The sequence below is a fragment of the Thalassophryne amazonica genome, chromosome 2 (genome assembly GCF_902500255.1).
Source record: "Thalassophryne amazonica chromosome 2, fThaAma1.1, whole genome shotgun sequence".
NCBI classification, from domain to species: domain Eukaryota; kingdom Metazoa; phylum Chordata; class Actinopteri; order Batrachoidiformes; family Batrachoididae; genus Thalassophryne; species Thalassophryne amazonica.
In genome coordinates, this window is record NC_047104.1 from 18,041,154 (window position 1) to 18,163,049 (window position 121,896).

At 42.9% G+C, this 121,896-nt stretch overlaps 2 protein-coding genes across 4 annotated transcripts; both read left to right on the forward strand.

Moving 5' to 3' along the window:
- The first annotated feature begins 25,151 nt into the window (after positions 1 to 25,151).
- Positions 25,152 to 42,948, forward strand: plekhf1 (pleckstrin homology domain containing, family F (with FYVE domain) member 1). The gene is made up of 2 exons (XM_034183959.1): positions 25,152 to 25,438; positions 41,175 to 42,948. Exons 1-2 carry the CDS (start codon positions 25,192 to 25,194, stop codon positions 41,768 to 41,770), a joined length of 843 nt encoding a protein of 280 aa, XP_034039850.1. The 5' UTR covers positions 25,152 to 25,191; the 3' UTR covers positions 41,771 to 42,948.
- A 12,192-nt stretch (positions 42,949 to 55,140) lies between these two features.
- On the forward strand, positions 55,141 to 114,945 carry mtfmt (mitochondrial methionyl-tRNA formyltransferase). 3 transcript variants are annotated; one of them, XM_034183972.1, is made up of 9 exons: positions 55,141 to 55,423; positions 65,626 to 65,823; positions 71,194 to 71,316; positions 71,388 to 71,490; positions 71,595 to 71,670; positions 71,767 to 71,858; positions 72,351 to 72,429; positions 102,338 to 102,408; positions 114,705 to 114,945. In XM_034183972.1, the coding sequence occupies exons 1-9, from the start codon at positions 55,212 to 55,214 to the stop codon at positions 114,888 to 114,890; spliced, it is 1,140 nt and encodes a 379-aa protein (XP_034039863.1). In that variant the 5' UTR covers positions 55,141 to 55,211; the 3' UTR covers positions 114,891 to 114,945. The 3 variants fall into 3 exon arrangements, with proteins under 3 accessions (XP_034039863.1, XP_034039870.1, XP_034039877.1); XM_034183979.1 differs by lacking the exon at positions 65,626 to 65,823; XM_034183986.1 differs by lacking the exons at positions 102,338 to 102,408; positions 114,705 to 114,945 and adding an exon at positions 73,403 to 73,574.
- The last annotated feature ends 6,951 nt before the right edge of the window (positions 114,946 to 121,896 follow it).

The following is a 121,896-nucleotide window of genomic DNA, read 5'->3' on the forward strand; positions in this document are numbered from 1 at the left end:
ATGCGCACGAGGGTTCAAGCATGTCTGACGTAAAAACATATGAATGAAATCCATATAGATTTTGAAAAAAATAAAAAGGACCTATACTTTATTGACAGCCCTCGTATAGTTATAAATCGTTAACGGCGCTGCGTTCAGAAACAAAACAAATGCACGAAAAATAAATAACACTGTTATATACAGATCAGTGGCAGAAACGTGTCACAGGACTGCTCATTTATACAGAGCAGTTTTCTGAAGAAAATCCTTGCAAATGTTTCATTTTTTTTTTTTTACCTCAAAATTAATTTCTGATTACTGTAAAAAAAAAGTTTAGAACACTTGCAATTAAAATAAGAAATAAATAAAAATAAAAGATTCTTTAGAAACCTTTCTTCATCTGTAAATTTAAACCATAACTTACCTGTTATTTCAGATTAGATGATTTCTTTTTTAACATAAGGAACCTTGGGCATTTATTTTTATACAAATAAAATGGAAATATGTACATAGTCTGGTAAATTATTCATATCTCATTTCAACCAGAAAAACAGACACTGTAATTAAATACAAATGTTTATTGTAAATGCAACAGGAGAGAATTTAACAATGACTGCAGTGTGATTGTTAATGCGACACAAACCTCATGATGAAATCATTTTTTAATTTAGTCATTTCAAAATTTAATTACGTCCTCGTTGATTATGTGATAGCTTTGAATGTTGCAATCAGGACAGAGCAATTTCTAAAATATGAATTTGACTATTCTAGTGATTGTGAATGTTTTAAAATTATGCACAATCAGGGCAGGGCTTCTTCTACCTGTGCAAATGTCTTTTGACTGAACTTTGGACTTCACAGACGTGATGAAAGTCTCCTCTGCAGCTTCAACCTCTGGTGGAGTTTTTAAAGACACTTTTTCTGCCATTTTGAGGAGCAGAGATGTTTTCTTCTGGCTGGACTTCGGGTTTTGGTGTTCAGCTTATCATGTGATGTTTTTAAAGTGCGTCTGCACAGCAAATATTCCTGATTGTGGGACAAATCAAAAAAGATATCTTAAAATATAAAGAAACACTAAACAGTTAAAAATAATACAAATAAATAAAATCTGAAAAAAGTTATTTAAAGTTGATTTTTTTTATGATCTCAGAATTAACAAAAACGATGCAGCTTTATTTTGTAAAAAAAAAAAAAAAGAAAAAAAAGAATTATTTACAATTTAAAATGCTCACTCTGAGCATTCATTGTGGGTTTGTGTAACAAATAGCTAATTTGTTACTTAGTGATTTTATAGCTGTACAGTTACTTTAGTTAGGAAGCACCTTGATGTATGTAGGATTGAGTATTGAGGTGTGTAGTTGTAATTTGTCTTCCTTACCTCATGTCTTGTGTCCAGGCGGCAAAGAGGTCCCACTGGAAACTGTTGCTATGATAAAGGTTCTGGGATAGACCAAGGCAGGGGAGTCATGGGGGGAGATGTGTTTAAGGGGGTTTATTGGTGTATGAATTTTAGTAAATAGGTGGTTTTGGGGGGTTTAGGTTTAGAGATGGTGGGATTTTAAATGGGTTTTGGGTTGGTTAAAGGTATGGAGGGTTTTGATAGGTGTTAGGAGCTAGTTGGTTAGCTCTTACCTTTTTAGATTTTAATGGTTTAACCCGATTAGTCAAACCAGATAAAAGGCGCCTGAGAGATCATTCTGGAGTGGCAGTTGGGGAGAGACTATTCCTGCCACCTCTCTGGGTATTTGTACTTTATGCACGATTTTCTTTATTCTTTTTGGAAGGGTAGTGATAAAGTAAGAAAATTAAAGTTGTGGACCACATCAAGTTGCCTCGGCCTCTGTCTCTGCTTCTGTCTCATTGGGGGTTTGACCGCTAGGGGCCAACCGACGTCACATTTGGTGTCAGAAGTGATTTGTGCTTTAGTGAGACAGGATGGGAAGGAGAAAAGGGGGAAAGCGAGGCTCAGAAGATGACAGTGAATCGGCCGAAGCCTATAATGATGGGGCAACGTCGAGGGGTCGAGATAGACTGGAGGAACTGATGGACCTGGTTAAGATACTGGCCGAGTCCCAGACAGCAAGAGACCGGGAGAGGGACAAAGACTGGTCTTTGCAGGAGCAGCGTTGGTCGTCCATGCAGCAGCAGGTCCAACAAGTTCAGCAGCAGCTGTTAACAATGCAGTCAGAGCAATCTGCATATCAAGAAGAGGAATTAGTGGGAGTGCCAGCAGAGGCTGTAGGGGTTGATGGGGTAGATAATGGTAGCTATCACAGGCCGCAGCAGGAACCAAAGTTGTTACCGTTAGCCCCTGAAGACAATGTGGAGCATTTTCTCACTACTTTTGAGAGAATGGCTCAGGTGTGCAGGTGGCCAGTGAAGGAGTGGGCTTTTCGATTGGTTCCGCTCCTTACAGGCAAAGCCCATAATGCCTATGTGTTAATGGATTTTGCAGATACGGAAGACTATGATAAGGTGAAGAAAGCTATCTTAGCAAAATATGAGATTACAGCAGAGATGTACCGACGTCGCTTCCGTTCCTTGAAGATGGAGACAGAGGAGACGCCGCGAGAACTGTATGTGAGGCTTAAGGAACTGTTTTACAGATGGATTCAGCCAGAAAACTCTACTATTTATGCCATATCCGAAACCCTCATCATGGAACAGTTCCTTCGTATGGTCAATCCGGAGTTGGAGGTGTGGATTCGGGAGCATGACCCTACCACTGCTGAAGAAGCGGCGCGGCTAGCAGAGGTCTTTACAGCTGCTCGTAAAGGGCCCAGAGCTACCTTCTTTGGCCGGGAACTAGGCCGGACCTTGCCAAGTAAGTCCTTTGGGGGTGATAGGGGTTTTGGTTTAGGTCAGGGTAATAAGCCTTTCCAGGTAAACCCACAGTCTCATTCTGGTAAAAAATCTTCTAGAATGGCACCGCAGGAGGTCAGATGTTATAATTGTGATAAGTTTGGTCATATACAGCGCTATTGCCCAACTTTGAAATCTAAGTATTCTTTGCTTTGTTCTGTGCCGAGGCCGGCATCGGTCCAGACTGAGTGTTGGAAGGGGCATACGACGCCAGTGTTGGTAAATGGCCAGCGTGTGGAGGCATTGTTAGACTCCGGGTGTTTTCAGACTGTGGTTTTGGCTGGTTTGGTTCCGTTTGAAGGTCAGTGTACCGAGGAAGCCCCTTTAGTTTGTATACATGGAGATGAGCATAGGTACCCTATGTCAGAGGTTTATTTAACCGTAGGGGGACAGACTTATTTGGTTTCTGTTGCTTTAGCAAAAAAACTACCTTTTCCTGTCATTCTGGGCAATGATATTCCAACTCTTCCTGATTTGCTAGTTCAGGCTAATCAGGGTAAGCCGGAAGCGGGGGGAGAACTTGTTTTGGAGCTGGGGGGACAGGGTACCTTTGAATCAGCTGAGCGGTGTAATGTTTTTACCAGAGCTCAGTTAGTAAGGGGAGATTTTGAGGAGTTACCGTTTTGTGATGAGGAATTGGAGGTTCAACCAGGAAAGACAAGGAAGTCTAAGTCTCAAAGGAGGAGGGAGAAGTTTGCTGGGTCTCAGAGGGAGGCACTGCTTAAACCCCTTAGTCTAGGGGAATGGGATATCCCTTTAGACATAGGGACTTGGCAGAAACAGGACCTTACCCTTAAGCCCTGGTTTGATAAAGTTAAAGAGCAGGAAGGTGCTGAAGTGAGAAAAAGTATTTTAGATGAGGAACGTTATGTAATTAAAAACGGTCTTCTCTATCAAGTGAGAGGTAAAGTGGATGTCTTAGCTTTGCCACAAGAGTTTAGAGAACGAGTTATGGAGCTCGGGCACTCAATTCCTTGGGCAGGCCATATGGCATTTCAGAAAACACTTCGGCGGATTGGGAGTCGGTTCGCTTGGCCAGGAATGTACTCACAGGTCTCCAAATTTTGTAGTTCCTGTGAGGTGTGCCAGCTAACAGCAGGAAAGAGGGTATCTCAGGCCCCTCTGCACCCTTTACCAATTATAGGTACGCCTTTTGAGAGAATTGGCATGGACATTGTAGGCCCCTTGGAGAGGAGTGCAGCAGGCAACCGGTACATTTTGGTCATGTCGGATTATGCTACACGCTACCCAGAGGCCTTTCCTCTTAGATCTATTAAGGCTAAACAGGTTGCCAATTGTTTGGTGCAGCTGTTTTCTAGGGTGGGGGTGGTTAAGGAGATACTTACTGACTGTGGCACTAATTTTTTGTCGAAACGTCTTCGACATGTATATCAATTGTTAGGGGTTAGGGGTCAGGGGTATTAGGACCACTCCATATCACCCTCAAACGGACGGTTTAGTGGAGCGGTATAACCAGACGCTTAAAAATATGTTGCGCAGGTTTGTCTCCTCTACAGGCAAGGATTGGGACCAGTGGTTGCCATATCTGCTCTTTACTTACCAGGAGGTCCCCCAGGCATCTACTGGTTTCTCACCGTTTGAATTGCTGTATGGACGCCAGGTGAGAGGACCTTTAGATCTGTTGAAGGAGCATTGGGAGCGGAAGGAAGCAGATGGAGAGAACATTGTGGCGTATGTGTTGAAGATGAGGAAGAGGATCGAGACAATGGCAACTTTGGCACAGGAGAATCTTAAGGAGGCACAAAGGGCACAGAAGACCTGGTATGATAAGAAGGCGAGGGATCGGACCTTTACACCAGGCCAAAAGGTACTGTTGCTTTTACCGACTAGTGACAATAAATTATTGGCAAAGTGGCAGGGGCCGTATGAGGTTATACGGCGTGTTGGGGAGGTGAGTTATGAACTTTATATGCCAGAGAGACTTAAAAAGTATCAACTTTTTCATGTTAATCTACTGAAACAGTTCATGGTGCGTCAGGAACCTTCCCAGCAGCTGTTGGTTTGTGGGGTGAAGGATGATGAGGTGACGGAGAAGTTTTTTCCAGTTCCAGCCACTGAGCCGGTTTCCATTGACTTGTCGCATCTTTCTCCCTCTCAGCAGGGTGATATGTGCTCTCTTCTGGATCCAGAGCTCTTTAAGGAGACTCCTGGTTTTACCTCTCTAGTGCAACATCATATCCGGCTCAAGAAGGATGCTCCAGTGAGACAGAGGAGCTATCGAATTCCTGAGCGGTTGGTTATGGAATTAAAAAAGGAAATTCAATTGATGTTGGAGCTTGGAATTATTGAGGTTTCTAACAGTGAATGGTGTAGTCCTGTGGTGCTTGTGCCAAAGAAGGATGGTTCTCTTCGATTTTGTATTGATTTCAGATATTTGAATTCAATTTCGAACTTTGACCCTTACCCAATGCCATGTATTGATGATCTGCTGGAACGAGAGGGGAGTGCCTCCTTTATTACAACTTTGGATTTGTCAAAGGGCTACTGGCAGCTTGCGTTGGCGCCTGAAGCGCGAGCATTAACAGCTTTTAAAACACCTGTTGGCTTGTATCAGTTTCGGGTGATGCCCTTTGGGTTACAAGGGGCGCCAGCCACGTTTCAGAGGCTCATGGATCATGTACTTCGGGATGTGACTGATTTTGCGGCAGCGTACCTGGATGATGTTGTAGTGTATAGTCAGTCTTGGGAGGAACATCTTCAACATCTCCGGGCAGTGTGTCAGAGAATTCGGGCTGCCGGATTGACTATTAACCCTCGTAAGTGTGCGGTGGCACATAAGGAAGTGGAGTACCTGGGGTACACTATTGGCTTTGGGAAAATTAGACCACAGGTCCAGAAGATGGAGGCTATTTACTCCTTTCCAGTGCCTACTACAAAGAAGAAAGTGAGGGGGTTTATCGGACTGGTGGGATGGTACAGAAAGTTTATCCCCCAGTTTGCTGAGCGAACGAAGGTCCTCAATGATTTGACTAAGAACTCTGCCCCAAATAAAGTTTGTTGGACAGAGGACTGTGATCAAGCGTTTAAGGCTTTGAAGGAGGCCATAGGTACTCGACCTGTGCTTTAAACCCCGGATTTTGGCCGGCCCTTTATCCTCCAGACTGATGCGTCAGGGGTGGGATTGGGGGCAGTGCTCCTGCAGGAAAAGGATGGTGAAAGACGACCGGTCGTGTTCCTGAGTCGGCGGTTGTTGGACCGGGAAATGAGGTACTCGGCGGTGGAGACAGAGTGTTTGGCAATGAAGTGGGCCATTGATTCTTTGCGTTATCTGTTGGGGCGTCACTTTGTCTTGGAGACGGATCATCGGGCGCTGCAATGGCTGCATAGGATGAGGGAGGCAAATGCTCGTATTGCCAGGTGGTATCTTGCCTTGCAACCTTATGACTTTACGGTTCAATACAAACCAGGGAAGACTAACATTGTGGCGGATTGCCTTTCAAGACTGGTAGAAGAGTGATAATGGCCTTTGAGAGGAGGGGGGAAGTGTAACAAATAGCTAATTTGTTACTTAGTGATTTTATAGCTGTACAGTTACTTTAGTTAGGAAGCACCTTGATGTATATAGGATTGAGTATTGAGGTGTGTAGTTGTAATTTGTCTTCCTTACCTCATGTCTTGTGTCCAGGCGGCAAAGAGGTCCCACTGGAAACTGTTGCTATGATAAAGGTTCTGGGATAGACCAAGGCAGGGGAGTCATGGGGGGAGATGTGTTTAAGGGGGTTTATTGGTGTATGAATTTTAGTAAATAGGTGGTTTTGGGGGGTTTAGGTTTAGAGATGGTGGGATTTTAAATGGGTTTTGGGTTGGTTAAAGATATGGAGGGTTTTGATAGGTGTTAGGAGCTAGTTGGTTAGCTTTTACCTTTTTAGATTTTAATGGTTTAACCCGATTAGTCAAACCAGATAAAAGGCGCCTGAGAGATCATTCTGGAGTGGCAGTTGGGGAGAGACTATTCCCACCACCTCTCTGGGTATTTGTACTTTATGCACGATTTTCTTTGTTCTTTTTGGAAGGGTAGTGATAAAGTAAGAAAATTAAAGTTGTGGACCACATCAAGTTGCCTCTGTCTCTGCTTCTGTCTCATTAGGGGTTTGACCGCTAGGGGCCAACCGACGTCACAGTCTGATACTCCACCAAGTCGTCAGTCCTTCCTCGGCTCGGCGTCACTCCAAAAAAAAAGCTTCTCCCACCAGCGTGATGGGAGAATCCTTCTACTGCTGTTTTTTTTTTTTTTAGCTTTTTTTGCGGTTCGGCAGACACATTTCCAAGATGACGAATGCTCAGCTTTCTCAGGCTTCGGAAAAAATCAGAATGAAAATCTCCGCCCCCTTGCCACGTCTGACGTGACGTTACTGACGCATTGGGGAGGCGTTGATGCGTCGTGCTGACGCCTCCGGTGTGAAAGGCCCTTAACTCTGTAATCAGTAATAGTGGGCACAGATAACCAAAAAGCTTTGATAACTGCTAATCTGCTAACTGAAAACTGAGTTTTTAATAAAGATAAAAAAAAATTAGCGGAAGCTACAGCAAACTGCTATCAGCTACTGACAAGCCAGTTTTGAGTTTAAGCACCTTCTGAGTCGAATCAACGGCGATCAACAACACAAACAATGAGTCACAGCTTCTGTCTTTGTGCTCCCTGCCCACTGCTGTAAGGAAGAAAAAACAAAACAAAAGTCTTACTCGCTTTAATTTAATTAATTTAATTAAATTTTTTAATTTATTTTTTCCTTTATATAGCGTCAAATCACAACAGAGTTGCCTCAAGGCACTTCACACAGGTAAGGTCTAACCTTACCAACCCCCAGAGCAACAGTGCTAAAAAAAACTCCCTCTGAGGAAGAAACCTCAAGCAGACCAGACTCAAAAGGGGTGACCCTCTGCTTAGGCCATGCTACAAACATAAATTACAGAAATAATTCACAGAACAATTCACGGACGAATACAACCCCTGGCAAAAATTATGGAATCACCGGCCTCGGGGGATGTTCATTCAGTTGTTTAATTTTGTAGAAAAAAAGCAGATCAGACATGACACAAAACTAAAGTAATTTCAAATGGCAACTTTCTGGCTTTAAGAAACACTATAAGAAATCAAGAAAAAAAGATTGTGGCAGTCAGTAACGGTTACTTTTTTTAGACCAAGCAGAGGAAAAAAATATGGAATCACTCAATTCTGAGGAAAAAATTATGGAATCACCCTGTAAATTTTCATCCCCAAAACTAACACCTGCATCATATCAGATCTGCTCGTTAGTCTGCATCTAAAAAGGAGTGAACACACCTTGGAGAGCTGTTGCACCAAGTGGACTGACATGAATCATGGCTCCAACACGAGAGATGTCAATTGAAACAAAGGAGAGGATTATCAAACTCTTAAAAGAGAGTAAATCATCACGCAATGTTGCAAAAGATGTTGGTTGTTCACAGTCAGCTGTGTCTAAACTGTGGACCAAATACAAACAACATGGGAAGGTTGTTAAAGGCAAACATACTGGTAGACAAAGGAAGACATCAAAGCGTCAAGACAGAAAACTTAAAGCAATATGTCTCAAAAATCGAAAAATGTACAACAAAACAAATGAGGAACGAATGGGAGGAAACTGGAGTCAACGTCTGTGACCGAACTGTAAGAAACCGCCTAAAGGAAATGGGATTTACATACAGAAAAGCTAAACGAAAGGCATCATTAACACCTAAACAGAAAAAAACAAGGTTACAATGGGCTAAGGAAAAGCAATTGTGGACTGTGGATGACTGGATGAAAGTCATATTCAGTGATGAATCTCGAATCTGCATTGGGCAAGGTGATGATGCTGGAACTTTTGTTTGGTGCCTTTCCAATGAGATTTATAAAAATGACTGCCTGAAGAGAACATGTAAATTTCCACAGTCATTGATGATATGGGGCTGCATGTCAGGTAAAGGCACTGGGGAGATGGCTGTCATTACATCATCAATAAATGCACAAGTTTATGTTGATATTTTGGACAATTGAAAGGATGTTTGGGGATGATGAAATCATTTTTCAAGATGATAATGCATCTTGCCATAGAGCAAAAACTGCAAAAACATTCCTTGCAAAAAGACACATTGGGTCAATGTCATGGCATAGGGTCAATGTCAATGAGCAGATCTGATTTGATGCAGGTGTTAATTTGGGGGATGAAAATTTACAGGGTGATTCCATAATTTTTTCCTCAGAATTGAGTGATTCCATATTTTTTTCCTCTGCTTGGTCTAAAAAAGTAACCGTTACTGATTGCCACAATCTTTTTTCTTGATTTCTTATAGTGTTTCTTAAAGCCAGAAAGTTGCCATTTGAAATTACTTTAGTTTTGTGTCATGTCTGTGATCTGCTTTTTTTCTACAAAATTAAACAACTGAATGAACATCCTCTGAGGCCGGTGATTCCATAATTTTTGCCAGGGGTTGTATACAAGAATTGCTGTTGGTGCACAGGACAGGAGGGTCGCCAACACAAACACAACTCCTATCTCTGGATGGAGCTGCACCTTAAACAGTGAAAAAACAGAATCAGGCACCAGAAAGACAAAAAATACTGTATAATTTGCCAGCATTAATCAACAAGAAAAACAGAAGAAATACTAAGGTGATCGCCGGCCGCTAGCCCTAAGCTTCACTAAAAGACCCAGAATTTAGGTAAAGTTGGTCTGCTTGAGGTGACCCTCTAGTTGGGCCATGCTACCGAAAGACTACAAATAAGGTATAATTTGTCAGGCTCGGCTCATCAGCGTCAATAGGCAGGTAGAGTTTACTCTGTATAATGTCTATGGCAGGCATCACTCTCTGCGTGGGAGATTTGAGAGCAGTGATGGCCTTGTTGGAACCCTCCAGTGCAGACGTTGATAAAATTGAATGATATGCTAGAATGCAGTGGTGGGCACAGTTCCTCTAATCCACTAATTATCGAAGCTAATGTTTTCATTATCAGATTAGCTTTTCAGATAACTTTGAAAACCATCAGTGGACTAATTATCTTCCAATAAATTTTGGTCTGAATTAACGTCACGTCTGAAGTTTTATGAAGTGAATATATCAGACATATGTTTTAGGTTTAAAGTAATGCACTAATTTTGAAGGTTTGAGTGTGAACATGCTGTGTTCAGGTGCATTATGGGTAATCTAAGTACATTCACGACAGAAGAAATGCATTTGAGATGCTCTGATCAGGCTCCACACGGACAACAGCATTAAACTCTTTGTATATTGTGCCTAAAACTCTCGTGAATATATTCTCTGGGTTTATAGACGTTGTTATTGTTTGTTTTATGTAAAAATGCCAGAAGAAACCCAGGTTGCTTCTCCATTATTTTCAGTTGGAATCATTCCAATCGATTCCTGTTTGCTCTTTAGAGTCCTGCTTATGTCAAACACTGTCTGTTGTCTTTGTTCCAGAGTAATTTATATAAGATGTCTGAAATTCAGTTTGCATTTATTAAATTCTATTAAATTCTTTATTAAAGGTCTATTCCAGAGTACTGGAGAGGAGAATTCGACCGATGGTCGAACCTCAGATTCAGGAGGAGCAGTGTGGTTTTTATCCTGGTCGCGGCACACTGGACCAGCTCTACATGCTCCGTCGGGTGCTCGAGGGTTCATGGGAGTTCGCCCAACCAGTCCACATGTGTTTTGTGGATCTGGAGAAGGCGTTCGACCGTGTCCCTCGGGGCACCCTGTGGGGAGTGCTCCGGTAGTACGGGGTCCGGGGTCCTTTGCTAAGGGCTATCCGGTCCCTGTACGACCGCAGCAGGAGCTTGGTTTGCATTGCCGGTAGTAAGTCAAACCTGTTTCCAGTGCACGTTGGCCTCCGCCAGGGCTGCCTTTTGTCACCATTATTTTTATGGACAGAATTTCTAGGCGCGGCCAGGGTGTAGAGGGGGTCTGTTTTGGGAACCACAGAATCTCTTCTCTGCTGTTTGCGGACAATGTGGTTCTGTTGGCTTCGTCAAATCAGGACCTTCAGCGTGCACTGGGGCGGTTTGCAGCTGAGTGTGAAGCGTCCGGGATGAAGATCCGCACCTCGAAATCCAAGGCCATGGTTCTCGACCTGAAAAAGCTTCGAGGCATCGATCCTTCAAGGATCGATCGATTTGCCGATCGATCTATGTTCCGATCCTCACCTATGGTCATGAGATTTGGCTCATGACTGAAAGAACAAGATTGCGAGTACAAGCGGCCGAGATGAGTTTCCTCCGCAGGGTGGCTGGGTGCTCCCTTAGAGATAGGATGAGGAGTTCAGTCACTCGGGAGGAGCTCGGAGTCGAGCCACTGCTCCTCCACATCGAAAGGAGTCAGTTGAGGTGGCTCGGGCATCTTTTCCGGATGCCCCCTGGACGCCTCGCTGGAGAGGTGTTCCGGGCACGTCCCATTGGGAGGAGACCCCGGGGAAGACCCAGGACATGCTGGAGGGACTACATCTCTCGGCTGGCTTGGGAACGCCTTGGGGTTCCCCTGGAGGAGCCGGGGGAGGTGTGTGTGGATCGGGAGGTCTGGGCGGCTTTGCTTGAGCTGCTGCCCCCGCGACCCGACTCCGGATAAAGCAGAAGAAAATGGATGGATGAATGGATGGATGGATTTATTAAATTCCACGCATCTTAAACGTAGCAGACACAGATTATCTGGAATTTAGTTTTGGCAAGTTTTCACAGTCTCTACTGCCATCTACTGGCCAGTAGTGTTCATGGCAGTATGAGCGTCTGGACGCCAGTAGATGGCAGTGTTCTGTTTATTTTGACCCCGGTTATATCAGATGGTTATAAAATCACAACTTGACTTTTTGGCTTTTTGCAAATGGCTTTTGTTTTTTACAAATTAAAAAACAAAATTTTACAAAAGCACATTTATATGTAAACATCAACACACACACACCTCACATTAACATGTTGCTTTTTACATAGAATGAATGAATGAGTCAACCAATCAGTGTTAGCGGAGGCTCATTTACCCATAATCCCTTTGGCATCTGTCTGTGTTTGTTACAAAACTTCAGAATTAGTGCATTATTTAAAATTAAAAGATATGTGTTATATTTTAACTTTGTACAATTGACAGAATGGACATTAATTGACATTAATTCTATCCGGAATAATTTGATGATTTAAAATCAAAACCATAACTCAAAACTGCTTTATTTCCCAAGACCTCTGCCTCACTGCGGTTCCACTGTATTCGGTTAAGGAATAATGGCTTATTTTGTGTGTGTGTGTGTGTGTGTAGAGTTGAGTGTCACTGCTCCTTTCAACTGCTTCACTGCTGCAAGCTATGTAGTAAACAGGAGCTTCCAGCAATGGGCAGGGTACACAAAGACAGAAGTGCTGACTCATTGTTTCGGTCTGTGGTCACCTTTGATGCTACCAGAAGTGATTGTGGTGTTAAAAATCAAAATCAGCTTTAATAGTTGTAAGTGTATTGGACGCAATACTTAAAGTTATCGGTTAGCTGTAGCTTCCGATAAATTTTTGGGTGGTTTATTGGTTTAGCTTTATAAAAGATAACTTCTCAGTTAACTGGTTAGCTGTGCCCACCACTGCTAGAATGACTCCAGCCCCGGATGTGACACCATTTAATAATTAGTGACACACATTGTGGGAGACACTGCATTGTAAATATCCCATAGTGCGAGATCCAAATGCGCGACTAGGCTTATCCCTGAAGCTGGGTGAGGATGTTCATGATTATCTGGTTCGACCCCAGACGGCTTAGCAAAATGCCTGGGGTCATAAGCATGATTCCGCTGAAGCTGTCGCCACACTTTGGTGTCAGAAAGTGATTGAAGATCTTCCCCAACTAGTACGCACTAAGCTGGCCAACATGGTGGGGCTTAATCTCATGGACGACTCCCAGTGGAAGAGGAATGTGATACACCATATAGAAAATCACAAGACAAAAAGGAAGATGAAGTAGTCCAGCTTCAGAAAAAATTGGTGCAGCTACAGATTGCCAATGCTGAGGCTGAGTGGACAGGCATCAAATCCACAAAGCCTGATTAGACTTACAATACTTCTCAAATGGCTGTGTCGGTTCCTCCTACACAGTCTCATACGCCTCTTCTCCAGCCATTGTCTGGACTATGGGAGGGCCCAATGGGGCCACCGGTTCTGATCCCATCTCCAGACTGGACCCTGTATTTTAATCCACAACCACCATGCATGCCGCCCGCTCGTGGGTTTTCAACTAGGGGCCGGGGAAGAGGAGGAAACATGAGACATCCGTACAATCCTAATTCAAATGTTTGTCACTATTGCAGTCAGCCAGGACACTGGAAACTTGACTGTCCACATGTTGGGCCCCCAATTCAGACACCTTCACCACACCCTCAGTATGTGCCTCCTTGCTCTGGGCTGCCGCTCCTAACGTCATAACATCCACCACAACATCAGCTGCCTCAGCACCCTTGGCCTGGAGATGGCCAAAGGGGGGGTCTAGAATGTCCTGATCAGGGTTCAGTACCACAAGATACCCCCCAATGGTGTAGTGTCGGATGGGATATGATATGTTGGTGGATACAGGGGCCACAGTGTCTTACATTAACTCTGTTTTTCCTCTAAGACAATGCCCATGTCAGATAAGACCCTGAAACCTAAGGATTCTGGAAATATTTAACACCAAGGATATACTGCATCCATGCCTAATGCTGTAAGCCATCAGACATTGACTCATTCATTTTTATACGCACAGTCCAGCCCTGTCAACCTTTTGGGCCATGAACTAAATTGAACACGTCCATTTATTGCACCCCTGAAGGGCTGTATGTACAGATTCCAGGCTACTCTTGTTCTGACCCTGTTACGGATGGGATACTGTGTATGATACCAGTGATGACATCCCGTGTTGCCCCCTGACATGTCTCAGATATACTTGTCCAGATTGTTGCAAAATGGATACTGTTCTGGTTACCACACATCCAATTGGTCCCTTACATTGTACATATCTTTGACAGCCTGATGAGTCTTACAGAGAGGGCTGGCTCACTGACCGTGAAGGACACACTGAGACTCTTATGACCTCTGATATCTACGTAGGAGATCCAGGGGAGGCTACCAACGTGACTTTGAATCCGGAACAACAGTTGTGGCATGCGCTCACAGACGAGGCTGTAACCCATAAGAGCAGATATGATGCACGGTCCTTAGGCCCAAAGGTAAAAAAAAAGGCACTCACACTGCAATGGCTGCCTACTGACATTCTGGGGATATTTTGTTCCACATGTCGAACTATGTGGAAGATTCCACAATCCACATAGGATAAAGGGTATTTGGAGGAACAGGAACTGCAGTCAGTATTAAGTGGATGTATGAACACTTTCAGTGCCTTTTTGTCGAGCACCATGCAAACCTGTTCAAGTAGCAGAAGACATTACTTAAAAATGAGATGTAGCTTCTTTGTTGTGCAACAAAGAGCTGCAGAAAATGGAATAGAATATGGTTCTGAATTTTACATTTTTACTTTTACATTTTACTGCTCTTCATTCATCTATCAATCTGGACAAACAGAGTACAATAACTTTCCACAGGTTGAGGACAGGGATGCTGTTGTGTGGGCCGCCAGAAGAGGAGGTACTGCTGGCCCACCACCAGTGGGCGCCCTGCCTGAAGTGCGGGCTTCAGGCACGAGAGGGCGCTGCCGCCACGGACACAGCCGGGGGTGACAGCTGTCACTCATTATCTCTTGACAGCTGTCACCCATCTACTCTACATCATCTCACTCCATAAAGACCAGACGTCATCTCCACCTCGTTGCCGAGATATCGTACTTCAATGGAGGTAACTTTCTCTGCCTGTAGTAATTGATTCTAAGAGCTATTGTTTTGCAGCTGTCAACCAGAGGACCGGCGTGGGTCGCGACTGTTTCGTCCTACGTCCGTCAGATAAGTGGTTAAACAGACGCTGCACGAGTGTGTGTTAGAGGTGGAGGTGGCATTCCCACCGTTGTTGTTACGGGGTGTACACACACCCACACTTGACTGTCTTTGTTCTTCGCCAGCAGTACCTGATCCGACAGTCGGGGACGGTGATCACCTGGGAATTCCGGACTTGGCGGCTCCAGTATTCACCAGGTTCGGTGGCGGCGGAAATCGTGTGGTTCCGGCTCTTCTCAGGACAGACGTCTTCTATCCTCGAGCCTGCCCACACGTCACCTTTGTGGATTGACTGTTATCATATTCTGAGATTGTCTGTGTATTCGTTGTGCACCTTCACAACATTAAATTGTTATTTTTTGGCTCATCTATTGACTGTTCATTTGCGCCCCCTGTTGTGGGTCCGTGTCACTACACTTTCACAACAGATGCCAAACTTTCACCATACGATATGCATCTATTGAGGAACTATGTCAGGTTTGATGATGAATGACCTTGATTTAATTTTCAAGGTCACAGAGGAAAAGACAAAGCAATGGTTAAAGAGCCTAAGGTGAGGAATACCACTTGGATTGTGAGCTTCAACATTTTGTCTATGTGGCTGTTCAGTAAATGTGTGTCAGTGCTGTGGACCCCACCTACTGGAGCAGGATGAGAGGATGTTCACCTGTCACCTGGCTGTGGAAGGAGAATGGCTGCTTTTCATAGGTGGGGAGGGACCAGCTGTGTGCTTGGGTGTTTGCCATCCTGGACCCAAAGCAGTTGTTGTGGATGCAGTTGTGCTCGGTACCAGTGTGTGCTCCTGATCTGAGGTGTTTGGTTCTTTGAGGTAACTGACTGTATTTTAGAATTTGGTGTTGTATAAATGAATATTAAGGATTAAGGTCTGGTAAAAACTTTAATACCTCAAGTACTCAAGTACTGGATATTTTTGCACAAGAAATTGCATTTTAAAATATTCCCCTGAACATCTGAAAAGCTCATTAATCAGAAAGTTTGTTTATTTGTGCCTTTGGTAATGAGGGGGCGTGTCAGAGATGAAGGCTGTACCGGTAATCTCCACAGCCTCAAGTTATTCAACAGTGTTTAAAAGTTGTCAGACCAGTTGACAATGCAGAGAACTGACAGGTTTGTACTTTTGGTTCCAAACCTCAACCACTTCCCATCAACTGTCTTGTGTACTTTTTCTAAATGTCTTGTCATGGAAGAACCCCGACAGCAGAATTCAGACCTGGTGGTTTGTGTCAGATGTATTCAAACGGAAATACTCAGAGTGAACTCACAAGTCTTATAAAACATGTGAATGAAATGAGCTAAACCTCTATATGCACACTTCAGATATTTAGGTAGCTACTTATTTATTTATCTCCAACACTCAGCAGACATGATGTAATCCATGAAAATTAAACCACAAAGAACATAATGTATTACTGGCCACAAAAAACAAAAACAAATAGTAAATAAATGGTAAATGGACTGCATTTATATAGCGGTTTTCCATCTGCATCAGACGCTCAAAGCCAAGGGCGTAGGTTTGGTCTCAGCTTTGGTAGGGACAATACCACACACCCCACCCGGCCCCCCTGCCCACCACCATCACCCCCTAACCCACTCATACCATTAGACGCACAAGTACAGCATAATACATAACATATGACGACATAATGCTGAATAATTTAACACATTATTTACATTATTAAGTGTGTAGGCAGACAAACAAATAGCTTAAATAACAAAATTGCACCCAAAATCACGAATCTATTCTATAGGCCTACACCTGAGAGAACAAGACAACAAAAAAATACTTGTGAAGCTAACAAAAAAAAAAGTTTTTGCAACCAAGATGTATAATCTATTCTCTTCATCAATAATGCAGTTGTAGGTATCTGGCAACCTAATCTGCCAACAAAAAAAAAGGGCTTTACAATGATATATATGGTGTATTACGGTAAACGTAAGCCTGTGATTTCATAACGCAGAGGAAAAACATGGAAGTTTCACAGTAGTGCGCCGCTGATTCTCATTACCGTAAGTTCTCATGTAAGCCCTCACTCTGAAAAATTTCAACACTGACAGCAAGCCAAGATCCCGTGCTTTCCAACAGTGTGCTATATGTTGCATATATTATGGTAAAGTGCGTTCGGTGACTTTTGAAACGAGGGAAAAGTATGAAAAAGAGCGCAAAAGTGACAGAAAAGTACAGAGACAGACAGCAAACATAAATGTAGTAATTTTTTAGGAAAAGGCAGGATGTTAGTGTCATTTGTGAAGGTGTGTGTGCGTGTTTGTGTGGGTGTGCAGTTTAAGTGTGGCGCACAGCATTGTTCGCAACTCCTCCCCCCCGCCCTTCTTGTTTTTCTGCACCGGAGCAGTGTTGCCAGATATGAAATATGAAACTATCGTACCAAAACCTCAAAATTATCGTATTTTGGGAGAAATTATCGTACACAAACAAAACGCATACAACGTAGCTATTTTAGCGGTTTTTTTTTTTAATTTACAAAGAATTTTATGTCACATTTTTAAACAGTAATTATAGTAATGGGGAAACTATGGCACAAAAAGAACGCAAATGCACAAGCAAATGCACTACCAGACTAGAAAGAGTTGAATTCAACCTCGAGGTCGCTGTCGTCATCCGATGCCATGGACACTTGTGCAGATTTTGTTGAACACAGAAAAAAATGTTGACACCTCCATAAGGAACTTGAACTTTTTTTTTATTCTTCTTGTATATCTCTTTGCTCTTGTGTTTTGTTCGTTTGTTATTGCATTTGTTGAAATAAAGTTTCGAAAAAAAAAGATGTTGGTTGGGGAATCTTCCTGTCACGGTACAGATTGGATGGAACTCATTACTTTGTATGGAGAGGGGGCGGGCTTTCAAATGACTGTCCCGGTCGCCCAAAGCCAGCATTTGATGCCGCCTGAGTGCAACACCTGCAAAATGATTCTTGGGTGTCAGAGAGAGATGCGTGTTTGGGCAACCAACTGAAATTATCGTACATATTGGATTTTTTCCCATTATTGATCGTACATTTATTGATCGTACATCGTACAGAGGGCAAAACTATCGTACAAATACGATAATTATCGTACATCTGGCAACACTGCACCGGAGCCACCCATCCTCTGCGCTCCGGGACCTCCCACTTTACAAATGAAGCACTGCCTGCCACAAGATGCGCTTTGTTTACGTCCATGTGAGAAGAACGTGAGCTAATGAAATTGTAACATGGGTAACCCTGTCACTCTGGCACGTTGAAAACACAAAACGTGACGACTAAAATTATAGTATCGAGTTCGAAAAAAAATAGTGAATGATTTTGTTATATAAAAAAAATTCTAAATATTGGTAGGGACTATTTTGCCATCCCAAAATATTGGTTGTGACTTGTCCCTATGGTCCATATGCAAACCTACGCCCCTGCTCAAAGCACTTTACAATTATGCCTCACATTCACCCCGATGTCAGGGTGCTGCCATGTAAGGCGCTCACTACACACAGGGAGCAATAGGGGATTAAAGACCTTGCCCAAGGGCCCTTAGTGATTTTCCAGTCAGGCGGGGATTTGAACCCATACAAAACAAAAGAAACATGTTTGAGAAGGAGCAGGAAGTCAAGTTTGACCCCTTTTACTGTTTAAAATGTTCAGATGTTTGCAGTGGCAAATTTGGTGGAACTGCGCCACTAGATGGCATATTTTCTTTTGAATTTCAAATGTACAAATTGCTCAAAATTTCATGTAGATTGTCCCTGAGTACCACAAGGTGCTGTTTTACTATTAGACCATAAATTACATTAATTCAGCCGAAACAACTCAAAATGTGTTGTTGTTAATGCATGGACCAAATGCTGCCAAATTTGCCAGCAGGCAGCCAGGATATTGTTTATGGTGTGCAGAGCACAGTACAAACTGTCTGCATATAAAACAAGAGCAACAAGAGATTTCTGACGTCTGCCAATCCTGATCCAGATCACCTCCAAAATTCAGTGGAGTCTTCCATGGCCTAAATTGTATCTGTGTAAAAAATTTAGTCAAAATACATTCAGTAGTTAATTTCGGGTTTTTTTTTTTAATCCTCTTTTTTATTGATTTTTTGGTTTCTAAGCACAAACAATAACAACAGTCAATATGAAAGACAAAACAGACAATAAAACATACAAAAAAAAGAAAAAAAAGAAAAAAATCCCAACCCAAACTAACACTGAGCGCTACGGTACAAGTATATATATATATATATATATATATATATATATATATATATATATATATATATATAAATAAATGAATAAAATAAAAAGTTGACTGGAGACAGGTGAACTAAAAGCATACACCTGGAATTGATGAAAGAGCAAACAGTCCTCATCTTCCCTGGACAGATGATGAATTATTGCTTCTGTAAGAAAGATTGCAATGGTTCCCAGATCCTCCAAAATCTGTCTGATCTGTGAGGAAGATCATGAGTCGGTTTCTCGAGAGGTATAAGAGCAGAAATCGGTGATATCCACATGCTGACTGTAGGAACCTGGAGAGATGACCACCACAGCAAAATGCATATTTTAGCCAGAAACAAAAGAATAATCAATAGGAATTTGGTATCTGTATCCAAGAAATTATCTGGAGCATGGTTAAGTAGACAGAAAGAGGGAGTCAACAAAAACTGTTTACCAGTGACCTCTTGAGTTACAGAGTGAACTCCCTTCCAGAAAATCTGGATGTGGTCACATGACCAAAACAAGTGGATATATGTACCCTTGTATATATTACATTTATAACAAAGGTTGGAGGTATCAGGGCACATTCTATGGAGGTGAACAGGTGTGAAATAGGTTCGGTGAAAAAATTTTAAAGTCTGTTCATGTAAAGAGATGAAGGTGCATTTAGGAAAAATCCTGATGCAGATCTTGTCACAGTGTAATGGACTAAATGTCACCTCCAGATCATGCTCCCACAACCACTTCAGAGAATCATATCCTGAAGAATCATAATAAAAAATAGGGAAGTGTAAATTTTGAAAATCAGTCCTTTGGCAGATTTGGCTAAAACTATAGTGTTTTCCAGCTCTGACAGTCTCGAGCGGATCCTGCCTGTCCTCAAGAGAGAAAAAATACATCAATATTTAAGTAGATCCTCCTTTTGCAGAAATAACAGCCTCTAAACGCTTCCTATAGCTTCCAATGAGAGTCTGGATTCTGCTTGAATGTATTTTGGACCATTCTTCTTTTCAAAACATCTCAGGTTTGTTGGTTTCCAAGCATGGACAGCCCGCTTATAATCACACCACAGATTTTCAATAATATTCAGGTCTGGCGACTGAGATGGCCATTCCAGAACATTGTACTTGTTCCTCTGCATGAATGCCTTAGCAGATTTTGAGCAGTGTTTAGGGTCGTTGTCTTGTTGAAAGATCCAGCCCTGGTGCAATTTCAACTTTGTCACTGATTCATGAACATTGTTCTCAAGAATCTACTGATATTGACTGGAATCCATGTGACCCTCAATTTTAACAAGATTCCCAGTACCTGCACTGGCCCCACAGCCCCACAGCATGATGGAACCACCACCAAATTTTACTGTAGGTAGCAAGTGTTTTTCTTGGAATGCTGTGTTCTTTTTCTGCCATGCATACCGCCCCTTGTTATGTCCAAATTACTCAATTTTAGTTTCAGCAGTCTACAACACCTTATTCCAAAATGAAGCTGGCTTGTCTAAATGTGCTTTAGCACACCTCAAGCGACTCTGTTTGTGACATGTATACAGAAAAGGCTTCCTCTGCATTACAGCATTGTACAGCATCTCTTTGTGCAAAGTGCGCTGTATAGTTGAACGATGCACAGAGACACTATCTGCAGCAAGATCATGTTGTAGGTCTTTGGAGCAGGTCTGTGGGTTGACTATGACTGTTCTCACTATCCTTCGCTTCAGCTTCTCTGAGATTTTTCTTGGCCTGCCACTTTGGGCCTTAACTAGTACTGTGCTTGCAGTCTTCCATTTCCTCACTGTGTTCCTCACAGTGGAAACTGACAGCTGAAATCTCATAGCTTTTTGTATCCTTCCCCTAAACCATGATGTTGAACAATCTTTGTTTTCAGGTCATTTGAGAGTTGTTTAGAGGCTCCCATGTTGTCACTCAGAAGAGATGCAAAAAGGGGAAACATTGCAAATGGCCACCTTAAATACCCTTTCTCATGATTGGATTCACCTGTGTAAGGAGGTCAAGGGTCAGTGAGCTTACCAAACCAATTTTGTGTTCCAATAATTAGTGCTAAATGTGCTCAAATTCAGGCGCATGCCTAATTTTGTTTAAATAATTATTGCACACTTTCTGTAAATACTAGAAACTTTATTTCACTTCTCAAATATTAGTGTGTTCGTCTCCTATATGATATATTTAACTGAAATTTCTGATCCAGACAACCAATGATTTATAAAGGAAAATCATGAAAATTATCAGGGGTGCCCAAACTTTTGCATAAAACTGTATGTACTTCAGCTAAACTATGGAACTTAAGTTCATATAACCAAAGTGTTTGACCATTTTAATGGCGACATACATTGCAGTGACAGAGTCTCACCGCATTTACCCTATTGAGATATCCCATAATCCCTTGCGAGCCTGAGAGTCACTGCAGTCAAAATAACATAGAAAAACCACATGACGACAATTGCAAATGAATGTTATACAACCAACATGTAAATTTTTATTTTCATCACCTTAATAAAAGATTCATGTATGAGTGAAAACTTGACTCATGCATTAGTGAAAACCCTGAAAACTTTTTAAAACAAATATTCCAAATAATCCGTGTCTGCTATGTTGAACCTGCGTGGAATTTAATAAACGCTAACCGAATTTCAGAAATTTTATACATATTGCTCTGGAACAAACTGGACAAACAGTGCTGTAAAGGACAATAAGCAGGATGTTAAAGAGCAAACTGTTATGTGTCGGACGCGGTCAGAGCACCGACCCAGCATTTGACAGGACCCAGCATAAAATAAGCAGAGCACGGTTCAAAGGATAACACATTTTAATGAAAGTGAGTGAAGTGATAACTAAAACGTCCGCAGTCTGGTGAGGTGAAAACACGGCGCGCTCTCAGCAGCGCAAACGGTCCGGAGCCACAGCAGTTCGGACCCAGGGACCCCGCCGACACCCCCCCAGGTGGCCGCGACAAACCGAGTCTGTGAAGCAAGAAAATATGAGGTGAGTCCAACACTCTCCAAGCAGAGAGACACAGCTCAAAGGTGCACACAATCAGCAAACACTTCCTGGCTTAAATATATATATCAGCTTCTCACCCTGCAGGCACGGAACAACTCAGTTCAAATCGCCACTGCAGCAGAAGCTGATTAGACAATTAGCATAATGTGACAGCTCAATACAACAAGGTGTGAGGGACACCAAATCCACTGTCATTACTTCATAAAAGTCACCAAAACCAAATTACCTCAGGAAGTGTGCTGAAGAGCGTGAGACCTCACCCAAGCCTCCTTCACAGACTGTGGCGTCAAACCTGGAGCGGTCTCTGCGTCCGTAATGGTGAGATTGTTCTCCCGACGCCGATCTCATACGTCTGCTCACAAGGTCGAGTCTCTGGCAATCACACACTGTGCATTCAAGGTTTAAGTGCAGCAATCTCTGATCAAGACAGAATACACCACAGCTGTGAGCCCTGATGACCTGCACGTGAAAACAAGCCTCAGGTGTTCAGGGTGAGGTCCTAATACTCAGCCACTCAGTCCTGAATGCATACCACCTGGTGGGAGAAACAGAAAACAAAAACCAAGCCAGCCAAACACCCCAGCACATAACACAAACTTCACTTACCCCAGAACAACATGAATAGGAAGTGATTGCAGATCACAGCAATTCCCATTGAAAATAACAGAGAAACAACCTGAGCTTCTCACGTTTACATAGAACAAACACAATAACGACGTCTAAAAACCCAGGTAATATATTCACCAGAGCTTTAGGCAAAATAAACGTTTTATGTTGCGACGTTAATGCTGTTGTCCATGTGCAGCAGTTAAAGTGCAGCCTGATCAGAGTGTCTCAATGCATTTCAGTGCAGTGTTACTGATATCTCGCAGAGTGGCGACCTCTCCGAAGTTTTGCAAGATTTTGCGGGATTTGCAACTTCAATAGGGTGAATAGCATTCCAGCAGTTAGCCCAGTGATTGTGCAATCCAAAGTGAGGCTCAGCTGGCTGCTGCCTCACCACCCGTCTCTTCTCAGTATTTGAACAGCAAATGTGAAAATTCAGCGATTTTGAATAAAAAAAAAAGTATCTAAAAACTGGTGAAGGTAAAAGGAAAATAACTTTATAGTACAAATCACTGGATAAATATAACCGTTTAATTTATTTTTTTCATTTTACATTTTTTCTTTCCATGATGACAGGTGAGGCACACACCTGCCTCCCCTGACCGCACATCACTGATATACACACACACACACACACACACACACACACACACACACACACACACACACACACTGAACAAAAATATAAACGCAACACATTTGTTTTTGCTCCTGTTTTTTGTGAGCTGAACTCAAAGGTCTAAAACATTTTCTATATACACAAAAGACCTATTTCTCTCAAATATTGTTCATAAATCTGTGTTAGTGAGCACTTCTCATTTGCCGAGATTATCCATCCCACACTGAAAAACGAGAATGTTTGAACCAATTTAAAAAAGTGTTACAATTTGTAAAAAACCTGAATGAATTAAGTTGTTTGTAAGTTAGAGTTGATGTAACTTTCAAATTTAAGTTCAAACAACTTAATTCATTAAGGTTTTTTACAAATTGTTACACTTTTTTAAGTTGGTTCAAACATACTCTTTTTTCAGTGCACCATGAAATAATCCAGTACACATTAAGAAGGATGTAAATGACTTCATAAGTTTTGTTGGAGTTGGATGTGGACTGAATGCTGCAGCTGCTAACTTTCCAGGAGGTTTTCTCTTTGTATTGGACATACATGGGTGATTCTTTAACTACGGGCACTATTGGCCTTGTAAATGTAATTTCCACCACACCATTGCCTTACAATATAAAGCACCTTGGGGCAACTGTTTGTTGTGATTTGGCGCTATATACATGTGCTCTGATGTCACTGTTTATCTCCATAAAAACTACCCAAACAATCTTTCATACAAACTGTTTAAAGGGACATTACATGTTGTGGTGGAAATTACGGCAATAGTGTGGGACAACTACATTTTGTTTAAAAAAAATCACAACAGTTGTATGACATTGAATACCCCAATTATGTTTTGATTATTTTACTGATATTTTAATTTGAGATATTTTAAAACATTAGAAAAAAGTTTACCATTCATTTTTATCATTGAAGATCAAAAGTCTGGGTGTGGGACAAGCACAAAACTGCAATATTTGCATATAATGATGCTGAAAAAAGGTGAAAAAGTCATCATAGACTACTAGAACAAATTTCTTAACACTTTCATTGTAAAGATCACTATAAAAGTGTGAAATTTCCCCTTTTTTCTGTTTTTCATACAATATGATCAAAGGACATAATAAGTGCCTGTAGTCTAAGAATCACCCACATACTGTACCTTTGGATGAGCCAGAAAACTCCAGCTCCTGATTCTCGACAGCAGAGGAACCTGTCTGACCGGTATTATCAGACTGAAGAAAGAGTCTGTTTGTACTGTTTGTGCAGATGAAAACTGCACCCTCAGAGAACATTCTCATGCTCACCCAGTTGCCTCTCAACTCTGGTATCAAGTATCGACCTGTCAAACTTTAATGTACTTAATTGGAGGGAAAAAATTATTCTGCTATCTGGAGAAAAAATGTAATTATGTGTGTGTGTGTGTGTGTGTGTGTGTGTGTGTACCAATGTTTTGCTGATTAGAAGAAGACAGTTTGGAAAAAGAAGGGTCTTTATTGTTATTGTATGTGTATGAATATACAACCCCAATTCAACCCCATACAATTGGGGTTGTATATTGTATTTAAGATCCTAATCTCTCTCTCTCTCTCTCTCTCTCTCTCTCTCTCTCTCTCACACACACACACACACACACACACACACACACACACACACACACACACACACACACACACACACACACACACACACACACACACACACACACACACACACACACTCCAGCTGAACAGTTTCAGTCCATTTGTGCAGGAACATTTCATTTTGTGTTTATTTTGTCACTCCAGATACTCATCTTCTTTCTCAGCCTTTTATTTCCTACAAAACCTGTTTGTGTTTGAAGTGAACTGACTGCTGAAAGCTCTGTGACATCATCAAGCAAACAAGCTGTGTGATACGTGGAGAGTGAGACAGGACACGCCTACAGGGTTGATGAGGTCAGCATCACGCCAGCGGGCAGCCTCAGGTGTTGGCTCTGTTGTCATCTCAGTCCTGCTGTGTTAATCAGAGCACCATGGTCGATCAGGTAATGTTTGCTCGCGAGAATCTCCAGCGGATCCATGCAGTGGAGCATTCATTTGGACCCTCAGGAAAGTCCTTGTCCAAGCCGGGACGCGTTCTGATAGGAGAAGGCCTGTTGATGAAGCAAAGCCGCCGTGAGCCGCAACAGAAAGTGTTCTTCCTCTTCAACGATGTGCTGGTGTACGGCACCATCATTCTGAATGGCCGCTGGCACACCAATCAGCAGGTCATCCCTCTAGGTGAGCGCTCGTGTGATTCCAGACACTTTGATCCAGGCCTTCATGGCAAGATGAGAGTGAAAAAGTTTAAGTTGAAAGGAAGAGACAACAACAACACTAAATATGACCACTTTAATTCAAATATAAAGGTCAAAAAGATAAGAAACCAAACCAAGCGGCAAGCCTGAATTTTGGCCCTGAAAAGGAAAACATTTTCTTGTAGTTCCTTGATTGGTCGCTTGAGGCTCCAAAACAGACCACTTTCCCAAGTGAAAATGTCCAACTTTAGAGCAGAAATAAACATGTTTACAGCCTGGTACAACAAATCCTTTTGGTCTCTAGCAATAGTTTCCTCCTCAACCACAATTGCACAGTGGGGATTTTTTTTTTTCCTAACTTTCACTTTAAGATGTTTTAAGGCTTAAAACTCAGTCTCTGCTTCATAGTTGAGCCATAAAGTTCTGTAGAATTGTGGGTGTGGTTGTTTTGAGTGGCAGTTGCTGAATTCAGTGACTCCTCCTCTCCTCGCCAGTGTTGCCAACTTAGAGACTTTGTTGCTAAATTTTGCGACTATATTCAGACCCCTCTATCGATCAGCTTTTAAAAAAAAAAAAAAAAAAAAAAAAAAAAGCAACGAGCGAGAAATGTAATGACTTCCTGGTGTTATTTAAGACTTTTGGAGTCTGTGGTGTGAAAACACATATTTCTCCTCAATGACCAGCAGGTGGTGCTGTGGGACTGGACCCCTCCCCCGTCCCAAAGTACTCACAGGACACCACCCGCCTCCTCCGCCCTGCACGGAAAAGGAGGCAGACAACCAGCGGCAAGTCACTCATATATATACATATATATCAATCAATCAATCAATCAATTTTTTTTTTTATATAGCGCCAAATCACAACAAACAGTTGCCCCAAGGCGCTTTATATTGTAAGGCAAGGCCATACAATAATTATGTAAAACCCCAACGGTCAAAACGACCCTCTGTGAGCAAGCACTTGGCTACAGTGGGAAGGAAAAACTCCCTTTTAACAGGAAGAAACCTCCAGCAGAACCAGGCTCAGGGAGGGGCAGTCTTCTGCTGGGACTGGTTGGGGCAGAGGGAGAGAACCAGGAAAAAGACATGCTGTGGAGGGGAGCAGAGATCGATCACTAATGATTAAATGCAGAGTGGTGCATACAGAGCAAAAAGAGAAAGAAACAGTGCATCATGGGAACCCCCCAGCAGTCTACGTCTATAGCAGCATAACTAAGGGATGGTTCAGGGTCACCTGATCCAGCCCTAACTATAAGCTTTAGCAAAAAGGAAAGTTTTAAGCCTAATCTTAAAAGTAGAGAGGGTGTCTGTCTCCCTGATCTGGAGCTGGTTCCACAGGAGAGGAGCCTGAAAGCTGAAGGCTCTGCCTCCCATTCTACTCTTACAAACCCTAGGAACTACAAGTAAGCCTGCAGTCTGAGAGCGAAGCGCTCTATTGGGGTGATATGGTACTACGAGGTCCCTAAGATAAGATGGGACCTGATTATTCAAAACCTTATAAGTAAGAAGAAGAATTTTAAATTCTATTCTAGAATTAACAGGAAGCCAATGAAGAGAGGCCAATATGGGTGAAATATGCTCTCTCCTTCTAGTCCCCGTTAGTACTCTAGCTGCAGCATTTTGAATTAACTGAAGGCTTTTTAGGGAACTTTTAGGACAACCTGATAATAATGAATTACAATAGTCCAGCCTAGAGGAAATAAATGCATGAATTAGTTTTTCAGCATCACTCTGAGACAAGACCTTTCTAATTTTAGAGATATTGCGTAAATGCAAAAAAGCAGTCCTACATATTTGTTTAATATGCGCTTTGAATGACATATCCTGATCAAAAATGACTCCAAGATTTCTCACAGTATTACTAGAGGTCAGGGTAATGCCATCCAGAGTAAGGATCTGGTTAGACACCATGTTTCTAAGATTTGTGAGGCCAAGTAAAATAACTTCAGTTTTATCTGAGTTTAAAAGCAGGAAATTAGAGGTCATCCATGTCTTTATGTCTGTAAGACAATCCTGCAGTTTAGCTAATTGGTGTGTGTCCTCTGGCTTCATGGATAGATAAAGCTTGGTATCATCTGCGTAACAATGAAAATTTAAGCAATACCGTCTAATAATACTGCCTAAGGGAAGCATGTATAAAGTGAATAAAATTGGTCCTAGCACAGAACCTTGTGGAACTCCATAATTAACTTTAGTCTGTGAAGAAGATTCCCCATTTACATGAACAAATTGTAATCTATTAGACAAATATGATTCAAACCACCGCAGCGCAGTGCCTTTAATACCTATGGCATGCTCTAATCTCTGTAATAAAATTTTATGGTCAACAGTATCAAAAGCAGCACTGAGGTCTAACAGAACAAGCACAGAGATGAGTCCACTGTCCGAGGCCATAAGAAGATCATTTGTAACCTTCACTAATGCTGTTTCTGTACTGTGATGAATTCTAAAACCTGACTGAAACTCTTCAAATAGACTATTCCTCTGCAGATGATCAGTTAGCTGTTTTACAACTACCCTTTCAAGAATTTTTGAGAGAAAAGGAAGGTTGGAGATTGGCCTATAATTAGCTAAGATAGCTGGGTCAAGTGATGGCTTTTTAAGTAATGGTTTAAATACTGCCACCTTAAAAGCCTGTGGTACATAGCCAACTAACAAAGATAGATTGATCATATTTAAGATCGAAGCATTAAATAATGGTAGGGCTTCCTTGAGCAGCCTGGTAGGAATGGGGTCTAATAAACATGTTGATGGTTTGGATGAAGTAACTAATGAAAATAACTCAGACAGAACAATCGGAGAGAAAGAGTCTAACCAAATACCGGCATCACTGAAAGCAGCCAAAGATAACGATACGTCTTTGGGATGGTTATGAGTAATTTTTTCTCTAATAGTTAAAATTTTGTTAGCAAAGAAAGTCATGAAGTCATTACTAGTTAAAGTTAATGGAATACTCAGCTCAATAGAGCTCTGACTCTTTGTCAGCCTGGCTACAGTGCTGAAAAGAAACCTGGGGTTGTTCTTATTTTCTTCAATTAGTGATGAGTAGAAAGATGTCCTAGCTTTAGGGAGGGCTTTTTTTATAGAGCAACAGACTCTTTTTCCAGGCTAAGTGAAGATCTTCTAAATTAGTGAGACGCCATTTCCTCTCCAACTTACGGGTTATCTGCTTTAAGCTACGAGTTTGTGAGTTATACCACGGAGTCAGGCACTTCTGATTTAAAGCTCTCTTTTTCAGAGGAGCTACAGCATCCAAAGTTGTCTTCAATGAGGAGGTAAAACTATTGACAAGATACTCTATCTCACTTACAGAGTTTAGGTAGCTACTCTGGACTGTGTTGGTATATGGCATTAGAGAACATAAAGAAGGAATCATATCCTTAAACCTAGTTACAGCGCTTTCTGAAAGACTTCTAGTGTAATGAAACTTATTCCCCACTGCTGGGTAGTCCATCAGAGTAAATGTAAATGTTATTAAGAAATGATCAGACAGAAGGGAGTTTTCAGGGAATACTGTTAAGTCCTCTATTTCCATACCATAAGTCAGAACAAGATCTAAGATATGATTAAAGTGGTGGGTGGACTCATTTACATTTTGAGCAAAGCCAATAGAGTCTAATAATAGATTAAATGTAGTGTTGAGGCTGTCATTCTCATGATCTGTGTGGATGTTAAAATCGCCCACTATAATTATCTTATCTGAGCTAAGCACTAAGTCAGACAAAAGGTCTGAAAATTCACAGAGAAACTCACAGTAACGACCAGGTGGACGATAGATAATAACAAATAAAACTGGTTTTTGGGACTTCCAATTTGGATGGACAAGACTAAGAGCAAAGCTTTCAAATGAATTAAAGCTCTGTCTGGGTTTTTGATTAATTAATAAGCTGGAATAGAAGATTGCTGCTAATCCTCCGCCTCGGCCCGTGCTACGAGCATTCTGACAGTTAGTGTGGCTCGGGGGTGTTGACTCATTTAAACTAACATATTCATCCTGCTGTAACCAGGTTTCTGTAAGGCAGAATAAATCAATATGTTGATCAATTATTATATCATTTACTAACAGGGACTTAGAAGAGAGAGACCTAATGTTTAATAGACCACATTTAACTGTTTTAGTCTGTGGTGCAGTTGAAGGTGCTATATTATTTTTTCTTTTTGAATTTTTATGCTTAAATAGATTTTTGCTGGTTATTGGTGGTCTGGGAGCAGACACCGTCTCTACGGGGATGGGGTAATGAGGGGATGGCAGGGGGAGAGAAGCTGCAGAGAGGTGTGTAAGACTACAACTCTGCTTCCTGGTCCCAACCCTGGATAGTCACGGTTTGGAGGGTTTAATAAAATTGGCCAGATTTCTAGAAATGAGAGCTGCTCCATCCAAAGTGGGATGGATGCCGTCTCTCCTAACAAGACTAGGTTTTCCCCAGAAGCTTTGCCAATTATCTATGAAGCCTACCTCATTTTTATATATTATTATTTATATATATATATATATATATATATATATATATATATATATATATATATTTATATATATATATATATATATATATATATACACGAGATCTGTTAGAAAAGTATCCCACCTTTTTATTTTGTTCAAAAACCATATGGATTTGAATCACGTGTGATTGCATCAGCCAAGCTTGAACCTTCGTGCGCATGCGTGAGTTTTTTCACGCCTGTCGGTTGCGTTATTTGCCTGTGAGCAGGCTTTGTGTGAGCACTGGTCCACCCCTCTCGTCATTTTTTTATTGCGAATAAATGTCTGAATGATTTGGAGCTTTGCTGCATCAATTTTTTTCCAGAAACTGTGAGAGACCTCCAGGTGGACACCGTTCGGAAAATTAATATGGCTTTCAGGGATGATTTTATGGGGATTACACAGATTAAGGAGTGATCCAGACAGTTTAAAGACCGCCCACAACTGCTGAGAGCGCGCCGCGCTCCGAGTGCCGATCGACAGGCTCAAACCCCACTGAAACAATCAGATCATTTCCAACGTGAAGGCTTTGTTGATCTGGGACGTCGTCTGACTTTCACAAAAAGGCAGAAGGCGTGGACATCAGCACTTTTTCGGCACATTCCACTGTTACAGTAGTTTTTTCATGGAAAGAAAAGCAGAGGGACGCGCCACGGAGCCGTTCATTACGCAGCACAAAACCACCTCCGTGTTGGTCTCACAGGACGGCTTTCAGGTGGATTTCAGATGGCTGTCGGTTGCTTTTCAGTCGTGTGTGTTGTGTGGGCCGCTGAAGAGGAGGTACTGCTGGCCCACCACCACCAGATGGCACCCTGCTTTAAGTGCGGGCTTCAAGCACGAGAGGGCGTCATAGCAACCGGGAGTGACAGCTGTCACACGTCATCAGCACCAGCTGTCACTCATCCACATCACCACCACCATAAAGGCCGGACTGCAACTCCACCTCCCCGCCGAGAAATCAGCTACCTTGGAGGTAATTTCTCTGCTGAATTTAAACTGAATAATAGTCTGATCTCATTTGCAGCCGTTTCCCTGTGATGTGTTCCTTATCTGCTGTATTGGCGTTTGGTGTGGACTGTGACGGCTTCGCCTCCCACCCCAACCAGATAAGTGGTTTTCACAGGAGCTGTCCGAGTGTGTTATTGGAGGTGGAGGTTCTCCCTCCTTACAGAACACAGACTGTGGGATTACTGAGTGTGCGTACTCACACTCACCTGTGCTGTTTCTGTTCTCTGCCAGCAATACCAGGTCTGACAGCTGGAGACGGTGACCACCTGGGGACCCAGGACTTGGCGGCTCCGGTATTCTTCAGATCCGTTGGCGGTGAGGGCCGTGTGGGATCCGGCTCGGTTCTGGACGGGCGTCTCCTATCCTCAAGCCTGCCCACACGTCACCCAACGTGTAATTGACTATAATCCCAAACTGATTGTTGTCTGTATTCCGTTGTGCACAATTTACAACATTAAATTGTTACTGTTTGGCTTATCCATTGCCCATTCTTTTACGCCCCCTGTTGTGGGTCCGTATTCCTACACTTTCACAACAGGATTTCTCGGCCAGCGTCATGGATCCCGAGGGGCGTCAACCATCGCTTGAACAGCCAATGGAAGAGCGAGGTGCACAGGCGCCAGCAGGAGGCGTGTTAGGTGAGCTGCAGCACATCTTAACCGCTTTTACTGCTCAGTTGGACTTAGTTACTGAGCAGAGCATTGTTCTCAATCGAAGGATGGAGGCTCTCACCGCCCAGGTGGAAGCGCATGCTCAGGGCGCTGCTGCAGCACCTCCTCCTGCTGACCGAATGCCAGAGACAGACATTCCACTGGTCGTTCAACGAACCCCCCCACCTTCCCCTGAAGCATACATAAGCCCTCCAGAGCCGTACGGAGGCTGTGTGGAGACGTGCGCAGACTTCTTGATGCAGTGCTCGCTCGTCTTTTCACAGCGTCCCGTCATGTACGCGTCAGACGCTAGCCGGGTGGCTTACGTTATAAATTTGCTTCGAGGAGAGGCACGCGCCTGGGCTACGGCGCTCTGGGAGCAGAATTCACGGCTCCTAACGATTTACACTGAGTTTGTGAGGGAGTTCCGACAGGTGTTCGACCACCCTCATAGAGGCGAGACCGCTTCAAGCATGCTGCTGTCGATAAGACAGGGGTGTCAGAGTGCAGCGAAGTATGCAGTTGACTTCCGCATCACGGCAGCGTGAGCCGGCTGGAATGCTGTTGCGCGCCGTGCCGCCTTTGTAAACGGACTGTCTCTGGTCCTTAAGGAACACCTGGTGGCGAAGGACGAGCCGCGGGATTTAGACGGGCTTATCGACCTGGTTATACGGTTAGACAACCAATTAACAGAACACCGACGGGAGTGAGACGAAGGGCGTGGTCAGGCACAAGCCGTCCCTCTTCCTCCCGGGTCCGAAAGGGAGCCGACTTCCCCACGCTCCACAGCCAGGGCTCTCCATGTGACGACAGCTCCCCCTGCTGACGTTGCTATGGAAATGAGCAGGGCCAAAAAGCGATCAGATCAGAGACAAAGGAGGCTGATCCGTGGAGAGTGTTTTCTCTGCAGCTCAACCGAGCACACACAGAGAGAATGCCCCAAACGGTCAAAACAGCAGCATTCGTCCTTAGAGACTGGTCTAAGGGTGGGTCACAATACCCACACGGGGAGACCCCGAAAATCTGCACGTATCCCAGTCATGATCCTGAGTGGGGATCTAACCCTTCACGCCCCAGCACTGGTGGACACGGGGTCGGAGGGGAATCTGCTGGACAGCAGATGGGCAAACGAGGTTGGGCTCCCTCTAGTGGCCTTACCGTCACCATTGTCGGTGCGGGCACTAGATGGCACCCTTCTTCCACTAATCACACACCAGACACAGCCCGTGACTTTGGTTGTATCTGGGAATCACAGGGAGGAGATTGTGTTTTATGTAACACCTTCTACCTCCCGACTGATTTTGGGTTTTCCATGGGTGTTAAAACACAATCCCCGGATTGATTGGCCGTCTGGGGTTGTGGTTCAGTGGAGCGAAACCTGCCACCGGGAGTGTTTAGGATCCTCGGTTCCACCCAGTGTGACAGCTAAGGAGGAAGTTTTAGTCCCCCCCAATCTAGCGGCGGTGCCAGCCGAGTACCATGACCTTGCTGACGTCTTCAGCAAGGATCTGGCACTCACGCTGCCCCCACACCGTCCGTACGATTGTGCCATTGATTTGATGCCGGGCACTGAGTACCCGTCCAGCAGGCTGTACAACCTCTCACGTCCGGAATGCGAATCAATGGAGACCTACATCCGGGACTCGTTAGCTGCCGGGTTGATCCGGAACTCCACCTCCCCGATGGGTGCTAGTTTCTTCTTTGTGGGCAAAAAGGACGGCGGACTCCGTCCATGCATTGATTACAGAGGGCTGAACGAGATCACGGTTCACAACCGATACCCGTTGCCTCTGTTGGATTCAGTGTTTATGCCCTTGCATGGAGCCCAAATTTTCACAAAATTGGATCTTAGGAATGCTTATCACCTGGTTCGGATCTGGGAGGGAGACGAGTGGAAGACGGCATTTAACACCCCGTTAGGTCACTTTGAGTACCTGGTCATGCCGTTCAGCCTCACCAATGCGCCCGCGACGTTCCAAGCATTGGTTAATGACGTCTTGCGGGACTTCTTGCATCGGTTTGTCTTCGTATATCTAGACGATATACTCATCTTTTCTCCGGATCCTGAGACCCATGTCAAGCATGTACGTCAGGTCCTACAGCGGTTGTTGGAGAACCGGCTGTTTGTGAAGGGCGAGAAGTGCAAGTTTCACCGCACTTCTTTGTCCTTCCTGGGGTTCATAATCTCCTCCAACTCCATCGCCCCTGATCCGGCCAAGGTTGCGGCGGTGAGAGATTGGCCCCAACCAACAAACCGTAGGAAACTGCAACAGTTCCTCGGTTTTGCAAATTTCTACCGGAGGTTCATCCAGGGCTACAGTCAGGTAGTTAGCCCCCTGACAGCCCTGACAAAAAAGTGACTGCCTGACAGCCCTGACAAAAAGTGCGGGCTTCAAGCACGAGAGGGCGTCATAGCAACCAGGAGTGACAGCTGTCACACGTCATCAGCACCAGCTGTCACTCATCCACATCACCACCACCATAAAGGCCGGATTGCAACTCCACCTCCCCGCCGAGAAATCAGCTACCTTGGAGGTAATTTCTCTGCTGAATTTAAACTGAATAATAGTCTGATCTCATTTGCAGCCGTTTCCCTGTGACGTGTTCCTCATCTGCTGTATTGGCGTTTGGTGTGGACTGCGACGGCTTCGCCTCCCACCCCAACCAGATAAGTGGTTTTCACAGGAGCTGTCCGAGTGTGTTATTGGAGGTGGAGGTTCTCCCTCCTTACAGAACACAGACTGTGGGATTACGGTAATTGACTATAATCCCAAACTGATTGTTGTCTGTATTCCGTTGTGCACAATTTACAACATTAAATTGTTACTGTTTGGCTTATCCATTGCCCGTTCTTTTACGCCCCCTGTTGTGGGTCCGTGTTCCTACACTTTCACAACAGTGTGATTATCCGAGAAATTGAGCATGAGCTGGACATGCCCCAACATGTCCTGTGAGGCTTCATCACGGCGTTGCTTTGCGCCAGCGACACGCGGACATGCGGAACTCCACTCCTCTTTCCATGACAAAAACTCCTGTAACAGTGGAATGTGCCATTCATTTCTAAACTGGACGCTGTCTTGATCCAGTATGTCGTCTGACTAGCACAGGAATTGTGAAAAGACGTGAACATCAGCACTTTTTCGGCACATTGAGACAGACGTGCGGAGGAGTTCTGCGCGTTAAGGATCACTCCTTACTCTGTGTAATCGCCATAAAATCGTCCCTGAAAGCCACATTCATTTTCCGAACGGTGTCCACCTGGAGGTCTCTCACAGTTTCTGGAAAAAAATTGATGCAGCAAAGCTCCAAATCGTTCATTTATTCGCAATAAAAAAACGACGAGAGGCGACCACTGCTCACACAAAGCCTGCTCACAGGCGAATGACGCAACCGACGCGTGAAAAAACTCACAAAGGTTCAAGCTTGGCTGATGCACACACGTGATTCAAATCCATATGGTTTTTGAAAAAACTAAAAAGGTCCGTTACTTTTCTAACAGACCTCGTAAGCAGGGACGTCCCTGAAAAAGACGTTGCTTGGATGGCAGCATGTGTTACTCCAAAACCTGGATGTACCTTTCAGCATTGATGGTGCCATCACAGATGTGTAATTTGCCCATGTCATGGGCACTAACGCTCCCCCATACCATCACAGATGTGTAATTTGCCCGCGTCATGGGCACTAACACTCCCCCATACCATCACAGATGCTGGCTTTTGAACTTTGTGCCGGTAACAATTAAATATCTTGTCTTTGTGGTGTATTCAGTTGAATATAGGTTGAAGAAGATTTGCAAATCATTGTTTTCTGTTTTTATTTACATTTCACACAAAGTCCCAACTTCATTGGAATTGGGGTTGTAGATGTGTGTGTGTGTGTGTGTGTGTGTGTGTGTGTGTGTGTGTGTGTGTGTGTGTGTGTGTGTGTGTGTGTGTGAAGGTATTGTAATGATCATAGTTCTAATGTTCACGTTGTCACGCAAGGGTTAACTGTTCTCGAGTTGGGAGGGGGAGTGAGGGTGTGGTGAGCAGGAAGAGAAAAAAAGAGAAAAAAAGAAGGTGTCGTCAGCGTGAGTTGTGGCTGCAACAGCAACTCTGTTGTCTTTGGTGTGTTAAAAATAAAAGCTCTGGAAGAGAACCATGGTCCTTGGCTGACTCACTGCAGCGAGGATATTACATTGGTGTCAGAAGCTCGGAATTTGCCCACTGCATGAGCCACTGCTTTAAGCGGGGGGAGAAGATGTCCTCTAGCTCGAGTGCCCGGCTGCAGGTAAAGAAGGAGGCCGATGAATGCGCAATAGACATTCCAGAAAACACCGTGATTGCCTCGGAGTGCTGGAGTTCACAGCGGCTGGACAGCACTGTTACCCGCCGTCGGGACGCCATGCAGCCCACTCTTGAATGCAGCGCGGGACCTGAGACTAACAAAGATGGTGGTGCCCAGCAGCTCTTTGTCACCCGCTCCACGACACCGCTGTTCTCCGGCAGAGGGAGCTGGGAAGCTTACCGGGCACAGTTCGAACTGTTAGCAGCCACTGCGGGCTGGTCTGAGAAGATTAAAGCCGTGCAGCTGGCACTTTCATTGACAGAGGAAGCTGCAGACTGCCTCCTGCTCCTGACCCCAGAGGAGAGAGGGGACTACTCTATGTTGGTCGGAGCTCTGCAGAGACGCTTTGGACTTTTTAATTTGAAAGACTCCCTGCGGTGTGAGTTTAAACACCGTGTCAGGCGGCCGGATGAGCCCCTGCGATCCCTGGCACATGAGATTGAGAGCTTGGGCAGACGCGCATATGAAGGAATGCCAAGCACAATCCTGAATGAGCTAGTCTGTGACCAGTTCATCCATGCCCTGACACCTGTGGAGCTGCGCTTACACGTACAGCTCGCCCACCCCGTGACACTAGCTGAGGCGCTTGAACTGGCCCTAGAGAGGGAGGTCGCCACCTGTGCCATAAAGCCGTCAACACCTACACCAGTGATGGCTACCACTGTGAAAGAGCTGCCAGAACAGAGACCGGTGTGGGTAGAGGAGCTGGTACGTGCTGTGAAAAATCTGTCAGTGGGACCTAGTGTGAGCGGAGTGCAACACAACCTGCCTGCTGTCTGTTGGGGGTGTGGCAAGCCAGGACACATGCTCCGTCGCTGTCCAGAAGCTAAAGGTCAGCAGGGAAACGGGAAAGGGTCCGTGTAGCCCGGATGACACGGACCCCGTCAACCATTCACCGGGATCCGCATGCTGATGCGGTAGAGACTGTGGGCTGGACAGAGGTGGGTGACCGCTGCCATGTTCCTGTGCTGATTGGAAATGTTTCCTGCCCAGCCCTCATGGATACGGGATCTACTGCCACATTGGTGAGACCTGATGTCGTCCCAGAAGGGACCGTTCTAGAGCCGACGTCAGTAAGGCTGCGGACAGTGACTGGTCAGACGGCTGAAATGAAGGGCAGAGGAACGTTTGTTTTCACAGTAGGGAGTTTGGCAGTGACTTTTTCGGCATGGGTGGCTGAGGTGAAAGACCCATGTGTCTTGGGCCTGGACTTTCTCAGAAGCACAGGGTGTGTTGTGGACCTCGGGGCAGGTATGCTCATCTTGCCGGGAGGGCAGACTACCCCACTAATCCCGCACTACAATCAGGTTCTCCCGGCGGCACCCACCTCATGCACTGCTGCACATTCAGAGCTAGCCACTCCTCATCTGGATGAGATCCAGCCCAGCCCGCCCACACCACTCACCCCAGCTGTGCTGTCTGCAGATGTTTTAGCTCCGCTGGATGCCCCAGTGGATCGCGGGGAGGCCATCCGGGGTATCTGGCAAGGAAGCTGCGTTGGTCTGGATGAACGGCAGCAGGTAGAACTGTGGCAGGTTCTGTGGGAATTTAAGGACATTTTTGCACTCAGTGACAATGAAGTGGGCCTCACACACCTGGCGGAGCACAACATTGACACTGGGGATGCACGGCCCATCAAAGTGCGACCCCGTCGCTTGCCTATGATTCGACAGGAGGCTGCTGATCGTGAGGTTCAAGCCATGCTGGAGGCGGGCATAATCGAGCCCTCAGACAGCCCATGGTCTTCGGCTGTGGTCATGGTCCCTAAAAAGAATAGCTCAAGGTGGAGGTTTTGCGTGGATTATAGGCCCCTAAACAAGGTGACAAAAAAAGACTGTTACCCCCTTCCCCGAGTTGATGAGACCCTGGATTTGGTGTCCGGCTCCTCATGGTTCTCTTCACTGGACCTGCGCAGTGGGTATTGGCAGGTGCCCATCACCCAGGAATCCAGGCCAAAGACAGCATTCAGCACCACCAGGGGACATTGGCAGTTCAAGGTTCTCAGCTTTGGACTGTGTAACGCGCCTGGGACATTCGAGAGGCTTATGGACAATGTTCTGGCCAAGGTTCCTCGACAGGAGTGCTTAGTGTACCTGGACGATGTCCTCGTCCATGGGAGGTCCTTCGAGGCTGCGCTGGACTCCCTGAGGCTGGTGCTGGGAAGGATTGCTGCTGCCGGGTTGAAGTTGCACCCGGAGAAGTGTCACTTTATGCAGCGGGAGGTGGAGTTCCTTGGCCACAAAGTGAGCAGCGAAGGCATCAGCACGCTCCAGGTGAAAATTCAGGCTATCTGGGACTGGCCAGTCCCAGATAACCAGAAGCAGCTCAAGAGTTTTCTCGGGCTGGCCTCTTACTATCGGAGGTTCGTGAAGGGTTTTTCCTGCATTGGAGCCCCTCTTTTCTGTCTCCTCCAGAACAACCAGCCTTTCATGTGGACACCAAACTGCCAAGAGGCATTTTCTACCCTTAAGCAAGCTCTCACAAATGCCCCTGTTCTCATCACACCGGATCCCACTTTGCCATTCTTGCTGGATACGGATGCCAGTGATGTGGGAATGGGAGCAGTATTGGCTCAGGTGGGTCCTGAAGGGGAGCGGGTGGTGGCATATTTCAGCCGCGTTTTCAATAAGAGTGAGAGACGCTATTGTGTGACCAGACGTGAGCTTCTTGCTGTTGTTTTGGCTGCCCGGCACTTCAAGTATTATTTATGTGGCGTGCCCTTCACAATCAGGACTGATCATGCAGCCCTTCAGTGGCTGGTATCTTTCAGGGAGCCGGAAGGCCAGGTTGCAAGGTGGCTGGAGGAGTTGCAGTCTTTTCACTTCAGTGTCGTGCATCGACCAGGGGCCCAGCACGCCAATGCTGATGCCCTGTCCCGGCGTCCATGTGCAGTGGACGGTTGCAGCTACTGCGACCGCAGGGATGCCAGGGAAATGGAACTCAGGGGGGTGGGGTTGGCTGCTGAACAAACATGCTGCTCTCTAGAGGTTGTTGGGGCTGCGGATTGGGCCTCTCAGCAGGAAAATGACAAAGAGTTGAAATGTGTGCGGCAGTGGGTCCAAAGCGGGGTCAGACCATCCTGGGAGGGGGTGATGGGCCTGTCGGGGACTGTTAAGGGCCTGTGGAGTAAGTTTAGCATGTTACGCATGCTAGATGGGGTACTCCAGCGAGCATGGAAGGAGCCTGCCACAGGGGAAGAGAGATGGCAGGTAGTGGTCCCCAGAACCCTTAGACAGATAGTGCTGAAGGCGTGCCATGGGGGCACAGGCTCAGGACACTTCGGGAGTACTAAGACCCTCCGTCGGCTGCGCCAGGGGTTCTACTGGGGTCAGCATCGCCGTGATGTCGAGGATTTCTGTCGGCGCTGCGATGATTGTGCAGCCTATAAAGGACCCCTTGATCAGTCCCGGGCCCCTCTACAGCAGCAAGCAATTGGGGAGCCCATGGAGAGGGTAGCGGTGGACATCATGGGCCCCTTTCCAGTGTCTGACAGAGGAAATAAGTATGTGCTCTGTGCGATGGACTACTTTACAAAATGGCCAGAAGCTTATGCTCTGCCGGATCAAGAAGCAGAAACAGTGGCAGACGCCCTGTTGGAGGGCATGTTCAGCCGGTTTGGAACACCTGACATAATCCACAGTGACCAGGGCCGGAACTTCGAGTCCAAGGTTTTCACAGCTTTGTGTGACCGGTTGAATGTGCAGAAAACACGCACCACACCATTACATCCACAGAGTGACGGGTTAGTGGAGCATTTTAACCGCACAATGCAGCAGCAGCTAGCAATCCTTACTGCCACCCACCAGCGCGACTGGGACAGACACATTCCCCTGGTTTTGATGGCCTACCGCTCTGCTGTCCAGAGCTCTACAAACTGTACCCCTGCCATGCTGATGCTGGCTAGGGAAATCCGGACACCAGCTGAGCTGGTTTTTGGGTGGCCACCAGACACAACACGGGACCCACCAGGGCCGGAGTATGCAAGAAAGCTGCAAGATCGTCTCGAGATAGCCCACACGTTTGCCAGGGACCAGCTGGAGAAGGCTGGCATGAGACAAAAGAGGAATTACGATTTGAGGAGCAAGGGCAGAAGTTTTACGGCCAGTGAACTGGTTTGGGTCTATTCGCCCAAACGTAAGAAGGGGCGTTGTCCAAAACTGGACAGTCACTGAGTTGGCCCATGCAGGGTGCCAGAGCGTGTCGGGGAGGTGGTTTATAGGGTTCAGGTGCCCCCAAAGGGCAGGAAAGTAGCCCTCCACCGGGATAGATTGGCACCCTATAGGGGAGGGGCTCTCCCTTCATTTGAACAAAGTTCTGCCCCACTCTGTAGCTCAGAACGATCAGCAGGACCAGATTCCCCAGTCCCATTTCCAGTGACATCCACTATGTCTCTGCTGCCACCTGGGAATGAGCGTGGGCCAGCCCCACGCAGGCCACAAAGACAGAGACGGAGACCTCCACGGTTTGGGGATTATTTGTTGACCCCTCGAGGGCGAGGGGCTTCATAAAGGGGGGGGCAGTGTAATGATCATAGTTCTAATGTTCACGTTGTCACGCAAGGGTTAACTGTTCTCGAGTTGGGAGGGGGAGTGAGGGTGTGGTGAGCAGGAAGAGAAAAAAAGAGAAAAAAAGAAGGTGTCGTCAGCGTGAGTTGTGGCTGCAACAGCAACTCTGTTGTCTTTGGTGTGTTAAAAATAAAAGCTCTGGAAGAGAACCATGGTCCTTGGCTGACTCACTGCAGCGAGGATATTACAGTATGTATGACCTCTGTTCTTGAAATATGATATATGTTATTACGTCCACCATGGATGTCATAAAATCATCAGCTTTTATTTATTTGTCTGTCTGTTAGCAGGATTGATTAAAAACTACTTCACAGATTCTCACCAGATTTGCACCACAGATAGATACTAGGGCGTGGAAGAGCCACTGAATTTTGGAGGTGATCTGGATTCGGATTGGTGGACATCAGAAATCCCTGATTTCTCTTGGTTTTTTTCTGCTGTATTCTTTCACACACACACACAAAAAAATGCTTTAGAACTGGTGTGTTTTGAGTTATTTCTCATATATTTGTGTTTGCTCAATGAAACTGGTGTTTTTTGTTTTAAATACGTGACAGAAAATCACCTCAATAAAAGAACTCCTAAAACTGGTCTGTCTATTGTGACCGTTCTGAGCTGACATGTATTGTGCTCATTGTCTCGACATTGTGCTGCAGCCTACTGTCATGTCCTGTTCCTGTCATTTCAGAGGACATCCAGCTGGAGGACTTGGAGGACAGTGTGACCATGAGGAACCAGTGGTTAATCCGTACACCACGGAAGTCCTTCTTTGTGGCAGCTGCCTCCTATGAGGAGAAGCGGGCATGGATGGACCACATTATGGACTGCAGATCCAGACTGCTGCAGAATGGTGGGTACAAACCCGGCTCCACCTTTGCTGTGACCTGGATCCCAGACAAGGACTCTGCCACCTGCATGCGCTGCTCAGACAGGTTCACCACGACCCAGCGTCGGCATCACTGTCGATATTGCGGCTTTGTGGTGTGTGGTTCCTGCTCGAAGAAACGAGCCGTGATCAAACACATTCATCCAAAAAAGCGGCTGAGGGTCTGCAGGATGTGTCACTCAAGCCTTGTGAGGAAGGAGGTAGAAGCTAAGGAAAGGTCTCTCCTGAGAGGGGACAGCACCAGGAAGATGGGGTCATATGAAGACGACATGGACATGTCAGAAGAGGAGCCAGAGGTGGCCATGGAGGACCACAATTCAAGCAGGTTGACGGAATCTAAGAATGTGTCCTGGTCTCCGTATGTTTACCTGAACTCAGACCATGTGATGCCACAGTAGAGCATCATCACACCCCTGTGCTACAGTCACTCCAGTGCTTGATTTTTCACTTGGACTTAAAGAGTTTTATTTGGCGTGGCTTTCCTGAAACAGCAGATCTTGATACTTTAAAAATGTTATCATGTATTTTGACCAAGACCAGAAAACAAAACAAAACCATAAAACCCTTCAATATGTGAATAAAAACAATTTAGCGTTTTTTTATTGTTGTAAAATTAATGAAGGGCATCAGATGGCTGATGCACCCTGATATAAAGTAAATATACATTTAAAAGTCTAAATATATCAGCCCGTGTCACCAGGAAGGCCGAGCAGAGGATAAACCTCCTGTGTCAACTGAGGAAATCCAATTGCTGGTACAGTTGGACAGCAATGTCATCCAGTCCCGTTTCTTCTCAAGCAACATCATCTGGTTTGAGTCAAACACCAAACGAGACAGGAACAGACTGCAAAGGACAGTGTGGACCATAGAAGAACACCTGCCGCCAGCCTGCCCCCGGCTACACCTCCAGACTGAGAAAACCAGCGGGAAGCATCACTGCAGACCCCAGACAGTCTGTTTCAGCGTCTGCCCTCAGGGTGGCGCTACAGATCACTGAGTACGAAAACAACCACACACAAGAATAGTTTCTGTTCACAGTCCATCACCCTGATGAAGGACTCGTGACTGTAAATAACACATGTAGACAACACTCATTAGGTATTAATACCTCTGTAACAATGATTACTCACACAGGCAGAGCGGCACACACACACACACACACACAGCATTGTTGTATATTATTGTATATACTATATATTGCCTTTTGCACAACGTCCTACTTTATATTTTACACACTTGAAGAGCTGTACTAAATCAGTGAAGCCAACCGAACACCCCCCTCTAAAAATAGGTCTGCCCTGCCTTCACTGTGCATGCGTCTGAGACCGACTCTCTCAGTCTGAGTCTCTACACCCAAAGTGATCAAAGGGAATAACGTGATTATTAACCATCAGAGGACAAACTAAAACTTCTTCTAAAGTCAGTTTTAACCAGAAACGAGGCCATGATTGGTGAATTACTAGTGACGCTTTGAAGTGACGTAGGCACAGTGAAGGCAGGGCGGACCAATTTTTTGGGCAGACCGTTTGGTCAGTGATACTGGACTCATATTCATATTCAATAAAGCTGATTCTGAGCCTGTTGTGTTTTTTTGACTCATTCAATCAATCCCAAATATTTTGCTGATCAATACGTGCTTTCAGTTCATTTTAGACTTCTTGGTTTGATATATATGTGTAGCCCCTGGATCCCAAAAGGCTCTAAACTCTGAGCATGGGGTCACTGCTCTGAAACATTTCCAGCTGTTCTTTAGTATAATTGTGCAGGGTGTGAGTATTTCCTTGCCCACTGCCCATCTCACCAGACCCTGACTGCCTCACTCTGCCACACTCCAGACTTCTCTAGCCACCAGACCAGGAGCTGCAGCGGTTCCTCGCCTCATCAGGTTAACAGCAATGCAGTCATCCAAGTCTGAATCTGGATCTGTTTCAGGCTCCCCTGTAAACTCCTGCCTAGACAGGACAACTGCTGCAGCATTACTAGACCCAGGATAGTACTTTACTACAAAATCAAAGATGGACAGCTGTGCCACCCACCTCTGCTCTTATGGTGCCTAACTTTGCCGTTTTAAGGTGGAAAAGCGGACTTTTGTCTGTTAGAAGAACAAACGTATGTCAGAGTGTTCCATGATATATATGACAAAATGGCCGACACACATCCAAAATGTCCTTGTAACTATCTAACTGCTTTTCAAAATGGCACAACCATCTGGTCCTTTTATAGCTGTCTAATTGATAAAACCAAAGTGTTTGCATATGTTTGGACAGCATGAGGGAACACTGATTTATTGTTTAGCATCGACATACACAAACACTATAAGATTTTTACATAACCTTGAACGCAACGTGAGCAGACATCCGATTATAACCGCCTACGACAGGCTAAGGACCGCCCACATGGGGCCGGCTAGAGGAATAAAAGTTAGCGTAGAGAGAAGCTCTGGGCTCTTTGTTCTAGATGTTTGCATGTGATCTGTTCAGAGACCCCAGCACTGCAGATGATGTTGTGAAAGTGACGTGACACGGACCCACAACAGGGGGCATTAATGAACGGACAATGGATAAGCCAAAAAGTAACAATTTAATGTTGTGAATCGCACAACGTACAGACAATAACAATATGGTGGACTGTCAATCATACACCAGGTGACGTGTGGGCAGGCTCGACGATAGAAGACGCCTGGAGAGAGAAGAGCTGGATCCCCACACAGCTTCCACCACCAACGGAGCTGAAGAACACCGGAGCCGCCAAGCCCTGCGCCCCAGGTGGCCGCTGTCTTCAGCAGTCAGACCCGGTACTGCTGGCAGAAAACAGAGACAGTCTAGATGAGTGTGAGTTCGCACACTCAGTAATCCCACAGTCTGTCTTAAGTAAAGGAGGGAAAACCTCCACCTCTAATCACACACTCGTGCAGCTCCTGGTCAACCACTTATCTGAGTTGGGGTGTGAGGCGAAGCCGTCGCTGTCACACCAAACGCCAATCCTCCAGATAAGGAAACACTCCAGGAAAACGGCTGCAAATAGAAGTTCAGGTTAAACACACACAGTGTCAGGCAGCAGAGAAATTACCTGAATGGTAGTTGATTTCTCGGCGAGGAGGTGGAGTTGCAGTCCGGTCTTTGTAGTGGTGGTGATGGGTGACAGCTTGTGTTGATTGATGACAGCTGTCACCTCCAGCAAAGCCGACACCCTCTCGTGCTTGGAGCCCGCACTCCAAGCAGGGCGCCATCTTGTGGTGGTGGGCCAGCAGTACCTCCTCTTCAGCGGCCCACACAACAGGACCCCCCTCAACGGGCGCCTCCTGGCGCCCGACCAGGCTTGTCCGGGTGCCGCCGGTAGAAGTCGGCCAGGAGGGCCGGGTCCAGGATGAAGCTCCTCTTCACCCAGGAGCGTTCTTCGGGTCCATACCCCTCCCAGTCCACCAAATACTGGAACCCCCGGCCCTTCCGACGGACGGCCAGGAGCCGGCGCACGGTCCAAGCCGGCTCCCCATCGATGATCCGGGCAGGAGGCGGCGCCGGTCCGGGGGTACAGAGGGGTGACACGTGGTGAGGTTTGATGTGGGACACATGGAAAACCGGGTGGATCCGCAGTGAAGCTGGCAGCTTCAGCTTCACTGCGGCTGGACTGAGGACCTTGAGGATGGGGAAAGGTCCGATGTATCTGTCCTTCAACTTTTGGGATTTCCACTTGCAGGGGAATGTCCTTTGTGGAAAGCCAAACCTCCTGCCCAGGCTGGTATGCAGGGGCCGGGGCACGCTGGCGGTCTGCATGGTTCTTGGCCCTCGTCCGGGCTTTGAGCAGGGCAGAGCGGGCGGTACGCCACACCCGACAGCACCTTCTCAGATGGGCCTGGACCGAGGGCACCCCGACCTCTCCCTCCACCAGCGGGAACAATGGGGGCTGGTACCCCAAACACACTTCAAATGGGGAGAGGCTGGTGGCAGACGAGACTTGGCTGTTATGAGCGTACTCGATCCAGGCCAGATGGTCACTCCAGGCTGTAGGGTGCGCGGAGGTCACGCAACGGAGGGCCTGCTCCAGTTCCTGGTTTGTCCGCTCTGCCTGCCCGTTCGTCTGGGGCTGGTACCCAGACGAGAGACTGACGGTGGCCCCCAGTTCCCTACAGAAACTCCGCCAGACCTGGGAGGAGAACTGAGGACCACGATCCGAGACAATGTCTGATGGAATCCCATGCAGACGCACGACGTGGTGGACCAGGAGGTCTGCAGTCTCCTGGGCCGTCGGGAGCTTCAGGAGGGCCACGAAGTGGGCCGCCTTGGAGAACCGGTCCACTATCGTTAGGATGGTGGTGTTTCCCTGGGACGGCGGGAGGCCCGTGACAAAGTCCAGGCCGATATGAGACCAGGGGCGACGAGGCACTGGCAGAGGCTGGAGGAGGCCTTGGGCCTTGTGGTGGTCAGCTTTGCCCCTGGTGCAGGTGGTGCAGGCCTGGACATACTCCCGGACGTCGGCTTCCATAGACGCCCACCAGAAGCACTGCCGGACCACTGCCACGGTTCTTCGCACCCCTGGGTGACAGGAGAGCTTGGAACCGTGACAGAAGTCTAGGACCACAGCCCTGGCCTCTGGTGGGACGTACAGTTTGTTCTTCGGACCGGTCCCCGGATCCGGGCTCCGTGTCAGGGCCTCCCGGACGGTCTTCTCCACGTCCCAGGTAAGGGCGGCCACGACAGTGGACTTGGAGATGATGGTTTCAGGGGGGTCTGACAGCTCGGTCTTGACCTCCTCTTCGTGCACCCGGGACAGGGCGTCAGATCGTTGGTTCTTTGTCCCGGGGCGGTAGGTGATCCGGAAGTCAAAACGCCCGAAGAACAGCGACCAGCGGGCTTGCCTGGGGTTCAGACGCTTCGCGGTCCGGATGTACTCCAGGCTCCGATGGTCCGTGAAAACTGTAAATGGTACCGATGCCCCCTCCAACAGGTGTCTCCACTCTTCAAGAGCCTCCTTCACCGCAAGAAGTTCCCGATTGCCGACGTCATAGTTCCGTTCAGCTGGGGTCAACCTGCGGGAAAAATAGGCACAGGGATGGAGAACCTTGTTGGACTCCCCGGTCTGGGATAGCACGGCTCCTATCCCTGAGTCAGAGGCATCCACTTCAACAACAAACTGGCGCTTGGGATTGGGCTGCACCAGAACCGGTGCAGTCGAGAACCGGCGTTTCAACTCCCTAAACGCGGCTTTGCACCGATCCGACCAGGTGAAGGGGACTTTTGTGGAGGTCAGGGCTGTCAGGGGGCTAACTACCTGACTGTAGCCCTTGATGAACCTCCGGTAGAAATTTGCAAAACCGAGGAACTGTTGTAGTTTCCTACGGTTCGTTGGTTGGGGCCAATCTCTCACCGCCGCAACCTTGGCCGGATCAGGGGCGACGGAGTTGGAGGAGATGATGAACCCCAAGAAGGACAAAGAAGTGCAGTGGAACTCACACTTCTCGCCCTTCACAAACAGCCGGTTCTCCAACAACCGCTGTAGGACCTGACGTACATGCTTAACATGGGTCTCAGGATCCGGAGAAAAGATGAGTATATTGTCTAGATATACGAAGACAAACCGATGCAGGAAGTCCCGCAAGACGTCATTAACCAATGCTTGGAACGTCGCGGGCGCACTGGTGAGGCCGAACGGCATGACCAGGTACTCAAAGTGACCTAACGGGGTGTTAAATGCCGTCTTCCACTCGTCTCCCTCCCGGATCCGAACCAGGTGATAAGCATTCCTAAGATCCAATTTCGTGAAAATTTGGGCTCCATGCAGGGGCGTGAACACTGAATCCAACAGAGGTAACGGGTATCGGTTGCGAACCGTGATCTCGTTCAGCCCTCTGTAATCAATGCATGGACGGAGTCCGCCGTCCTTCTTGCCCACAAAAAAGAAACCAGCACCCATCGGGGAGGTGGAGTCCCGGATGTAGGTCTCCATTGATTCGCGTTCCGGACGTGAGAGGTTGTACAGCCTGCTGCACGGGTACTCAGCGCCCGGTATCAAATCAATGGCACAATCGTACGGACGGTGCGGGGGCAGCGTGAGTGCCAGATCCTTGCTGAAGACGTCAGCAAGGTCGTGGTACTCGGCTGGCACTGCCGCCAGATTGGGGGGGGACTAAAACCTCCTCCTTAGCTGTCACACTGGGTGGAACCGAGTGTGACAGCTAATCACACTGCGGTATTGTATCACTTCCTGTTCCGGAGCACAGCGGTGTTTTGCTGTATCTGTTAGCTGTTTAATCTGCACAGTTAGATTGATCTAGTTATCTAGATTACGATTTGTTTCCCAGTGTAATCTTTACGTGCCTTAACTAAAGCACTCCTTCTGCTGAATCACCTCTAAATTATTTACACATTATTCACTTTGCGTGTTTTTAGGAATCCGCTAGCTTAGCGTAGCTACTAGCTCTTAGCCGATTTAGCATGGCGGCTTCTCCTGTCTCTCCTGCACTTTTCTGCTCTGGGTGTGAAATGTTTAGTTATTCCTCGGCCTCCTTTAGTAGTAACGGTACTTGTAATAAGTGTAGCTTATTCGTAGCTTTGGAGGCCAGGCTGGGCGAATTGGAGACTCGGCTCCGCACCGTGGAAAATTCTACAGCTAGCCAGGCCCCTGTAGTCGGTGCGGGCCAAGGTAGCTTAGCCGCCGTTAGTTACCCCCTGGCAGATCCCGAGCAGCCGGGAAAGCAGGCCGACTGGGTGACTGTGAGGAGGAAGCGTAGTCCTAAACAGAAGCCCCGTGTACACCGCCAACCCGTTCACATTTCTAACCGTTTTTCCCCACTCGACGACACACCCGCCGAGGATCAAACTCTGGTTATTGGCGACTCTGTTTTGCGAAATGTGAAGTTAGCGACACCAGCAACCATAGTCAGTTGTCTTCCGGGGGCCAGAGCAGGCGACATTGAAGGAAATTTGAAACTGCTGGCTAAGGCTAAGCGTAAATTTGGTAAGATTGTAATTCACGTCGGCAGTAATGACACCCGGTTACGCCAATCGGAGGTCACTAAAATTAACATTGAATCGGTGTGTAACTTTGCAAAAACAATGTCGGACTCTGTAGTTTTCTCTGGGCCCCTCCCCAATCAGACCGGGAGTGACATGTTTAGCCGCATGTTCTCCTTGAATTGCTGGCTGTCTGAGTGGTGTCCAAAAAATGAGGTGGGCTTCATAGATAATTGGCAAAGCTTCTGGAGAAAACCTGGTCTTGTTAGGAGAGACGGCATCCATCCCACTTTGGATGGAGCAGCTCTCATTTCTAGAAATCTGGCCAATTTTCTTAAATCCTCCAAACCGTGACTATCCAGGGTTGGGACCAGGAAGCAGAGTTGTAGTCTTACACACCTCTCTGCAGCTTCTCTCCCCCTGCCATCCCCTCATTACCCCATCCCCGTAGAGACGGTGCCTGCTCCCAGACTACCAATAACCAGCAAAAATCTATTTAAGCATAAAAATTCAAAAAGAAAAAAATAATATAGCACCTTCAACTGCACCACAGACTAAAACAGTTAAATGTGGTCTATTAAACATTAGGTCTCTCTCTTCTAAGTCCCTGTTGGTAAATGATATAATAATTGATCAACATATTGATTTATTCTGCCTTACAGAAACCTGGTTACAGCAGGATGAATATGTTAGTTTAAGTGAGTCAACACCCCCGAGTCACACTAACTGTCAGAATGCTCGTAGCACGGGCCGAGGTGGAGGATTAGCAGCAATCTTCCATTCCAGCTTATTAATTAATCAAAAACCCAGACAGAGCTTTAATTCATTTGAAAGCTTGACTTAGTCTTGTCCATCCAAATTGGAAGTCCCAAAAACCAGTTTTATTTGTTATTATCTATCGTCCACCTGGTCGTTACTGTGAGTTTCTCTGTGAATTTTCAGACCTTTTTTCTGACTTAGTGCTTAGCTCAGATAAGATAATTATAGTGGGCGATTTTAACATCCACACAGATGCTGAGAATGACAGCCTCAACACTGCATTTAATCTATTATTAGACTCTATTGGCTTTGCTCAAAAAGTAAATGAGTCCACCCACCACTTTAATCATATCTTAGATCTTGTTCTGACTTATGGTATGGAAATAGAAGACTTAACAGTATTCCCTGAAAACTCCCTTCTGTCTGATCATTTCTTAATAACATTTACATTTACTCTGATGGACTACCCAGCAGTGGGGAATAAGTTTCATTACACTAGAAGTCTTTCAGAAAGCGCTGTAACTAGGTTTAAGGATATGATTCCTTCTTTACGTTCTCTAATGCCATATACCAACACAGTGCAGAGTAGCTACCTAAACTCTTGTAATTCATTATTATCAGGTTGTCCTAAAAGTTCCCTAAAAAGCCTTCAGTTAATTCAAAATGCTGCAGCTAGAGTACTGACGGGGACTAGAAGGAGAGAGCATATCTCACCCATATTGGCCTCTCTTCATTGCCTTCCTGTTAATTCTAGAATAGAATTTAAAATTCTTCTTACTTATAAGGTTTTGAATAATCAGGTCCCATCTTATCTTAGGGACCTCGTAGTACCATATCACCCCAATAGAGCGCTTCGCTCTCAGACTGCAGGCTTACTTGTAGTTCCTAGGGTTTGTAAGAGTAGAATGGGAGGCAGAGCCTTCAGCTTTCAGGCTCCTCTCCTGTGGAACCAGCTCCCAATTCAGATCAGGGAGACAGACACCCTCTCTACTTTTAAGATTAGGCTTAAAACTTTCCTTTTTGCTAAAGCTTATAGTTATGGCTGGATCAGGTGACCCTGAACCATCCCTTAGTTATGCTGCTATAGACGTAGACTGCTGGGGGGTTCCCATGATGCACTGTTTCTTTCTCTTTTTGCTCTGTATGCACCACTCTGCATTTAATCATTAGTGATCGATCTCTGCTCCCCTCCACAGCATGTCTTTTTCGTGGTTCTCTCCCTCAGCCCCAACCAGTCCCAGCAGAAGACTGCCCCTCCCTGAGCCTGGTTCTGCTGGAGGTTTCTTCCTGTTAAAAGGGAGTTTTTCCTTCCCACTGTAGCCAAGTGCTTGCTCACAGGGGGTCGTTTTGACCGTTGGGGTTTTACATAATTATTGTATGGCCTTGCCTTACAATATAAAGCACCTTGGGGCAACTGTTTGTTGTGATTTGGCGCTATATAAAAAAATTGATTGATTGATTCTAAACACTCCTGGTGGCAGGTTTCGCTCCACTGAACCACAACCCCCGACAGCCAATCAATCCGGGGATTGTGTTTTAACACCCATGGAAAACCCAAAATCACTCGGGAGGTAGAAGGTGTTACATAAAACACAATCTCCTCCCTGTGATTCCCAGACACCACCAATGTCACTGGCTGAGTCTGGTGTGTGATTAGTGGAAGAAGGGTGCCATCTAGTGCCCGCACCGACAATGGTGACGGTAAGGCCACTAGAGGGAGCCCAACCTCCTTTGCCCATCTGCTATCCAGCAGATTCCCCTCCGACCCCGTGTCCACCAGTGCTGGGGCGTGAAGGGTTAAATCCCCACTCAGGATCGTGACTGGGATTCGTGCAGATTTACGGGGTTTCCCCGCGTGGGTATTGTGACCCACCCTTAGCCCAGTCTCTAAGGACGAGTGCTGCTGTTTTGATCGTTTGGGGCATTCTCTCTGTGTGTGCTCAGTAGAGCTGCAGAGAAAACACTCTCCACGGATCAGCCTCCTTTGTCTCTGATCTGATCGTTTTTTGGCCCTGCTTGTTTCCATAGCAACGTCAGCAGGGGGAGCTGTTGTCACGTGGAGAGCCCTGGCAGTGGAGCGTGGGGAAGTCGGTTCCCTTTCAGACCCGGGAGGAAGAGGGACGGCTTGTGCCTGACCACGCCCTTCGTCTCGCTCCCGTCGGTGTTCTGTTAATCGGTTGTCTAACCGTATAACCAGGTCGATAAGCCCATCTAAATCCCGCGGCTCGTCCTTTGCCACCAGGTGCTCCTTAAGAACCAGAGACAGTCCGTTTATAAAGGCGGCGCGGAGCGCAACAGCATTCCAGCCGGCTCGCGCTGCCGCGATGCGGAAGTCGACTGCATACTTCGCTGCGCTTCGACACCCCTGTCTTATCGACAGCAGCACACTTGAAGCGGTCTTGCCTCTATGAGGGTGGTCGAACACCTGTCGGAACTCCCTCACAAACTCAGTATAAACCGTTAGGAGCCGTGAATTCTGCTCCCAAAGCGCGTAGCCCAGGCGCGTGCCTCTCCTCGAAGCAAATTTATAACGTAAGCCACCCGGCTGGCGTCTGACGCGTACATGACGGGACGCTGTGAAAAGACGAGCGAGCACTGCATCAAGAAGTCCGCGCACGTCTCCACACAGCCTCCGTACGGCTCCGGAGGGCTTATGTATGCTTCAGGGGAAGGTGGGGGGGGGGGGTCGTTGAACGACCAGCGGAATGTCTGTTTCTGGCACACGGTCAGCAGGATGAGGTGCTGCAGCAGCGCCCTGAGCACGCGCTTCCACCTGGGCGGTGAGAGCCTCTATCCTGCGATTGAGAACACTGCTCTGCTCGGTAACTAAGTCCAACCGAGCGGCAAAGGCGGTTAAGATGTGCTGCAGCTCACCCAACACGCCTCCTGCCTGTGCACCTCGCTCTCCCATTGGCTGTTCAAGCGATGGTTGACGCCCCTCGGGATCCATGACACTGGCCGAGAAATCCTGTTGTGAAAGTGACGTGACACGGACCCACAACAGGGGGCGTTAATGAACGGACAATGGATAAGCCAAAAAGTAACAATTTAATGTTGAGAATCGCACAACAACGTACAGACAATAACAATATGGTGGACTGTCAATCATACACCAGGTGACGTGTGTGCAGGCTTGACGATAGAAGACACCTTTTAGAGAGAAGAGCTGGATCCCCACACAGCTTCCACCACCAACGGAGCTGAAGAACACCGGAGCCGCCAAGCCCTGCGCCCCAGGTGGCCGCTGTCTTCAGCAGTCAGACCCGGTACTGCTGGCAGAGAACAGAGACAGTCCAGATGAGTGTGAGTTCGCACACTCAGTAATCCCACAGTCTGTCTTAAGTAAAGGAGGGAAAACCTCCACCTCCAATCACACACACTCGTGCAGCTCCTGGTCAACCACTTATCTGAGTTGGGGTGTGAGGCGAAGCCGTCGCTGTCACACCAAACGCCAATCCTCCAGATAAGGAAACACTCCAGGAAAACGGCTGCAAATAGAAGTTCAGGTTAAACACACACAGTGTCAGGCAGCAGAGAAATTACCTGAATGGTAGTTGATTTCTCGGCGAGGAGGTGGAGTTGCAGTCCGGTCTTTGTAGTGGTGGTGATGGGTGACAGCTTGTGTTGATTGATGACAGCTGTCACCTCCAGCAAAGCCGACGCCCTCTCGTGCTTGGAGCCCGCACTCCAAGCAGGGCGCCATCTTGTGGTGGTGGGCCAGCAGTACCTCCTCTTCAGCGGCCCACACAACAGATGACTCTCTTATCAGTGTTTGACCTTTTCAATACAACATCTAAACTTTGAAGTCCGTATTCTGTCCAATTCTTTTTTAGATGACTCACCACATAAAAGAACCTAACATTTAGACCCCAGCAATTAACCCCAAAACCTTTCAGTAACTGCCCATTTTAACGTGAGGAACTCCAGCTTCATACTACTGTAATTTCAGTAATTTTTCTCAGCCTGGCACAACCTGCAGCTCGCATAGGCTATTACCCACTTGGTGTCAACCTGCAACTGATACAGCACAGCACCTAAACCACATGCTTTGAAATGACGGAGGTGCAGGGAACACATCAGGAGCAGCTGATAATGGCTCCTGCTCTCTGATCACTTCCTTCGTCTTTTATTATGAAATAATGCTGAATTCATGTGGAAATGATTGTTGTACAAGAGCTTCAGATATCTGTCACTGAGATAAATGATGACTGGAGAGCAGTTTTAAGCAGAAACGAGATAATTGGTGAAATAATGCTGACACTCCAAAATGATGCATGCGCAGTGAAGACAGCGCGGACCAATTTTTAGGGGGGACTGTTCGGTCTGCGACACCAGCGTTTTTATTATACAATGCTATACAAAGCATTCAAATTATGTTCAGCAAATTATTTTCTGAGCCGTTAACAATGAAAAATACTTGCACATGATGTCATCACCAACAGTCTGCAGAGGACAAGAATTCTGCTAAAACGACGGCATGGCGGGTTTTTCTACCACCAACATGTGAACGCAGCAAGATGAAAGATGCTTTTGAGAAAGTTGTTAAAGATGTCTCAGTTGGCAGTCAGTGATCAGAGCCATTTTATGTGGTATTAGTATCACTTTTACTTTTTTCTGTGTAAGTGTTCATTCAGTATGATTCTTTCATAGTTTTGCTTTGTAGTTTTTTTTTTTTTTAAATTCTAGTCAGTCTTTTGTCTGCCTTTTTGCCCCCCCCCGAGGGCCAAAATGGAATTAATGATATTTTATTTATTTATTTGTTTATTTTTGTTCCCCTTGGTAATTTATTCTTGGTAATTTTAGTTTCATCATGGGCAGCAGTGGATTAGTGGTTAGCACTGTTGCCTCACAGTAAGAATGTTGTGGGATCACTTCTCGCCCTTTCTGTGTGTAGTTTGCATGTTCTCTCCGTGTCTGAGTGGGTTTCCTCCGGGCACTCTGGTTTCCTCCCACTAGAGCAGACCTGGGCAAACTGTGGCCCGGGGGCCACATGCGGCCCTTTGCATGTCTCTGTCTGGCCCTCATGAGGTCTGTGATTATTATTACATATAGTAAAAATGTCAAGCTTGTGTGTTGCAAATCATTAGAGAGGTTTATTTAGGTATATTTACATATTATTACAATAATAAAAATGACCTTTAAAAGCTATTAAATAGGTAATTGTTTGTAAAATTTGTAATGGGAGACAGCTGAGTTATCAATGGTGTGGCCCTTGGACATAATTCAGGTTCCCTATGTGGCCCCTTGTAAAAATTAATTGCCCACCCCTGCACTAGAGGATCCGCCAACCTCCTAATATCGATGATATCGATACCAATGCTGGTATTGATATTGAATGATCCTTCGTGTAAAAAGATCGATACTCAAGCTTTTTTTCTCTCCCGCATGCACTGACTGCTGCGCGTGCAGATTCATCAAAGTCTGCTCTCTGTGTGTAAGAGCAGCGCTGCGATGTGTCACACAACACAGAGCAGCGCACCCTTGTATTGTGGTTTGTCAGCCTTCCACCTCAGGAGATTTTGTTTTAAGTTGTGTTGAGTGATTTTTTTCTTAAACAAAAATTATTGTGATAATAAAGTATTTTGTTGTCACGTACAATGTTTGCCAAAATTCTATCCTAGATCTTTTGGATCCTTTGGATCTATGAAGCTTAAATATGAAAGAGTATCGGTATCGGTATCGATATTGGCTATACTGGGCCTGTATTTACTTGGTATCAGATCAATACCAAAATTCCCGGTATCGTCCACCTCTATCAAAAACATACTTATTTAGGGTCTGCTCCTTTCTCTGCCGCTGAACAAGGCAGCGTCTGGAGTTGGTCACCGGACTGTGGCTGCCCACTGCTCTTTGATGGTTGGATTGTATCTGGCTGTAATTAGAATGGGCTAAATGCAGAGGACAAATTTCGTCGTGTGTATGTACAATGACAATAACGGCTCTATTCTGTTTTTCTTTTCTTTTTTTAATCGTTGTTTGTTTGTAGGTGTAATTTCCTGCACATTCTGTAGGTGGCAGCACTACACTGGATGTGGCGAATCTGCGAATAAAACAGAAGAAGAAAAACATAAACTAAGGGTTCACGGTTGTGCTAAGCTAACCAGTGGCGTTTAAAGTTAATGATTTAAATATGTGGAGGAACAGCTCGACTCCAGGAGCTGCACTCAGAACCTTTAAAATCTTTATTGACTGGAGGAAACAAGCTTTGATGAGGAGTAAAGTCAAAGTGCGCCGAATCTGTGATTTTGTTCGCGACTCAGCAGCTCGACCTTCGTGGAAAATCCTGTTTTTTGGCTCAGATCATTTTGCTGTGGAATCTCTAAAAACCTTGATGTCCAGCAGGTAAGCGACTCACCCGGGAGATATCACACTTACTCCAAAAGTGTAGATGTGTGTAAATATTTTATTAAAAACACTCGCCCCAGGTGAAGTCACGCCACTTTAGTTAACACAGTATTTCAAGTCTATGTTCATGTATTAAATTATTCCTACACACCACTGTTCTTACTCAAGTTTTGTGAGTGAGATGATTAGCCGCTGGTTTAGTATTTCGAAGTGGCTAAGGATACGTACATCCGTATCTTCTGCGGGACTGCTAAAGGTTTTTTTTTTCCATCGGGGGAGGTCCCGGCGGGCACCGTAGCAGGGGAGATCCGCGAGAAGGGCCCAGCGCGTGTCCAGAGTAGCCGCCGCCGGCCGGCGTACCCATTGCCCCCCCTCCCCCCGGGCACCGCCCCGCGGAGAGCCTGCTCCTGCGCGGAGGTGGGAGAAGCCACACCGCGAGGCGGGCCGGCGTGGGCCCGCGCCCTCGGGTTCGGGGGCTTGGGAGGTTGAGGGGAGGGGGAGGGAGAGGGCGATGGGGCGACTGCTCCCCCAGCCGCAGCGCGAGCCCAGCTCCGCTTCGCACCCCAGCCCGACCGACCCAGCCCTTAGAGCCAATCCTTGTCCCGAAGTTACGGATCTGACTTGCCGACTTCCCTGACCCGCCTTGTTCCAACATGCCAGAGGCTGTTCACCTTGGAGACCTGCTGCACGGACTGAGGAGAATAAGCGAAGTGCGCAACGCATCTGCGCATGCGTGGGTCAAACGGGGGCAAAAATCCCAACTAACAAACTCGCACTGCTCCCATTGAATTTCGTATACAGTAGCATTAGCGGACTGTGAAAGTCAAGGCTTACAGGGATTGTTTCAAAGGCTTTAAGCCTTAAGCGACACATACAATAATGACAGGTGCGCACGGGTACGGACATATTTGCGCATTCTGATTGTTCGGTAAGACAGATGTCACCGGGGAATACCCTCCGTATCTTTAGAACGGTCTCTGTAGATATGGGTCCGTAGCCACGGCCTTAGTATTTACCTGCGAGCAACAGATTGGTCACGTTGCAGATGCATCTCAAACAACTAAAATGTCATGAAAAGTTCAACAACTTTGTCATTTATTTCAGAAAGTGAAAATTTTCTGTATTCTGTAGTCATTACATATAAACTCAAATGTTTCCAGCTTTATTTTAATTTTGATCATCATATTTCATAAAATCGCTAAAAAAAAATGGCTGTATGAGATAGACATGTCTAATTTTTGAATTCCTGCATCAGTGCGTATCTTTGTCTTAACAATTACCCGTAGAGTACAGTCACTTGCCCCGTTCCGGATCATTGCCAGTTCCGGATCACTGCTGTAGTATTTGCGCCGCCGTTTCTCATAATCAGCACAAATAAGCTAATACTTGGTATCAATGGAAAGACTGATATTTTGCCTACAAACGACCACAAGCTCGACCGGATCCAGCCATCTTTGTGATCAGCAGAGGAATCAAAACATCCCTGTGTCTGCAGTGTGCACGCTTTTTCTCACTCACTTATTCCTGCAAGGTTGAAAGTAATGATCTCTAAGACGTAGCAAAAGTGAGTTAACCATTCAGTGTCATTGGTTATAGAGTGAGAAAATACTTACTTACTTGGGTAGAAAATGTCAGTGTGTTATGTCTTGCTGTTTAATTGCTGCACGCATTTATCTCCGACGCGAAGATTTGCCAGTTGCGGATCACTGAAGCAGCAGCCTCGTGTCAGTAATTGTGAGCCATGTGTACTTTGGGGGTCATCTCAACATGATGAATGGGCATGAATGTGGGGGCTTTTACTTTTTAATTCGGGAGAAATCTCACCTCCACACTTCATTTTTTTTTTTTTGCTCGTAAAAACGTATGACGGTGCCTTTCGAAACTAAGTACATTCTCATTTAATAAATATAATTTTTATATCATTTTGTGTTCAAAACACATTCTCGGGCAAGTGTTTGTCATTCTGCATTAGAAGGGCTCCTGCCAGATGCCAGGAATGCCCCCAAAGTGACACAGAGTGTCATGATCCAGAACCGGGCAAAGTGATCCATTTCCGGCAAATATTTGCACCACACATAATGTGGCTTCACACTTTAAGTAGAAGGGCTACACCATCCAGACTTTTTCAGCTAGATAACATCCAAATGCCCAATACAACAATACCCAATAAAGGATATTCAGTTGCATTATGGCTCCGTATAGCGGGACTTCCAAAAAAGGTGATCCGGAACTGGGCAACTGCCTGTATCTATATTGTCTAGGAGGCAAATCAAGTACAGTAATACCATGGTCAGCAAACCAGGGACTTGTACTTTTGGCACTGTGTGCAGGTGCTAAGTCCTGATGGAAAAGAAAAGGAAGTGACAATTTATATATAGCTTTATTCAATCAATTCAATCAATCAATTTTATTTATATAGCGCCAAATCACAACAAACAGTTGCCCCAAGGCGCTTTATATTGTAAGGCAAGGCCATACAATAATTACGTAAAAACCCCAACGGTCAAAACGACCCCCTGTGAGCAAGCACTTGGCGACAGTGGGAAGGAAAAACTCTCTTTTAACAGGAAGAAACCTCCAGCAGAACCAGGCTCAGGGAGGGGCAGTCTTCTGCTGGGACTGGTTGGGGCTGAGGGAGAGAACCAGGAAAAAGACATGCTGTGGAGGGGAGCAGAGATCAATCACTAATGATTAAATGCAGAGTGGTGCATACAGATCATAAAGAGAAAGAAACACTCAGTGCATCATGGGAACCCCCAGCAGTCTAAGTCTATAGCAGCATAACTAAGGGATGGTTCAGGGTCACCTGATCCAGCCCTAACTATAAGCTTTAGCAAAAAGGAAAGTTTTAAGTCTAATCTTAAAAGTAGAGAGGGTGCCTGTCTCCCTGATCTGAATTGGGAGCTGGTTCCACAGGAGAGGAGCCTGAAAGCTGAAGGCTCTGCCTCCCATTCAAAAAAGCAGTCCTACATATTTGTTTAATATGCGCTTTGAATGACATATCCTGATCAAAAATGACTCCAAGATTTCTCACAGTATTACTAGAGGTCAGGGTAATGCCATCCAGAGTAAGGATCTGGTTAGACACCATGTTTCTAAGATTTGTGGGGCCAAGTACAATAACTTCAGTTTTATCTGAGTTTAAAAGCAGGAAATTAGAGGTCATCCATGTCTTTATGTCTGTAAGACAATCCTGCAGTTTAGCTAATTGGTGTGTGTCCTCTGGCTTCATGGATAGATAAAGCTGGGTATCATCTGCGTAACAATGAAAATTTAAGCAATGCCGTCTAATAATACTGCCTAAGGGAAGCAGTCTGTGAAGAAGATTCCCCATTTACATGAACAAATTGTAATCTATTAGATAAATATGATTCAAACCACCGCAGCGCAGTGCCTTTAATACCTATGGCATGCTCTAATCTCTGTAATAAAATTTTATGGTCAACAGTATCAAAAGCAGCACTGAGGTCTAACAGAACAAGCACAGAGATGAGTCCACTGTCTGAGGCCATAAGAAGATCATTTGTAACCTTCACTAATGCTGTTTCTGTACTATGATGAATTCTAAAACCTGACTGAAACTCTTCAAATAGACCATTCCTCTGCAGATGATCAGTTAGCTGTTTTACAACTACCCTTTCAAGAATTTTTGAGAGAAAAGGAAGGTTGGAGATTGGCCTATAATTAGCTAAGATAGCTGGGTCAAGTGATGGCTTTTTAAGTAATGGTTTAATTACTGCCACCTTAAAAGCCTGTGGTACATAGCCAACTAATAAAGATAGATTGATCATATTTAAGATCGAAGCATTAAATAATGGTAGGGCTTCCTTGAGCAGCCTGGTAGGAATGGGGTCTAATAGACATGTTGATGGTTTGGATGAAGTAACTAATGAAAATAACTCAGACAGAACAATCTGAGAGAACGAGTCTAACCAAATACCGGCATCACTGAAAGCAGCCAAAGATAACGATACGTCTTTGGGATGGTTATGAGTAATTTTTTCTCTAATAGTTAAAATTTTATTAGCAAAGAAAGTCATGAAGTCATTACTAGTTAAAGTTAAAGGAATACTTGGCTCAATAGAGCTCTTTTTCAGAGGAGCTACAGCATCCAAAGTTGTCTTCAGTGAGGATGTAAAACTATTGACGAGGTACTCTATCTCACTTACAGAGTTTAGGTAGCTTCTCTGCACTGTGTTGGTATATGGCATTAGAGAACATAAAGAAGGAATCATATCCTTAAACCTAGTTACAGCGCTTTTTGAAAGACTTCTAGTGTAATGAAACTTATTCCCCACTGCTGGGTAGTCCATCAGAGTAAATGTAAATGTTATTAAGAAATGATTAGACAGAAGGGAGTTTTCAGGGAATATTGTTAAGTCTTCAATTTCCATACCATAAGTCAGAACAAGATCTAAGATATGATTAAAGTGGTGGGTGGACTCATTTACATTTTGAGCAAAGCCAATTGAGTCTAATAATAGATTAAACGCAGTGTTGAGGCTGTCATTCTCAGCATCTGTGTGGACGTTAAAATCGCCCACTATAATTATCTTATCTGAGCTAAGCACTAAGTCAGACAAAAGGTCTGAAAATTCACAGAGAAACTCACAGTAACGACCAGGTGGACGATAGATAATAACAAATAAAACTGTTTTTTGGGACTTCCAATTTGGATGGACAAGACTAAGAGTCAAGCTTTCAAATGAATTAAAGCTCTGTCTGGGTTTTTGATTAATTAATAAACTGGAATGGAAGATTGCTGCTAATCCTCCGCCTCGGCCCGTGCTACGAGCATTCTGGCAGTTAGTGTGACTCAGGGGTGTTGACTCATTTAAACTAACATATTCATCCTGCTGTAACCAGTTTCTGTAAGGCAGAATAAATCAATATGTTGATCAATTATTATATAATTTACTAACAGGGACTTAGAAGAGAGAGACCTAATGTTTAATAGACCACATTTAACTGTTTTAGTCTGTGGTGCAGTTGAAGGTGCTATATTATTTTTTCTTTTTGAATTTTTATGCTTAAATAGATTTTTGCTGGTTATTGGTGGTCTGGGAGCAGGCACCATCTCTACGGGGATGGGGTAATGAGGGGATGGCAGGGGGAGAGAAGCTGCAGAGAGGTGTGTAAGACTACAACTCTGCTTCCTGGTCCCAACCCTGGATAGTCACGGTTTGGAGGATTTAAGAAAATTGGCCAGATTTCTAGAAATGAGAGCTGCTCCATCCAAAGTGGGATGGATGCCGTCTCTCCTAACAAGACCAGGTTTTCCCCAGAAGGTTTGCCAATTATCTATGAAGTCCACCTCATTTTTTGGACACCACTCAGACAGCCAACAATTCAAGGAGAACATGCGGCTAAACATGTCACTCCCGGTCCGATTGGGGAGGGGCCCAGACAAAACTAGAGAGTCCGACATTGTTTTTGCAAAGTTACACACCGATTCAATGTTAATTTTAGTGACTTCTGATTGGCGTAACCGGGTGTCATTACTGCCGACGTGAATTACAATCTTACCAAATTTACGCTTAGCCTTAGCCAGCAGTTTCAAATTTCCTTCAGTGTCGCCTGCTTTGGCCCCCGGAAGACAATTGACTATGGTTGCTGGTGTCGCTAACTTCACATTTCGCAAAACAGAGTCGCCAATAACCAGAGTTTGATCCTCAGCGGGTGTGTCGTCGAGTGGGGAAAAACGGTTAGAAATGTGAACGGGTTGGCGGTGTACACAGGGTTTCCGTTTAGAACTACACTTCCTCCTCACAGTCACCCAGTCGGCCTGCTTTCCCGGCTGCTCGGGATCTGTCAGAGGGAAACTAACAGCGGCTAAGCTACCTTGGTCCGCACCGACTACAGGGGCCTGGCTAGCTGTAGAATTTTCCACGGTGCGGAGCCGAGTCTCCAATTCGCCCAGCCTGGCCTCCAAAGCTACGAATAAGCTACACTTATTACAAGTACCATTACTGCTAAAGGAGGCCGAGGAATAACTAAACATTTCACACCCAGAGCAGAAAAGTGCAGGAGAGACAGGAGAAGCCGCCATGCTAAACCGGCTAAGAGCTAGTAGCTACGCTAAGCTAGCGGATTCCTAAAGACACACAAAGTGAATAATGTGTAAATAATTTAAAGGTGATTCAGCAGAGGGAGTGCTTTAGTTAAGGCACGTGAAGATTACACTGTGAAACAAATCGTTATCTAGGTAACTAGATCAATCTAACTGCGCAGATTAAACAGCTAACAGATACAGCAAAACACCGCTGTGCTCCGGAACAGGAAGTGATACAATACCGCAGTGAGAGCCAACCACCAGTAGAGGCAAGCAAGATAAATTACTGCTAATTGTTTTCAGTTACTCTTATTCTCTTATTAAGAATTCCAAGTTCCATTCACATGTTGCACATCCTTGTCATGGTTGGGGTTAGGATTAGTGATTTTAGTTAATATAGTTTAGGAATATACGTATATGACCTATATTGACCAATGAAAGAGATGCTATGTATGAATAGAATTTCACTGTATGAATATGGCTATGTACGGATAGCGGCTGCCAAAAGAAAATCAGCATCTTCATAAAGCTTGTCAGCACCAACTTGGCTCCCCAAATCATCACTGACTTTGGAAATGTCACACTGGACTTTACGTAAGTTGGATTCTGGGCTTCTCTTCTCCAGACCCTGTGTTAGAGCCCGACTGATTTGTTGTGATTTGGCGCTATATAAAAAAATTGATTGATTGATTGATTGACTGATATGGATTTTTTTAGGCCAATGCCGATAACGATATATGGATGAAAAAAATGCCGATAATCGATTAATCCGCTGATTTGCTGATAGCCAATAAATTAGCTGATATTATTATTATATATTTTTTGAATGAATATAATGTTCTTTTTTGTACCCTTAACAAAAAAGGTGTGAGCTAAAAGCGGAAATTTTATCCTCATATTGATTAACTTTATAACAGAGAAGAATTTTCAAGTTCAAAAAACGCAATTGGAGCAGTTAGGGGGCTATTCAAGTGGGCCAACTAATAAGATATCACTCCTGAAAATGATCTCTGCCATATCACGTGAGGTAAATCTGCCCTACGATTGGATTTTGGAAAACCATGTGACAAAGAACAATTCCAGTTGGACACTCACATTGTGCAAGTCATCACACATCTTCTATGAGGAGTACCAAGATGGCCGACGGTGGAACGGAAGTCCATGGAGTTAACTTTTCAGCAAAAAAAAAAGTAAGTTTCTATCTCATATCACTAAAAAGGTATTTACAATTTAGTAATGCTTGGTCCCGGCGTATATAACGTATATGACGTATATGACGGCGTCGGCCCCAGAGGGTTAATGGCAAACACCAGTAATTCCCAGAACCCTTCCGGATGACCAGTGAATCTGAATGTTTCAACCTCTTAGCAGTAAACGAAAGTTTTTCATGCTAGAAATAAGGTCTACACAATGTGGGCTTAATAAAAAGTGTGACCAAAGCAATGAAGCACATTTGACACATTACTACACAAACTGAGTTAATCAAACTGAGTTGAGCTGAAACGGGAGAAATGTGGGGTGAATGTAATCGCAAAGTTATTACAAACAACATCCTTATAAACTTATTTGTATGCTTTTGTCAGCCGATCAGTGCAGTGTGACGGCGAATATACGGGGGCCGGTGATGAACACATTTAAACAGGGGTGTAAGCAGCTCTCAGTTGAATGGAGTCAGAGCTCCATCTACTGGACAAACGGTGCAAGGACATTTTACATTGCCGACACAAACATTTTTCAGTAACTGTTCTGTTTATGAGAAATTACCGGCGTTCTATCTGCAAAATTTTGGCCGATAGTAAGTACTTTGAAAAGGGCTTATATCAACCGATATATTGGTCGGGCTCTACCCTGTGTCATTGATTTCCAAATGTAATGCAAAATTTTCTTTGTTTTGAAAAGAGGACTTTGGACCACAGAGAAACATTCCAGTTCTTTTTCTCCTTAAGCCCCTTTCACACCAGGGCCAACGTAGAGTTGCGTATTGCGGCGTACTAACTATGCTGAGTTATGCAGCTTTATGCTGAGTTGTTGCTCACCTACACGGCAGTATGCCTGGGGGTACGCGAGGTGGAGGCAAGAAATTAAGCAATTTTGCGGAGGAATTCGCGCTTCGGGACGGAGGTGCAGGGCACAGAACAAAAATGAAGCCTCACAGGACATGTCCACAATTTCTTGGATAGCCACACGACTGAAAAGCCACCAAAAGCCGTCTGAATCTTTCGAATGGTGCAAGAGCTGGGCATGTTAGGGCTTGTCCTGTGAGACCAACACAGAGGTACTTTCGTCCCGTGCCATGAGCAGCTCCGTGGCGAATTTCTCCGCTCCTCTTTCCATTACAAAAATTCCTGTAACAGTGGAATGTGCCGAAAAAGTGCTATGTCCAGCTGTCTTGCCATTTCTCTGGTAGTCAGACGACATCCCGGATCAACAAAGCGTTCACTTTGGAAATGATCTGGTCGTTTGAGCCTGTCGTTCACCGTTCGGTGCGCGGCGCGCCATCCGCCGCTGTGGGCCGTCTTTAATCCAGTTGTAATTGTCCTTAATCTGTGTGATCCCCATAAGATCTTTACCGAAAGCCATCTGAATTTTCCAAATGGTTTCCAACTGGCTGTCTGTCACACTTTCTGAAAAAATTTTGATGAAGCAAAGTGGCAGTTGATCAGCCAATTTCCTGACAATGAAAATCCGACGAGGGGGCTGGACCACTCCTCCCACAAGGTGTGCTCACAGGCGAATGACGCAACCGACAGGCGTGATAAAACTCACGCATGCGCACGAAAGGTTCAAGCTTGGCTGATGCAATCACACATGATTCAAATCCATATAGTTTTTGCAAAAAATAAAAAGGTCCGTTTCTTTTCTAACAGACCTTGTATATTCACGAGAGTTTTAGGCACAATATAAAAATAGTTTTATGTTGCGACGTTAATGGTGTTGTCTGTGTGAAGCGGTTAAAGTGCAGCTAGATCAGAGAGTCTCAATGCAGTTCTCAATGTTACTGAGATCTCGCAGCGCGGCGACCTCTTCGAAGTTTTGCGGGATTTGAAACGTCAATAGGGCGAATGTTCAGGACCTGAGACATTGTTTTCTCTCTCTCTCTCTCTCTCTCTCTCTCGCATGCTGAAACAAGAAGCATGATGTTTAAGTATGTTTGTGAGTTTAAACGGAAATATTTTCTACTTTTTTGGGGACACACAATGGACTCTGAACTTTGTGATTTGATGTTACTTACAAGCCCTGATGAGGCAGCAGTATGTCCCGCTGTCTGTCTGGAAACGTGAGTGCCGTTTGCTTTTCATGAACCGTTTTGAAATTGGAGCGCAGTTCCACAATGTAAAAAACAAAACAAAACATGAAAAGTAGGCAGTAGTGAACTGTGAGAGGCAGAAAAATAGTGTCGAGGACTACATACGCGGCAGTAAGCATACAGTTAGCAACATTTGCATCTGTAACCAAGACTAGGAACACAATCGTGCCATCACAAACCAGTCTACACAGGAACTATGCCAAATGTGTGCAATTTTCCAGCGTTCTCCATACACATCACAACGCAACTGTGTGCAAGCCCAGTGTGAAAGGGGCTTTAGACCAGGTAAGACTCTTCTTACCTGGTCCAAAGACATTGTCTTTGGTTCAGGAACGGTTGGACACTGTGAATATGACACTTGTAGTCCATTTCATGAGCACGTGTGTGCTCCCCGAAGGTCCCCCAAGTTCTTGGATCAGCTTTGTTTGACAATCTTCTCAAAGCTGGTGTTCATCCCTGTTGCTTGCACGTCTTGTCCTACCTCTTTCCCATGATTATGGTTGTGTGGACTTAACTGGACTGACAGATTCATGGTATTTATACTGCAGAAATACTGAGTTATTCAAACTTGAAATTAAATATTCTAATATTTTCTTACTTTTTCTATTTTTTGGGAAGCTGTAGGATACAATAATCAAAATTTTAAACAAATGCTTGACACATTTTAGTTTATATGGAATGAATGTACAACATTTTTCACCTTCTGAAATAACTGTCAAAAAATTTGAACTTTTTAAAAAACATATTTTAATGAGTGAGTGAGTAAATTTTTTTTGCGATGCACCTTTATGAGTATTTAAGGGCCTTTCATAACAAACATATGTTGTGTGTTGTCTGTAGGAGGTCTGCTGAAGGATTAGTGGAGGCACTTGAAGTTGTTAGTTTGCCTGGTGATGTGCCTGTGAAGAGGTTTGCGCAAGAGAACCACCTTCCAGTCCACACATGGCCCCCTGAGGTTACAGAAGGACAGTTTGATGCTGGAGTGGTTGTGTCTTTTGGATGTTTAATCCCAAAGAGACTCATCCAGCAGTTTCCATAGTGGGTTTTTCGCATGAAGTACACACACACACACACACACACACACACACACACACACACACACACACACACACACACACACACACACACACAAAATTGATTATTGACAAAACATTATTTCCTGAATTTCTTTTGTTCATGAAGTGATGGTTTTCCTGTTGATTCTAGGTTTTTGCTGAAATATGATTATTTCTTTTCTGTGTGTTGACTGCTTAAAAAGCGGGCTGCATACTTGCCTCATATGACCTGATTTTACTTTGAGCAACCTGGCCGAACGACTTAAAATGACAATGAAACATTTAAATTCAGACTGTCAATAAATAATCAATAAAGTCAATAAAGGTCTATCTAATCTAAGTAGTTCAGGTGTTTTATTGTCTCAATAATATCTTAGTTCTGAAGCCGTTTCATTTTCACTGATAAAGCAGCACTGATATGCAGTTTTAAAGTGGATTGTTTTACGTCATATCATCTAGAACCCCACTATTTTGAATCTACACAGTTATGAATTACATTTTTATTCTACTATCAAATACCAGTTCAGATAAGTTTAATTCAATATTGTTCAGTCAGTTTACCGTGCATTACTGTGCATTTTCAAATTTTGCGAAATGCGTCCTCGCTGTGGCTTGACGTCTACGTCATGAATGGAAAGTTGTAATGGAAATGAGTACAATTATTTCCTGCTACCACATCCCTCAATCTGTGTAAATATGTAAAATACAAAAACTTTTGTGAGCAAATATGTACTTTTTGTTCTATTCATCCTTAAAATTGTCCTCAAAATAAACCCTTTAGTACCCAATAAAAAAAAATAATAAAAAAAAAAAATACAAATTTTTGACTTCACCCTACTTATATGCCTGGAATTAAGGATGCGACTGATCCAATCCAGTATTGGGATCGGCTTCTGATACAGACGTAATTCAAGTTTTGGAAAATACTGATTCAGCTCGCAGTGTTTTCCGATACCGGAGAGGAGCCACCTCTCAACTGCTGCTGCATGCTGTCTGCTTTGTCTGCTCCCGAGCATGAGGAGGGGAGGGGGAAGTTTCTGAAGCTGAGCTGTTTGAGAGATCTCTCTTCCGCAGTGATCGAACTTGAGGGTAGCGGCAAATTTCCGCCTGGCTCTCGGGTTCAAATTGTCTGTTCATTGAGTATGGATCGTCTGAAAAATGAACTGAATTGTTGCTTAAAATGTGTGCTCTAAAGTTAGCTGCTTCAGCGTCCTGAAGCTGTAAAATGCTATGAAATGCCAGCTCAGAACGCAGCTGAGGAGGACAGTCGAACAGAGATTCTGCCTGCTGAAAGGGGGGAAAAAAAATCTCCATTAAAGTCCCTTAATATTAATCCAGAGTTTGTTACGTGAACATCGCCGGTGATACATTTAGAAATTTACGGTTTATTTCACAGTTGAAAGGCTTCGTGTTTCCAAAAAGTTCCACGTTTGCTACGCAGGAAAAGAGAGAGAGAGAGAGTGGACTTTTAATTTTTACTCTTAACACTTGCTTTGGCAATGTAAACATATGTTTCCTATGTCAATAAAGCGCCATTGAAATTGAAAATTGAGAAGGAGAGACAGACAGAGAGAGAGAGAGCTGTCTTTTCTCTTTAAGTCTATAAAAATAAAGCTATAAAAGTCCATAAAAAATAAAAGTACTTAATTCTTTCACCAAAACATCAAATCTAGGCTTGCATCTTAGATACACCTGCAAATTGTAGCTGAACTTTCAGGTCTTCTTTTTAAGAAAATCCTCATATAAAATCAACAATAATGATAATATTAAAGCAGACAGAGATCTGGTATCCGAATAGTATCGGTATCAACAGATATCCAGATTCAGGTATCAAGCTCGAATCAGAAGTGAAAACTTGTGGATCGGTACATCCCTACCTGGAATAAGAGAAAATAGGTCACTCTTATTTTTTCTGTTTGCCAGTGATTTTATTTTTCATTAGCCTATTTTAAATATGAAGAGAAAATCAAACTATTTTTAAAATTTTTGCTCATACCTTTTTGACCAGGAAAAAGAAATGCAGTTTGTATTTATTATTTTGTATTTTAAAAGATTTCTGTTGCTTCTGATTGTTTTCTTAGCTGTCTCCGCCTTGTTTTTCCTTAAATCTTAGGTCGGGACTACAAAAGGGTTTCTATCAAAAGGTAGTTGGTCAAGCTTACAGTTTGGCCATTAAAAAATTCAGTCAGAAGATTTTTTTTTTTTTTTTTGCTTGCTTGCTTTAATCCCTGCAGACAGGTAGCATGAGCAGACAGGTAGCATGAGCAGGATACAAACCCATATTAGCAGGCAGGCTCCTTATCCACTCGGCCACCTGATTTTCCACGGAGGCCCGGATGGAAAGCTTGAACAACTGTGCCATGTCCCTCACGGAAGTCACTGAGGTAGTCAGAAATCTCCTAAGTGGCAAGTTGCTGGTAGCTGATGAGATTTGGCCTGTGATGCTGACATGTCAGGGTGTTTTTTGGGCTGTCACAGATGTTCCACCTCTGCAGTGTTGCATGAAAATCTGTGACAGTACCTCTGGATTCTCAAGGTGGAATGGTGGTCCCCATCTTTAAAAAATGGGACCAGAGAGTGTGTTCCAGTTACAGAGGAGTCATATTTCTCAGCCTCCACACAAAAACCTATGTCATGGTGCTAGAGAGGAGACTTCGACTGATAGTCAAAGTTCAGATTCTGGTGGAGCAATGCAGGTTCCATCCTGGTTGTGGGATGGAGAACCAGCTCTTTACGGTTAGGTATGCCCAACCAGTTTACATGTAAATGGTAAATGGACTGAATTTATATAGCGCTTTTCCATCTACATCAGATACTCAACGTGCTTTACAATTATGACTCACATTCACCCATTCACACAGACACATGCACACACCGATGTAAGGGTGCTGCCAGGCAAGACTCTCACTACACACCAGGAGCAACGTGGGGATTAAGGACCTTGCCCAAGTGATTTTCTGGTAACATGTATTTTATGGACTTTAAAGGCTTCAGACTGGATTCTCTTAGGGGTCGTGTGTGTGTGTGTGTGTGTGTGTGTGTGGTAGGGTAGGGTAGGGTAGGGTGCTGTGGGAGTATGGTGTAGCAAGTTTGCTGCATTTTGGTCTTTATGCAACCAAAGTAGTAGCTGTGTTCACATTCTCCACATTGCATCCAGTGAGTGTTGGACTCTGCCAGGGCTGTCCCTTGTCACCAATCCAGTTGGTGATTTTCAGGACTTCAAGGTACAGTGGGGGGTTTGAGGGTGTCCAGTTTGGATACCTCAGATCTGCACTGTCCCAAGTTGTCACAAGTGGTGAAGTTCAGGTATCTCAGGGTCTTGTCCATGAGTGGGGTTAAGATAGCGTAAGCTGTTTATGAGGTCTTCTGCCGATATTGTCCTGGACTGTAATGGTGAAGAAAAGAGCTGAACACGAAGGCAAGGCTCTCCTGGAGCCTTGCTGTAAAGGCCATAAAATAAGTATTTGACCCCCTAGAAAAACAGAGCTTAACAATTGGTACAGAAACATTTGTCTGCCATTACAGAGGTCAGACGTTTCCTGTAGTTCTTGTCCAAGTTTTCACACACTGCAACAGGGATTTTGGTCCACTCCTCCATACAGATCTTCTCCAAATCTTTCAGGTTTGGAGTTTCAGCTCCCTCCAAAGATTTTCTATTGAGTTCAGGTCTGGAGACTGGCCAGGCCACTCCAGGACCTTGAAATGCTTCTTATGGAGCGCCTCCATAGTTGCCCTGGCTGTGTGTTTGGGGTCATTGTCATGCTGGAAGACCCAGCCATGACCCATCTTCAGTGCGCTTACTGAGGGAAGGAGGTTGTTTGCCAAAATCTCACAATACATGACCCCATCCATCCTCCTTTCAATACGGTGCAGTTGTCCTGTCCCCTTTGCAGAAGAGCACCCCCAGAGTATGATGTTTCCACCCCCATGCTTCACGGTTGGGATGGTTTTCTTGGGGTTGTTCTCATCCTCTAAACATGGTAAGTGGAGTTCATTCCAAAAAGCTCTATTTTGGTCTCATCTGACCACATGACCTTCTCCCATGCCTCCCCTGGATCATCCAGATGGTCACTGGTGAACTTCAAATGGGCATGGACATGTGCTGGCTTTAGCAGGGGGACCTTGCTGCCCTGCAGGATTTTAAACCATGACAGCATCATGTGCTACTAATGTAATCTTTGTGACTGTGGTCCCAGCTCTCTTCAGGTCATTGAGCGGGTCCTCCTGTATAGTTCTGAGCTTTCTCAGAATCATTCTTACCCCACAAAGTGAGATCTTACATGGAATCCCAGACCAAGGGAGACTGACAGTCATCTTGTGTTTCTTCTGCTTTCTAATAAATAATCATAACAGTTGTTGTCTTCTACCAAGCTGCTGGCCTGTTGTCCTGTAGTCCATCCTAGCCTTGTGTGGGTCTACAGTTTTGTCCCTGGTGTCCTTAGACAGCTCTTTGGTCTTGGCTGTGGTGGACAGGTTGGAGTGTGATTGATTGAGTTTGTGAACAGGTGTCTTTTATACAGGTAACAAGTTCAAACAGGTGCAATTAATACAGGTAAAGAGTGCAGAATAAGAGGGCTTCTTAAAGAAAAATTAACAGGTCTGTGAGAGCCAGAATTCTTGCTGGTTGGTAGGGGATCAGATACTTATGTAATAAAATGCAAATTAATTATTTAAAAATTATACAGTGTGATTTTCTGAATTTTTATTTTTATTTTTTTAGATTCTGTCTTTCACAGTTGAAGCGTACCTATGATAAAAATTACAGACCTCTCCATTCATTGTAGGTGGGAAAACCTGCAAAACTGACAGGGGTCAAATACTTATTTTCCCCATTGTAGCTTGTCAGAAGATACAAAAGAGTCGATCTTGGGTTTGATCTGTGAAAATGTTTCTCCCTGCCACTCTGCTCTGTGTACAGTTCGTCATAATTGCTTTCATTTATTTATTCATCTTTGATACCCGTTTATTCCAGTTAAGGGTTCGTGGGGGGGTTGCAGTGGTCAAAAGGTGGGGTTCACCGTGGACAGGCCGTGATTTAATTGCAGGGCCAACATATAGACACATTCACACGCTCACTCACACAGCTAAGGTCAATTTGGACTCACCAGTTCACCTAACCTGCATGTATTTGAAGGTGTAGGGAGCACCCACAGGGAGAACATCCAAATGCCACACAAAAAGGACCAGGCTGGACTAATGGTGAAATGTTTCATAGGAAGTTAGCTTCAGTTTATGTTGGGAGAAAAAGCGGTTTAGTTGGTGCATTTGTGTTGTGACTTGTGAGGACATTATGGCTAGTTTAACCTGACTCATGTGATTTGTGTTTCTTTGTGTGCATGCTGTTTTACTTTAGTGGGATTCTGAATGTTCACCCCAGCCTGCTGCCAAGGTGGCGAGGTCCGGCGCCAGTCGTCCACACCATCATGCATGGTGACATTATTACAGGAGTCACAATCATGCAGATAGTCCCCCGCAGGTGAATGTTAAGAAATCCATCGTTCACCCGTCTCACCACAAACATGGTTTTTACTAAGCTCGATGTTGCAGGTTTGACGTTGGCCCCATTCTCAACCAGGAGGTCCATGAGGTTCCTCGGGACTGTACAGCTGATGAACTTGGACGTGATCTAGCCATTAAAGGTGCTCATCTGGTGAGCTGTTTGTGAATGCAGAGTGTTGAGTAGACATTATTCTATTGTTTCTTTGTTAAATGATATGAATTCACTAGATTGATATTTATTGATCATGATTCCAGCTCATTGAGACACTGAAGACATTACCTGAGAGAATTGAAAAGAAGACAGAGCAAAGCCAAACCGGTGCTACATTTGGTAAGTTTATGTGAACCACATTTAGTCCAGCATGTTCATGGTGCCACATGAATCAACAGACATTCTTACAACCATCACTTTAATATTCTGTCATAGCCCCAAAAGTCAACAGCTCCATGGGCTGGCTGGTGTGGGAGGAACAGACCTGTGACCAGATCGACTGTCTATACCGTGCCATTGGATCACGGGTAAAAATGACTTGCGCTGATTGTAGTAATTTGGTTTAGTACCAAATTATTTAATTCAAAGTGCTTTAACACGAACAATTACACATAATTAAAAGCAGTACGAATTACACAGAGTACAAAACTGTCAAACACATTATAACACAGTACAACCTAATGTGTGTAAACTTAGTATACAGTCCTGGATACTGATATCTTATTCATGAATTATAGGTCAATGAGAACAGGGGTGTCTTTAGTCTGGAATTAAGACCCTGTTGTGATGGTCTCATCCCAATGGGCAAATGTGCTGTGTTGACAGGAATCAAATGAACCCAGAAAATAGTGTCAGTTTTTGCGCTGTGACAGGATAATGAGAAATAATTGATGGACAATTATTTTCATTCCAGTCCATCAGATCAAGCTGTTGCCTTGATCATATTATACAGTCTGGTCCCTCATTTAGGCTCGAACTTATTCACAAACTAAAACATGTTTTTTTTTTCCTCTGGTCAGATACCTTTGAGGACCACATGGAAGGGCACGACAGTAAAACTGATGGATTTTGTTGGGAAATGCAACATTTCATCTTCAGGTAATCCTTCCACTGAAATCTGCAGTGAATCTCACAAACAATGTCTGTGAACCAGAAATAGTTTTAATCTTACAAAGCTGCAATTCAGATAACTTATCAGAACATGTTCACTTGCAAATTTGACACATGCAGATGATAATAATATATTGTTGAAGTTGAAATCTGGTTCTGCGGTCCAACATGACCCTAACAAAGCCACAGTATGAAGCAGCTCTGATTCCCTTCAAACCTAAAAATGTCCGATTTGTAATTCTTCTCTCTCAAATGCTGTTACCGTAAAAGTCAATACACAGTATTTTACAGAGTGCAAATCATGTGTGCGAGATGTCCTGCAACTTATATTCCAGTGCCACTTACATATACAGAAAGATTCCACATTCATAATGAGCGTTTATATTGGATTTTTCCAGGAATAAATGCATTAAACAAAACAAACTCTTACAATAAAAGAATAAATGCCAAGAATAAAACGTATAATTCAACAATGCAAAAAAATCTCAAAGAGCTGATAATACAGAAAAAAGGAGCGACTTATACGCTGGAAAATATGGTTAATGTTTTAGGGTCCCTTCACACATAACAAGATTGAAGCCGACTAGCGCGCGAAGGAGGAATTGCACGCCAGTCGTGAAAAATCGGAGCTGCCTCCAACGCCTCTTACACTTGTCGCTACAACTATTTGCGCACACGAGCGGCCGAAAGACCGAGACTGCCCTGTGAGCACCCATTTGATCCCTCTTACGGCAGGTGTTGGCCAAATTCCATGTATCACACACGAACAACCAACACCGTTTACTGGCCACTTAGAAAATGTGGTGCAGTTTGTGCTGTTAGCACGAAAACAGTGAGCAGATGACAGCTTTTGAGCTGGCAGTGAAATTTGTCTAAGTGCCCCCATGAGTGTGGCGTTGCAAAGCAACACATATGTGGTGTGCCGATGGGGATAGCATGACATGCTGATATGTATTTACAGACATGATCACATGGGGGCCGGACAGCCATGTCTGAGCACACACAGCTGGGCTGCAGCGGCCGCACACAGTGCACGTCGGCAGGCTACTCCATGTGAAACGGACCGTGAGATCACGCACCAGGTGATGTGATGTCACACCTGGCCGGCAGAACATGCACGCTGCAGGACTATGACAAGCCAAAGGTACCACAAATACGCCACTTTCAGTCATGTATCACCAAAAATATGCCGTAACAAATGCTGTTTTGTCAGTTATTACAGTGCTTTTTTCTATTTTTTTTTCTTTTTTTTTATGTTTGTCGTCTTGTTGATTTTAGCCATTTTATGCTCCTGTTATAAGCCAGTGATTGTAGTGCAGTGGTAAAGTTTTTGTCTGGTAATATGAGCTTTTGTAAATTGTAGGTTCGAATCCCGTGAGAGGCATTTATTTTTTATTTAACCAGGGTTATTTAACTGCAGGGTTCTGTACTGTGTCCCCTTTTATTTATTATTTATATCAACCCAGTGATATTCACTAATTATACAGCTGTTTTTTATTTTATTTTTCTCCACATCAGCGGTGCAGTGTGGTGCAGCTGCTCAACACTGTGTTTGTGCATGTGCACTATGCATGGATGCTTATTCGCCATCTTTGGATGGATTTCCGTCTTTTTGCAAAATCTCGCCGTCTAAAAGAACTAGCAAAACATTAATTTTTATTTCTCAAATCCATACATGTCAACCTATACGGATTGTCCGTAAATTATACAGATTTTTTCGAGTTTCAGAGTCATCCGGACGTATGAATAAAGTCTTACGGATATTCAGGGTTTGGTCTGCAGCGGCTCTGTAATCAGCCGTTTCTGCAGCGCGACTTGATGCGTGAACCATTGAAGTAATGCTTCGAACTACTGGCTCATGGTTCTTTGATTCGCTGCTCTTCAGAAGTGGTAAGTCCGCTTCTTAACTCCTCTCAAAGCCATTAAAATATTGTGAGTCGCTTTTGTATGGATTAAAGTCACTAACTGGGACTCTTGTCATGTTGTAGTCAAGAAACGAGAATCGTCCTCCTTTCCGTTGACACAAAATTGCCGCTTTAAATAAAATCACATCTCTTTCCAAACGCTGTAATACAGAAAATAAACTACAGTCGACTTAAACATTTTATTTTTTTCCCAAAATGAGACGTCCTGTGTTCTTTATGAATTATACTGATGCTGACATACAGCACAGCCAGCTGTAAGAGCTCAGCTCAGATATATAGAAAGACATTCATGCCAAAATGTCTGAAAGGACATGCTTTTGACAAAAACTACAGATTTTGTTTATTTCTATTTATATCCAGAGATCAAGGATCCACCATGTAGCATTTATTATATCCAAAGTTTAAGGATCCAGTGACAAATTTCATATTTATTTACTTTTAAGACTCAATAAAATGTTGTTCAATTCAATTTCAATTTAATCGGCTTAAAAAGCGCCAAATCACAACAAAAGCCATCTCAAGGCACCTCACATAGAACAGTTCAACATAAAAAATTAAAATAAATAAATAAAAATTTAAAAAATTCAAATACATAATTAAAAACAGAAGTAAAAGAATAAAACAGATAAAAAATAAAAACTATTCATAAGAAAGAGAATAAAAATAGGCTTTAAGGCTTGACGCAAATAGTTGCTGTCTTTTAATTTTTTTTTTCTTTTCATCCTAAGCATCCATGACTGTGGTTCGTGGTTCCCCATTTCATGTTTGGTTCACGGATTTTCTTCCAGTTTCTGTGTCTTTCATGTTATGTGTGAAGGGGCCCTAAAAGAACTACGCTCGTTTGGTCAGTTTTTTGCCATTTTGTCTGTTGTTTGGTCACATTCTTCTCTACAGACCCCCCCTCCACCAGCTCTGGAGTACATATGTCACAAAAGTATTGTAAGAACTCAGTGGTTTTCTGCTACGAGACCCCTGGTGGGGGAGAAATAGCCCATTCTCTCAAAAACAAGTCATTTAACCCTTAGAATTTCTTCCAAACTGTAAAATTAAGGTAAAAAAGTTGCTTAGCTCCCCTTTAAGATTTACTGTCAATGGTGCAAGTTTCATACCTTTGGAATTTTAAACAAAAGGCTTCTTTATTTTTACCTTTAAAGTAGACCTGCATTGAAATAAATGTGGTCAGATCTCAGAAAGAAATAGTTGATATGTATTTAGAAGACCCTTATGAATGCAGTAAAGTAAATCTGCAAGCCCAAATTTGTAATTCAGCGGAGAAATCGTCATTTAAAAATGACACATTTGCAGCTAAAATTTGGCCCTCAGCGAAAACTGTTTGTACATCCGGGTACAACTGTGACTATCCAGGGTTGGGACCAGGAAGCAGAGTTGTAGTCTTACACACCTTTCTGCAGCTTCTCTCCCCCTGCCATCCCCTCATTACCCCATCCCCGTAGAGACGGTGCCTGCTCCCAGACCACCAATAACCAGCAAAAATCTATTTAAGCATAAAAGTTCAAAAAGAAAAAATAATGTAGCACCTTCAACTGCACCACAGACTAAAACAGTTAAATGTGGTCTATTAAACATTAGGTCTCTCTCTTCTAAGTCCCTGTTAGTAAATTATATAATAATTGATCAACATATTGATTTATTCTGCCTTACAGAAACCTGGTTACAGCAGGATGAATATGTTAGTTTAAATGAGTCAACACCCCCGAGTCACACTAACTGCCAGAATGCTCGTAGCACGGGCAGAGGCGGAGGATTAGCAGCAATCTTCCATTCCAGCTTATTAATTAATCAAAAACCCAGACAGAGCTTTAATTCATTTGAAAGCTTGACTCTTAGTCTTGTCCATCCAAATTGGAAGTCCCAAAAACCAGTTTTATTTGTTATTATCTATCGTCCTCCTGGTCGTTACTGTGAGTTTCTCTGTGAATTTTCAGAACTTTTGTCTGACAGTGCTTAGCTCAGATAAGATAATTATAGTGGGCGATTTTAACATCCACACAGATGCTGAGAATGACAGCCTCAACACTGCATTTAATCTATTATTAGACTCAATTGGCTTTGCTCAAAATGTAAATGAGTCCACCCACCACTTTAATCATATCTTAGATCTTGTTCTGACTTATGGTATGGAAATTGAAGACTTAACAGTATTCCCTGAAAACTCCCTTCTGTCTGATCATTTCTTAACAACATTTACATTTACTCTGATGGACTACCCAGCAGTGGGGAATAAGTTTCATTACACTAGAAGTCTTTCAGAAAGCACTGTAACTAGGTTTAAGGATATGTTTCCTTCTTTATGTTCCCTAATGCCATATACCAACACAGTGCAGAGTAGCTACCTAAACTCTGTAAGTGAGATAGAGTATCTCGTCAATAGTTTTACATCCTCATTGAAGACAACTTTGGATGCTGTAGCTCCTCTGAAAAAGAGAGCTTTAAATCAGAAGTGCCTGACTCCGTGGTATAACTCACAAACTCGCAGCTTAAAGCAGATAACCCGTAAGTTGGAGAGGAAATGGCGTCTCACTAATTTAGAAGATCTTCACTTAGCCTGGAAAAAGAGTCTGTTGCTCTAGAAAAAAGCCCTCCGTAAAGCTAGGACATCGTACTACTCATCACTAATTGAAGAAAATAAGAACAACCCCAGGTTTCTTTTCAGCACTGTAGCCAGGCTGACAAAGAGTCAGAGCTCTATTGAGCCGAGTATTCCTTTAACTTTAACTAGTAATGACTTCATGACTTTCTTTGCTAACAAAATTTTAACTATTAGAGAAAAAATTACTCATAACCATCCCAAAGACATATCGTTATCTTTGGCTGCTTTCAGTGATGCCGGTATTTGGTTAGACTCTTTCTCTCAGATTGTTCTGTCTGAGTTATTTTCATTAGTTACTTCATCCAAACCATCAACATGTCTATTGGACCCCATTCCTACCATTACTTAAAAAGCCATCACTTGACCCAGCTATCTTAGCTAATTATAGGCCAATCTCCAACCTTCCTTTTCTCTCAAAAATTCTTGAAAGGGTAGTTGTAAAACAGCTAACTGATCATCTGCAGAGGAATGGTCTATTTGAAGAGTTTCAGTCAGGTTTTAGAATTCATCATAGTACAGAAACAGCATTAGTGAAGGTTACAAATGATCTTCTTGTGGCCTCAGACAGTGGACTCATCTCTGTGCTTGTTCTGTTAGACCTCAGTGCTGCTTTTGATACTGTTGACCATAAAATTTTATTACAGAGATTAGAGCATGCCATAGGTATTAAAGGCACTGCACTGCGGTGGTTTGAATCATATTTATCTAATAGATTACAATTTGTTCATGTAAATGTGGAATCTTCTTCACAGACTAAGGTTAATTATGGAGTTCCACAAGGTTCTGTGCTAGGACCAATTTTATTCACTTTATACATGCTTCCCTTAGGCAGTATTATTAGATGGCATTGCTTAAATTTTCATTGTTACGCAGATGATACCCAGCTTTATCTATCCATGAAGCCAGAGGACACACACCAATTAGCTAAACTGCAGGATTGTCTTACAGACATAAGGACATGGATGACCTCTAATTTCCTGCTTTTAAACTCAGATAAAACTGAAGTTATTGTACTTGGCCCCACAAATCTTAGAAGCATGGTGTCTAACCAGATCCTTACTCTGGATGGCATTACCCTGACCTCTAGTAATACTGTGAGAAATCTTGGAGTCATTTTTGATCAGGATATGTCATTCAAAGCGCATATTAAACAAATATGTAAGACTGCTTTTTTGCATTTACGCAATATCTCTAAAATTAGAAAGGTCTTGTCTCAGAGTGATGCTGAAAAACTAATTCATGCATTTATTTCCTCTAGGCTGGACTATTGTAATTCATTATTATCAGGTTGTCCTAAAAGTTCCCTGAAAAGCCTTCAGTTAATTCAAAATGCTGCAGCTAGAGTACTGACGGGGACTAGAAGGAGAGAGCATATCTCACCCATATTGGCCTCTCTTCATTGGCTTCCTGTTAATTCTAGAATAGAATTTAAAATTCTTCTTCTTACTTATAAGGTTTTGAATAATCAGGTCCCTTCTTATCTTAGGGACCTCATAGTACCATATCACCCCAATAGAGCGCTTCGCTCTCAGACTGCAGGCTTACTTGTAGTTCCTAGGGTTTGTAAGAGTAGAATGGGAGGCAGAGCCTTCAGCTTTCACGCTCCTCTCCTGTGGAACTAGCTCCCAATTCAGATCAGGGAGACAGACACCCTCTCTACTTTTAAGATTAGGCTTAAAACTTTCCTTTTTGCTAAAGCTTATAGTTAGGGCTGGATCAGGTGACCCTGAACCATCCCTTAGTTATGCTGTTATAGACTTAGACTGCTGGGGGGTTCCCATAATGCACTGAGTGTTTCTTTCTCTTTTTGCTCTGTATGCACCACTCTGCATTTAATCATTAGTGATTGATCTCTGCTCCCCTCCACAGCATGTCTTTTTCCTGGTTCTCTCCCTCAGCCCCAACCAGTCCCAGCAGAAGACTGCCCCTCCCTGAGCCTGGTTCTGCTGGAGGTTTCTTCCTGTTAAAAGGGAGTTTTCCTTCCCACTGTCGCCAAGTGCTTGCTCACAGGGGGTCGTTTTGACCTTTGGGGTTTTTATGTAATTATTGTATGGCCTTGCCTTACAATATAAAGCGCCTTGGGGCAACTGTTTGTTGTGATTTGGCGCTATATAAATAAAATTGAATTGAATTGATTTAAAACTGAAAACGCTGTTATTTATAATCTAATAATACACCTGAAGTGATTTAAAACACATTTAGCAGATGTTAGCGTTTAGTTTTTGAGTGGCAGAGGTCACAGCCAATCAGAGTAGAGCTGCATGCGATGTCACAGTCTGATTGGTAGCTGCAAACTCGTGTTACGAATGTCATTTTTCTGTCATTCGTGACACATTCCTGACATTCTTAATGTGACTTAACGCATCTGAATAGGTTTCTTAATAGTGCGTGTTCGTGCGTGATATTCGTGGAGCATGTTTTTGCCTGTCAAAAAATCTTCCACGAATGTCACACACCACCCTCATTTCGTGTCACGTCGTGGAGGTCGCAACTGAGCGTATTGATCCGTCTTGATGAGTATTGATCCTTAATAGAACGTGACAACGTTCGTAGTGGTTCCTGTGATGGTTCTTGGAGCCCAAACTGTCACACGTTATTACGAAGTGACACGGAAACTGTCAAGTTTTGACACGACTTGTAACGCGGCGTCACATTTCACTGAGCGCCACGACGGATCAGTTTTCTGTCATGTGCGCACAATTAAACTTGGCTTCAAATGTCGGCCCACAGTTCCTGCTGAAGCTCTTCAGGACTCTCCTGCAGGTGTTCCACCTGCTGTAACCGATGAGCGGGAGAACGAGTCTAAGCAACCAGAGGAGCGAGAGTAGACTCACTTGCAGCCAGACATCTCTGCACCTCCTCCAGTTCGGCGGAGGAAGAAGCGCGCGCACAATTAAACCCTGCACTGCACAACATTGTTTGATTGCTGACACCAAGTCGGCTAAAAGTCAAATTTCAGTGCTCTTCAGCGCGCTCCTGCAGGTGTTCCACCTGCTGCATGTGCCTGATGTTTAGGGAAATGCGCCAGACGAGACCCGCATGAAGCCACACATCTGGCGCTGTCCTTTTCCTCCTCTCTGCACCACTCCATGGCACAGAGCCCAACTACGCATGCAGTCACAAAGTTCTTCTGAAAAACTGGAGCGATCTCAATTCGGTTGGATGAATATGGGTGTGTGTGTGGAGGCAATTCACCTCGTTCACAACGTGACAGAACTTAACGATGCGCTGTTACGCGCAATAGCACGTAACAACGCGGAACACTATTCTTGACCGTGCTTAATGGTTCCTGATAATTCTCCGGCAACATGTGCCATTAATCGTAATGTGTGGTAACAGGTTGCAGCAGTTCCTGAGGACACCTGATGCTTCTGCCCCGAATAATCACATTCGTGATCAGCGGCCAAGAATGTGTACTTTGTGGCATTCGTGACTTGTCGTCGTTATGTGTAAACATAGCATTAAACAACAGCAAATTATACAGAACACAATGCTCATATGTCTGAGGGTATTTTAGCATTGCGTTATTTTTTAAATTTCCACAATTGAGCCCTTTAAACATACCAAACACAAACCTCTATAATAATACAATCACATGCTTTTGGAGGGCGGTATGCATTTTCAAGAGGCCCGACGTCCATGCCCAGTCTCCCAAAATGACAGCTATTCACCCGAGTTAGATGAGGGCAAATGGCTGTCACTGCAGTTCAGTATGAACACGTCTGTCCTGTCAGACAGACATGACATTCAGATCGCCTTCTGCGTGTCCACATGAACTGATGGTCTGTTTTAGCTGGAACAGCCCGTCAGTGTAGGCGCTCTCCAGCCCATCGCTAAAGCGATATATGTTTTCCTGAATTTCCATGTGAGGACAGCAGGCAGAGACACGTGCCTCACGGAGGAATGTTGTAAGTTCATATCCTTCTAAATAAACACAGCAGGTGTTCTCCAGCTGGGATGTCCAGGGGCACAGATCACAACAGCAGCCACTGTGAGGAGATGCCCCCCCCCCCCCCCCCCCCTGTCCGTTCAGTGCCCTGACCGTGTTATGTGGTCAGGCACCTTCCTTTGCTGTGCACGCTCAGACCTCGCTGTCCGGGCCCCATGTGATCAGATTTGTACATACATATCAGCATTTTGTTCAAGTGTGCCTAACACATGCACCACATGTGTGTTATTTTCATGCCACACTCATGGGGGCACTTAGACAAATTTCACATCCAGCTCGAAAGTGATCGTCTGCTGACTGTTTTCGTGCTAATAGTGCGAATGGCCATACATTTTCTAAGTGCCGAACGAGCAGTGTTAGATATGCATGCGTGTCACCTGGAATTTGGAATTGCATACGATTCCTGCTTCATGTGCACTTCATGCGCAAGTCGATCACATTCGTACTATGTGTGAAGGGGCCCTAAATGTGGGTGACATAAACATATTATTTGCTGTTGTTTTAAATTTACATTGATCTTCAATAAATCCATCGATCTCTAGAATACAGACGTTTCTGTTCTTGATATTCTACTTAGCAATGATATTTTCATGAATACCTTTAATAAACCCATATGTACGTATGTACCATTAAAGCTGGCAATAGTTTATCATGAAGAAATTGTGACAGTCTATTTAAAGTAGACCTTCATACACCCAAGCAATGTTGAACTATGCTGTATCACATACAATCAGCACAATATATTTACCTCAACCTACGTTGATGTTCATTCCAAGGCTTTTCCTTATTAGTATTGAAACATGGATTGCACAGATTACATGGGAACTATTAGATGAAGCAAACAAAACAAACTGGTCTAACCACATACAGTGTTGTAAAGTCTTCGTGTTAAATTTTCCAAAACATTATGAAAGTGTTGGTGTCAGTCTTTATCAGTGATGGGCACAGTTCCGCTAATCTGCGAACCGCTAATTATCGAAGATAATGTTTTCATTATTGGATTAGCTTTTCAGATAAGTTTTTGGCCGATAATTTTTAGACCGCTAACATTTTTGCAGCTGTAGCTTTTTGTAGTAGATGCGCGTTTCTATCCTCTGCAAACAGAGAAGAGCTGGTTTTTGAAGAAACCACTCTATCCTCTGCAGGCAAAGGAGAACTGGTTACAGAAAAGAAAAAAACTCATTTCTTTTGACCCCATACTAACACACTGGCAATATCATCCAAGTCATCCAGAGACATACAGTTTTAACTTATGGTTAAAATTTGAACCAAACTAATTTTGGGCATTATTTACATTAACGTCATGTCTGAAGTTTTATAAAGTGAAAATATCAGATATATGTTTTAGTTTTAAAGTAATGCACTAATTTTGAAAGTTTTAGTGTGGACATGCTGTGTCCAGGTGCATCCCTGCATATCTCCACTTCATTTACTTCACTTCATCTGTAGCTCACACTCTGTAAAATTAATTTTCTTGCTGTGATCATTCCAGAGAGGGGAATCCCCAGGTAGGTCCTAGGGCCTGTTTAAATACATTTGCGTATTTAAATAGGGGCATGGACAGGGAGGAGTTTATGTCTGCATGAGCGCTCAATTCCACGTTGATTGGTAACTGCGATGCAGTTGAACAATTGAAAGGAACATGCTTGGATCCATGTGTACGCACACTTTGATTCATTTGATTTATTTATTTTATTTTATTTTAATTTTTTGGTGCATGACAGTTTCTGGTTTTTACCATACACCATGTTTCAATAGGGAATCCACACAAGTCTTTGAGGCCCCTGGACCTTAATTTTCATGTAAAGGGTTCGGGATTGCAAACTCTTGAAGGCATTTCTCAACCTTAAAGAGCAATAATAAGTCTCATAAAGTCTTTCGTTTGGTTGACTGAGTGGCTCTATGGGACATTCTTACAACTTCTGGGACCCTTAATAAGTTGCTTGACATCATACCTGACCATGACAAAGGTATTGTGTGGAGTGGAAGCAGAATCTCTTAACAGAATCTTCCAAACAAATTCTGACCTTTGTCCAGGGTGTGTTCTGCCTCCTTGTCAAACATATGGAGCCATTAATATGTCTAGACCAGTGCTGTCTTTCTGCACACGCAAATTACGCACTGCGCACAGGGCACCACAAAAACCAAGCTTGTGAAAAATCATCCTAATAGGCTACTAGTCACAATATATTGAAAAATTTGTGTAAACCGTGTAATAGGTATGAGCAAAAGTAATTGGAGGAGAAGGCACGCAGGCAGGAAGTGGCGTGAGCAGCCTCTGTGTGTGCGTGTGTGTCTGTCTGTCTGTCATCGCCTGCGTCATAGCAGACAGTTTTCCACTGACGGAAAAAGGCTGCCGTGCCCCGCACATCTCGATGCTGCACTACAGACAAGACTATTGTCTTCTCCCAGCCTGGGAGAACCACGCGCACAGTACAGATAACGATCTGGACTATGTACCGGAATTATTGTTGCCACATTGGAATGTTGCCAATTTTTTTTAAAAAGAACAAAACCACACTGTTCTCATCTTTAACATTTCAGGAGAGCGAAAGTACAATGACTTGGAAGATTAGTGAGAGTTTTTTCTTCTTTTTTTCATGTAAGAACATGAATCTTCCAGATCCAGATTTTATGTTTTTTTTTTTTTTGTTTGTTTTTTTGTTTTTTTAAAGCCATTGCATTATTTTAATAGTCTCTAGTGTGACCTCACCTGGATCATTTTTGGAATCATGCTCTGGAATTAGGCTACAGAGAGCTGAATGATCCTTTGTTTACAGCCAGGACTCTGTAACAGTTGATGCTTTAAATTCCATGTGCAATTAAATTCCCAATTATGCTCACTGACATGAAATACGCCTTAACTGCGATGCAATTGAACATTTTATTTCAAAATCATGATTTAGATCCTGCTAAATGTTTTTGTTCTGTACAACACATTTAATAGTGCAGCTGCTGATTCTTTTCATAATTACTCTGATTTTTTTTTTTCAAAATTAATTTAGTGCATAAAATGTCAAATATTTGTGACAATTTACATTGATTTTATGATGTTTCATCCATGAAATGGTCCAAAAATATAAAGAGAATTGAATTGACAATGATCCAAATGGGCAAAAGCACAAAATCCTGTGTTAAAAGCTGAAACATGAAAAAAGTTTAACTTGTTTCCTGAGAGTTGATCAATTAATTAACTACAGACTGTAGTTATTAATTAAATTTTTAAATGATGTCGGTGTTATTTATTTAAAATTTTAGATTTATTTCTTGTCATGTTCAGTGCCATTGTTAATGCGAAATTCTTTATTTGAAGCCATTTGCAAAACATTAATTATTATTAAAATAATACAGCCCCAATTCCAATGAAGTTGGGACATTGTGTGAAATGTAAATAAAAACAGAATACAATGATTTGCAAATCCTCTTCAACCTATATTCAATTGAATACACCACAAAGACAAGCTATTTAATGTTCAAAGTGATAAACTTTATTGTTTTTGTGCAAATATTTGCTCATTTTCAAATGGATGCCTGCAACACATTTGAAAAAAGCTGGGACAGTGGTATATTTACCACTGTGTTACATCACCTTTCCTTCTAACAGCACTCAATAAGCATTTGGGAACTGAGGACACTATTTGTGAGTGTCATGATTGGGTATAAAAGGACCATCCCCAAAAAGCTCAGCCGATCACAAGCAAAGATGGGGTGAGGATCACCACTTTGTGAACAACTGCATGAAAAAATAGTTTAACAGTTTAAGAACAATGTTTCTCAGCGTTCAGTTGCAAGGAATTTAGGGATTCCATCATCTACAGTCCATAATATAATCAGAAGATTCAGAGAATGCCAGTGACCTTTGATCCCTCAGGCGGCACTGCATTAAAAACTGACATCCATTGTGTAAAGGATGTTACCGCGTGGGCTCAGGAACACTTCAGAAAACCATTGTCAGTTAACACAGTTCGTCGCTACAGTAGTGCTCAGAATAATAGTAGTGCTATGTGACTAAAAAGATTAATCCAGGTTTTGAGTACATTTCTTATTATTACATGGGAAACAAGGTACCAGTAGATTCTCACAAATCCAACAAGACCAAGCATTCATGATATGCACACTCTTAAGGCTATGAAATTGGGCTATTAGTAAAAAAAAGTAGAAAAGGGGGTGTTCACAATAACAGTAGTGTGGCATTCAGTCAGTGAGTTCGTCAATTTTGTGGAACAAACAGGTGTGAATCAGGTGTCCCCTATTTAAGGATGAAGCCAGCACCTGTTGAACATGCTTTTCTCTTTGAAAGCCTGAGGAAGATGGGACGTTCAAGACATTGTTCAGAAGAACAGCGTAGTTTGATTAAAAAGTTGATTGGAGAGGGGAAAACTTATATGCAGGTGCAAAAAATTATAGGCTGTTCATCTACAATGATCTCCAATGCTTTAAAATGGACAAAAAAACAGAGACACATGGAAGAAAACGGAAAACAACCATCAAAATGGATAGAAGAATAACCAGAATGGCAAAGGCTCACCCATTGATCAGCTCCACGATGATCAAAGACAGTCTGGAGTTACCTGTAAGTGCGGTGACAGTTAGAAGACGCCTGTGTGAAGCTAATTTATTTGCAAGAATCCCTCGCAAAGTCCCTCTGTTAAATAAAAGACGTGCAGAAGAGGTTACAATTTGCCAAAGAACACATCAACTGGCCTAAAGAGAAATGAAGGAATATTTTGTGGACTGATGAGAGTAAAATTGTTCTTTTTGGGTCCAAGGGCCGCAGACAGTGAGACAACCCCCAAACTCTGAATTCAAGCCACAGTTCACAGTGAAGCATGGTGGTGCAAGCATCATGATATGGGCATGTTTCTCCTACTATGGTGTTGGGCCTATATAAGCGTAAGCTGGAGAGGAAATGGCATCTCACTAATTTAGAAGATCTTCATTTAGCCTGGAAAAAGAGTCTGTTGCTCTATAAAAAAGCCCTCCGTAAAGCTAGGACATCTTACTATTCATCACTAATTGAAGAAAATAAGAACAACCCCAGGTTTCTTTTCAGCACTGTAGCCAGGCTGACAGAGTCAGAGCTCTATTGAGCTGAGTATTCCTTTAACTTTAACTAGTAATGACTTCATGACTTTCTTTGCAAATAAAATTTTAACTATTAGAGAAAAAATTATTCATAACCATCCCAAAGACATATGAGGGCTGTCCATAAAGTATAGGTCCTTTTTATTTTTTTCAAAAACTATATGGATTTCATTCATATGTTTTTACGTCAGACATGCTTGAACCCTCGTGCGCATGCGTGAGTTTTTCCACGCCTGTTGGTGACGTCATTCGCCTGTGAGCACTCCTTGTGGGAGGAGTCGTCCAGCCCCTCGTCGGAATTCCTTTGTCTGAGAAGTTGCTGAGAGACTGGCGCTTTGTTTGATCAAAATTTTTTCTAAACCTGTGAGACACATCGAAATTAAGCTGGTTTTCGGTGAAAATTTTAACGGCTGATGAGAGATTTTGAGGTGATACTGTCGCTTTAAGGACTTCCCACGGAGCGAGATGTCGTGCAGCACTCCCAGGCGCTGTCATCAGCCTGTTTCAAGCTGAAAACCTCCACATTTCAGGCTCTATTGATCCAGGACGTCGTGAGAGAACAGAGAAGTTTCAGAAGAAGTTGGTTTCAGCATTTTATCCAGATATTCCACTGTTAAAGGAGATTTTTTTAATGAAAGACGTGCGGACGGATTGCAGCGTCGGCTCGCAGCCGCCGCGACGCTCCGCCACAGGAAAAACACCTCCGTTGGAAGCCTTAAGGACAAGTTGGAACAGCTGTTAAACAATTTCTCATATACTCACTCCACTGAAAGCCATCAAAAGCCGCCTGGATTTTACAAATGGTTATCAACACGGAGGTGTTTTTCCTGTGCCGCCTCACCGCGCCGGCTGCATCCCGACGCGTGGACCTGTCCGTTCACGGACTAAGGTTAATTTTGGAGTTCCACAAGGTTCTGTGCTAGGACCGATTTTATTCACTTTATACATGCTTCCCTTAGGCAGTATTATTAGAAAGCATTGCTTAAATTTTCATTGTTACGCAGATGATACCCAGCTTTATCTATCCATGAAGCCAGAGGACACACACCAATTAGTTAAACTGCAGGAATGTCTTTCAGACATAAAGACATGGATGACCTTCTAATTTTTATTGAGGGGAAAATTTATCATACATTAACATATCAATAATACAACAAAAATAACTATTAGCCCTTTTTTTTCCAAATAGATCAATTCACTGTACGTACTTAACAGTTTTACGTTTTAAATATACAAAACAAAAAAATAAAAATAGAAATTAAAATTACAAAAATGGGAACAATAACAGAAACAATGCAATGGTTTCAGCAGTTACCTTCAGTTAAAGTCATATCTAAATGGAGTAATAAATTCTATAAAGGCTTTCCAGTATTTGGAAAATGTATCAAATTCAAGCTTAAAAGAGAAGGACACTTTTTCCATAACATAAATATCATGGACAGCATTCATCCATTCCTCCAGGGTGGGGGCAGTATCACTTAACCACTTCCTTGTAATACTTTTCTTTTCCCGCAGCCAATAGTATACTGTACATGTATTTCTTCCATTGTTCTACCAGTTCAACTGGTCTTTTCCCAAGATACAGCGTTTCAAAATTGTGTGGTAATTTGAAAGAGGGTATTTTTCCTACACTACCCCCAACCTGTTGCCAGAAGGACAAACTCTTGGGACATCCCCAGACTATATGGTAATGGTCGGCCCGACCCATCCCACATTTTCTCCAGCAGGAGGTATCCCTACCCAATGAAGAGCCCTGGGAGGGCACCCTGAAAAAACGTATCATATTTTTCCATACAAATTCCCTCCAAGTAATGGATAATGTACACTTCACATTGTTTGCCAGGATGTCCTCCCATTCCTCCATCTGCAACACAAATCCTCCCTCTTTCTCCCATTTTTCCTTTATATATTGTGTCCCATGCCCGCCACTATTCTGAACAGCATTATATAATTTAGAGATGACTTTTGTTCTTGGTTCATCTCTATATGCCTTTATAAACATTTTAATTATTTCAGAGGGCATTTTAGTTTGTGTTCCCTTTGTGTTTCCCAAATAATGTCTAACTTGGAGAAATCCATAAAAGTCCTTATTATCTAAGTTGTACATAGTTCTAATGTTTTGGAAGGTTTTTAGATTTCCTTTTTTGTCTCTCAGGTCATCATAAATTGTAAGACCTTTACTTGCCCAGCGTTTGAAAGTATCATTTGTGACATTAGGTGTAAAATTAGGATCATGACCTATCCATGTAAATGGCAGGCATGGGTCCTTATACGCTTTAACAAGATTAAACCAAACATTCAATGATGCATCAGTCCAAGGGTTGTTCAATTTAATATCTTTTTTACCAGAGGCATTACCTATCAGAGCAGGTAGAGGAATATTCCCAGGTATACCACATTCAATCTTTTTCCACCTTGCCTTATATTGAGAATCACACAGGTCGATTAGAGGGCTTATCTGAGCTGCTCGGAAATAGTTTTGAAAATTTGGAAGTGAGAGTCCTCCATTTCTTCTTGCCAACTGCAGTGTCTTAAACCGCACCCTTGGTTTTTTCCCTTGCCAGATGAAGCGTGATATAATTTTGTCAATTTCTTGAACTGTACTAATTGGGAGTTCTGATGGTATAGATTGGAACAGGTATAAAAACCTCGGCAACGCATTCATTTTAACAGTTTCAATTCTTTGTGTTAAGCCTAAGAAGGGTATCAGATTCCATCTATATATATCTGTTTTCAGATCTCTCATTTCACCTTACTATGCCAAGAAAGTTGTATTATTAGAAAAGGAGAGCGGAGACACGAGTTTATGCTGCCTCCATCTTGGCCAGCTCGACCGGAAGTCCAATTTCCTGCTTTTAAATTCAGATAAAACTGAAGTTATTGTACTTGGCCCCACAAATCTTACAAACATGGTGTCTAACCAGATCCTTACTCTGGATGGCATTACCCTGACCGCCAGTAATACTGTGAGAAATCTTGGAGTCATTTTTGATCAGGATATGTCCTTCAGTGTGCATATTAAGCAAATATGTAGCACTGCTTTTTTGCATTTGCGCAATATCTCTAAAATTAGAAAGGTCTTGTCTCAGAGTGATGCTGAAAAGCTAATTCATGCATTTATTTCTTCTAGGCTGGACTATTGTAATTCATTATTATCAGGTTGTCCTAAAAGTTCCCTTAAAAGCCTTCAGTTAATTCAAAATGCTGCAGCTAGAGTACTGACAGGGATTAGAAGGAGAGAGCATATTTCACCCATATTGGCTTCTCTTCATTGGCTCCCTGTTAATTCCAGAATAGAATTTAAAATCCTTCTTCTTACTTATAAGGTTCTGAATAATCAGGTCCCATCTTATCTTAGGGACCTCATAGTACCATATCACCCCAATAGAGAGCTTTGCTCTCAGACATCAGGCTTACTTGTAGTTCCTAGGGTTTGTAAGAGTAGAATGGGAGGCAGAGCCTTCAGCTTTCAGGCTCCTCTCCTGTTGAACCAGCTCCCAATTCGGATTAAGGAGACAGACACCCTCTCTACTTTTAAGATTAAGCTTAAAACTTTCCTTTTTGAAAACGCTTATAATTAGGGCTGGATCAGGTGACCCTGAACCATCCCTTAGTTATGCTGCTATAGACTTAGACTGCTGGGGGGTTTCCCATGATGCACCCAGTGTTTCTTTTTATTCACTTCTTTAAGCTCTGTATGCACCACTCTGCTTTTAATCATTGATGATTGATCTCTGCTCTCTTCCACAGCATGTCTTTTTCCTGATTCTCTCCCCTCAGCCCCAACCAGTCCCAGCAGAAGACTGCCCCTCCCTGAGCCTGGTTCTGCTAGAGGTTTCTTCCTGTTAAAAGGGAGTTTTCCTTCCCACTGTCGCCAAGTGCTTGCTCATAGGGGGTCGTTTTGACCGTTGGGGTTTTTCTGTAATTATTGTATGGCTTTTGCCTTACAATATAAAGCGCCTTGGGGCGACTGTTTGTTGTGATTTGGCGCTATATAAATAAAATTGATTTGATTTTGATTTGATATATCGCATACCAGGTATCATGGATCAGTTTGGATATGTCAGAAATACTTGAAGAGGTCATGTTGCCTTATGCTGAAGAGGACATGCCTTTGAAATTGGTGTTTCAACAAGACAGTGACCCCAAGCACACTGGTATCCATCCATCCATCCATCCATTTTCTTCCGCTTTATCCGGAGTCAGGTCGCGGGGACAGCAGCTCAAGCAAAGCCGCCCAGACCTTCTGATCCACACACACCTCCCCCAGCTCCTCCGGGGGAACCCCAAGGCGTTCCCAAGCCAGCCGAGAGATGTAGTCCCTCCAGCGTGTCCTGGGTCTTCCCCAGGGCCTCCTCCCAATGGGACGTGCCCGGAACACCTCTCCAGCGAGGCGTCCAGGGGGCATCCGGAAAAGATGCCCGAGCCACCTCAACTGACTCCTTTTGACGTGGAGGAGCAGCGGTTGGACTCCGAGCTCCTCCCGAGTGACCGAGCTCCTCACCCTATCTCCAAGGGAGCGCCCAGCCACCCTGCGGAGGAAACTCATCTCGGCCGCTTGTACTCGCGATCTCGTTCTTTCGGTCATGAGTCAAATCTCATGACCATAGGTGAGGATCGGAACGTAGATCAATCGGTAAATCGAGAGCTTTGCCCCCAAACTCAGCTCTCTCTTCACCACGACGGTCCGATACAGCGACTGCATCACTGCAGATGCTGCACCGATCCGTCTATCGATCTCACGTTCCATCCGTCCCTCACTCGTGAACAAGACCCCGAGATACTTAAACTCCTCCACTTGAAGCAAGGACACTCCACTGACCTGAAGAGGGCAAAGCACCTTTTTCTGGTCGAGAACCATGGCCTCGGAGGTGCTGATTTTCATCCCGGACGCTTCACACTCGGCTGCAAACCTCCCCAGTGCACGCTGAAGGTCCTGATTTGACGAAGCCAACAGAACCACATCGTCCACAAACAGCAGAGACAAGATTCTGTGGTTCCCAAACCAGACCCCCTCCACACCCTGGCTGCACCTAGAAATTCTGTCCATAAAAATAATGAACAGAACCGGTGACAAAGGGCAGCCCTGGCCGAGGCCAACGTGCACTGGAAACAGGTTTGACTTACTACCGGCAATGTGAACTAAGCTCCTGCTGCAGTCGTACAGGGACCGGATAGCCCTTAGCAAAGGACCCCGGACCCCGTACTCCCGGAGCACCCCCCACAGGGTGCCCCGAGGGACACGGTCAAACGCCTTCTTCAGATCCACAAAACACATGTGGACTGGTTGGGCGAACTCCCATGAACCCTCGAGCACCCGATGGAGAGTGTAGAGCTGGTCCAGTGTGCCGCGACCAGGACGAAAACCACACTGCTCCTCCTGAATCTGAGGTTCGACCATCGGTCGAATTCTCCTCTCCAGTACTCTGGAATAGACCTTACCGGGGAGGCTGAGGAGTGTGATCCCCCTATAGTTGGAACACACAATGTTTACACACACTAGTAAACGAGCAAAATCTTGGTTCCAAACCAACAAAATTAATGCCTCGCAGATGTGAAGAAATCATGAAAAACTGTGGTTATACATCTAAATACTAGTTTAGTGATTCACAGGATTGCTAAAAAAGCAGATGAAAATAATAGTTTTGAGTTTGTAGCGTCATCAGCAGATGCTACTGTTATTGTGAACACCCCCTTTTCTACTTTTTTTTTTTTTACTAATAGCCCAATTTCATAGCCTTAAGAGTGTGCATATCATGAATGCTTGGTCTTGTTGGATTTGTGAGAATCTACTGAATCTACTGGTACCTTGTTTCCCATGTAACAGTAAGAAATATACTCAAAACCTGGTTTAATCTTTTTAGTCACATAGCACTACTACAACCCCTGGTAAAAATTATGGAATCACCGGCCTCGGAGGATGTTCATTCAGTTGTTTAATTTTGTAGAAAAAAAGCAGATCACAAACATGACACAAAACTGAAGTCATTTCAAATGGCAGCTTTCTGGCTTTAAGAAACACTATAAGAAATAAAAAAAAAATAAAATTGTGGCAGTCAGTAACGGTTACTTTTTAGACCAAGCAGAGGGAAAAAAAATATGGACTCACTCAATTCTGAGGAAAAAATTATGGAATCATGAAAAACAAAAGAACGATCCAACACATCACTAGTATTTTGTTTCACCACCTCTGGCTTTTATAACAGCTTGCAGTCTCTGAGGCATGGACTTAATGAGTGACAAACAGTACTCTTCATCAATCTGGCTCCAACTTTCTCTGATTGCTGTTGCCAGATCAGCTTTGCAGGTTGGAGCCTTGTCATGGACCATTTTCTTCAACTTCCACCAAAGATTTTCAATTGGATTAAGATCCAGACTGTTTGCAGGCCATGACATTGACCCTATGTGTCTTTTTGCAAGGAATGTTTTCACAGTTTTTGCTCTATGGCAAGATGCATTATCATCTTGAAAAATGATTTCATCATCCCTAAACATCCGTTCAATTAATGGGATAAGAAAAGTGTCCAAAATATCAATGTAAACTTGTGCATTTATTGATGATGTAATGACAGCCATCTCCCCAGTGCATTTACCTGACATGCAGCCCCATATCATCAATCAATCAATCAATCAACTTTTTTTTTTATATAGCGCCAAATCACAACAAACAGTTGCCCCAAGGCGCTCTATATTGTAAGGCAAGGCCATACAATAATTATGAAAAACCCCAACGGTCAAAACGACCCCCTATGAGCAAGCACTTGGCTACAGTGGGAAGGAAAAACTCCCTTTTAACAGGAAGAAACCTCCAGCAGAACCAGGCTCAGGGAGGGGCAGTCTTCTGCTGAGACTGGTTGGGGCTGAGGGAAAGAACCAGGAAAAAGACAGGCTGTGGAGGAGGGCAGAGATCGATCACTAATGATTAAATGCAGAGTGATGCATACGGAGCAAAAAGAGAAAGAAACAGTGCATCATGGGAACCCCCCCCACAGTCTACGTCTAAAGCAGCATAACCAAGGGATGGTCCAGGGTCACCTGATCCAGCCCTAACTATAAGCCTTAGCGAAAAGGAAAGTTTTAAGCCTAATCTTAAAAGTAGAGAGGGTATCTGTCTCCCTGATCTGAATTGGGAGCTGGTTCCACAGGAGAGGAGCCTGAAAGCTGAAGGCTCTGCCTCCCATTCTACTCTTACAAACCCTAGGAACTACAAGTAAGCCTGCAGTCTGAGAGCGAAGCGCTCTAATGGGGTAATATGGTACTACGAGGTCCCTAAGATAAGATGGGACCTGATTATTCAAAACCTTATAAGTAAGAAGAAGAATTTTAAATTCTATTCTAGAATTAACAGGAAGCCAATGAAGAGAGGCCAACACGGGTGAGATATGCTCTGTCCTGCTAGTCCCCGTCAGTACTCTAGCTGCAGCATTTTGAATTAACTGAAGGCTTTTTAGGGAACTTTTAGGACAACCTGATAATAATGAATTACAATAGTCCAGCCTAGAGGAAATAAATGCATGAATTAGTTTTTCAGCATCACTCTGAGACAAGACCTTTCTGATTTTAGAGATATTGCGTAAATGCAAAAAGGCAGTCCTACATATTTGTTTAATATGCGCTTTGAATGACATATCCTGATCAAAAATGACTCCAAGATTTCTCACAGTATTACTAGAGGTCAGGGAAATGCCATCCAGAGTAAAGATCTGGTTAGACACCATGCTTCTAAGATTTGTGGGGCCAAGTACAATAACTTCAGTTTTATCTGAGTTTAAAAGCAGGAAATTAGAGGTCATCCATGTCTTTATGTCTGTAAGACAATCCTGCAGTTTAGCTAATTGGTGTGTATCCTCTGGCTTCATGGATAGATAAAGCTGGGTATCATCTGCGTAACAATGAAAATTTAAGCAATACCGTCTAATAATACTGCCTAAGGGAAGCATGTATAAAGTGAATAAAATTGGTCCTAGCACAGAACCTTGTGGAACTCCATAATTAACTTTAGTCTGTGAAGAAGATTCCCCATTTACATGAACAAACTGTAATCTATTAGACAAATATGATTCAAACCACCGCAGCGCAGTGCCTTTAATACCTATGACATGCCCTAATCTCTGTAATAAAATTTTATGGTCAACAGTATCAAAAGCAGCACTGAGGTCCAACAGAACAAGCACAGAGATAAGTCCACTGTCCGAAGCCATAAGAAGATCATTTGTAACCTTCACTAATGCTGTTTCTGTACTATGATGAATTCTAAAACCTGACTGAAACTCTTCAAATAGACCATTCCTCTGCAGGTGATCAGTTAGCTGTTTTACAACTACCCTCTCAAGAATCTTTGAGAGAAAAGGAAGGTTGGAGATTGGCCTATAATTAGCTAAGATAGCTGGGTCAAGTGATGGCTTTTTAAGTAATGGTTTAATTACTGCCACCTTAAAAGCCTGTGGTACATAGCCAACTAACAAAGATAGATTGATCATATTTAAGATTGAAGCATTAAATAATGGTAGGACTTCCTTGAGCAGCCTGGCAGGAATTGGGTCTAATAAACATGTTGATGGTTTGGATGAAGTAACTAATGAAAATAACTCAGACAGAACAATCGGAGAGAAAGAGTCTAACCAAATACCGGCATCACTGAAAGCAGCCAAAGATAACGATACATCTTTGGGATGGTTATGAGTAATTTTTTCTCTAATAGTCAAAATTTTGTTAGCAAAGAAAGTCATGAAGTCATTACTAGTTAAAGTTAATGGAATACTCAGCTCAATAGAGCTCTGACTCTTTGTCAGCCTGGCTACAGTGCTGAAAAGAAACCTGGGGTTGTTCTTATTTTCTTCAATTAGTGATCAATCAATCAATCAATTTTTTTTTTTATATAGCGCCAAATCACAACAAACAGTTGCCCCAAGGCGCTTTATATTGTAAGGCAAGGCCATACAATAATGATGTAAAACCCCAACGGTCAAAACGACCCCCTGTGAGCAAGCACTTGGCTACAGTGGGAAGGAAAAACTCCCTTTTAACAGGAAGAAACCTCCAGCAGAACCAGGCTCAGGGAGGGGCAGTCTTCTGCTGGGACTGGTTGGGGCTGAGGGAGAGAACCAGGAAAAAGACATGCTGTGGAGGGGAGCAGAGATCGATCACTAATGATTAAATGCAGAGTGGTGCATACAGAGCAAAAAGAGAAAGAAACAGTGCATCATGGGAACCCCCCAGCAGTCTACGTCTATAGCAGCATAACTAAGGGATGGTTCAGGGTCACCTGATCCAGCCCTAACTATAAGCTTTAGCAAAAAGGAAAGTTTTAAGCCTAATCTTAAAAGTAGAGAGGGTGTCTGTCTCCCTGATCTGAATTGGGAGCTGGTTCCACAGGAGAGGAGCCTGAAAGCTGAAGGCTCTGCCTCCCATTCTACTCTTACAAACCCTAGGAACTACAAGTAAGCCTGCAGTCTGAGAGCGAAGCGCTCTATTGGGGTGATATGGTACTATGAGGTCCCTAAGATAAGATGGGACCTGATTATTCAAAACCTTATAAGTAAGAAGAAGAATTTTAAATTCTATTCTAGAATTAACAGGAAGCCAATGAAGAGAGGCCAATATGGGTGAGATATGCTCTCTCCTTCTAGTCCCCGTCAGCACTCTAGCTGCAGCATTTTGAATTAACTGAAGGCTTTTTAGAGAACTTTTAGGACAACCTGATAATAATGAATTACAATAGTCCAGCCTAGAGGAAATAAATGCATGAATTAGTTTTTCAGCATCACTCTGAGACAAGACCTTTCTGATTTTAGAGATATTGCGTAAATGCAAAAAAGCAGTCCTACATATTTGTTTAATATGCGCTTTGAATGACATATCCTGATCAAAAATGACTCCAAGATTTCTCACAGTATTACTAGAGGTCAGGGTAATGCCATCCAGAGTAAGGATCTGGTTAGACACCATGTTTCTAAGATTTGTGGGGCCAAGAACAATAACTTCAGTTTTATCTGAGTTTAAAAGCAGGAAATGAGAGGTCATCCATGTCTTTATGTCTGTAAGACAATCCTGCAGTTTAGCTAATTGGTGTGTGTCCTCTGGCTTCATGGATAGATAAAGCTGGGTATCATCTGCGTAACAATGAAAATTTAAGCAATACCGTCTAATAATACTGCCTAAGGGAAGCATATATAAAGTGAATAAAATTGGTCCTAGCACAGAACCTTGTGGAACTCCATAATTAACTTTAGTCTGTGAAGAAGATTCCCCATTTACATGAACAAATTGTAATCTATTAGACAAATATGATTCAAACCACCGCAGCGCAGTGCCTTTAATACCTATGGCATGCTCTAATCTCTGTAATAAAATTTTATGGTCAACAGTATCAAAAGCAGCACTGAGGTCTAACAGAACAAGCACAGAGATGAGTCCACTGTCCGAGGCCATAAGAAGATCATTTGTAACCTTCACTAATGCTGTTTCTGTACTATGATGAATTCTAAAACCTGACTGAAACTCTTCAAATAGACCATTCCTCTGCAGATGATCAGTTAGCTGTTTTACAACTACCCTTTCAAGAATTTTTGAGAGAAAAGGAAGGTTGGAGATTGGCCTATAATTAGCTAAGATAGCTGGGTCAAGTGATGGCTTTTTAAGTAATGGTTTAATTACTGCCACCTTAAAAGCCTGTGGTACATAGCCAACTAACAAAGATAGATTGATCATATTTAAGATCGAAGCATTAAATAATGGTAGGGCTTCCTTGAGCAGCCTGGTAGGAATGGGGTCTAATAAACATGTTGATGGTTTGGATGAAGTAACTAATGAAAATAACTCAGACAGAACAATCGGAGAGAAAGAGTCTAACCAAATACCGGCATCACTGAAAGCAGCCAAAGATAACGATACGTCTTTGGGATGGTTATGAGTAATTTTTTCTCTAATAGTTAAAATTTTGTTAGCAAAGAAAGTCATGAACTCATTACTAGTTAAAGATAATGGAATACTCAGCTCAATAGAGCTCTGACTCTTTGTCAGCCTGGCTACAGTGCTGAAAAGAAACCTGGGGTTGTTCTTATTTTCTTCAATTAGTGATGAGTAGAAAGATGTCCTAGCTTTACGGAGGGCTTTTTTATAGAGCAACAGACTCTTTTTCCAGGCTAAGTGAAGATCTTCTAAATTAGTGAGACGCCATTTCCTCTCCAACTTACGGGTTATCTGCTTTAAGCTACGAGTTTGAGAGTTATACCATGGAGTCAGACACTTCTGATTTAAAGCTCTCTTTTTCAGAGGAGCTACAGCATCCAAAGTTGTCTTCAATGAGGATGTAAAACTATTGACGAGATACTCTATCTCCCTTACAGAGTTTAGGTAGCTACTCTGCACTGTGTTGTTATATGGCATTAGAGAACATAAAGAAGGAATCATATCCTTAAACCTAGTTACAGCGCTTTCTGAAAGACTTCTAGTGTAATGAAACTTATTCCCTACTGCTGGGTAGTCCATCAGAGTAAATGTAAATGTTATTAAAAAATGATCAGACAGAAGGGAGTTTTCAGGGAATACTGTTAAGTCTTCTATTTCCATACCATAAGTCAGAACAAGATCTAAGATATGATTAAAGTGGTGGGTGGACTCATTTACTTTTTGAGCAAAGCCAATAGAGTCTAATAATAGATTAAATGCAGTGTTGAGGCTGTCATTCTCAGCATCTGTGTGGATGTTAAAATCGCCCACTATAATTATCTTATCTGAGCTAAGCACTAAGTCAGACAAAAGGTCTGAAAATTCACAGAGAAACTCACAGTAACGACCAGGTGGACGATAGATAATAACAAATAAAACTGGTTTTATGCGGCTAAACATGTCACTCCCGGTCTGATTGGGGAGGGGCCCAGAGAAAACTACAGAGTCCGACATTGTTTTTGCAAAGTTACACACCGATTTAATGTTAATTTTAGTGACCTCCGATTGGCGTAACCGGGTGTCATTACTGCCGACGTGAATTACAATCTTACCAAATTTACGCTTAGCCTTAACCAGCAGTTTCAAATTTCCTTCAATGTCGCCTGCTCTGGCCCCCGGAAGACAATTGACTATGGTTGCTGGTGTCGCTAACTTCACATTTCTCAAAACAGAGTCGCCAATAACCAGAGTTTGATCCTCGGCGGGTGTGTCGTCGAGTGGGGAAAAACGGTTAGAAATGTGAACGGGTTGGCGGTGTACACGGGGCTTCTGTTTAGGGCTACTCTTCCTCCTCACAGTCACCCAGTCAGCCTGCTTTCCCGGCTGCTCGGGATCTGCCAGAGGGGAACTAACGGCGGCTAAGCTACCTTGGTCCGCACCGACTACAGGGGCCTGGCTAGCTGTAGAATTTTCCATGGTGCGGAGCCGAGTCTCCAATTCGCCCAGCCTGGCCTCCAAAGCTACGAATAAGCTACACTTATTACAAGTACCATTACTGCTAAAGGAGGCCGAGGAATAACTAAACATTTCACACCCAGAGCAGAAAAGTGCGGGAGAGACAGGAGAAGCCGCCATGCTAAATCGGCTAAGAGCTAGTAGCTACGCTAAGCTAGCGGATTCCTAAAAACACGCAAAGTGAATAATGTGTAAATAATTTAGAGGTGATTCAGCAGAATGAGTGCTTTAGTTAAGGCACGTAAAGATTACAATGGGAAACAAATCGTAATCTAGATAACTAGATCAATCTAACTGCGCAGATTAAACAGCTAACAGATACAGAAAAACACCGCTGTGCTCCGGAACAGGAAGTGATACAATACCGCAGTGAGAGCCAACCACCAGTAGAGGCAAGCCTAGTGATGAGTAGAAAGATGTCCTAGCTTTACGGAGGGCTTTTTTATAGAGCAACAAACTCTTTTTCCAGGCTAAGTGAAGATCTTCTAAATTAGTGAGACGCCATTTCCTCTCCAACTTACGGGTTATCTGCTTTAAGCTACGAGTTTGTGAGTTATACCACGGAGTCAGACACTTCTGATTTAAAGCTCTCTTTTTCAGAGGAGCTACAGCATCCAAAGTTGTCTTCAATGAGGATGTAAAACTATTGACGAGATACTCTAACTCCCTTACAGAGTTTAGGTAGCTACTCTGCTCTGTGTTGGTATATGACATTAGAGAACATAAAGAAGGAATCATATCCTTAAACCTAGTTACAGCGCTTTCTGAAAGACTTCTAGTGTAATGAAACTTATTCCCCACTGCAGGGTAGTCCATCAGGGTAAATGTAAATGTTATTAAAAAATGATCAGACAGAAGGGAGTTTTCAGGGAATACTGTTAAGTCTTCTATTTCCATACCATAAGTCAGAACAAGATCTAAGATATGATTAAAGTGGTGGGTGGACTCATTTACTTTTTGAGCAAAGCCAATAGAGTCTAATAATAGATTAAATGCAGTGTTGAGGCTGTCATTCTCAGCATCTGTGTGGATGTTAAAATCGCCCACTATAATTATCTTATCTGAGCTAAGCACTAAGTCAGACAAAAGGTCTGAAAATTCACAGAGAAACTCACAGTAACGACCAGGTGGACGATAGATAATAACAAATAAAACTGGTTTTTGGGACTTCCAATTTGGATGGACAAGACTAAGAGACAAGCTTTCAAATGAATTAAAGCTCTGTCTAGGTTTTTGATTAATTAATAAGCTGGAATGGAAGATTGCTGCTAATCCTCCGCCCCGGCCCGTGCTACGAGCATTCTGACAGTTAGTGTGACTCGGGGGTGTTGACTCATTTAAACTAACATATTCATCCTGCTGTAACCAGGTTTCTGTTAGGCAGAATAAATCAATACGTTGATCAATTATTATATCATTTACCAACAGGGACTTAGAAGAGAGAGACCTAATGTTTAATAGACCACATTTAACTGTTTTAGTCTGTGGTGCAGTTGAAGGTGCTATATTATTTTTTCTTTTTGAATTTTTATGCTTAAATAGATTTTTGCTGGATATTGGTGGTCTGGGAGCAGGCACCGTCTCTACGGGGATGGGGTAATGAGGGGATGGCAGGGGGAGAGAAGCTGCAGAGAGGTGTATAAGACCACAGCTCTGCCTCCTGGTCCCAACGCTGGACAGTCACAGTTTGGAGGATCCAAGAAAATTGGCCAGATTTCTAGAAATGAGAGCTGCTCCATCCAAAGTGGGATGGATGCCATCTCTCCTAACAAGACCAGGTTTTCCCCAGAAGCTTTGCCAATTATCTATGAAGCCCACCTCATTTTTTGGACACCACTCAGACAGACAGCAATTCAAGGAGAACATGCGGCTGACTGTGGAAATTTACATGTTCTCTTCAGGCAGTCATCTTTATAAATCTCATTGGAACGGCACCAAACAAAAGTTCCAGCATCACCTTGCCCAATACAGATTCGAGATTCATCACTGAATATGACTTTCATCCAGTCATCCACAGTCCACGATTGCTTTTCCTTAGCCCATTGTAACCTTGTTTTTTTCTGTTTAGGTGTTAATGATGGCTTTCGTTTAGCTTTTCTGTATGTAAATCCCATTTCCTTTAGGCGGTTTCTTACAGTTCGGTCACAGACGTTGACTCCAGTTTCCTCCCATTCGTTCCTCATTTGTTTTGTTGTGCATTTTCGATTTTTGAGACATATTGCTTTAAGTTTTCTGTCTTGACGCTTTGATGTCTTCCTTGGTCTACCAGTATGTTTGCCTTTAACAACCTTCCCATGTTGTTTGTATTTGGTCCAGAGTTTAGACACAGCTGACTGTGAACAACCAACATCTTTTGCAACATTGCGTGATGATTTACCCTCTTTTAAGAGTTTGGTATTCTCTCCTTTGTTTCAATTGACATCTCTCGTGTTGGAGCCATGATTTATGTCAGTCCACTTGGTGCAACAGCTCTCCTTTTTAGATGCAGACTAACAAGCAGATCTGATTTGATGCAGGTGTTAGTTTTGGGGATGAAAATTTACAGGGTGATTCCATAATTTATTCTTCAGAATTGAGTGAGTCCATATTTTTTTCCCTCTGTTTGGTCTAAAAAAGTAACCGTTACTGACCGCCACAATTTTTTTTCTTGATTTCTTATAGTGTTTCTTAAAGCCAGAAAGTTGCCATTTGAAATGACTTTAGTTTTGTTCATGTTTGTGATTTGCTTTTTTTCTACAAAATTGAACAACTGAATGAACATCCTCCGAGGCCGGTGATTCCATAATTTTTGCCAGGGGTTGTATTATTCTGAACACTACTGTACAAGTGCAAGTTAAAACTCTGCCATGCAAAGTGAAAGCCAAACATCAACAACATTCAGAAACACTGCTCCCTTCTCTGGGCCCAATTTTATTTGAAATGGACAGACGCAAAGTGGAAAAGTGTGCTGTGGTCTGATGAGTCCACAATTCAAACTGTTTTTGGAAATCATGGACGTTGTGTCCTCCAGACAAGAGTTTTTCCTCTTTTGTCCATCCAGATTGTTACCAGTGCAAAGTTCAAAAGCCAGCATCTGTGATGGAATGAGGGTGTGTTCGTGCCCATGGCATGGGGAGCTTACACATCTGTGAATAGGCATTGCCCATCAATGCTGAAAGTTACATCCAGGTTTTGGAGCAACACATGCTGCCATCCAAACAATGTATTTTTCAGGGACGTCCATGCTTATTTCAGCAAGACAATGCCAAGCCACATTCTGCACGTGTTACAACAGCGTGACTTCATAGTAAAACAGTGTGGGTACTGGACTGGACTGCCTGCAGTCCAGACCTGTCCCCCATTGAAAATGTGTGGTGCATTATGAAGTGCAAAATACAACAACGGAGACCCAAGACTGTTGAACAACTGTCGTTGTACATCAAGCAAGAATAGGAAAGAATTTCACCTACAAAGCTTCAACAATTAGTGTCCTTTGTTCCCAAACGCTTATTGAGTGTTGTTAGAAGGAAAGGTGATGTAACACAGTGGTAAACATACCACTGTCCCAGGTTTTTTTCAATTTGAACATTAAATATCTTGTCTTTGTGGTGTATTCAATTGAATATTGGTTAAAGAGGATTTGCAAATCACTGTATTCTGTTTTCAGTTACATTTTACACAACGCCGAACTTCATTGGAATTGAGGTTGTAAGTCAATATTAATTTAATATTGAGTATTGAGAAATTGTTTTTGGAAAAATAGAGAACCGCACTGACAAATTCTGAATTATTGTGCATTTTGGGAGGGCGGGGGGCACAAAGCATTTGTGCTTAGGGCACCCAAATGGCTAGCACCGGCCCTGGTCTAGACTGTGGACACAGTTTCTCTGAAAGTGGTGGAGAGAGTCACAGATCTTTAACCTTTCATGAACATGTTTGCAGATGGGAGGACAGTGACCCCTGGAGCTGTGAGTTATCAGAGCAACTTGAATGTCTTGGCTGTCCGCTGTAAGGTCTGTCCAACTCTTCTGTCGTACATAAATACAATTGTGTTCATAATATCATTGTGTTTAGAAAAGTGAGTAAAGCTCAAAATCCTTAAAATACATTTTATTTTCTTAAACACAAACACTGCACATTTTATTCCAAAGCAAAATGTGAAAAATTGATCAAATTTATTACTTTACAAAAGGTAATGAAAAGGAATATTAGACTGTAAAAAAAAAAAGTCAGTCTGTGTATTTTTCTTTCTGTGACCCTTTTCTTACCCTGACAGGTGGAACTTATTTAAGGATGAAGGCAGTAAATTTTCTCCATGTTGGTTGTTGTGTATTTGTTTCTGCAAATCTGAGTAAAATGGCTCATTACAGACATTATTCAGAAGCACAGTGTACTTTGACTAACAGTTTGATTGGAGAGGGAAAAACATATAAAGAATTGCTGAAAATAATGGACTACTCAGCTAAAATGGTCTCAAATGGTTTAAAATAACAAACCACGTTACCATTTGATGTGGAAGAAAACAAAACCACCATTCAAATGGATCCAAGAATAGACAAAATGACAAAGACTCAGACAGTGATCAGCTCCAGGGTGATCAAAGAAGGTCTGAAGTTAACTGTGAGTACTGGAACAATTAGATGAGGCCTATGTGAAGACAAGCTATGGACAAGAAGATGTGACAAAGTCCCATTGTTGAAAAAAAAACACGTGCTGAAGCGGCTACAGTTTGACAAGGAACACATTGACTGGACTAAAGAGAAATGGAACAACATCATGATATGGAGATGTTTCTCATACTGTGGACATCTTCCATATTTAAAATCTTCCTGCACAACCCTTGCTGGTGACTTATGCAATGGTAATTCAGGAAGTCTGGAAAAGATTCACACTGTTTGCACAATCCGATGAACCCAGCAGTACATCCAACCGTTGCTGGAGCCCCATCGGTGGTAATGGAAATGAGTTTGAAGAGGGGCAGCTGGCTCTTATTAACAAATTCCATAAAAAACCGTGTGCCCTTTCAAAAACCATTCTAACAAAAACACATAACTGAGCCACGTCCACAACATCAGTGGATTCATTGAATTGCAGAGAAAAACACTCACATGCGTCAATATCATTCCTCAGTTGCCGTTCAATATCCTCCGTCATCGTTGTGTAACAGAATTTCTTGAGAGCTGCACATCCTGAATAGCAGACACAATCTCCTTTCGATTTTTAAAATCGGCAAAGAGCACATCTGCTGCTTCCATGAGCGCTTCTTTTACAATCTTACCATCCTTGAAAGATTTCTTTCCTTTTGCCAGAACACAGCTGACACGATAAGAAGCTGTGGTTGCAGTCTTACTTGCAATTGGCCAGGTGAAAACGGCCTGTTGTGCTGCAAGCTGGCTTTTCAATTCCTGCACTTTTCGTGCGCGAAGATGTGATTTAGTTGGGAAGCTAGCATCGTAGCTCTTGTGGCTTGTCTTAAAATACCGCTCCCTTTCTTTTCCCTTTCTTCAGTAATGCCACGTTTGCATTGCAGATAAGGCAGATTGATTTTCCATTTGAATAAATGAAAAAATAATCTTCTTCCCACTCTGAATGAAAATGATAAGTTTTGGAATTTTTCGCCTCCTCCACACTCGCCTCACTCTCCACTGTAGCTCCTCGCGACCTCTTGACCCTGTGCATATGCAGATAGAAAGAACTGCATGAGAGTTTTTTTTCGCACCCCTGTGCGATCGACTGGAAGTCAGCCCGATCGAGATCGACCGGTTGGGCACACCAGCCCTAATACATCACAGATAGTAATCATCTTTGCTGAAGTATTTGTAGTTTGAGATAATAACACTGGTCAACAAGATTTTTCTGGCATGGAGTTTTTCAATGGATTTTGAGTAATTTGGGTGGCTGACTCTGAATCTGGTGTTAGTTTTTTGCCAATCGCATCACGTTTTAGAGATATGAAAACATATATCTCGTATCAAGCGTTGAAGCAAAAGCTGCAGTCTCACACACCTCTTCAGTACCATAAACAATATTATGGCTCTTGTTCACATATTGTGAACCTGGTTTAAAAACTATGCTTTGAAATTGCTTTTGTGCATAAGTGGCATCAAACTCGTGAGTGAATGAGCAATGTTTGTGTAATCCATCAATACAGAACATGCAGATTGCAAAAAATGTGGTGTGATAGAGGAAATCTGAGCACAGATTTGGATTCAGCACCCCAAAATGACCCTAAATCAGTTCTCAAAGTCCATGCAAGAATTATTGTTTGGTTTTTTTTTTGTTTGTTTGTTTGTTTACCAGTGTAATAATAATGATAATGACGATAATAATAATATATTTAACATTTAAGATATGTGATTTAAGATAATAATAATAAAAATAATAGTAATAATGTTTTCTGGAGAGATGTGTGACTTAATAATAATATTCTGAAGATATATGTGATTTAAGATAATAATAATAAAGCTTTTCTGAAGATATGTGTGATTTAAGATCATGATGATCATAATAATCTTTTCTGAAGATATGTGCGAAATAATGATTGAGATTAATAATAACTAGAGCTCGTAGAGCACAAACCTCTGCCAATACTAGTTGACAATTACACAAAATTTTACCTTGGAAAAAATTTAAGGTCAAAGTCCTGTTGGAAGTGGCTTTTTATAAACTAAATTAGATGTGATCAGTTATTGCTTCTTGGCACTTGGTTTCAAACCCACAGTCCGGATCAGATCCGGATCAAACTTTGTCTGGCGATAGTGAGTGCCAGTGTGCACTTCAGTTTCAAATATGAGAGTGATTGGAGCATGTTTGGTTGAGATATAATGTAAAATATACATTAAATGGGGTTTTCATTGTTAAATTTAAATGACCACAAAATCTGTAATCTGGATCAAAGGATACCATCCTACATAACGCTCTCAAATATGAAAGAACTTCTATATTTTTTGAACAGCGTTATGAATTTTTGAAAATTTGTTCAATGTTAAAGAATAGGGATTTTTCTCAATTTTCCAAGATTTTTCCTGACTTTCACCTAAGACCTTGAATATTGAGTCAGTTCTTGGCTATCAGGATATGAATCCTCTGTAAAAATAAATAAATAGAATTCATAACGATATATGAACAATGGTGGGTTACAGGTTGTTCACAATCAGGCAGACAAACAAACGGGTGAAGAAAAAAAAAGACCTCCGCCCAACTTCGTTAGCAAAGGTAATAATATATTCTGAAGATATGTCACTTAAAATAATAATAAATCTTTTCTGAAGATATGTGTGATATTAAAATAATTGTAATGGTAAATGTTTTCTGAAGGTATGTGATTTTAAATGATGATGATAATGTTTTCTGAAGATATGTGTGATTTGAGATAACAATAATAATAGTATTTTTTTCTGAAGATTTGTGTACTTTTATACCCCTATTCCACAGAGTGCCGTTCCTTCCCATTTCATCCCGAATAGCAAATTGGGGTGTGTTTTGAAGCATCACAGTAACTTCTTGATCCATCTTTTGTCAATTTTGAACAAACTTCAAAAACAGCCATCATCTGCACCAGTTTTGAAATGGGGGTGAAATTTTTTTTTTTTTTTGTAATTTATTTTTTATTAGCATTTTGTGTCAAATATATACATAACATACTGTAACCACTGTGTGTTCATCATCCTCATTCTATCAACATCAATGTACATTCATTTTAAAAGCACACATACCTCGACACAAAATGCTGTAATGCAATATTAGAGAAAAAACAACAACAAACAACCCAAACAGAACCGAAACAGTTAGGGAGTAGATTGCTGTTATAACTTTACTAATTATCTGAGAAAACAAAATCAGGCCTATGAGATGTTACATAGTGGATCCATTTTCTCCAGTATGAGGTAAACTGTTCCAATTTGTAGTTGATACACGCTGTTATCTTTTCCATTTTGTAAATGTCCATTGTAATGTTCATCCATTCAGTTAAAGTCGGCCTTTCCTGTAATAACCATTTCCTGGTTAATGCCTTTTTAGCTGCGACCAACAAAATATTTAATAAATATTTGTCTTTTTTTTAACAATTTCTGAGGTAAATTTCCAAAATATATAATCTTCATCTCGAGAGGCATTACATCTTTAAAAATGTCTTGTAGAGCCATGTGTATTTCTCTCCAGAAGTCCTTGATAACCTGGCAGTCCCAAAAGATGTGGTGGTGGTTTGCATGTTGATTACCGCAGTTTCTCCAACATATAGGGGGAGTTCCATCATAGTGAGATTTCTGAACGGGTGTAATAAAATATCTTATCAGATTTTTCCAGCTGAATTCCCTCCAAATCTGTGAACTAGTACATTTCCAATTATATCTCCACATTGTTGTCCATTCCTCCTCAGATATACTTATTCCTCCTTCTTGCTCCCATTTTTCTTTAATGTATGTAGTTGACTATGTTTTAAGATTGGATAAGCCTTTGTATGCACATGATATAATTCTACCATTGATATCAGAGTTATATGCTTTCCTAAACATTTCTATAAAACTCACTTTTGTTTCTGAGACATTTTTCATTTTCATATTAATATAGTGTCGTATCTGCAGATAGCGGTAGAAATCCTGTTTTTCTAAAAGGTATCTTTCTTTAATTGTATCAAAACTAAGCACTGTTCCCCCTTTCAGTAATTTACATAAAGCAGTCAAACCCTTAAATGTCCAGTCCTTAAACCTGGTATCCAATCTATTTGGCATGAAGTCTGAGTCATATGCACACCATTTAAGAACCATTATATCCCCTTCAAACATATGTTCTTTTATGATAGCTTTCCACATTTTAAGAGTACATTTCACCCATGGATTGTCAATACTTTTTATGTAATTTTGCAGATTGTCAGCTATAATTGCCTGTATGGGAATGGAACATATTTTCTCTTCTATACTTTTCCATTGAGGATTATATATAGGATTGCACCAGCATATAATTGTTCTTATCTGTGTTGCAAGAAAATAATCTCTGAAAGAAGGTAGTGCCCATCCTCCCCTCTCCTTGGTCAGCTGTAGAGCTTTGAGACGTACCCTAGGTCTCTTGCTTCGTCATATATATCTTGATAACATTTTATCCCATTCATTAAAATGGCATTGATTAATTTCTATTGGTAGGGTGTGGAATATATATATAAAAATTGAGGTAAAATATTCATTTTAATATATTCAGTTCTTGAAGAAAGATTGAGAAAAGGAGTTAGACTCCACCTGGTTATATTTTCCTTAATTTTTTTTGTATGAAGGAACATAATTGCATTCAAATAATTTTGATAAATCTTGTGGGATGTTTATGCCTAAATATCTGATGGATTTGGTTTGCCATATCAATGGGTATTCATTCTTGATTACATCTGGTGGGTTATGATTATATGCAAGCAATTGAGTCTTACCCATATTAACTTTGTATCCTGATTATTTGTCATATTGCTCAAATGATTTCATCAATTCAGGTAAAGCATATGTTGGTTGTCCTAAATACACTAAAATATCATCCGCATAGCAGGCTAATTTATACTCTGTACCTTTTACAAAGATTCCCTTAATTTTATTGTTTTGTCTAATGTGCTGAGCCAACGGTTCTAAATATAATGCACAAAGTAGAGGTGACCATGCACAGCCCTGTCTGGAGCCTCTTTCCAGAGTAAAGCTCTTTGATAAGGATCCATTTATTTTGATTCTAGCAGTAGGATTGTTGTATAATGCCTGTATAGTTTTAACAATTGTATCATGGAAGCCAAATCTATACAACACCCTATATAAAAAATCCCAATTAACCGAGTCAAATGCTTTTTCCGCATTGACACTTATCACTATTGTCTTAGTCTTATTTTTTTGTATATGATCTATGATGTGTAATGTCTTTCGTATATTATCTTGTGTTTGGCGTTGTTGTATAAAACCTGTCTGGTCATTATGTATTAATGTAGGTAGGAACTTCTCTATTCATCTGGCCATAATCGAGGTGAATAATCGGTAGTCTATATTAAGAACAGATATTGGTCGATAGGATCCACACTCCATTTTATCTTTGCCTTCTTTTGGTATAGCCGATATCGCCTCGCCTCCGTCCAACTGGGCGGTGTTTGTGCCTTTTTTAAAACCCAATTCAATGTGGGAAGTATAATAGGTGTTAATTCATCTCTAAATTTCTTATACCACTCGCTGTATAGCCATCTGATCCTGGTGATTTATTTAATTTGAGTCTAGTAATTCATTCATTCATTAATTTATTAATTCCCCTTCTGTTATATCAGCAATCATTATTTCATTTTGTTCCTCATTTAATGTGGGCAGCTCTAAAGAATTTAGATAAGCGTCAATTTGATCTAAATTATCTCCTGGTACCTTAGAATATAAAGTTTTATAAAATACTTCAAATGATTTCTGAATATCACTTAATTTATTTTTTTTATTTTGCTTGTTCTTGGATCCCTAATTCTATAAATTGTATTTTCTGCCATTTTTTTCTTCATTTTCCAGGCTATTATCTTCATAGATTTAGATCCACTTTCATAATGTCTGTTTTAAAAACATTAGTTTCTTTTTAATTTTTTGTGTGGCTAGATTATTAATTTCATTCCTAATTTTTTTAAGATCCTCTCATAAATTTTGCTCCAAATTTAATTTGTTTTTTTTCTCCAGTTCCATTAATTTATTTTGCAATTCTTCATTTTTTTTTTTGATTCATTATTTTCTTCTTATATGATGAGAATGCAATAATTTTCCCTCTTAATACAGCCTTTAGGGCGTCCCACAGGATGGGGGGTGAGACCTCACCATTATCATTGTATTCTAAATATAGGCTGATTTCCTTTTTGATTTTTTCCTTAAATTGAGAACCGTTTAATAAACTTGAATTTAGTTTCCATGTAGTATTCTTTACCTGCAGGCTAAAATCAACATTTAAGTAAATAGGTGCATGGTCACTTAGATCTATTGTCCAAATTCCACAATCTTTTATCTTTATCTTTTCCAAATGTTAGAAAATAATCGATTCTTGTATATGAGGCGTGTGGGGCAGAATAGTGTGTATAGTCTCTTCTAATGGGGAAGAAGTTTCTCCATATATCTATTAGTCCAACGTCCTCGAATAGTGCCTTTATTTTTTTATGAAGGGACTTTCCTACAAGGTGTTTTTTTTATTGGAACTATCTAACTGGGGTTGTAAGTGTATATTTAAATCTCCCCCACAGATCCTTCTTCATGTTTGACAGAATTTTACTACATTTGATTGGATTCAACAGCCCATTGACATTATATGAGATGAATTTCACTGTGCCAGTAGTCATATAAATCAATCTGCCAATGTAACATTGATATTATCAAAACAAAAACCAGTAAGTCTACTCCCTGAACATTCTTGAACAAAAAAAACACACATGAAAATAAAATAAAATAAGTGTGGCTCCAAGGTTGGGGTCTCTTGGAAATGACCCTGAACTAAGCTAAAGAGAACCTTTAGCTGTGGGGGAAATCCTCTGCTACCTGTAGGGTGAGGGCCCCCAAAGCAGTCTCTGTCCATCATCTGGAAATGGAACATTATATTCCTCCCTTGTGTATATATTCTCATTTGGATGAGGGAGAAGGATAGATGTACCAATAATACAGTTCACACTGATCCATGCATTTTAGCAAGTTTAACTTAATACAGTCTAAATCTGATTCTGTCCAGCTCTCCCACTTATTCAGAACTTGTAATTTTCCACCCTTTTAAATCAGAGTTTGATTTTTCTCCTATGAGGGTGGGACTTATCTCCTGAAGGCACGCAGTTTCTCTCTGATATTTTTCTCTCGCTCCTCCCCCGTCTCCCTCTGTCCGTGACCTCCCATCGTGTCCCACGCAGTGCGGGACAGCTGCTCGGCCAGGCTCTCTCTCGGTGTGACCACAGAGATGGGCAGTCCTCTGTCCTTCATGTCTTTGGTCGCTTCCACCACTGTCTGGTACAGTCTCGTCTCGTCCTCGTAGAATACTCGTAGTTTAGCAGGAAACGGGGTATGGAAGTGGATATTTTTCTGCTTTAATACTCGCTTTGCCTCGGAGTAATCTTTACGCTTCTGCAGAACTGCTGGGGCGTAATCCTGATCAAAATATATCTGTCTCCCGTTCAAAAACACCTTCTTTTTGCCCCATGCCCTCCGCAGAATGTCCTCTTTAGTTGTGTAGCGGAGAAACTTGATTATTATTGACCGCGGTTTGTCCGTATCTCCAGAGGGTCTCGGGGCAAGCGCCCGGTGGGCTCTCTCAATGCCAAGCTCCGTGGTGGCGGGGACCTCCAGGGTCTCTCATAATATTTTCTCAACATACTCCACTATCGACGGCCCCTCTGCTCCCTCGGGTACATTATACAGCCGTATATTCTCCTGTCGGGATCTTCCTTCGTGTTCGAGGAATTTATCTTCTTGCTGATTCATCACCTTTATCACCTTGTTTAGAATTTGCCCAATATTTTGAACACGGTCTTCCACATTTTCAGTTTGCATCTCCACCTCCGCTATTTTAGCACTGACGTTGGTGAGTTCAGATTTGATTTCGTCCAGTTGCTGTCTCACATCTTTACGAAAGTTCTGTATCTCTTCCAAAACTTTTGCTAAGCTAGCCACGTGAGTCGGCGTGAGCTTCTTCATTGCGTACCTGTGCAGGGGAGCTGCGCGCTGTATTTTGTCCATTGTCAGACTCTGCAGCTGAGTTTTTCTTTTGTCCATCCTTTTTCCCCCATCTTCGCCTCGTCAACACTTTCTAGTATTTGTCGAAAATGTCATATTTGGCTATGATATGAGGCGAGATTAGTAATTTGTTGTGGAGAGGTTACTTTAGGCTGCCATTCGGTGTGGTGACGTCACCGAAACCAGGGTGAAATTTTTGAGCTGTCCAAAAATTTCATCCTGATTTGCCAAATCTGGATCGTTACGCGGTCACTTACAGGTGTTCATAGTCTTAACAGCTTCAGTCTTGTTCAAACATATTTAAACAGAGTAGCCCTAATGAGTACAGATTTATACTTGTTTGTGTTCCATCGGGATAAAAATTTGAAGCAAAAGCAGCATTTGTTGCGGTTCTGGATGACAATGCAGTCAGGAGTAGCTTTACTTTCGTTTTCTATTTGGTTGCTAGATATGCGTTAAACCATGAACCAACCAGTTGCCAGGTCTGCATTTTATGAGACCGCCTGATAGGAGGCATGTCACACTTTTTCTGGATTGTTGTTGATCATAATAGAAATGTGCCCTGTGAAATAGGGGTATATTATTATAATAGTTATAATAATAACAAATGTTTTCTTAAGATGTGTGAATTATGATGATGATGATAACAGCAATGTTTTCTGAAAATATGTGTGATTTAAGATAATCTATCTATAAAGCAAGAAGCGTCTGGGTATGTGGCTCGCATGTCTCTCTTATTTGTCAGATTGGCCTCAGCTTTTGGATATGGCTTGCACATTGGCACGATGATGTGCATCCTTTATTATGAAAATTTTGGGAATTAATTTTCAAAACCTTTATTTTGAAACCTTGATTTTGATTAACACTGTAACATTTGTACTTCCAAGATGGTGTGGCTCTCTGATAAATACTGATAGCAAAGTTAAACATCAGATAGTTTATGTTGCTCCCACCATTTTACGATAAAAGGTGCAAATACTTTTACTGTGAAACACATTCTGTCAGTATTCCTTGCGTCTGAGTTTAACTTGACAACACTGAGGAGACGTTAGCTAAAATCTGTTTTTTGCTAACGCAAATTTCCCACTATTTGTATGTTGCAGTAAGTACATAAGCTGAATGTGGAGAGCTGACATTTGCTGTTTGGTATGCTTATGCGTATGCTTATGCATTTTGGCTCAAGGATGAATGCCGCCAAGATGGAGCGTTGATAAGACTAAAATTTTTGGAGAAACTACTGATATTGCTAACAACACTGAACAATGGACTTGCTAATTAAATACTGGTCTTACACGCCATTCCATCAGGGGGCAGTAAATCATCTTCATATTAAAAGCGTGTGTGTGATTTTATTTAGTAAGTTCAGTGTTAATACATAATATAATTGTAAATACATTAAAAATATATGGATGACAAGAAAGTGAAAACACTTATTTTTGTTGTGATCCATTTAAAAATCAAATGACAAAATAGAATAATAAAATAATACTGATGATGATAATAATAGTGATAATGATGATGATGATAATAGCGTGTATATGATAAGAACCTACACAATTTATAAATATATTAAGACAGTAAATTAACATTTAAAAATATGTAATTAACAGGAAATAAAAGTGTTGAGTTCTTCGAAAAATTGTTGAGGTCTAAGGTTCTAAACACATTCTGGACTCACATGCCATTCCAACTCATTATAGAAACTTTGCATAATTTATTACCGCCCTTGAAAAATGTCAGCTACAGTTGTATGCAAAAGCTTGGGCACCCCTGATGATTTACATAATTTTCCTTTGTAAATCATTGGTTGTTTGGATCAGCAATTTCAGTTAAATATATCATATACCAGACAAACACAGTGATATTTGAGAAGTGAAAAGTTTCTACGATTTACAGAAAGTGTGCAATAATTATTTAAACAGAATTGGGCAGGTGCATAAATTTGGGCACCCTTGTCATTTTATTGATTTGAATACATTTAGAACTAATTATTGGAACACAAAATTGTTTTGGTAAGCTCATTGACCCTTGACCTCCTTACGGAGGTGAATCCAATCATGAGAAAGGGTATTTAAGGTGGCCATTTGCAAATGTTTTCCCTCTTTGCATCTCTTCTAATGAGTGGCAACATGGGAGCCTCTAAATAACTCTCAAATGAGCTGAAAACAAAGACTGTTCAACATCATGGTTTAGGGGGAAAGATACAAAAAGCTATGAGATTTCAGCTGTCAGTTTCCACTGTGAGGAACATAGTGAGGAAATGGAAGACCACAGGCACAGTACTAGTAAAGGCCCGAAGTGGCAGGCCAATAAAAATCTCAGATAAGCTGAAGCGAAGGATGGTGAGAACAGTCATAGTCAACCCACAGACCTGTTCCAAAGACCTACAACATGATCTTGCTGCAGATAGTGTCTCTGTGCATCGTTCAACTATACAGTGCACTTTGCACAAAGAGATGCTGTAATGCAGAGGAAGCCTTTTCTATGTACATGACACAAACAGTTGCTTGAGGTATGCTAAAGCACATTTGGACAAGCCAGCTTCATTTTGGAATTAAGTGCTGTGGACTGATGAAATTAAAATTGAGTTATTTGGACATAACAAGGGGTGGTATGCATGGCTGAAAAAGAACACAGCATTTCAAGAAAAACACTACTACCTACAGTAAAATTTTGAGGTGGTTCCATCATGCTGTGGGGCTGTGTGGCCAGTACAGGTACTGGGAATCTTGTTAAAATTGAGGGTCACATGGATTCCAGTCAATATCAGTAGATTCTTGAGAACAATGTTCAAGAATCAGTGACAAAGTTGAAGTTGCGCCAGGGCTGGATCTTTCAACAAGACGACCCTAAACACTGCTCAAAATCTACTAAGACATTCATGCAGAGGAACAAGTACAATGTTCTGGAATGGCCATCTCAGTCCCCAAACCTGAATATTATTGAAAATCTGTGGTGTGATTTTAAGCGGGCTGTCCATGCTTGGAAACCAACATACCTGAGATGTTTTTTAAAGAAGAATGGTCCAAAATACCTTTAACCAGAATCCAGACTCTCATTGGAAGCTATAGGAAGCATTTAGAGGCTGTTATTTCTGCAAAAGGAGGATCTACTAACTAAATATTGATGTATTTTTTCTGTTGGGGTGCCCAAATTTATGCACTTGCCTAATTTTGTTTCAAGAATTATTGCACACTTTCTGTAAATCCTACAAACTTCATTTCACTTCTCAAATATCAGTGTGTTCATCTGCTATATGATATATTTAACTGAAATTGCTGATCCAAACAACCAATAATTTATAAAGGGAAATCTTCAGGGGTGCCCAAACTTTTACAAACTTTTAATTATAAACATTAAATGAAGGTGCAAGCCTTTCAGTGCAAATATAAACCTGATTAAACCATGTGCAGACTTAAAAGGTCTGGGGGAAAAAGAAATGTAAAATTTAACAGAATGAAAGTCATAATAATAAAAATGTTTTCTAAAGATATGTGTGAATTAAAGTAATAATAAATCTTTTCTGAAGGTATGTGTGATTTTAGATACTATAATAAGCATAATTTTCTTTCATATTTTCCCTTCTGTATGTGTGTTTGCGCTTTGGGTGCTGTGTGTTCCAGGATGGCTGGGTGGGATTCAGGACGGTGATCCTGAAGAAACGTCTGACAGCTGCTGACTTCCACAACGGCTATCTGCACTGGACACTGAAGAAGCCCAATCCAACAGCAGAGGATCTCTTTGTCAGCAAGCAAAGCCAAGAAGGAAAATCTGCATACTTGAAGGACGACAATGGGATGAAGACATGAAACACAGACTCATTGCATGTACAGTTTTTTTATTATTAAATTATTTTTTCTCAAAACAGATCTTTGTAATTTTCTAAGCGTATGCTAAAACAGTACTTTTCTTATATCTTACTAAGCCAGAAAAAAAACCCCTCTGAATATACATCTGTATGTCCGTGTGGATATCCGGAAATCTGGTACTCAGGACAGACTGGTTTGAGAAGCTGTCTTGCTCACGTGGACATGATACAAGTCTGAAGCAAGAATCCCCAAATTGTCCCAGATTCAGTGATGTCAATCAGAGCCAGCCCAGACCTGGATCATGTTTCCTCTGTTACCAGGAGAGTGAGACAGGTTAGTTAGAAACAGAGCAATATAATAGACAGACAGACAGCGGGCCCAAAACACACCAATATCACAAACCACTGAAATCTGTCTGGACCCTCCCCTTATCTGTTCATGAAGAAATGCATCTGCCCCCAGGTCCTTTTTGGGCCTGTTCATTAATTAATGTATTCATTATGGACCCATTCATGATGCAGTTCATTGGCCCTGTGTCCTGAGCTGAACTCATCCTGACCAATATTGCATTATCCTATAAAACTGTGATTATTTCTGTTTTCTAGTCAACATGTATTAATCTTACTTTTCTATATTATTATCCTGATATTTTATCTTCAACCGCTTTTCCAGGTTCGGGTCGCGGGGGCAACAGCTCCAGCAGAGGACCCCAGACTTCCCTTTCCCGTGCCACATTGACCACCTCTGACTGGATATAATCTCTCCACCTAGTCCTGGGTCTTCCCTGGGGTCTCCTCCCAGATGGACGTGCCTGGAACACCTCCCTTGGGAGGCGGTCAGGAAGCATCCTTACCAGATGCCCGAACCACCTGAGCTGGCTCCTTTCAATGCGAAGGAGCGGCGACTGTACTCCGAGCTCCCCACGAATGAGCAAACTTCTCACATTATCTCTAAGGGAGACACCAGCCACCCTCCTGAGGAAGCCCATTTCAGCCACTTGTACCCGCACTCTAGTTCTTTTGGTCATGACCCAACACTTGTGACCATAGGTGAGAGTAGGAACGAAGATTGACCAGTAGATTGAGAGCTTCACCTTTTGGGTCAGCTCCCTTTTTTTCAGAACAGTATGGTTGCGCGAATGCAATACTGCCCCTGCTGCGCCGATTCTCCGGCCAATCTCATGCTCCATCATCCCCTCACTTGTGAACAAGACCCCAAGTTACTTGAACTTCACGTGGGGCAAGGCCGTATTCCCTACCCGGAGTAGGCAATCCATCGGTTTCCTGCTGAGAACCATGGCCTCAGATTTTGAGGTGCTGATCCTCATCCCAGCCGCTTCACACTTGGCTGCTAACTGATCCAGTGAGTGTTGGAGGTCACTGGTCGATGAAGCCAACAGGACCACATCATCTGCAAAAAGCAGTGATGAGACGCTGAGCCCACCAAACTAGAGACCCTCCTCCCCACAACTACGCCTCGATATCCTGTCCATGAATATCACAAACAGGATCGGTGGCAAGGCGCAGCCCTGGTGGAGGCCAGCCTCCACGGGAAACGAGTCCGACTTACTGCCGAGCACACGAACACAGCTCTCGCTTTGTGAGTACAGAGATTGGATGGCCCTGAGAAGGGACCCCCTCACTCCATACTCCCGCAGCACCTCCCACAGTATCTCCTGGGGTACCCGATCATACACCTTCTCCAAGTCCACAAAACACATGTAGACTGGGTGGGCATACTCCCAGGCACCCTCCAGGATCCTCGTGAGAGTAAAGAGCTGGTCGGTTGTTCCACGACCAGGATGGAACCCGCATTGTTCCTCTTTAATCCAAGGTTCGACTATCAGCCGAACCTTCCTTTCCAGCACCCTGGAGTAGACTTTACCAGGGAGGCTGAGTAGTGTGTTTGCCACTCCTTAGGCACTGTCCCAGACCTCAACGAAATGTTGAAGAGACGTCTCATCCAAGACAATCCCTCCACACCCAGAGCCTTCAGCATTTCTGACCGGATCTAATCAACCCCCCCGGGCCTTGCCACTGTGGAGTTGTTTGACTACCTTAGTGACTCCACCAGGGAAATTGATGAAAATCCTCCATCAGCTTCCAGCTCTGCCCCTACTGTAGCGGGTGCCCCGGTCTGATGCAGGAGTTCCTCAAAGTGTTCCTTCCAGCGCCGGATTACATCCTCAGTTGAGGTCAGCAGAGTGCCATCCTTACTGTAGACAGCTTGGATGGTTCCCCGTTTTCCACTCCTGAGGTGCCTCACCTCAGGAGCTTCCAGCTCTGCCCCTACTGTAGAGGGTGCCCCAGTCTGATGCAGGAGTTCCTCAAAGTGTTCCTTCCAGCGCCAGATTACATCCTCAGTTGAGGTCAACAGAGTGCCAGCCTTACTGTAGACAGCTTGGATGGTTTCCTGTTTTCCACTCCTGAGGTGGCTCACGATCCGCCAGAAGCACCTTGGTGCCTACCGAAAGTCCTTCTCCATGGTTGCTCCAAACTCCTCCCACACCCACTGCTTTGCCTCCCCATAGCAGAGGCTGCTGCACCTGCTTCTGGAGTCCTCTGAGATAACATATCCCGGAAGGGCTCCTTATTCAGTCAGACGGCTTCTCTGACCACCTGTGTCCACCACAGTGTTCGAGGGTTGCTGCCTCTTGAGGCACCTAAGACATTCAGGCCACAGCTCCCTGCTGCAGCTTCAGCAATGGGAGCTTTGAACATTGCCCATTCTGGTTCAATGCCCCCAACATCCACAGGGATCCTAGAGAAGCTCTGCCGGAGGTGTGAGTTGAAGATCCTGATATTTATTCATTATTATTCCGGGGGGTGACCCTACATTTAAATGTTTGAAGCAGAAATAATAAAATAGCTTGGGCTGTCGTGAGCCGTCAGTGTAGAACGTGTGTATAAAAACACTTCTACTGGAGTTGTCCTGAAATATAAGACCAGAACTTTTTGTCTGGACTCCGACAGAAACAGTGAAATGTCATACACTGTTACTTATGGCCTTATACTGCCACCTGCTGTTCGGGGGTGGTTACTGTGACCATGACTTTGCAGGAGCAGCCCGGTGTGTGTCCACTGTGATCTCAAGTCTCTTACACATATTTCAGCCAGTTCCCGCACTGACGTGTTGCACCTCGTATTTCTCACGCTGAGAAGTCTAGAAGAATGACAGCAGAATGTCCCGATCCAACAAATTAATGGATGAGGTACATGGAGCGGAGTTATCCAAAGTTCATCCCTGAGCTGTCCAGAGTTATCAGCCACCTACCAGCCAATCAAAAACGAGCTGTAGCTGTCATGTTAGTTTTGATTAATGATCTTGGATAATCTTGTTTCTGGGTGTTGTCCATGGTAATTTTGCAAACATCAGTGCCAGGCCAGAAATGTGTGGTTAATTTAGACTTATTAAGGTTCAAGGTTACTTTATTTGTACCAAAAGGTAAATTTGGTTTGGCAGTGAGTCACTACATTTATAACAATCTCACAAACACCGCTAAAAATACAGTAAATAAAAATAATAAAAATACAATACAATGAGCAGGGCAAGTACAGGCCAATAGCATGTCACCCAGAAGAAAGTCAAAATGTACCTGCCATCTCTGCAAAGTGGCAAATAAATTAATTAAATATATATTCAAAATCAACTGTTAAGAGCACTAATAGCAACAGGAATAAAAGTGCTCTTGTAGCGCTTAGTTCTGCTGGAAGGAGCTTTATACCTCTGTCCTGAAGGGAGCAGTTCAAACTGATAAGAAAAGAGGATGTGAGTTGTCCTTTAGAACTACCTCAGCCAATCTCTGGACCTGCCTCATGTACAGAGAGGCTGGATACAACTGAGACTCTCCTCCAATGATTTTGCTCGCCCATTTTACAGTCTGATTCAGACTGTTCTTGTTTTTAACTGACAAATTTCCAAACCATGACACCAGACAAAAAGATAAAACAGATTCAATATAACAACGATAAAACAGTTAACAATGATTTGTCAATGTGAAAGGATGCCAGTTTTCTAAGACAGAACAAGCGCTGGTGTCCTCTTTTACACACCACTTCACAATTAGACTCAAAGGTGAGTTTGTCATCAATGACAGTACCCAGATATTTATAGGTGCTAACAGTTTCTACAGCCTGACCTTAATCGGGGGAAAAAAGTGTTCACACACAAATTTGTGAAAAATATAAAATCATGCAACCTTTCAGTCAGAGACCTTCAGCTGCAATCAGGCAACAGGTGAGTGTGCACAAACAAAGATCTGGGGCCGTATCCACGAAGCAGCGTCAGGCTAAAAATATCTCCTAGTGATGTTATTCTAAGAAATCCTCGAATTCTTAGACATTTCTTAGAATGTTAGTTAAGAGCTCCTTGAGAGGGCTTTGGATTGCTTTGTAGAGAACTTTGCATGATTTGGCTGAATGAGAAACATCTATCAGCAGAACCTGAACAACTAGGCATCATGGGAACTAGTCTGACATGCAGCAAACTACAAAAACGTACAATATGTAAAGCAACATCAAATCAAGCAGCTGCCATAGAAACCTTATAAAATCTTTTACTGCTTATTTTATCATTTTGGCAAGATATGTTACTCTGTATGTGTTTTGTAATCATTGCATTTTTCACCTTTAGCTCTTAAGTTCACATGCAGCAGTCCAGTGGAGATACCATTCAGCATAAAAGGGTCAATGTCGAACACTAAAATCATTGAAACAACTTTCCTGGTCACAATTTGTGATTTTTTTTTTTTTTTTTTTTTGCCTCCAAATTTGGCAAGAAAACTACTTTGCTGGTTGCAATTTCTGCTTTTTGGCATGAATATAGTATATTTCTTTGCCCGCCAGTCCCTCTTCATGGTGGCTGTTCCTCACTCCTTTACTCTCTTGTTCACCTTTTGGCAAGATACCCATCACCCTCAGCAAGAGTTTTATTTTTTGTATTTTTGCTGGTAAATTATGAACAGGTAAAACTGAACTGATTTCTAAGAAGCAGAAATAAATGGGAGAATCAGGCTGAGGGGCCGCCGTTACCACATTTTGAGTGGCTCCGTGCCGAACAGATCTAATCTTACTTCAAGCCTCTGATGAAAGAGGAGATCTAATGCTACAACCCCAATTACAATGAAGCTGGGATGTTGTGTAAAATGTAAATTAGAACAGAATTCAATGATTTGCAAATCCTCTTCAACCTATTTTCAATTGAATTCACCACAAAGACAAGATATTTAATGTTCAAACTGATAAACTTTATTGTTTTTGTGCAAATATTTGCTCATTTTGAAATGGATGCCTGCAACACATTTAAAAAAAGCTGGAACAGTGGTATGTTTACTACTGTGTTACATCACCTTTCCTTCTAACAACACTCAATAAATGTTTGGGAACTGAGGACACTAATTGTTCAAGCTTTGTAGGTGGAATTCTTTCCCATTCTTGCTTGATGTACGACTTCAGTTGTTCAACAGTCCGGAGTCTCCGTTGTCGTATTTTGCATATCTGAGTTTAGGATGTTCACCTTTAGGCTCAAGGTTTGGCTTAAAAGTCACCAATGTTGTACCCATGTGTAAATAGCACCGTGAGTGAAAGAGTGGATGAAGGAATGAATGAATGGAGTGAGTGTGTCAACATACAGAAAGTCAGTTGTTAGATTTTGTATATTACAAATGTGTGTTGGCAAGTGTGGAAATGCAAGAAAATTTTAGCTGTGAGAAGGTGGATCAATGACTGAATGAAATGGTGAATGAGGTTAATTATATAAATCGTGGAATTTTGAATTATGTAAATTGTAGAAAGGCCCAACCAGGGACAGGAGTAGTGAATTAGCTCCAGCTATAAACTGTGCATCACATCAATTGCAAACACATGCTTGCTCTATGTCTGGTTGTGTTGTCCCTCTCAAATAAACAAATAAATGAAATGAAATTTTTTATTTTTTTCTGTAAGAAAACTGGAGTGGAAAATGACCAAATCTGAAAAATAAAACTCAAGATATGTAGTAGGTGCAGTGTAATTTTCTTTTTGTTAGAATTGGTCTTACAAAATGGGTATTGAAAAAAGTATTGGTAACAGGTTGCAGGAACTGCTGCAACCTGTTGCAATGTTAATGCTATTGTCCGTGTGCAGCCTGATCAGAGCATCTCAATGCAGTTCTGTGTTAATGATTTCTCGCAGTGCAGCGAGATTTACGAGATTTTGCAGGATTTGAAACCTCAACAGGGCAAATAAGTTTGTAACTGTCCACATATGGACCTACTTGTAGTCTGTGCTGGCTGACCTTCAGTTGAAATGTGTTGGATTTAGTAATAGCACACCAAATGAGGAGTTACATTGCCAAAAAAAATTTAGTAATCCTAGTTAATTTCACAAGGAAAGATGATTCATATTTACTAAGTATCTGAGAAAAAATAATTTAGATTTATTAAATATCTGGGGGAAAATAATTCACATTTACTGATAATCTAGGTGAAATTGACATATTTATTAATTATACCAAACATCGAGTGAGGCCGTGAAGTAGTTTTGGTGCAATCCTTTAAAGCCTATATAATGTGAAACTTGATCCAGAATCTGGATTCGTATCACCTCCAAAATTTAACGAAGTCTTCTGTGGCATAATATCCATCTGTAGTGAAAATTTCGGTAAAATCTGTGCAGTAGTTTTGATGTTCTCTGACGGTTCTCTGACGCAGGTCAGAGAACCAAACCAGCATCTGACAATGGCCCAGCGCTAAATAACCAGAAAATGGTTCCAAAAACAAAACATTTCCCTCCTGTGCAATAATTCATGTGCAACATAAATGTTCAGCTGTCTGGCGAGGTGAAGGACGGCGCGCTCTCCAACGCCCAAATGGATCAAAGCCCGGCACTTCTGGACTCAGATTCACCGCCGAACACCCCCCAGGTGGAAACAACAAACTGACTCTGTGAAGGACAGAAAAGGTGAGGTAAGTCAACAGAGCTACAACAAATATCCTTCAGAGGCACACACTATCAGCAACACATTCAGG

Excerpts from the sequence above, each read along its gene's own strand:
- plekhf1 (XM_034183959.1), top strand. The coding sequence starts at position 25,192 with ATGGTCGATCAGGTAATGTTTGCTCGCGAGAATCTCCAGCGGATCCAT. Across the intron at positions 25,439-41,174 it reads TCAGCAGGTCATCCCTCTAG|AGGACATCCAGCTGGAGGAC; the intron begins GTGAGCGCTCGT and ends CTGTCATTTCAG.
- mtfmt (XM_034183972.1), top strand. The coding sequence starts at position 55,212 with ATGTGGAGGAACAGCTCGACTCCAGGAGCTGCACTCAGAACCTTTAAA. Across the intron at positions 65,824-71,193 it reads CTCATCCAGCAGTTTCCATA|TGGGATTCTGAATGTTCACC; the intron begins GTGGGTTTTTCG and ends GTTTTACTTTAG. Across the intron at positions 71,317-71,387 it reads ATGCAGATAGTCCCCCGCAG|GTTTGACGTTGGCCCCATTC; the intron begins GTGAATGTTAAG and ends TCGATGTTGCAG.